This window comes from Paramormyrops kingsleyae, chromosome 12, assembly GCF_048594095.1.
Source record: "Paramormyrops kingsleyae isolate MSU_618 chromosome 12, PKINGS_0.4, whole genome shotgun sequence".
NCBI lineage: Eukaryota > Metazoa > Chordata > Actinopteri > Osteoglossiformes > Mormyridae > Paramormyrops > Paramormyrops kingsleyae.
In genome coordinates, this window is record NC_132808.1 from 17371119 (window position 1) to 17515297 (window position 144179).

Sequence of the window (144179 nt, forward strand, 5' to 3'; positions counted from 1 at the left end):
CCATAGGTTGGGTGATACGTTTGGGTAAAGAGACGACAGCAGTATTTGTTAGTGGGGTTTTTGTGATGCTTTGCTGGAGTGTGATTACATTATTGTTTGTAATTGTTGTCTCTGTGCTTGTCTTGGGTGGTGTGATTGCAGTTGACCTCGTAACTATGGTTTTTGTGCTAAAGTTGGGTTGGGTGACTACAGTAGTGTTTTTAACGATATTGTTAGTGGTAGTATTGGGCAGAGTGAATTCAGTAACATTTTTAACCACATGTTGGGTGGTACTTTTGGGTAAGACAGCAGTATTTGTGACTGCTCTTTCTGTGTTACTGTGGGCTAGTGTGATTACAGTAGTGTTTGTAATAGTTATGTCTGTGCTTGTCTTGGGTGTTGTAATTGCAGTTGAGCTCATGACTGTAGTTTTTGTCGTAGCATTGGGTCGTATGATTGAAGTGAAATTTGTAAATGTCGGTCTTGTGACATTTTGTGGTAGGGTGCTTCCAGTAATGTTTTTGGCCATAATATCTGTGGTATTCTTGGACAGGGTGGATGTGGTAATGTTTTTAACCGTTGGTCGGAGGGTGCTTTTAGGTAAAGAAACTACTGCAGCATTTGTGATTGGTCTTTCTGTCATACTGTGTGGTAGTGTGACTACAGTAGTGTTTGGACTTGTTGTCTTTGTGCTGGTCTTGGGGGGTGTCATTGCACTTGAGCTCATGACTGTAGTTTTTTTGGTAGGGTTGGGTAGAATGACTCCAGTAATATTTTTAACAGTGTCTTCTGTGGTATTATTGGACAGGGTGAATGTGGTAATGTTTTTAACCATTGGTTGGGTGATACGTTTGGGTAAAGAGACGACAGGAGTATTTGTTAGTGGGGTTTTTGTGATGCTTTGCGGGAGTGTGATTACATTATTGTTTGTAATTGTTGTCTCTGTGCTTGTCTTGGGTGATGTGATTGCAGTTGACCTCGTAACTATGGTTTTTGTGCTAAAGTTGGGTAGGGTGACTCCAGTAGTGTTTTTAACGATATTGTAAGTGGTAGTATTGGACAGGGTGAATTCAGTAATATTTTTAACCACATGTTGGGTGGTACTTTTGGGTAAGACAGCAGTATTTGTGACTGCTCTTTCTGTGTTACTGTGGGCTAGTGTGATTACAGTAGTGTTTGTAATAGTTATGTCTGTGCTGGTCTTGGGTGGTGTAATTGCAGTTGAGCTCATGACTGTAATTTTTGTGGTAGCGTTGGGTCGTATGATTGAAGTGAAATTTGTAACTGTCGGTCTTGTGACATTTTGTGGTAGGGTGCTTCCAGTAATGTTTTTGGCCATAATATCTGTGGTATTCTTGGACAGGGTGGATGTGGTAATGTTTTTAACCATTGGTCGGAGGGTGCTTTTAGGTAAAGAAACTACTGCAGCATTTGTGATTGGTCTTTCTGTCATACTGTGTGGTAGTGTGACTACAGTAGTGTTTGGACTTGTTGTCTTTGTGCTGGTCTTGGGGGGTGTCATTGCACTTGAGCTCATGACTGTAGTTTTTTTGGTAGGGTTGGGTAGAATGACTCCAGTAATATTTTTAACAGTGTCTTCTGTGGTATTATTGGACAGGGTGAATGTGGTAATGTTTTTAACCATTGGTTGGGTGATACGTTTGGGTAAAGAGACGACAGGAGTATTTGTTAGTGGGGTTTTTGTGATGCTTTGCGGGAGTGTGATTACATTATTGTTTGTAATTGTTGTCTCTGTGCTTGTCTTGGGTGGTGTGATTGCAGTTGACCTCGTAACTATGGTTTTTGTGCTAAAGTTGGGTAGGGTGACTCCAGTAGTGTTTTTAACGATATTGTAAGTGGTAGTATTGGACAGGGTGAATTCAGTAATATTTTTAGCCACATGTTGGGTGGTACTTTTGGGTAAGACAGCAGTATTTGTGACTGCTCTTTCTGTGTTACTGTGGGCTAGAGTGACTACAGTAGTGTTTGTAATAGTTATGTCTGTGCTGGTCTTGGGTGGTGTAATTGCAGTTGAGCTCATGACTGTAATTTTTGTGGTAGCGTTGGGTCGTATGATTGAAGTGAAATTTGTAACTGTCGGTCTTGTGACATTTTGTGGTAGGGTGCTTCCAGTAATGTTTTTGGCCATAATATCTGTGGTATTCTTGGACAGGGTGGATGTGGTAATGTTTTTAACCATTGGTCGGAGGGTGCTTTTAGGTAAAGAAATTACTGCAGCATTTGTGATTAGTCTTTCTGTCATACTGTGTGGTAGTGTGACTACAGTAGTGTTTGGACTTGTTGTCTTTGTGCTGGTCTTGGGTGGTGTAATTGCAGTTGAGCTCATGACTGTAGTCTTTTTGGTAGGGTTGGGTAGAATGACTCCAGTAATATTTCTAACAGTGTCTTCTGTGGTATTATTGGACATGGTGAATGTGGTAATGTTTTTAACCATAGGTTGGGTGATACGTTTGGCTAAAGAGATGACAGCAGTATTTGTGAATGGGGTTTTTGTGATGCTTTGCGGGAGTGTGATTACATTATTGTTTGTAATTGTTGTCTCTGTGCTTGTCTTGGGTGGTGTCATTGCAGTTGACCTCGTAAGTATGGTTTTAGTGCTAAGGTTGGGTAGGGTGACTCCAGTAGTGTTTTTAACGATATTGTAAGTGGTAGTATTGGACAGGGTGAATTCAGCAATATTTTTAGCCACATGTTGGGAGGTACTTTTGGGAAAGACAGCAGTATTTGTGACTGCTCTTTCTGTGTTACTGTGGGCTAGTGTGACTACAGTAGTGTTTGTAATAGTTATGTCTGTGCTGGTCTTGGGTGGTGTAATTGCAGTTGAGCTCATGACTGTAGTTTTTTTGGTAGGGTTGGGTAGAATGACTCCAGTAATATTTTTAATAGTGTCTTCTGTGGTATTATTGGACAGGGTGAATGTGGTAATGTTTTTAACCATAGGTTGGGTGATACGTTTGGGTAAAGAGACGACAGCAGTATTTGTTAGTGGGGTTTTTGTGATGCTTTGCTGGAGTGTGATTACATTATTGTTTGTAATTGTTGTCTCTGTGCTTGTCTTGGGTGGTGTGATTGCAGTTGACCTCGTAACTATGGTTTTTGTGCTAAAGTTGGGTTGGGTGACTACAGTAGTGTTTTTAACGATATTGTTAGTGGTAGTATTGGGCAGAGTGAATTCAGTAACATTTTTAACCACATGTTGGGTGGTACTTTTGGGTAAGACAGCAGTATTTGTGACTGCTCTTTCTGTGTTACTGTGGGCTAGTGTGATTACAGTAGTGTTTGTAATAGTTATGTCTGTGCTTGTCTTGGGTGTTGTAATTGCAGTTGAGCTCATGACTGTAGTTTTTGTCGTAGCATTGGGTCGTATGATTGAAGTGAAATTTGTAAATGTCGGTCTTGTGACATTTTGTGGTAGGGTGCTTCCAGTAATGTTTTTGGCCATAATATCTGTGGTATTCTTGGACAGGGTGGATGTGGTAATGTTTTTAACCGTTGGTCGGAGGGTGCTTTTAGGTAAAGAAACTACTGCAGCATTTGTGATTGGTCTTTCTGTCATACTGTGTGGTAGTGTGACTACAGTAGTGTTTGGACTTGTTGTCTTTGTGCTGGTCTTGGGGGGTGTCATTGCACTTGAGCTCATGACTGTAGTTTTTTTGGTAGGGTTGGGTAGAATGACTCCAGTAATATTTTTAACAGTGTCTTCTGTGGTATTATTGGACAGGGTGAATGTGGTAATGTTTTTAACCATTGGTTGGGTGATACGTTTGGGTAAAGAGACGACAGGAGTATTTGTTAGTGGGGTTTTTGTGATGCTTTGCGGGAGTGTGATTACATTATTGTTTGTAATTGTTGTCTCTGTGCTTGTCTTGGGTGATGTGATTGCAGTTGACCTCGTAACTATGGTTTTTGTGCTAAGGTTGGGTAGGGTGACTCCAGTAGTGTTTTTAACGATATTGTAAGTGGTAGTATTGGACAGGGTGAATTCAGTAATATTTTTAACCACATGTTGGGTGGTACTTTTGGGTAAGACAGCAGTATTTGTGACTGCTCTTTCTGTGTTACTGTGGGCTAGTGTGATTACAGTAGTGTTTGTAATAGTTATTTCTGTGCTGGTCTTGGGTGGTGTAATTGCAGTTGAGCTCATGACTGTAGTTTTTGTCGTAGCATTGGGTCGTATGATTGAAGTGAAATTTGTAAATGTCGGTCTTGTGACATTTTGTGGTATGGTGCTTCCAGTAATGTTTTTGGCCATAATATCTGTGGTATTCTTGGACAGGGTGGATGTGGTAATGTTTTTAACCGTTGGTCGGAGGGTGCTTTTAGGTAAAGAAACTACTGCAGCATTTGTGATTGGTCTTTCTGTCATACTGTGTGGTAGTGTGACTACAGTAGTGTTTGGACTTGTTGTCTTTGTGCTGGTCTTGGGGGGTGTCATTGCACTTGAGCTCATGACTGTAGTTTTTTTGGTAGGGTTGGGTAGAATGACTCCAGTAATATTTTTAACAGTGTCTTCTGTGGTATTATTGGACAGGGTGAATGTGGTAATGTTTTTAACCATAGGTTGGGTGATACGTTTGGCTAAAGAGACGACAGCAGTTTTTGTTAGTGGGGATTTTGTGATGCTTTGCGGGAGTGTGATTACATTATTGTTTGTAATTGTTGTCTCTGTGCTTGTCTTGGGTGGTGTGATTGCAGTTGACCTCGTAACTATGGTTTTTGTGCTAAAGTTGGGTTGGGTGACTACAGCAGTGTTTTTTACGATATTGTTAGTGGTAGTATTGGGCAGGGTGAATTCAGTAATATTTTTAACCACATGTTGGGTGGTACTTTTGGGTAAGACAGCAGTATTTGTGACTGCTCTTTCTGTGTTACTGTGGGCTAGTGTGATTACAGTAGTGTTTGTAATATTTATGTCTGTGGTGGTCTTGGGTGGTGTAATTGCAGTTGAGCTCATAACTGTAGTTTTTGTGGTAGCATTGGGTCGTATGATTGAAGTGAAATTTGTAACTGTCGGTCTTGTGACATTTTGTGGTAGGGTGCTTCCAGTAATGTTTTTGGCCATAATATCTGTGGTATTCTTGGACAGGGTGGATGTGGTAATGTTTTTAACCATTGGTCGGAGGGTGCTTTTAGGTAAAGAAATTACTGCAGCATTTGTGATTAGTCTTTCTGTCATACTGTGTGGTAGTGTGACTACAGTAGTGTTTGGACTTGTTGTCTTTGTGCTGGTCTTGGGTGGTGTAATTGCAGTTGAGCTCATGACTGTAGTCTTTTTGGTAGGGTTGGGTAGAATGACTCCAGTAATATTTCTAACAGTGTCTTCTGTGGTATTATTGGACAGGGTGAATGTGGTAATGTTTTTAACCATAGGTTGGGTGATACGTTTGGGTAAAGAGACGACAGCAGTATTTGTTAGTGGGGTTTTTGTGATGCTTTGCGGGAGTGTGATTACATTATTGTTCGTAATTGTTGTCTCTGTGCTTGTCTTGGGTGGTGTGATTGCAGTTGACCTCGTAACTATGGTTTTTGTGCTAAAGTTGGGTTGGGTGACTACAGTAATGTTTTTAACGATATTGTTAGTGGTAGTATTGGGCAGAGTGAATTCAGTAACATTTTTAACCACATGTTGGGTGGTACTTTTGGGTAAGACAGCAGTATTTGTGACTGCTCTTTCTGTGTTACTGTGGGCTAGTGTGATTACAGTACTGTTTGTAATAGTTATGTCTGTGCTTGTCTTGGGTGGTGTAATTGCAGTTGAGCTCATGACTGTAGTTTTTGTCGTAGCATTGGGTCGTATGATTGAAGTGAAATTTGTAAATGTCGGTCTTGTGACATTTTGTGGTAGGGTGCTTCCAGTAATGTTTTTGGCCATAATATCTGTGGTATTCTTGGACAGGGTGGATGTGGTAATGTTTTTAACTGTTGGTCGGAGGGTGCTTTTAGGTAAAGAAACTACTGCAGCATTTGTGATTGGTCTTTCTGTCATACTGTGTGGTAGTGTGACTACAGTAGTGTTTGGACTTGTTGTCTTTGTGCTGGTCTTGGGGGGTGTCATTGCACTTGAGCTCATGACTGTAGTTTTTTTGGTAGGGTTGGGTAGAATGACTCCAGTAATATTTTTAACAGTGTCTTCTGTGGTATTATTGGACAGGGTGAATGTGGTAATGTTTTTAACCATTGGTTGGGTGATACGTTTGGGTAACGAGACGACAGGAGTATTTGTTAGTGGGGTTTTTGTGATGCTTTGCGGGAGTGTGATTACATTATTGTTTGTAATTGTTGTCTCTGTGCTTGTCTTGGGTGGTGTGATTGCAGTTGACCTCGTAACTATGGTTTTTGTGCTAAAGTTGGGTAGGGTGACTCCAGTAGTGTTTTTAACGATATTGTAAGTGGTAGTATTGGACAGGGTGAATTCAGTAATATTTTTAGCCACATGTTGGGTGGTACTTTTGGGTAAGACAGCAGTATTTGTGACTGCTCTTTCTGTGTTACTGTGGGCTAGTGTGATTACAGTAGTGTTTGTAATATTTATGTCTGTGGTGGTCTTGGGTGGTGTAATTGCAGTTGAGCTCATAACTGTAGTTTTTGTGGTAGCATTGGGTCGTATGATTGAAGTGAAATTTGTAACTGTCGGTCTTGTGACATTTTGTGGTAGGGTGCTTCCAGTAATGTTTTTGGCCATAATATCTGTGGTATTCTTGGACAGGGTGGATGTGGTAATGTTTTTAACCATTGGTCGGAGGGTGCTTTTAGGTAAAGAAATTACTGCAGCATTTGTGATTAGTCTTTCTGTCATACTGTGTGGTAGTGTGACTACAGTAGTGTTTGGACTTGTTGTCTTTGTGCTGGTCTTGGGTGGTGTAATTGCAGTTGAGCTCATGACTGTAGTCTTTTTGGTAGGGTTGGGTAGAATGACTCCAGTAATATTTCTAACAGTGTCTTCTGTGGTATTATTGGACATGGTGAATGTGGTAATGTTTTTAACCATAGGTTGGGTGATACGTTTGGCTAAAGAGATGACAGCAGTATTTGTGAATGGGGTTTTTGTGATGCTTTGCGGGAGTGTGATTACATTATTGTTTGTAATTGTTGTCTCTGTGCTTGTCTTGGGTGGTGTCATTGCAGTTGACCTCGTAAGTATGGTTTTAGTGCTAAGGTTGGGTAGGGTGACTCCAGTAGTGTTTTTAACGATATTGTAAGTGGTAGTATTGGACAGGGTGAATTCAGCAATATTTTTAGCCACATGTTGGGAGGTACTTTTGGGAAAGACAGCAGTATTTGTGACTGCTCTTTCTGTGTTACTGTGGGCTAGTGTGACTACAGTAGTGTTTGTAATAGTTATGTCTGTGCTGGTCTTGGGTGGTGTAATTGCAGTTGAGCTCATGACTGTAGTTTTTTTGGTAGGGTTGGGTAGAATGACTCCAGTAATATTTTTAATAGTGTCTTCTGTGGTATTATTGGACAGGGTGAATGTGGTAATGTTTTTAACCATAGGTTGGGTGATACGTTTGGGTAAAGAGACGACAGCAGTATTTGTTAGTGGGGTTTTTGTGATGCTTTGCTGGAGTGTGATTACATTATTGTTTGTAATTGTTGTCTCTGTGCTTGTCTTGGGTGGTGTGATTGCAGTTGACCTCGTAACTATGGTTTTTGTGCTAAAGTTGGGTTGGGTGACTACAGTAGTGTTTTTAACGATATTGTTAGTGGTAGTATTGGGCAGAGTGAATTCAGTAACATTTTTAACCACATGTTGGGTGGTACTTTTGGGTAAGACAGCAGTATTTGTGACTGCTCTTTCTGTGTTACTGTGGGCTAGTGTGATTACAGTAGTGTTTGTAATAGTTATGTCTGTGCTTGTCTTGGGTGTTGTAATTGCAGTTGAGCTCATGACTGTAGTTTTTGTCGTAGCATTGGGTCGTATGATTGAAGTGAAATTTGTAAATGTCGGTCTTGTGACATTTTGTGGTAGGGTGCTTCCAGTAATGTTTTTGGCCATAATATCTGTGGTATTCTTGGACAGGGTGGATGTGGTAATGTTTTTAACCGTTGGTCGGAGGGTGCTTTTAGGTAAAGAAACTACTGCAGCATTTGTGATTGGTCTTTCTGTCATACTGTGTGGTAGTGTGACTACAGTAGTGTTTGGACTTGTTGTCTTTGTGCTGGTCTTGGGGGGTGTCATTGCACTTGAGCTCATGACTGTAGTTTTTTTGGTAGGGTTGGGTAGAATGACTCCAGTAATATTTTTAACAGTGTCTTCTGTGGTATTATTGGACAGGGTGAATGTGGTAATGTTTTTAACCATTGGTTGGGTGATACGTTTGGGTAAAGAGACGACAGGAGTATTTGTTAGTGGGGTTTTTGTGATGCTTTGCGGGAGTGTGATTACATTATTGTTTGTAATTGTTGTCTCTGTGCTTGTCTTGGGTGATGTGATTGCAGTTGACCTCGTAACTATGGTTTTTGTGCTAAGGTTGGGTAGGGTGACTCCAGTAGTGTTTTTAACGATATTGTAAGTGGTAGTATTGGACAGGGTGAATTCAGTAATATTTTTAACCACATGTTGGGTGGTACTTTTGGGTAAGACAGCAGTATTTGTGACTGCTCTTTCTGTGTTACTGTGGGCTAGTGTGATTACAGTAGTGTTTGTAATAGTTATTTCTGTGCTGGTCTTGGGTGGTGTAATTGCAGTTGAGCTCATGACTGTAGTTTTTGTCGTAGCATTGGGTCGTATGATTGAAGTGAAATTTGTAAATGTCGGTCTTGTGACATTTTGTGGTATGGTGCTTCCAGTAATGTTTTTGGCCATAATATCTGTGGTATTCTTGGACAGGGTGGATGTGGTAATGTTTTTAACCGTTGGTCGGAGGGTGCTTTTAGGTAAAGAAACTACTGCAGCATTTGTGATTGGTCTTTCTGTCATACTGTGTGGTAGTGTGACTACAGTAGTGTTTGGACTTGTTGTCTTTGTGCTGGTCTTGGGGGGTGTCATTGCACTTGAGCTCATGACTGTAGTTTTTTTGGTAGGGTTGGGTAGAATGACTCCAGTAATATTTTTAACAGTGTCTTCTGTGGTATTATTGGACAGGGTGAATGTGGTAATGTTTTTAACCATAGGTTGGGTGATATGTTTGGGTAAAGAGACGACAGCAGTATTTGTTAGTGGGGTTTTTGTGATGCTTTGCGGGAGTGTGATTACATTATTGTTTGTAATTGTTGTCTCTGTGCTTGTCTTGGGTGATGTGATTGCAGTTGACCTCGTAACTATGGTTTTTGTGCTAAAGTTGGGTAGGGTGACTCCAGTAGTGTTTTTAACGATATTGTAAGTGGTAGTATTGGACAGGGTGAATTCAGTAATATTTTTAACCACATGTTGGGTGGTACTTTTGGGTAAGACAGCAGTATTTGTGACTGCTCTTTCTGTGTTACTGTGGGCTAGTGTGATTACAGTAGTGTTTGTAATAGTTATGTCTGTGCTGGTCTTGGGTGGTGTAATTGCAGTTGAGCTCATGACTGTAATTTTTGTGGTAGCGTTGGGTCGTATGATTGAAGTGAAATTTGTAACTGTCGGTCTTGTGACATTTTGTGGTAGGGTGCTTCCAGTAATGTTTTTGGCCATAATATCTGTGGTATTCTTGGACAGGGTGGATGTGGTAATGTTTTTAACCATTGGTCGGAGGGTGCTTTTAGGTAAAGAAACTACTGCAGCATTTGTGATTGGTCTTTCTGTCATACTGTGTGGTAGTGTGACTACAGTAGTGTTTGGACTTGTTGTCTTTGTGCTGGTCTTGGGGGGTGTCATTGCACTTGAGCTCATGACTGTAGTTTTTTTGGTAGGGTTGGGTAGAATGACTCCAGTAATATTTTTAACAGTGTCTTCTGTGGTATTATTGGACAGGGTGAATGTGGTAATGTTTTTAACCATTGGTTGGGTGATACGTTTGGGTAAAGAGACGACAGGAGTATTTGTTAGTGGGGTTTTTGTGATGCTTTGCGGGAGTGTGATTACATTATTGTTTGTAATTGTTGTCTCTGTGCTTGTCTTGGGTGGTGTGATTGCAGTTGACCTCGTAACTATGGTTTTTGTGCTAAAGTTGGGTAGGGTGACTCCAGTAGTGTTTTTAACGATATTGTAAGTGGTAGTATTGGACAGGGTGAATTCAGTAATATTTTTAGCCACATGTTGGGTGGTACTTTTGGGTAAGACAGCAGTATTTGTGACTGCTCTTTCTGTGTTACTGTGGGCTAGAGTGACTACAGTAGTGTTTGTAATAGTTATGTCTGTGCTGGTCTTGGGTGGTGTAATTGCAGTTGAGCTCATGACTGTAATTTTTGTGGTAGCGTTGGGTCGTATGATTGAAGTGAAATTTGTAACTGTCGGTCTTGTGACATTTTGTGGTAGGGTGCTTCCAGTAATGTTTTTGGCCATAATATCTGTGGTATTCTTGGACAGGGTGGATGTGGTAATGTTTTTAACCATTGGTCGGAGGGTGCTTTTAGGTAAAGAAATTACTGCAGCATTTGTGATTAGTCTTTCTGTCATACTGTGTGGTAGTGTGACTACAGTAGTGTTTGGACTTGTTGTCTTTGTGCTGGTCTTGGGTGGTGTAATTGCAGTTGAGCTCATGACTGTAGTCTTTTTGGTAGGGTTGGGTAGAATGACTCCAGTAATATTTCTAACAGTGTCTTCTGTGGTATTATTGGACATGGTGAATGTGGTAATGTTTTTAACCATAGGTTGGGTGATACGTTTGGCTAAAGAGATGACAGCAGTATTTGTGAATGGGGTTTTTGTGATGCTTTGCGGGAGTGTGATTACATTATTGTTTGTAATTGTTGTCTCTGTGCTTGTCTTGGGTGGTGTCATTGCAGTTGACCTCGTAAGTATGGTTTTAGTGCTAAGGTTGGGTAGGGTGACTCCAGTAGTGTTTTTAACGATATTGTAAGTGGTAGTATTGGACAGGGTGAATTCAGCAATATTTTTAGCCACATGTTGGGAGGTACTTTTGGGAAAGACAGCAGTATTTGTGACTGCTCTTTCTGTGTTACTGTGGGCTAGTGTGACTACAGTAGTGTTTGTAATAGTTATGTCTGTGCTGGTCTTGGGTGGTGTAATTGCAGTTGAGCTCATGACTGTAGTTTTTTTGGTAGGGTTGGGTAGAATGACTCCAGTAATATTTTTAATAGTGTCTTCTGTGGTATTATTGGACAGGGTGAATGTGGTAATGTTTTTAACCATAGGTTGGGTGATACGTTTGGGTAAAGAGACGACAGCAGTATTTGTTAGTGGGGTTTTTGTGATGCTTTGCAGGAGTGTGATTACATTATTGTTTGTAATTGTTGTCTCTGTGCTTGTCTTGGGTGGTGTGATTGCAGTTGACCTCGTAACTATGGTTTTTGTGCTAAAGTTGGGTTGGGTGACTACAGTAGTGTTTTTAACGATATTGTTAGTGGTAGTATTGGGCAGAGTGAATTCAGTAACATTTTTAACCACATGTTGGGTGGTACTTTTGGGTAAGACAGCAGTATTTGTGACTGCTCTTTCTGTGTTACTGTGGGCTAGTGTGATTACAGTAGTGTTTGTAATAGTTATGTCTGTGCTTGTCTTGGGTGTTGTAATTGCAGTTGAGCTCATGACTGTAGTTTTTGTCGTAGCATTGGGTCGTATGATTGAAGTGAAATTTGTAAATGTCGGTCTTGTGACATTTTGTGGTAGGGTGCTTCCAGTAATGTTTTTGGCCATAATATCTGTGGTATTCTTGGACAGGGTGGATGTGGTAATGTTTTTAACCGTTGGTCGGAGGGTGCTTTTAGGTAAAGAAACTACTGCAGCATTTGTGATTGGTCTTTCTGTCATACTGTGTGGTAGTGTGACTACAGTAGTGTTTGGACTTGTTGTCTTTGTGCTGGTCTTGGGGGGTGTCATTGCACTTGAGCTCATGACTGTAGTTTTTTTGGTAGGGTTGGGTAGAATGACTCCAGTAATATTTTTAACAGTGTCTTCTGTGGTATTATTGGACAGGGTGAATGTGGTAATGTTTTTAACCATTGGTTGGGTGATACGTTTGGGTAAAGAGACGACAGGAGTATTTGTTAGTGGGGTTTTTGTGATGCTTTGCGGGAGTGTGATTACATTATTGTTTGTAATTGTTGTCTCTGTGCTTGTCTTGGGTGATGTGATTGCAGTTGACCTCGTAACTATGGTTTTTGTGCTAAGGTTGGGTAGGGTGACTCCAGTAGTGTTTTTAACGATATTGTAAGTGGTAGTATTGGACAGGGTGAATTCAGTAATATTTTTAACCACATGTTGGGTGGTACTTTTGGGTAAGACAGCAGTATTTGTGACTGCTCTTTCTGTGTTACTGTGGGCTAGTGTGATTACAGTAGTGTTTGTAATAGTTATTTCTGTGCTGGTCTTGGGTGGTGTAATTGCAGTTGAGCTCATGACTGTAGTTTTTGTCGTAGCATTGGGTCGTATGATTGAAGTGAAATTTGTAAATGTCGGTCTTGTGACATTTTGTGGTATGGTGCTTCCAGTAATGTTTTTGGCCATAATATCTGTGGTATTCTTGGACAGGGTGGATGTGGTAATGTTTTTAACCGTTGGTCGGAGGGTGCTTTTAGGTAAAGAAACTACTGCAGCATTTGTGATTGGTCTTTCTGTCATACTGTGTGGTAGTGTGACTACAGTAGTGTTTGGACTTGTTGTCTTTGTGCTGGTCTTGGGGGGTGTCATTGCACTTGAGCTCATGACTGTAGTTTTTTTGGTAGGGTTGGGTAGAATGACTCCAGTAATATTTTTAACAGTGTCTTCTGTGGTATTATTGGACAGGGTGAATGTGGTAATGTTTTTAACCATAGGTTGGGTGATACGTTTGGGTAAAGAGACGACAGCAGTATTTGTTAGTGGGGTTTTTGTGATGCTTTGCGGGAGTGTGATTACATTATTGTTTGTAATTGTTGTCTCTGTGCTTGTCTTGGGTGATGTGATTGCAGTTGACCTCGTAACTATGGTTTTTGTGCTAAAGTTGGGTAGGGTGACTCCAGTAGTGTTTTTAACGATATTGTAAGTGGTAGTATTGGACAGGGTGAATTCAGTAATATTTTTAACCACATGTTGGGTGGTACTTTTGGGTAAGACAGCAGTATTTGTGACTGCTCTTTCTGTGTTACTGTGGGCTAGTGTGATTACAGTAGTGTTTGTAATAGTTATGTCTGTGCTGGTCTTGGGTGGTGTAATTGCAGTTGAGCTCATGACTGTAATTTTTGTGGTAGCGTTGGGTCGTATGATTGAAGTGAAATTTGTAACTGTCGGTCTTGTGACATTTTGTGGTAGGGTGCTTCCAGTAATGTTTTTGGCCATAATATCTGTGGTATTCTTGGACAGGGTGGATGTGGTAATGTTTTTAACCATTGGTCGGAGGGTGCTTTTAGGTAAGGAAACTACCGCAGCATTTGTGATTGGTCTTTCTGTCATACTGTGTGGTAGTGTGACTACAGTAGTGTTTGGACTTGTTGTCTTTGTGCTGGTCTTGGGGGGTGTCATTGCACTTGAGCTCATGACTGTAGTTTTTTTGGTAGGGTTGGGTAGAATGACTCCAGTAATATTTTTAACAGTGTCTTCTGTGGTATTATTGGACAGGGTGAATGTGGTAATGTTTTTAACCATTGGTTGGGTGATACGTTTGGGTAAAGAGACGACAGGAGTATTTGTTAGTGGGGTTTTTGTGATGCTTTGCGGGAGTGTGATTACATTATTGTTTGTAATTGTTGTCTCTGTGCTTGTCTTGGGTGGTGTGATTGCAGTTGACCTCGTAACTATGGTTTTTGTGCTAAAGTTGGGTAGGGTGACTCCAGTAGTGTTTTTAACGATATTGTAAGTGGTAGTATTGGACAGGGTGAATTCAGTAATATTTTTAGCCACATATTGAGAGGTACTTTTGGGTAAGACAGCAGTATTTGTGACTGCTCTTTCTGTGTTACTGTGGGCTAGTGTGACTACAGTAGTGTTTGTAATAGTTATGTCTGTGCTGGTCTTGGGTGGTGTAATTGCAGTTGAGCTCATGACTGTATTTTTTTTGGTAGGGTTGGGTAGAATGACTCCAGTAATATTTTTATCAGTATCTTCTGTGGTATTATTGGACAGGGTGAATGTGGTAATGTTTTTAACCATAGGTTGGGTGATACGTTTGGGTAATGAGACGACAGCGGTATTTGTGAGTGTGGTTTTTGTGATGCTTTGCGGGAGTGTGATTACATTATTGTTTGTAATTGTTGTCTCTGTGCTTGTCTTGGGTGGTGTGATTGCAGTTGACCTCGTAACTATGGTTTTTGTGCTAAGGTTGGGTAGGGTGACTGCAGTAGTGTTTTTAACAATATTGTTAGTGGTAGTATTGGGCAGAGTGAATTCAGTAACATTTTTAACCACATGTTGGGTGGTACTTTTGGGTAAGACAGCAGTATTTGTGACTGCTCTTTCTGTGTTACTCTGGGCTAGTGTGACTACAGTAGTGTTTGTAATAGTTATGCCTGTGGTGGTCTTGGGTGGTGTAATTGCAGTTGAGCTCATAACTGTAGTTTTTGTGGTAGCATTGGGTCGTATGATTGAAGTGAAATTTGTAACTGTCGGTCTTGTGACATTTTGTGGTAGGGTGCTTCCAGTAATGTTTTTGGCCATAATATCTGTGGTATTCTTGGACAGGGTGGATGTGGTAATGTTTTTAACCATTGGTCGGAGGGTGCTTTTAGGTAAAGAAACTACTGCAGCATTTGTGATTGGTCTTTCTGTCATACTGTGTGGTAGTGTGACTACAGTAGTGTTTGGACTTGTTGTCTTTGTGCTGGTCTTGGGGGGTGTCATTGCACTTGAGCTCATGACTGTAGTTTTTTTGGTAGGGTTGGGTAGAATGACTCCAGTAATATTTTTAACAGTGTCTTCTGTGGTATTATTGGACAGGGTGAATGTGGTAATGTTTTTAACCATTGGTTGGGTGATACGTTTGGGTAAAGAGACGACAGGAGTATTTGTTAGTGGGGTTTTTGTGATGCTTTGCGGGAGTGTGATTACATTATTGTTTGTAATTGTTGTCTCTGTGCTTGTCTTGGGTGGTGTGATTGCAGTTGACCTCGTAACTATGGTTTTTGTGCTAAAGTTGGGTAGGGTGACTCCAGTAGTGTTTTTAACGATATTGTAAGTGGTAGTATTGGACAGGGTGAATTCAGTAATATTTTTAGCCACATGTTGGGTGGTACTTTTGGGTAAGACAGCAGTATTTGTGACTGCTCTTTCTGTGTTACTGTGGGCTAGAGTGACTACAGTAGTGTTTGTAATAGTTATGTCTGTGCTGGTCTTGGGTGGTGTAATTGCAGTTGAGCTCATGACTGTAATTTTTGTGGTAGCGTTGGGTCGTATGATTGAAGTGAAATTTGTAACTGTCGGTCTTGTGACATTTTGTGGTAGGGTGCTTCCAGTAATGTTTTTGGCCATAATATCTGTGGTATTCTTGGACAGGGTGGATGTGGTAATGTTTTTAACCATTGGTCGGAGGGTGCTTTTAGGTAAGGAAACTACCGCAGCATTTGTGATTGGTCTTTCTGTCATACTGTGTGGTAGTGTGACTACAGTAGTGTTTGGACTTGTTGTCTTTGTGCTGGTCTTGGGGGGTGTCATTGCACTTGAGCTCATGACTGTAGTTTTTTTGGTAGGGTTGGGTAGAATGACTCCAGTAATATTTTTAACAGTGTCTTCTGTGGTATTATTGGACAGGGTGAATGTGGTAATGTTTTTAACCATTGGTTGGGTGATACGTTTGGGTAAAGAGACGACAGGAGTATTTGTTAGTGGGGTTTTTGTGATGCTTTGCGGGAGTGTGATTACATTATTGTTTGTAATTGTTGTCTCTGTGCTTGTCTTGGGTGGTGTGATTGCAGTTGACCTCGTAACTATGGTTTTTGTGCTAAAGTTGGGTAGGGTGACTCCAGTAGTGTTTTTAACGATATTGTAAGTGGTAGTATTGGACAGGGTGAATTCAGTAATATTTTTAGCCACATATTGAGAGGTACTTTTGGGTAAGACAGCAGTATTTGTGACTGCTCTTTCTGTGTTACTGTGGGCTAGTGTGACTACAGTAGTGTTTGTAATAGTTATGTCTGTGCTGGTCTTGGGTGGTGTAATTGCAGTTGAGCTCATGACTGTATTTTTTTTGGTAGGGTTGGGTAGAATGACTCCAGTAATATTTTTATCAGTATCTTCTGTGGTATTATTGGACAGGGTGAATGTGGTAATGTTTTTAACCATAGGTTGGGTGATACGTTTGGGTAATGAGACGACAGCGGTATTTGTGAGTGTGGTTTTTGTGATGCTTTGCGGGAGTGTGATTACATTATTGTTTGTAATTGTTGTCTCTGTGCTTGTCTTGGGTGGTGTGATTGCAGTTGACCTCGTAACTATGGTTTTTGTGCTAAGGTTGGGTAGGGTGACTGCAGTAGTGTTTTTAACAATATTGTTAGTGGTAGTATTGGGCAGAGTGAATTCAGTAACATTTTTAACCACATGTTGGGTGGTACTTTTGGGTAAGACAGCAGTATTTGTGACTGCTCTTTCTGTGTTACTCTGGGCTAGTGTGACTACAGTAGTGTTTGTAATAGTTATGCCTGTGGTGGTCTTGGGTGGTGTAATTGCAGTTGAGCTCATAACTGTAGTTTTTGTGGTAGCATTGGGTCGTATGATTGAAGTGAAATTTGTAACTGTCGGTCTTGTGACATTTTGTGGTAGGGTGCTTCCAGTAATGTTTTTGGCCATAATATCTGTGGTATTCTTGGACAGGGTGGATGTGGTAATGTTTTTAACCATTGGTCGGAGGGTGCTTTTAGGTAAAGAAACTACTGCAGCATTTGTGATTGGTCTTTCTGTCATACTGTGTGGTAGTGTGACTACAGTAGTGTTTGGACTTGTTGTCTTTGTGCTGGTCTTGGGGGGTGTCATTGCACTTGAGCTCATGACTGTAGTTTTTTTGGTAGGGTTGGGTAGAATGACTCCAGTAATATTTTTAACAGTGTCTTCTGTGGTATTATTGGACAGGGTGAATGTGGTAATGTTTTTAACCATTGGTTGGGTGATACGTTTGGGTAAAGAGACGACAGGAGTATTTGTTAGTGGGGTTTTTGTGATGCTTTGCGGGAGTGTGATTACATTATTGTTTGTAATTGTTGTCTCTGTGCTTGTCTTGGGTGGTGTGATTGCAGTTGACCTCGTAACTATGGTTTTTGTGCTAAAGTTGGGTAGGGTGACTCCAGTAGTGTTTTTAACGATATTGTAAGTGGTAGTATTGGACAGGGTGAATTCAGTAATATTTTTAGCCACATGTTGGGTGGTACTTTTGGGTAAGACAGCAGTATTTGTGACTGCTCTTTCTGTGTTACTGTGGGCTAGAGTGACTACAGTAGTGTTTGTAATAGTTATGTCTGTGCTGGTCTTGGGTGGTGTAATTGCAGTTGAGCTCATGACTGTAATTTTTGTGGTAGCGTTGGGTCGTATGATTGAAGTGAAATTTGTAACTGTCGGTCTTGTGACATTTTGTGGTAGGGTGCTTCCAGTAATGTTTTTGGCCATAATATCTGTGGTATTCTTGGACAGGGTGGATGTGGTAATGTTTTTAACCATTGGTTGGAGGGTGCTTTTAGGTAAAGAATTTACCGCAGCATTTGTGATTGGTCTTTCTGTCATACTGTGTGGTAGTGTGACTACAGTAGTGTTTGGACTTGTTGTCTTTGTGCTGGTCTTGGGGGGTGTCATTGTACTTGAGCTCATGACTGTAGTTTTTTTGGTAGGGTTGGGTAGAATGACTCCAGTAATATTTTTAACAGTGTCTTCTGTGGTATTATTGGACAGGGTGAATGTGGTAATGTTTTTAACCATTGGTTGGGTGATACGTTTGGGTAAAGAGACGACAGGAGTATTTGTTAGTGGGGTTTTTGTGATGCTTTGCGGGAGTGTGATTACATTATTGTTTGTAATTGTTGTCTCTGTGCTTGTCTTGGGTGGTGTGATTGCAGTTGACCTCGTAACTATGGTTTTTGTGCTAAAGTTGGGTAGGGTGACTCCAGTAGTGTTTTTAACGATATTGTAAGTGGTAGTATTGGACAGGGTGAATTCAGTAATATTTTTAGCCACATGTTGAGAGGTACTTTTGGGTAAGACAGCAGTATTTGTGACTGCTCTTTCTGTGTTACTGTGGGCTAGTGTGACTACAGTAGTGTTTGTAATAGTTATGTCTGTGCTGGTCTTGGGTGGTGTAATTGCAGTTGAGCTCATGACTGTAATTTTTGTGGTAGCGTTGGGTCGTATGATTGAAGTGAAATTTGTAACTGTCGGTCTTGTGACATTTTGTGGTAGGGTGCTTCCAGTAATGTTTTTGGCCATAATATCTGTGGTATTCTTGGACAGGGTGGATGTGGTAATGTTTTTAACCATTGGTTGGAGGGTGCTTTTAGGTAAAGAAATTACCGCAGCATTTGTGATTGGTCTTTCTGTCATACTGTGTGGTAGTGTGACTACAGTAGTGTTTGGACTTGTTGTCTTTGTGCTGGTCTTGGGTGGTGTAATTGCAGTTGAGCTCATGACTGTAGTTTTTTTGGTAGGGTTGGGTAGAATGACTCCAGTAATATTTTTAACAGTGTCTTCTGTGGTATTATTGGACATGGTGAATGTGGTAATGTTTTTAACCATTGGTTGGGTGATACGTTTGGCTAAAGAGACGACAGCAGTATTTGTGAGTGGGGTTTTTGTGATGCTTTGCGGGAGTGTGATTACATTATTGTTTGTAATTGTTGTCCCTGTGCTTGTCTTGGGTGGTGTCATTGCGGTTGACCTCGTAACTATGGTTTTAGTGCTAAGGTTGGGTAGGGTGACTCCAGTAGTGTTTTTAACGATATTGTAAGTGGTAGTATTGGACAGGGTGAATTCAGTAATATTTTTAGCCACATGTTGAGAGGTACTTTTGGGTAAGACAGCAGTATTTGTGACTGCTCTTTCTGTGTTACTGTGGGCTAGTGTGACTACAGTAGTGTTTGTAATAGTTATGTCTGTTCTGGTCTTGGGTGGTGTAATTGCAGTTGAGCTCATGACTGTATTTTTTTTGGTAGGGTTGGGTAGAATGACTCCAGTAATATTTTTAACAGTATCTTCTGTGGTATTATTGGACAGGGTGAATGTGGTAATGTTTTTGACCATAGGTTGGGTGATACGTTTGGGTAATGAGACGACAGCGGTATTTGTGAGTGTGGTTTTTGTTATGCTTTGCGGGAGTGTGATTACATTATTGTTTGTAATTGTTGTCTCTGTGCTTGTCTTGGGTGGTGTGATTGCAGTTGACCTCGTAACTATGGTTTTTGTGCTAAGGTTGGGTAGGGTGACTGCAGTAGTGTTTTTAACAATATTGTTAGTGGTAGTATTGGGCAGAGTGAATTCAGTAACATTTTTAACCACATGTTGGGTGGTACTTTTGGGTAAGACAGCAGTATTTGTGACTGCTCTTTCTGTGTTACTGTGGGCTAGTGTGATTACAGTAGTGTTTGTAATAGTTATGTCTGTGCTGGTCTTGGGTGGTGTAATTGCAGTTGAGCTCATGACTGTAATTTTTGTGGTAGCGTTGGGTCGTATGATTGAAGTAAAATTTGTAACTGTCGGTCTTGTGACATATTGTGGTAGGGTGCTTCCAGTAATGTTTTTGGCCATAATATCTGTGGTATTCTTGGACAGGGTGGATGTGGTAATGTTTTTAACCATTGGTTGGAGGGTGCTTTTAGGTAAAGAAATTACCGCAGCATTTGTGATTGGTCTTTCTGTCATACTGTGTGGTAGTGTGACTACAGTAGTGTTTGGACTTGTTGTCTTTGTGCTGGTCTTGGGTGGTGTAATTGCAGTTGAGCTCATGACTGTAGTTTTTTTGGTAGGGTTGGGTAGAATGACTCCAGTAATATTTTTAACAGTGTCTTCTGTGGTATTATTGGACATGGTGAATGTGGTAATGTTTTTAACCATTGGTTGGGTGATACGTTTGGCTAAAGAGACGACAGCAGTATTTGTGAGTGGGGTTTTTGTGATGCTTTGCGGGAGTGTGATTACATTATTGTTTGTAATTGTTGTCCCTGTGCTTGTCTTGGGTGGTGTCATTGCGGTTGACCTCGTAACTATGGTTTTAGTGCTAAGGTTGGGTAGGGTGACTCCAGTAGTGTTTTTAACGATATTGTAAGTGGTAGTATTGGACAGGGTGAATTCAGTAATATTTTTAGCCACATGTTGAGAGGTACTTTTGGGTAAGACAGCAGTATTTGTGACTGCTCTTTCTGTGTTACTGTGGGCTAGTGTGACTACAGTAGTGTTTGTAATAGTTATGTCTGTTCTGGTCTTGGGTGGTGTAATTGCAGTTGAGCTCATGACTGTATTTTTTTTGGTAGGGTTGGGTAGAATGACTCCAGTAATATTTTTAACAGTATCTTCTGTGGTATTATTGGACAGGGTGAATGTGGTAATGTTTTTGACCATAGGTTGGGTGATACGTTTGGGTAATGAGACGACAGCGGTATTTGTGAATGTGGTTTTTGTTATGCTTTGCGGGAGTGTGATTACATTATTGTTTGTAATTGTTGTCTCTGTGCTTGTCTTGGGTGGTGTGATTGCAGTTGACCTCGTAACTATGGTTTTTGTGCTAAGGTTGGGTAGGGTGACTGCAGTAGTGTTTTTAACGATATTGTCAGTGGTATTATTGAACAGGTTGAATGTGGTAATATTTTTAACCACATGTTGGGTAGTACTTTTGGGTAAGACAGCAGTATTTGTGACTGCTCTTTCTGTGTTACTGTGGGCTAGTGTGACTACAGTAGTGTTTGTAATAGTTATGTCTGTGCTGGTCTTGGGTGATGTAATTGCAGTTGAGCTCATGACTGTAGTTTTTGTGGTTGGGTTGGGTCGTATGATTGCAGTGAAATTTGTAACTGTCATTCTTGTGACCACAGTGTCTGTGACAGTATTAGGTAGAGTGATTGCAGTAACATTGGCAGCCATAATTTCTGTGAAATTGTCAGGTAGAGTGACTGCAGTAATATCTGTAAAAGTAGTTTCTGTTATATCATCAGGTACAGTAACTATTGTAGTATCTATTTCCATAGTTTTTGTGGTCATGTTGGGTACAGAGACAGTAATATTTATGTAAGTGGTTTCTGTGATAGTCTTGGTTAGGGAGACTGCAGTAATATTTGTAAAAGTCGTTTCTGTGATGTCATCAGGTAAAGTGACTTGGGTAATATCTGTACCCGCAGTTTTTGTGATATCATCAGGTGGAGTGACTGGGGTAATATCTCTAAAAGTAGTTTCTGTGACACTGTTGGGTAGGGTGACTGCTGTAAAATCTGTGTCCATAGTTTCTCTGATCGTGTTGGGTAAAGAAACAATAGTATCATTATTAGTAGTTTCTGTGATGTCAACAGGTAGAGGGACTGGGGTAATATCTGTAAGCTCAGTTTCTGTGATATCATCAGGTACAGTGTCTGCGGTAATATCCATAATGATAGTTTCTGTGATATTATCGGGGAGAGTAACTGCAGTAATTTCTGTAAAAGTAGTTTCCGTGATAGTGCTGGGTACGGTGACTGCAGTAAAAATGGTTCCTGTGATATCATCAGATAAAGTGAATGGGGTAATATCAGTAACCAAAGTGTCTGTCATATCATCAGGTAGAGTCTGTGGGGTAACATCTGTTACTGCAGTAACTGCAGCAATATCTGTAAAAGTAGTTCTTGTGATATCATCTGGTACAATCACTGTAGTAATATCTGTATCCATAGTTTCTGTTGTTGTGTTGGATAAGGAGACATTAATATTTTTATAAGTAGTTTCTTTGATAGTGTTGGTTAGGGTGACTTTAATATCTGTAAAAGTAGTTTCTGTGATATCATCAGGTAGAGCGACTGGGGTAATATCTGTAACTGCAGTTTCTGTGATATCATCAGGTAGAATGACTGGGGTAATATCTGTAGCCACAGTTTCTGTGATATCGTCAGGCAGAGTGACTGGGGTAATATCTGTAGCCGCAGTATCTGTGATATCATCAGGCAGCGTGACTGGGGTAATATCTGTAGCCGCAGTATCTGTGATATTGTCGTGGAAAGTGACTGCAGTAATATCTGTAACTGCAGTTTCTGTGATATCATCAGGTAGAATGACTGGGGTAATATCTGTAGCCACAGTTTTTGTGATACTGTCGGGTAGAGTGATTGCAGTAATATCTGTAAAAGGAGTTCCTGTGATATCATCAGGTAGAGTGATTGGGATAATATCTGTAGCTGCAGTTCCTGGAATATCATGAGGTTGAGTGATTGGGGTAATAACTGTAGCCGCGGTTTTTGTGATATCATCCGGTAGAGTGACTTGGGTAATATCTATACCCTCTGTTTCTGTTATATCAGGTAGCTTGTCTGCAGTAATATCTGTAAAAGTAGTTCCTGTGATATCATAATGTACAGTGATTGGAGTAATATCTTTATCTGCTGTTTCTGTGATATCACCTGGTACAGTGTCCATCGTAATATCTGTAATTATAGTTTCTGAGATATTGTTGGGTAGAGAGACCGCAGTAATGTCTGTAAAAGTAGTTTCTGTGATATCAGGTAGCGTGTCTGCAGTAATATCTGTAAAAGTAGTTCCTGTGATATCATAATGTACAGTGATTGGAGTAATATCTGTATCTGCTGTTTCTGTGATATCACCTGGTACAGTGTCCATCGTAATATCTGTAATTATAGTTTCTGAGATATTGTTGGGTAGAGAGACCGCAGTAATGTCTGTAAAAGTAGTTTCTGTGATATCAGGTAGAGTGACTGCAGTAATATCTGTTTCCATAGTTTCTGTGATCGTGTTGTGTACGGAGACAGTAATATCTATATAAGTATTTTCCGTGATAGTGTTGGTTTGGGAGACTGCAGTAATATCAGTGAAAGTTTTTTCTGTGATATCGTCATTTAGAGTGACTGGGGTAATATCTGTAAGTTCAGTTTCTGTGATATCAGGTAGAGTGTCTGGGGTCATATCAGTAAAAGTATTTTCTGTGATAGTGTTGGTTAGGGTGACTGCAGTAATATCTGTAAAAATGGTTTCTGTGATATCATCAGATAAAGTGAATGGGGTAATATCTGTAACCACAATGTCTATCATATCATCTGTAATATCTGAAAAAGTAGTTTCAGTAATATCATCAGGTAGAGCGACTGGGGTAATATCTGTAACTGCAGTTTCTGTGATATCATCAGGTAGAATGACTGGGGTAATATCTGTAGCCACAGTTTCTGTGATATCGTCAGGCAGAGTGACTGGGGTAATATCTGTAGCCGCAGTTTCTGTGATATCATCAGGTAGAGTGTCTGCGGTAATATCTGTAATCATAGTTTCTGTGATATTGTCGTGGATAGTGACTGCAGTAATATCTGTAACTGCAGTTTCTGTGATATCATCAGGTAGAATGACTGGGGTAATATCTGTAGCCACAGTTTCTGTGATATCGTCAGGCAGAGTGACTGGGGTAATATCTGTAGCCGCAGTTTCTGTGATATCATCAGATAGAGTGTCTGCAGTAATATCTGTAATCATAGTTTCTGTGATATTGTCGTGGAGAGTGACTGCAGTAATATCTATAAAAGTAGTTTCTGTGATATTAGGTTGAGTGACTGGGGTAATATCTGTAACCGTAATTTCTGTGATATCATCAGATGGAGTGTCTGCGGTAATATCTGTAATCATAGTTAGTGAGATATTGTCGTGGACAGTGATTGCAGTAATATCTGTAAAAGTAGTTTCTGTGATATCATTAGGTAGAGTGACTGGGGTAATATCTGTAACCACAGTTTCTTTGATATCATCAGATAGAGTTTCTGTGGTAATATCTGTGACTGCAATAATATCTGTATAAGTAGTTTCTGTGATGTCATCAGGTAGAGTGACTTGGGTAATATCTGTACCCGCAGTTTTTGTGATATCATCAGGTGGAGTGACTGGGGTAATATCTCTAAAAGTAGTTTCCGTGACACTGTTGGGTAGGGAGACTGCTGTAATATCTGTAACCATATTTTCTGTGACAGTTTTGTGTAGGTTGGCTTCAGTAATATCTGTAATCTTAGTTCCTGTGATATCACCAGGTAGTGTTACTGCGGGATTTTTTTCCCCCATGTTTTCTTTGACATTTTCAGATGGGCTGGCTGTACTGATATTTGTATCCCTAGTTTTTGTAGTTGATGGATTTCTGTATGTATTATGGTCAGCAGCAACTTTATAAGCCCTTTCTGAGTCGGTGTTTTCAGAATCTTGTGTTTCTTTGGCAAATTGAGTTATTGATATTGTGACAGTTTCTCTTGTGCCAGATTGGTGTAAATTATTATCATTCATGTCCATATGTCCTTTTGAGGCTGTATTATAACTTGTTTCTTTGGGTCTGGTTTCAGTTTGGTTAAAATCAGTTGTATATATGTTTATGTCTGTTGTGATATTATAAGCTGAGAGTTCGTAGGTATTAATAGTAGCTTTTGTCGATAAATCATATGTTGTTGAGTTGTTTAGTTGTTGGGCTACAGTAAAGTGTTTTGAGATAGCATCCAAAAGAGACCCTGAAATGAACAACACAGCAAACTAATTCTGTAATTATGCATACCCTATCTACCAATCCATACATATAATATATAGTATGTACACCGATCAGCCATTACATTAAAACCAATGACAGGTGAAGTGAATAACATTTATTATTTCGTTATATATTAGGCAAGTGAACAGCCAGTTCATGAACTTGATGTGTTGGAAGCAGGAAAAATGGGCAACTATAAGGACCTGGGCCTGGTTTCTTGAAACCTTCTTAAGACTTCATCGTTCGTAAATTCTACGTTAAGTTGCCTCTTAACTATCCAAAGATTTTCATGAAACGTTCTTAGTTTACTATATCTTCCGTAAAATATTCTTTCATAAAGTTAGTCTGAGCCTTTCTTAGCTGTCTCATCACCGTTGGCAGGTCATACTGCTCATTTAAAATAACATTGTTAAGGGTACAGTTTGAAAACAAAACATCACTTAACTAAAAAAATAACTGATCCATATCATAAAATGATTTTGTCTGATACATGACTACAATCATAATTAGGATTCATTCTTGTGCTCTGAATGCGTAGTGACTTGGCTTACTGCTGTGTCAAATTTACCTGTTGCAGCCTCTGGCCAAGTAGATTTGCCACAAAAGTAAGAGTCACCTATTACTAATCAAATCATTTGAGTGTTTGGTCTCTACCCCACTGCATTCCCTCAAGTCTAACTGGTGAGTTAATGGCATGAGACACTTCCAGTGTATACGTGTGATTTCCTCAGTAAGACACACAGACACAAAGTACGCATGTGACTCACCCAAAAGAATTCCTAGAACTGGCAGTGTTAGAAACCTCATTTTTTTCCTCACAAGCTGGTCATCTTTAAAAATAAAATGAATTTGGTATTCCCCTTTAATAGAATTGTTTCAGTATTCATTTTTCCTTTGAGTAACTGAATATGTGTATACACTGTATTTTACATATCAGGTTTATGGCATTAATACCCAGACTGTCCCTGACTTTCGACTGGATCCCATTCCAACAGATAGGTCACTTGCTGAAATGAACATTTGCAGGATAAGTGAGAATGGGAGTGAGAATGAGACTAGAAGATGTGTGTGAGGCTGGGGTGATCACACTGCCAACAGCACAGCAATAAAAAAAAACTTTTTATATATGTGTGAGTTGTAAGTTGTATAGGTTGTCAGGGACAGTGTAGTACATTGGAAAACAGCTTCTCAGCAAACACACAAATGAACAAAACCATTAACTATGTCATGGCTTTAGAATAAAATTTAATATGTGCCAAAATAAAATAAATAGAAATTCAGGGAATAAGCATTTATATGAAGTACAAATTATGGCAAAGTGTGTATTTTAATATATTGCAAGCATTATTCCAAGTCCATTTTACTAACATGACCAGTCATTACTAATATGAAAACATATTTTAATTTGCTCAAATAAAAACATTATTCAAATCATCCATCAAAGCTCACATTAGTCCCCTGAATATGTCTATATATCGTGATGTAGTAAGAATCAAAAATATTATTAACTTACCTATAGCCACAGAAGATGAACTCTAAAAATATACAGACTTTCATGAGCTCTCTTTGTATGTGTTTCTATTGTAATCAGTCCTGTGTATAGTTGAGATGTCTGCGCGTCACCAGCCTCTCAGGCCGCATTCATTCTGTTTTGTTTCCTGTGGGTCCATCCTGTTGGATTCTGTGTATACTTTGTGTTGTTTCACACCCACTCTCACTGAACTCCTGTCTCCCCCCAGCTTTCCCTTTATTAGTCTCCTGTGTTCCTCGCTGGATTATTCCCGAGGTTGACTGGGGCAACTTTCATGGTACCTGCGGTCACTATCACGTGCTTCACCAGTCCTCCAGTTTGGTTTTGAAGTCTATCCATTGACAATCCTTATATGTCTATGTCTCTCCTTCCTCCTGCAGCTTATTGAGGCCACTATCTGACTGGCAGAGGTGCTTGTGTGTGTATTTGGCTTGTAGATGCAGGTACACATGCGTCACTCTATCACAACTCTGCATATAGAGGTCACTATCTGAGTGTCATAATAACACTCTACTGATTATGCTCTTCTAGTACTACTGTTATTAGAAGGGGAACCAGATATTCATGTCCATACAATATCTTGAATGGTCACATAAAATTTTCCCCTCATTTATTTTCTAAATCACTGATTTCCATGATTATTATTTAAAATATACTCAGTGACTAAAAAAAGTGAAGCACCCACACGGAGTGGTGGAAATTAAATGAATCTGCATGTGGTGAAAGGTCATGTGACTGTATCACAATGATTATAATATCAGATCAAACAGGCAACAGAGTTGGCAGTATGGGCACACTGCTGGTCCCATGTCAGTAGGGTGTGGCACCCCCCTCCCCCCCCAGGCCTGGATACATGCAGTGATATGGTGCGGGAGGGAGTTGTACAGCCATTGTATCTTCTCCTGCGGCAAGTCGGCCCATAGCTGTTGTAACTGGCCCTCGAGATCCCGCAGATTGGCACTGGGTCTGAGCTGATCCCACACATGTTTGATTGGGGAAAGATCGGGGGACCTGGCTGGCCATGGGAGGACCTCAACATGATGCAGGCAGTCCATAGACACCAGTGCCATGTGTGGACGGGCGTTGTCTTGTTAAAAGACTGTACCAGGGTGCCGTCTCAGAAGGGGTAAGATATGCGGATGCAGGATGTCACTGACGTAACGCTGTGCTGTCAGGCTCCCCCGAATCACTACCAGAGATGACCTGAAGTCATACCCTATGGCTCCCCACACCATCATGTCATACCCTATGACTCCCCACACCATGATGTCATACCCTATGGCTCCCCACAACATCATGTCATACCCTATGGCTCCCCACACCATGATGTCATACCCTATGGCTCCCCACAACATGATGTCATACCCTATGGCTCCCCACACCATGATGCCAGGAGTAATGCTGGTGTGTCTCTCCACAACATTGGCAGGATTGGTCCCCATCCCTCACGCTGCCACATGCGCACACAATGGTCATCTGTGTTAATGCAGAACTGAGATTCATCACTGAACATGGTATGATGCCATTCGTCATCAGTCCATGCCTCCTGGTTACGGCGCCACTCCAAATGCAACTGTCTCTGCGCTGGTGTTAATGGCAGCCTACATATGGGATGGTGAACCCATAGTCCGGCTATGAGACGAGGTGTTGTAGAGAGTCCAGTACCTGTGTCCAGATGGCAGGCGCAGATGTCATGGGGTTCTGTAACGCTTGGCACACAATACGATGATCCTCCCTTGGTGTGGCATAGTAATGCTGTCTAATACGTCTACAAGGCATCCTCTGTGTCTGGTGACTAGACGTGCCAACTCCTTGCAAATCAAATCATTTACATACCCATCGCTGGTCTGCACGTGTACCAAATTACAGCCCAATTGGACCATTACCTCTGGGTGCTTAACTTTTTAAGTGTATTTAGTTGCTTATCAGTCTAAAGTGAGAATCTTAGGTTTATCCATTTATCATGCTGAAATGTACAAGTGCAGTTTTCTATTTGTTTCCATACATTTTGGCCATACAAGGCATAAACCTAAGATTCGCCAAACTACTCACTCAAACTAACAAGCCCCGATTTTTTCCGGGTTTTTTTTTTAAATAGTTTTTTTCTCTTGCCGTGAACAATGATACGGCGGTCACGTGACTGATGTTTCGAAACATTTCATAAACTCCGTATCGAGACTAGAAGTTGCGGACATTTTCGGAGTAACCCATTTAATACTATCTATTTTTACAGTGTTAGAAGTACATGTATACACAAAGTTAAAGAGTAGTCTGGTCAAACGTCTTTATTGTCAATTCTGCCATATGTACAGAACACACAAGGGATTGAAATTATGTTACTCTCAGACCCCACAGTGAGTGCAGTAAGTCTGACAAGCAAGACAGATACAAGTATTCATGTAGAGCGAGAGAGTATCTGGCTGAAACACAATCACATACACCGTGGAATTCTGATGTGCCTTTCTGCACGTCAACATGTCCGGAGGACTCTGCTATTTCAGCTAAACTGTATTTGACTCTCCCTGCCGGCCCCTGGAGGATGGGCTCCCCCTTTGAGTCTGGTCCCTCCCAAGGTTTCTTCCTTCTAGGGAGTTTTTCCTTGCCACTGTCGCCTATGGCTTACTCACTGGGGGCTTTGGGTAGGGATGCTGTAAAGCGCTTTGGGACAATGTAATGTTGTGATAATGCGCTATACAAAAATAAATTTGTTGTTGTTGTTGTTGTATGCCTCCCTGCTATTTTCTCCAATGGGAGAACGCAGGGAGAATCAGTCGAAGCCTATGTGATGCAAGGTTCACTGCCCTGTTGGCAATGGTAAAAGCTGTTGACAGGTGTGGTTTTAATGAGTCATTCACTAGCAAACAGGAACCCAGAAAACTGTATTAATTACTCAAGATCCCTTCTTAGCAAAGGCCCTTGGGTAAGTGTCAAATAATAGCTGTGTGACATACAAGGAAATTAATCAAAATTAACATATGGCTGCCATCCGTCAGTCAGCCATACTCATATCCAGTGACAGGTGGCCTGGAGACTAATTTATATATTTATTTTCAACGGAAACTAAATTTGTATTGAAAATAAAATTAGACTTTCCGTTTTTTGTCACAACTTTTTTCATCAGCTTATCTTACGTTTTTATCGGCATATTTTAAATGCAAGATTGTAATTAACCAAGATATTTATAGCATCATGTTCTCATAATGAGAACAAATGTTGAAACTGCTTCAATGTTGAGTCATTGCGACCATAATAAACACCAATTGGTGTTAGCTAAATACGATTAAAATTAAAAACTAATTGCATTTTCCCACAGCTTTACCCAGGGTTGCAGCACATTAGTTACAACAGAATCATCACTATAAAAGTAAACTTGTGGTAAATGAGTAGGCATGACAAACTGTCACTCCTGTGTTTGTCTTATTTAGCATGTTTTCCTCAATCTTTAGGCATAATGAAAGATGAATCACTTTATTTAAAAGACAGAATAATCTGCTTCACCGAATGTTTCACCTCAGTATAAGATTTAACAACAGTGAGAAAAAATACATAGAAATCTTCAGATCAGTCAGTGAATTATAACAGGAACAAAAATGTGTAAATACGCAGTATCGCTGTATGTATGTACACATACAATCCCATTTTCAAAACATTTGGAATGCTGTGTAAAATGTAAATAAAAAACAATACATCTATCCATCCATCCATTTTCTGAAACCTATTCAGGGTCATGAGAAAAAGAATGCAGTGATTTGCAAATCATATAATCCCACATTTTACTGAAAATAGAACAAAGACAACATATCGAATACTGAAACTGAGAAATTTTATTGTTTTGTGACAAAATTTTTGATCTATGAATTTCATGCCAGCAACATGTTTCAAAAAGTTCCGTAATGTTAAAGCAAATCACCTGGTTGAATATCTCACAACTAATTAGGTTAATTGGCAACAGGTTAGTAAGATGATTGGGCATAAAAAGAGACTCCCAGAGAGACACTCTCTCTGTGCAGTGAAGATGGTGAAAGGTTCACCACTCTGTGAAAGACTGCGTGGATAAATAGTCCAACAATTTAAGAGTACTGTTCTTTAATATAATATTGCAGAGAATTTGGTAGAGATGGAAATTTCGAATCATCAAAACAATTTCGAAACATTCGAGACAAACAATGTTTCGAAAAGTTTCGAAACACTAGCTGTGCACAGCCTGCCGACAAAAACCGGAACTGCAGCTATAGCAAATACAGCAATAGGCCTACCTATTGCGGCAAGTTTCGAATGTCACAAAGCTCGAACTGTCAAAAGTGTGTATAAGAATCACAGGGAAAGGGAAGGTACGATACAGAGGAAATTTGTGCCGTGTCAGTCAAACAGTTTCGCCGGGTGAAGTAAACGGAGCGTGAGATGTGAATTTTGTCCGTTTTATGGGAGTTATTACTGTACATCCAACTGGCTCGCTTTTATGTTTCCTGTAGGAAACGTCACCGCGGTTAAGTTAGCCTCATATTCGATATTCAAATTTTCTGGCTTTAATAACTTTTAACGGAAGTAAGGTGGGGCGTTTGTAATGACAGAATTGTAATGTCCAGTACACAGACAACGATGCACACCAATTTTTTTTGCACTTCAAACCATTTCGTGATTTGTGCAAAATCGTGTTGATAGTTAATATAATAGGTCCTTTCAGCTGTAATGACATGGTGGTTTATCATTTTGGGGTCAAAGCGATTGTTGCACACTCGGCCTTTCCCTTATGAAGATTCACTATGGTTTCCTATGGTTTTTATGCAGTAACCATAGTTTTACTATGGTACTTTGGTACTACCCATAGTACTACCATGGTTTGGAAAGACCATGGTAAAACAAAAACCATGGTTTGTGACCAATTGCAAGATTATACTAGGGTTTAACTGTAGCGAAACCATGATAAAACCATAGTCATGGTTTCCATAGTTACCAAAAAAACCATGAAAAACGGCAAACCATTGTAAACCATGGTTATTTAATCATAGTAAAACCATGGTTAATTTTCGTAAGGGTTGTTTCCCAGATTGCTTTACGTACGAATTGTACTTAATTTTTGAATTGTTTAATGCAATGCTAATTTGATTTGCCATTCTCGGGCCACCGTATAATATACAATAACTTCTTTTTGATTATTTTTATATTCTGTCATAAGTATCCTATATCTGCAATTAGCGTGTGATAACTTTTTGCCAACCATAATTCAACTATTACGAATCATAAAAACGTTAGATTATTAATCTCTCTTGTGTATGGTCTGGCCGCGAAAACCTCTCGCACTAATATCAGAACCAGAGAAGAGGATGTTAGCAATATTATGTACAAGTCTGCACGTCCACTTCCGTGGCCTCTATAATGGAACATATTTAGCCACCGGCTCATTCCACCATACTGTGCTAAAAATGCTACTGGGGATTATCGATGCCCGAAGCCGTCAGACAACTGGTGACCGACATCACACTTTCTCCAGACGTTACACTCTCCATCCATAGCCATAATACGTCAGGAAGCATCCTCTCTTGTTATAATACAATCCGGTGCCTTGGGCGCTGCTACGGGTGGCAGCCCTTCGCAGACAGCTTACTCTACAAAGAGCAAGTTGAGGGAGGCGTAAAGACAGTTTCCCCACGGGGATCAATAAAGTAGCTATTGATTATTTGTATACACCAGAATTTCCCCCAGTCAATCAAAACCTAAATTTGTTCTTATATCATTTATAGAGATTATTTGTTCCCATGGTTGTGTATTGTTAAAATATAATTTCTGTGTACCATCCGAGTATTGAGTGTGCATAGTAATTAATTAGCTACTGAGGTTAGAATACTCATCCTATCTAGGTTTGTGTATGTTGAGCAGGTTATAGGAATGGATTAGTTTTAATTAATTTGTATAGAATAGAACAGTGCAAAACGCAGTTTCAAACAAGTCTTTGTCTATGTCAGCAATGTTAATATATGTATATGTAATCTATGTGTCTATGCGTACTCTAGCTTTTTGATTTATGTTTCTAACTGAATCTAAGCAAAACCTTGATATTACACCTACTATATGTCCCTCACTATATTTATGCCTAAATCAAACTAATTGCTAACCTGTTTCACTAATACAGTTGGATTTCAAATAATAATGATCGCCAAACTACTCACTCAAACTAACAAGCCCCGATTTTTTCCGGGTTTTTTTTTTTTAATAGTTTTTTTCTCTTGCCGTGAACAATGATACGGCGGTCACGTGACTGATGTTTCGAAACATTTCGTAAACTCCGTATCGAGACTAGAAGTTTCGGACATCTTCGGAACGGATCGATCCTGGGTACCGAAATTGCCATCTCTAGAATTTGGGAATTTCATTACCTACAGTACACATCATTAAGATTCAGAAAATCTGGAGATTTCACTGAGCCATGTGAATTCTGGAGCAACTTCTTAATCAGCTGTTTTTTTTCTTAGAAGTGTCACCAGGCACGTGATATACTTCCACAAGAAACCATCAGATAATTCCATCTTTGTTACACTTGTATTTTCGAAATACAGTTGCTTGCTGATTAAATGTCTTCTTGAGATCAGTTTCCCCTCGTATTTTTGTTGCCCAAAAAATATCTAAATGACAAAATAATCCCTTTTTCTTTTCTTGTTTGAGTTGGTAGACAGCATACATTCCAATGCATCATGCAGCTTATAATAATCTTTAGTTGCAGTTTTCTGGCTGCTATTAAAACGCTCAGCTAGTTTGGCACAAGTCTAGCTAGCCCTTTAGCTATGAAAATACTAACATAGCAGCACAAGCCTGGTCGGTTAGTAGACACAGGCATGATACTCCTAATGTCCCAAAATGTTCAAAAAGTGTCTTTATAAAATGTCTTCTAAATGTTTGTGAACACAAAAACAAACACAAAACAGAGCGCATCTAATTTATGACACAGATCAAAGGTGCACTGACGATCAAAGCCAGAAGAAATTAAGCTGGTCAAAACACTGACTAAGAGATGTCTATATATAACTGTGGAAGATAAAAAATTCACTACTACTGTTACTAATAAACCGACCCTTGTCCCATACTGAAATACTTGTTGAAGTTCTTGAAAAGCATTCTATAGTTGAGACTTCATAAGGTAATGTTTCTTTAATATGCTTAAAAGAAGGTGGTGACACACACATCAAAAAAACACACGTTTCTACACTGAAGAGACTCAAGAATCAAGCACTTTATTGTCATTGTGTAACACGTCAAAGTTACTTTTATGACAACCCCAAGGTGTATTAATAAATGCAAAATAAAGCTAAAAAAATATGTCAAAGTATTTTTCAAGCTTCATTAAAAAGATTCAAGATTCAAGATTCTTTATTTGTCACATGTAGTTATAGCTGGTACAACATACAGTGAAATGTGTTTCCCTGGCTGAACTCCGACTGTGCTAGACGTAGGATGAGTATATAAGTACTAACAGAGGGTAAGTATAAAAAGAGGAAAAATGAATTTATATACATCTATATACAGAAGTGAATATGCATTTACCATGTAATAAATAAAGTGCCATAGGTGCAGACAAGGTAAGGTGCAGATGTGCCATGAGGTACAGATGTTTTTATAATTTACAGATGGAAGAAATTAAGTTGTGTGTGTAGTTGTCCATTGTGTTGCCCAGTTATGTGCTGTGGTTTAGGAGTCTCACTGCTTGTGGGTAAAAACTCCTCCTAAACCGTTCCGTTCTTGTTTTCAGGCTACAGAGGCATTTCCCAGACCTTTAATTTAAAAAAAGATTATTGATATTATGATTGGCTGCTTCTGTGAAAAGCCAAATGCCTAAGACATTGACAGCAATCCCATAATGTCTGTCTCCCGTCCTAACCCATCAGCTCGCCTTCCATATAACATTAAATCAAGCCAGCACAAATCATAAAGCTTTGAGGCTCCCCTATTTTATAGACAGTAGATTGAAAAATACTATTAAGGATAATTGCCACAGATGCAGTTAAACCTTAACAACACCAGAAATTTGCCCAGATTCTTTCTTAAAAGAAGACAAAAGTTAATATGGACACAAGAAATTGTCAGTTCATTGGTGGTGTAAGAGGGAAATAAAATGTATATCATTTCAAAGTGGCTTAAAACTGATGCTTTTTTAATTGTACTTCGAATTGCAATACAAAGACTGCCCCTTGTCGAATGATATAAAGTGTCACTGCAATCAGAAACATGACTTATGAGGGTTATAATGCCAAGCAGCAATGAATCAAACAATTGTTTCAAACTAGTGGTGTGACTCAGGGGAACTTTGATCATATTACTGACATCAAGGTCAAGGAATTTTTTTTTCTCATAAAATTACCTGTATTTTGATGCCAGAATCTGAATGGTATATGCATGACAGCAGTGATATGTGCATATGGAGTACAGTCATCTGATAAGAGATGGTGATAAACAGAACATTTCACGTAATACCTTTCTTAATATTTAAGCCTGGTCCTTGTGAAAAATGCCAGTATCACAAGCGGGGATCCCACATGATGCATGTGGCTCTATTTCTGGATCTCTGTGGTCAAACCCACTGATGTGAATGTAACCATAAATACTAACACCTGTGGCTTGGTATCCTGTGAAGAATTTAAAGAATTTTTTGGCTACGCATCTTTGTAAATGACTTGCACGTCATAGATAAATATCATGTGCAGACTGAGATAAAATGGGTTGTGCGCATAAATTACGACAGTAGGCTACTACTACATTTTGTGGAACAAATGCAAGGATTATTTAAAATATGTATTGCAATTTGGTCAATCCTGCTCTGCGTCTAAGGAGTTGCATGTTATTCTTATGTTCATGTGCTTTTTCTCGCGGTATTCCAGTCTCCGACAGTCGCAAAACATGCACAATTATGGAAATTGGTGTCTCTAATTCACCCACAATGTGTATCTTGTAATGGGGGGGTGCCAGGCAAATGAATCTAGGCTCACCGTGATGCCTGTATTACAACTGGTAGGTTACTGCAGTGTTTCCCAACCTGGTCATCATGGACCAACAGACAATCCATGATTTGGGAGGGAGGGAAAATGTGGACTGTCTGGCAGGGAGCTCAGAGGTAGCAAAAACATGGGCTGGCTGTGGGTCCATGAGGATTAGATTGGGAAACACTGGGTTACTGTTATCTGAATACATCAATTACAGTAAATATACATGCAGCAATGGGCTTTCATTTTTTATTTTGCCAAACAACATCCTGTTATGCAGGAGAAACAGAAAAATGTAGTGAGTAGTGATGATTGGAGTACAGTCTGGTGAATATGCAGTTTAAGGGGGGTTATGCAAGGTATCCAATCTGGATTCGAGGCGAACGTCAGCTAAAAATGTTACATTCACCCAAAATCTTGCTTTACCGTCTTTTTAACCTGTAATTTCCTGCAAATGTTAATACATCTCTTTGTAGAAACCAGCTGGAGTTGTTTTGCAACAGGTGATAGGAATGCTAGAAGAATGAGGAAAAAATAAAACCGTGTCACACATCATATTGAGTGGCGGTAAACCACAGTATTTATAGGCCAAAAAATAACAAACAGCAGTTGTGAGAAATTTCCAGTGTGCCATGCCCCCCTCGTTACCTCGTGTTAATTCCCGATTGTGATCACCTGTTGCCTGTTATTTTCGGCTTGTCCTGTGTATTTAGTCCGCGTCTGAGGTCGTTTTCCACAGGTCTGTCATTGATGTTCGTTGCCGTGAGCTCCTAGTTTGTGCTGTCCGCCTTAAATAAACCCCGTTTACCCGCATTTACGGCTCTCTCGCCTGCTTCCCAGCTCGCCCGCACGCCGCTCGCAACATTTATTAGTTTTCTGTTAAAGGACAGCAAAAGATAAACGGTTTTTACAGTTCATGATTGTTGCATTGTTGCAAAAGCACATTTCACCTATGGTTTATGAACACTTCTCGGGTATCATTAGAACATTAAAAAAATAATTTGTCTTTTCAGATATGTAGACGTTAATAGCACAAGTACTCCGTTTTAGAAGTAAAAATATCTCAGATGCTTTTATTATTATTATTGTTGGTACAAAATAACATTTGCAATTAATGTCCATAGCTAAAGAATACAATTGTAATAAAAAATCCAAAGTTTACTACCCAGGATTGCCGCAAACAACTAAGCACCCCCCCGCCCCACCCCACCCCACCCCACCCCCAGACACTCCTCACTTAACATCCTGGATTTAGGACTAGCTCTCTAACCAGTCGGTATTGTACGCTGTACGAGAACTTTGGTCATGGAAACGGCAGCGCTGCGTATCAAAATCATCTCGAATCGCTCAGTCTCAGTCTCGCCCCTGCAGTCTGTGTCGGTATTCACTACACTCCCGTTTGCAATCCACTAGACCACGCAAACAGCCGTGGATGGTTTCTTCGGTGATTCAGCCGGCACTGGGTTGCCAGCTTTGGTGAGCTGGCTGGAGTGAAATTTTCAGTTCGAGACAAGTCTGCACACGCATTTACATGTATGGAAAAGTTTTATTAGGCCTACTTTGTAAATTGTCTGTAGGATTTGCAAATTATCCCAGCGCCTTTTATGTAGCTAATTTTAGGTTGATAATGGAATAATATAGATTTACCGTAAGATTTCTTGCGTGAATCAGAAATCGTCTCGTCAGATGCGTGACAGTTGGCAACCCTGCATGCCTGCATAATTGGAGTATCAGCAGTGGGACGGCAATCACGGACGTAGAAGCAGCCGGAAAGTTTATTGACTAATTTGATGAAATCATCGAGATACGCAAATTAAAACAAACCTAAGTAATGTATAGGCCTATATTTAGGCCTATCCTCTATTCCGTTTATTACAATATACAGTACACTACTCTATAAACATTTATGAATATACTGATAATGTTATAAATTGGGCAAAGGTGACATTAAAACCAACATCTAAAGATGGTTGACCCAAACCCACTACCAGCAGCTACAGTATGCCTGAAATATCGGTAAGGGGTGGCTCCTCGAACAGAACTCGGTCACTGAGTGAGGAATGTCTGCATTTTTTATGTACACAGTATTTGGATAATCCTTCGCAGTAGGTTATTTCTAATACTCAAGCGAGTGTCAGTTGTTTGGTTTAAACGCATCGCAATAAATCTTCCGGTTCCTGCTGTGAGTTTAAAGGCACTTAATTCTCACGCACCAATTGCATTCTGGGCAGGGGCGGATTAACGCACAGGCTAGATATGGCTTAAGCCTAGGGGCCCCACGTGTGCCAGCCTGCAAGGGGGCCCCCATTGGCGCGGAGGGGGGCGGGGTTGGGGGGCCCACAGACTACTGTAGCCTAGGGGCCTCTGTGCACCTTAATCCGCCCCTGATTCTGGGTGTTCTTAATGACAGCAGCGCTTTTCCACAATTTCTGAGCGTAGTATGATTACTATAGAATTAAAAAATCATTTCACCACCAGTCGAACCAGTAACCTGCAGATCACAGAGACAGGTGCTAACTTGCACAGTAGGTTTATATTTTTCACTGCAGGCTACAGCCTAACCCACTTTGCAGGTTAGCACCTATCTCTGTGATCTGAAGGTTACTGGTTCTAATCCTGTTCTCCTCTAAGTGACATCACTAGACCTTGAACAAAACCCTGAAAACTAACCCAGGGGCACCAGATTTATGCGGTCTGGTCTGACCCCAACCTTTAACTCCATAGGTGTGACTCATAGAGTATAGGGGGTGCGATCTGACCTAAAATTATCCATCCATCCATTGTCCAACCCGCTTACCCTACTGGACCTAAAATAATTATCATGGTATTTTCAGTTTTTGAAAAGTGACGCTATTATATCACGGTATTACTTTTTTCCAAGTTTTGGGAGGAGTCACAGGTCCTGTCCCTTTATGTACATAAAAATCTTATGTTAATATATTAATACATGGAATGTATCGTTTTCATTTAGGGAGACAAGGGCAAGTATCAACAGCATTTATTTTGCAAAAAGCATCAAGATGAATGATCTGTTCTGCTGTACCAAAAGACATGGTAGCTGTGAGCCACACTGTATCAGGGAACATAAAACCACACAAACAAAAGCATTAAGGACCACAGCTACGAAAGTACAACGTAGATGTCACACGTCTCCCGGAAGTTAGGAAAGTCTCCCGCATGTTGACAGCCGCTCGATCGATCCCTGACGCAGGTGAGATTATACGCAATTGTACATTTTTATTTTTTTAGAGCGAGAGCTTAACTAGTATCTTTGGAGAAGGAGAACCAGGGAGCCGCTATCAACCACAGATGGCCGTCAACATCAGGGTGTATTTAACTGTATTTGACTCTCCCTCCCTCTTTGAGTCTGGTCCCTCCCAAGGTTTCTTCCTTCTGGGGAGTTTTTCCTTGCCAATGTCGCCTATGGCTTACTCACTGGGGGCTTTGGGTGGGGATGCTGTAAAGTGCTTTGGGACAATGTAATGTTGTGATAATGCGCTATACAAAAATAAATTTGTTGTTGTTGTTGTTGACTCCCGGAACTTCCGGGACAAGTGGGACGTCTGTAAAGTGAAACGTTTACTGGCATCGGTGTACCGCCCACCCCAAATCATGCAGTAAGATGTGAAATGTGAAAATTAAAGAATTCTGACGTCCCTGTATTTATACTAATATAAATGGAAAAAAAAAACAGTAAAATTAAGAAAAATAAATAGTTGCAAGGGCATAACTTTGAATTCAACATTGGGGGTTGGAGGTCCCTACCCATTCAAATATGATTATATGATTATTCAGGGGAGGTTGTAGTGGCCGGTTCTGATTATTGGGGGGTCACAAGCCCCCATAATTTACGCCTATAACATGTTAGTCTCATGACATTTCTGGCCAGACATCAATAGCAATAATAAAAGTCACAGGACATCGAAAGTTCAAATTCCTCTGTCTCATTCCGTACTACTTCCTTCAGCGTCCCGTGAAGCCGTCGTCAGTCTGTCTCCGGGCGGGGCGGCGATGTGCAGACAGATAATAATGCAGATAAGCCTGCCTGCGCGGCACGATCGGCAGGTGCGTGTTTTACAGTAAGCTTTCATTGGTGCAGTTCCTGCTCATGACATCCTTATTTTTCGAAACTTTGAAATTGCAGGCTTAGACACATTAAGCGCTCTGTCAACCTTTAAAATATCCCTCTTTTTTTTGTCTCTCGATATTATCAAAAACACGTAAAACAAACCACCACCGAGAAACGTGATGACATTTGATTTCCGTAATATAATATATCTTATATAGCGTACCACTTAAAACTCAGTTTTAAAATTCTCATCTGCCACAAGAGTAGTTGAGTAAACGGTAAAAGAACAAGAAAGTCTACAGAAGTTACCTAACACCAGCTCAGTGTTCTGTTTTACTTTCTATTTATCTAAATAATAGTATGTTAATTATTTTTGTCATACTGACAACAGATCAAATGTCCGCATCAGTGCGGTAAAAGCTTTTTAAAAACTACATATCCCATCATTCAGTGGGAACGGCTTATCCGAAGGAAAACGTAAAAGGGAATAATAATTCACATAATTCCGAGTGTCATCCGTATTCCGATAAATTGCATATTGCAGTTAGGAAAGTACTTATTAAGATGTAGTAATATTTTAAAAATACGATGTTGTGGAGGAAGGGGATCTTATAAGCGAATCTCTGTAAAGATTGTTACAAGCAGCATTTCTGTCGATCATGCGCAGTGTTCGATATTTATTTCGTGCATGATTTTATATATTTGTTTTTGCCACGGTCACCGGCGGCGGCCACTGCACTGACAAGAGCACCGGGGCGGGCGAAGCGGAGCAGGAAAAGCCGACCGGAGTCGTCGGAAGGTGCGAACCGGTAACGCGGACGGTAAACAGGGTAAACGCGGCTGCAGAAGATGAACAGTAATTATTATAATAGGTCCAGTTTCTCCTCATTGATCGATCATTTAAACGCTGTTGTATAATAAGGATGCTCACTGATAATCCTTATAATAATGTAAATGTATAAAAATATTTCATATCTATACTATCAACGTTTTGCAAAAACGTAGGTATTACAGATACGCAGCCTACACCGCATAGTGGCCACATTTAATAAAGCGATATTAATTTCGAAAGGGCGTTTCTATTTGTTTGTTTTGTTTTGTTTTTTTTGTTAATGACGGATATTGTAAAATCATGCAATATTAACCAATTTTGTATCAAATATTTCATTTAACCCTAGCTGGTTGAGTCTGATGCCGGGCAGATCGGAGACGCAGCTTCCTGCGGATTTACGCAGACACTCCGGTCTTATCATGTAGTGCCACCTCCGCACCCCCCATTACTATCAGCGTGCGCAGCCTTCATCGCCAGCAATGGTGGACAACCGCTACGCCACGGCCCTAGTGATCGGCTCTGTCCTCAGCATCCTGGCCACCGTGTATCTGTCAGTGGCAGTAGGCACACAGCACTGGTACCAGTATCGGAGTCCGCCAGCCATGGGGGAGGCCAACGCTTCGGAGCTGCGGGCCATGCAGGAAGAGTTTATGAGCAGCGATTTCGACGAGAAAACCTACAGCGACACGCTCTTCCGCCTCAACGGCACAATGGGACTTTGGTGGCGTTGCGTGTTGGTGCCAACCCATTCCCATTGGTACAAGGAGCCCGGTAAGGGCCAAGCGGTCACACGTGAGCTCCCATACTCACACTGGTGTAACATGCAGGAGGCTAGCCACAATGTATTCACGCACACACTTTGCTGCACTCGTACTTTACACCTAAAATATGATGATTTACTTTACAGTAAAATACTAAACTAGTTTCAATTTGTTTCTCTAGGGAATCATTAACCTGAGTGGATTCCAGCCTTTATCCATCTTTTGATCTTGACAACAACTTTTTCCCCATTCTGTAGCTCATAGACGACTTGATTTTCTTCCACTGCACATCCTTCCCCCTTTCACAGATCCAAAGATGGTGACAGAGTGTGTAAGTTTCACACTGCCCCAACAGTTCATGCCCAAGTACAGAGAACCAGGAAACCACAACAGCGGAGAGGACCTGGTCCGCACATGTGAGTAGGGTCAACAGCGCTGGTTTTGCCCTTTCCTTTCTGGTGAGCCCTAACACTGGATAACGTTACTGCACATTCTTCTCTATACAGATCTATGGCGGTGTCAGTTTTTATTGCCACTGGTGTCACTGGGCCTGGTGGTCCTAGGAGGCATGATCGGAATTTGTGCCTGTCTGTGTCGGAGCCTAACGCCGCTCCTGGGCATTGGAGTGCTCCACCTGCTGGCCGGTAAAAAGTACTGCATGGATTTTTTTTTTTTCTGTAAATGTTTGCCCCTGACCACGAGATTAGTGACGTCTCACATGTCTTCCACTCTCTGCTTCCTGCCCCTCGCAGGCATTTGCACTCTGGCCACCGTGTGCTGCTACCTGGCGGGGATGGATCTCCTGCACCGGGTGTCAGTCCTGCCGGATGGAGTCGATGGGAATCTGGGTTGGTCTCTGTACCTGGCGCTCATCTCCTGCCCCCTGCACATGATGGCCGCTGCCTTGCTGGTGTGGGCGGCTCGCAGTCACGGACAGAGCTACTATCGCATGACCGCCTACAGAGTGGCATAGCAGCATGTGGTCGTAACCTCTACAAGATGACCGCTTACAGGATGGCATGGTAAAACATGGTCACGATCAATCAAACATGACAACTCATGTAGCTGTATGGGGCTGTACACATTTATTTCCATATGGCTGGGAGTGTAATGAGCCATGATAAGTTCCTAGATCATAATGTCATAATACCACACGATCACTGGTGAAAAGGCACAAAGCCACCATCGTAACCCGTGGCACAACACAATCACTGGTGAAAAGGCACAAAGCCACCATCATAACCCGTGTCACAAGACTGCATTTCCAGGTAGAGTGAAAGCATCTTAAACAGCCCCAACTACATTATTTTAGAGAGAGATAAATCTTCCTGCAACTGTAGCCAGAGACCGTTAAAAATCTTCCTGAACGAACGACCAAAATATTTGCACTTGAAAAGCCCATGTAGTGATTTTCTCGCCAGACCTGTAGTTGCTCGAGTTAGTTATTTGTCATTATGAATTTGTTTAGTGTCTGAGCCTTTTGTGTGTTTCAGGTAGGCAGGTGCAAGCAAGTTTTAGCCAGGGGGTAGCTTAGGTATGCTAAAATCTAGCCCAACGAAACCTGCTTTTGTGTGCTTTTAATTGCACCCAGCTAATCCTTGTTGAAATGTCCTTCTGTTTGTGGTATGATGATTTGCTGTGTGGCTCGTTTTGCCGCTCTGAGTAACATTGGCTTTAACTTGTTGTGGTAACTTATTAGCTGTGGTTCACGGTTTTGCTTGTGCTTATTTTATGAAAATATATTATGGCTTCTGCTTCACATTTTTTTTTCATGTATTTTCTTAGGTTAAAAGTTTTGACTTGATCAAGCTTTTTTTTTTCTTCTCTGCAGCATTATTTTATGATTTATGAAGTCGTCGCAGAACTGACCGGAATGTAATTAGCTTGATGAGCCTGATGTAACTGTAGCTTAACACACAGTACAACGTCTCCAGAAATGCAAGTTGTTTTTGGAAGCTTATTGTTACGGCGTATTCAGATGTGATGCAGAATGCTGAACAGAAGATGAGAGCTTTAAATATAGTTTTTAATTGAATTTCAGAACAATAGTAATATAAAATAAAGCACAAAAAGAAAAGCAGAATGTGACTTCACAGTTGTATTATGTGGAAGCACAGTATTAAACAGAACTATTTATTAGTAGTGATATGTCTTGTACTTTATTTAGTCCCTCTGTCACCCAAAAAATATGAAGTTGATTGAGGTATGTGTGAAAGTGGGCTAAATGATAAAGAAGTCTATGTCTGTGTATATCACCGAAATAAAACGTTGTTCTTGTTCTGGGTGTGTCTGCCACCTGCTGGCAGTGGATTTGCTTGCAGGTGGTGTAGGATTACTAAGCTGTTTTAATAAGAAACAGACCGGTATACTCCTAGCTGGCCTAGGAGATTAATGTAGGGTAGACAGGAAAAAAATCAGATTAAGAGTGCAAAATAGTTCAGGATTGAGGCTGTAATTATAACAGGCACAGATATACTGGGCATATAACTAGCTCTTAGCACATTCTCCGTCATATAAAGGAAGAAAAGTTAAATGAAGGCTTATTCAGGTTTGTCCAGAACACTGACATTCCTGAGATTGTTTATGAGATGCGATGTGATGGTTTTACCCGTGCAGTGCTCATTTTTATTGCCAGCTGCTAACTCGTGTGTAGTCATTCCGTAGTTTCGGTCCTTCATTCACACGCTTTCCCTTGTCATCACCCGAACAGATGGAATGTTCACTTTTTTCTTCCGGGCTAGTAAGAAAGCAATTCCTTTCTCATAGTATGCAGACTCGTTTACGAAGAAAGGATATAGAGGTTCCTCGCCTCTGTAATACTCTGTGTTTCCCGAGAATGTCAGGAACAAGGGATCGCCTTGGTGAAGCAGGCAAAAGTCGTGGTCCTGTGGCATGATAGAGAAAAATACTGAGAGCAATTTGTTCACATATCAGTACATATAAATGTCCACTAGGGCAGGCTGGAGAGGTCCAGCATGCACAGCCTGTACCTGGAGTTGGGGGTGGATCGTTGCTGTGATCATCTGGGTCTCTGGATCTCTGGGGTAATCAATGGTCTTCACCAAGGTGTAGATTTCCATCACTTTGTCATCAAACTGGACACCTGCAGAGGTAATGCAGCTGGAGCAATGCAGACATTCATTTATGTCTTCAAAGTTCTAAGAATCAGATTAAGAGAGCAATATAGTTCAGTATTGAGGCTTTAATTAATACAGGCCCATGTACTGGGTATATAATAAGACCTTAAAGGAACATAGAGGAAGGGAAGCTAAATTGAAGGCCTTTCCAGGTCAGTGTAAAGAACCTCATTCTAGTGTAGGGCTCTTCAAATCTGGCCCTCAAATCCAAATCCAGGCCTTGTTTTCAGTTCTCCCAGATAGTTTAACATCGCACCAGCAGTTTAATGATTACTGATTCTGATTGGTCAGAAGTTTCACGGGTAAAGGAAGGCTGGAAAATCAGCAGTGCTCGGACCTTGAGGGCCGTGATTTTAACACCCCTACTCCAGTGTGACGATGGGGAGCAGGAAATGGTGACCCTCTTACAACAATGATGATCAGAACTTAGGGTAAAAAAAACCCAGAGCAAAATCAAGAATACCCGATTACAATAGGTCCTAAAAAAGATTACACACAAAAAACCTAGAAAATTACTATTGTAAATATAATGGCAGGTTCCTTGAACTCTACATGATAAGGAAATCCATACATATTACCGTTATATTTTCATGGCAACAACCTACATACCCCAAAGGGCAAAAGGTACATGGGTATATAGAATTTATATATATATATATAAAGCTAATATCCTGTTAGCTGCCACCTATTCAGTTACAGAAGTAAACGGTGCTGCCTGCTGCCCCAACCATGCCGTCCCAGTAAGCAACATGATAAAGGCCCCAATACATAGAAAAAGAATGGCTGGAAACATAGAGCTTACAACTTAATGAATGCATCTCTATACCTGAGTTAAAGCGCTTGATCCAGTCCAGTACAAGGCGGACCCCCTCCGTCATGGTGCCCCAGACGTCTGCCCTGACGACCCCATGGGGCTGTGGACCAACCTCCATAGCTGGAGGAAAGGAAAACTCTTTAACCTCCTTCCTCTTGATTTCTATTCCGCACCATATTTCCCACCATCCAGTGACATGGGTACTATAGAGGTGGATCAAAGTCTTATCCATATATATATATATAAAAATATAAAGACAGGACGGGACACAGCAAAATGCCAATGGCAGATAATGACTTTTAGGCAATTCTGGGATGAATCACTGAAGATATTGATGATCTATAGAGTCCATGCAAGCGGAGCCTGGGTTCTCATTCTAAATGGTGCTTTCATGTAAAGTGCACGTCATCAATGGTCACCAAATCTCACCAAAGCCATGCTTGCCCACTGACTCCAGAGAATAGGCTTCAGAGAGAGGAACATCATAGTGGATATACCTCACAGGGACGGACGGCATTTCCTTCTGAGAAAACACAAAATGGCTCAGTCCAGCCACAATCCCAGTTAACCCCTGTAGTACATTTCACATAGTTTATTTCAGCAAGAATTTGTGACATAATATTTGTCGCTATAACTTTCACAGGCCAGATAAGCAAATAGTGGTAAATGAAAAATCGATTATTTTTTATTCTGCAGCTAAACGGGAAAAGCCCATGTAGATTATTGTCTAGCTGGACCTTCTGAATTCCCAGAATCAAAAAACAACCCCCCCCCCCCACCTGCAGGTGTCTACAGATGTGCAGAGAGATCCAGTCGCATTCGGAGTACGAGATGAGACACAGGCCCATGTTGGCAGTGGTGTTGTGCAGGTCGCACACCAGGTCCACAGACTTAACGCTGCCCTTAGGGCCCAGGAAAACGTTCAGCTCCTGCGCTCGCTGAATCTCATACGGGGTCCCGTCTGACACTGGAACACTGCAAGTATGAGTCATGTTAAATGTTAAATATTAGAGCCAAATATTATCTCTCTGTGCCTGTGTCATGTCTTCTCATAATCATACTTATTAATAATATTACTGGTTAACACTGCCATTGTCATCTTATTAAGAGGCTTTGTCATCATCGTCTTCATCTCCATCACCACATCACCTCCATTGTACACCTCTGACCTGAGGGTGGCAGTAGTGAAGCAGCGGTTGAGGTCTGTCTCTATATATCGCTGACACCGCTGGACAGCTCGCGGGTTGGATATCACCGGGAGGATGTCGGGAGCCTCTGCCCCTTCCTCCTTCCTCTTCCTCTTCTGCAGTTCCTTCACCAGGAACACGCCCGTCATCTCGTTGCCGTGGGTGCCGCCGCAGATCGCCACGCGGGACACAGCCGGCAGACTGACCACCTCCATCTGTAGCTCCGGGAGAGTTTGAGGCACAGCGCTGCATTGCAATGTAAATAGATGCATCGACAGATATTTTTCCATATCGCTATCTGTCTTTTGAATAGTAACAGCTGCTATACTTATCAGTGTGCTTACCTTATATAACTAAATACAAGAATAATACTACAGATTTTAAAAAGTCAGATATTTAAAAAAAATTTTGTAATTTTGTAAAGATAGATAGATACCACCTGCCTAATGTTGTGTAGGTCCCTCTCGTGCCTCCAAAATAACTCTGACCCACTGAGGCACGGACTCCACAAAACCCATGAAGGTGTCCTGACTTATCTGGCACTAAGACGTTAGCAGCAGATCCTTTAAGCCCTGGAAATTGTCAGGTGGGGCCTCCACGTATCAGAGTTGTTTGTCTGGCACATTCCACTGATGCTCGATCAGACTGAGATCTGATCTGAGATCTGGGGGATTTGGAGGCCAAGTCAACACCTTGAGCTCCTTTGTCCATGCTCCTCAAACCATTCCTGAACAGTTTTTGCAGTGTGGCTGGGCGCATCCTGCTAAAAGAGGCCACTGCCATCGAGGAATAGTGTTGCCATGACAGGATGTGCTTGGTCTACAACAGTGCTTAGGCAGGTGGTAAGTCTGAAAGCAACATCCACATGAAGGCCAAGGCTTCCCAGCAGAACATTACCCAGAGCATCACACTGCCTCCAGCTTGCCTTCATCCCATAGTGCATCCTGGTGCCATCTGCTCCCCAGGTAAATGACGCCCGAGCACCCAGCCATCCACATGATGTCACAGTGCAACTTCTTCCCATTGCTCTGTGGTCCAGTTCTGATGCCTATCTGCCCAATATAGGTGCTTTTGGCGATGGGCTGTGCGCGTTGTATCACCTTTCTATCATGAACTTTTCCAGCAATTTGTGCTACAGTAGCTCTTCTATGAGATCGGATCAGACAGACTAGCCCACGTGCATCAGTGAGCCTTAGCCGTGCATGAGCCCATCGCCGGTTCACCGGTTGACCTTCCTTGGGCCACTTTTGGTAGATACTAACCAATGCATACTGGGAACATCCCACAAGACCTGCCGTTTTGTAGATACCCAGTTTTCTATCCATCCCAGTTTGGCCCTTATCAAAGTCACTCTTACAATTGCCCATTTTTCCTGCTTTCAACACATCAGCTTCAAGAAATGACTATTTACTTCTCTAATGTATAACGTCACCCTTCACATATGCCATTGTAATGACATAATTACTGTTATTCACTTCACCCGCCAGTGGTTTTAACATTATGGCCGATTCATACGTCAGTATGAATATATAAACAATATGTCCAGTAATATACATAAACAGCAACAGCAGCTATAGATATTGTACAGTTCAACTGATTTGCAAGCTGAGGTCACATACATTATTATTATATATAAGCTGTTCTTTAGAATAGTGTTTATTCTGTGAAAACCTAGAGTTACTTGCTCTTGATCCCTGCTATGTGACAAACACATATTTTAACAAAATGCCCCCTTAAGTAATGTTTTAAATAATAAATACTTTAATCATTACTTATTACTATTACTTTGAATGTTTTAAATTATTACTGTCATTAATTTCATAACCGTGCATTATGTACACATATACTACCATATATACATACTGACACATGCATAAACTCACACACACCATTCCATGTATAATTCCTCCCGTCATGTACACACAAGCACTGTCCCGCATATACAGTGACACAGTCAATCCCACAGCTGTTCATGTTTTCTCTAGAGTTCCAAGATCGCACTGCTGGCAGAAAACCAATGCCTAGTACCAAGCAGAAATAGCAAAAGGAAATGCTGCAGTTTGATGGCATGAGAGGCTGCCTGAGGAAGTCCCTACCTTGTAAATGAGGTGACTGGATCTCCTTTCCTCTTCCTGATCTGCTACGGTGACCATAGATAACTCCTGAAGACTCACCGATGCACTTTTAGATTGGAGTGGAAATGAGCACGCCTGAAAATCTTTCACGAAATATAATAAACACTCACAGGGCTTAATGATTGTGCATGCAAGAACGCGAGGGAAAAATAATGCTGCTGACACAGCTACAAAATCAACGCTTAGTCTTTGTCTTCTTTAATCATTGCTTGCTCTCCTCGGTCGAAGTTGCTCACTATGCTAAAGCAAACCTTCTCAGGTTTACGTGCAGCGAGGTGACCTTTCACTGTCTCTCACTATCTCTTTTGCTGCTTGCGTTTCTGTCCCTGCAGAGTCAAGCGGGATGTGTGTTGCAATGTATACTCTACCCCCCTCCCCCTCAGACTGTCATCCAATGCAGCTAATGTCCCCTGCCCCCATCCCTCTCTCTACCTCTTTTTTTCTCTCTCTCTATTCTATTCTACACTTGTGGTCCCTCAAAAACTCTGTAATGTACGGAACAATGGCATCCAGTCAAACCACTCTAAAAGCATTGTATCTAATGGCCACAAGAGAGGATCAATCCAGAAAGGATTAGTCACATCACATGGACTTAAGTGTGCAATACAGAAACTCAACATAATGCTAGTATCACAGATGAAAGTTATTCCCTATTTTGTGCCTGTTGTTTCCTGGATAGGCTCTGGACCAATGAATGGCTGACTCAATAAAACATCACCAAACATTTTGCTACTAACACTTTTTAATGCAAAACCAGCTGTGAACTGACAAAGGCTCCACTAATAATCCAAAAAAAGATGAAAATCAAATACTCACTCATAGTGCTGTACTGTAAATATGATGAGCATATGAAAAAGCTGACTGGATCTTATTTTGTGATTTCAGGAAATCCACCTAATATTACTGGCAGATTTAGGTAGGGGTGACATGGGTGGTCGTCCAGGACATTCTGTAATACTCTGTATATATATACACGCACACACATATGCCATATATATATGTGTGTACATATAAATAAAAATATAAATAATATAATATAGATAAATATAATATAAATTATATATCAAATTACTTATAGTGTCACATCACGTGACCTGGCCACCTGACCTACAGAGGTCACGTAGAAAACTTTTTACCGGAAAGTGAAGGAAAAGCGAATGATGCACAGTCTAAGTTCACTTTCCAAAATTGATGTATTTGCGAATGAGAGTTCCGAATGAACCAGCTTTTTACTTCATAATTCCACTTTTCATAATAAAGGTGCACTCTGTCAATTACTGTGATTAGGGCGGGACCGCACTTGAGATTTGCTATTCCTTGGCGATCCATTATTTGGCCAAGCACATGCAGGAAGTGTCACGAGAAGCTATGGGGGACGTAGCCTATTAGTAGTTAGATGGGCAAATTAGCTGAGCAAACACAAGGATGTAGTTTATGATAAGAGGACCTCGTAATGGAGACTGAGAATGTAAATGAAGTGTTTAGCAGAATAAGTGCACTTACAGAGACGGAAATCGATGAATAACTTTCAACCATGTTGCGGGATTTTTAGACCACATGCTTCGTGTGGATGCAACGGTCACATCAAGTCGGGCACGTCGCCAGCTCTGCACCATACAACTAAACGATCTCTATGCCTTCCTGATGTCCAGGTTGAAACATTCAGGAAACACTTGATCCAATTACAAGTTCCGTCCCGCCCCCTTCATAATGATTTACAGAGCATCCCTTCATTACGAAAAGAGGCAATTTGAAATAAAATCCTGGTTAGGAAATACAAGTGTGAAACGTTGTTATATATAAATTAGAATTATTTAGGTGATCGCCTTTTTTCTGTTAAATAATATTTAAAAACGACAGTCTAATTAAAATCACAACATTATTACGAAGTACAATCTATATCATACGCAGAAGACACTTTATTGCAATCATTTATTCGTTATATGTACATATATACATACATATATACATGTAATTTCATTTTGAGTATTATGGCGTTCCATAAGCACTGACGCCCCCCCCCCAAAAAAAAAAAAATCGTGATGTGAAATTTGCGCTGTAGGCTAGTATAACTTTTTTATCTTTATATATTACAATTTTTTTCTATTTACATTAGTTACTCCTTTTTGATATTTATTAATCTTATTGTGTGTGTGTGTGTGTGTGTGTATATATATATATACAGTGCCGAATGAATTGGCTGTTTTGCTGGTGGGGGGCAGGTGGTTGGATATTGATGCATATTTTTTGTTGGGGGGGATGGGGAAAGCGCTGAAGGACGGGGTTCGCCCAGGGCGCCATACTAGCTAGAACCCCAACTGACTCCAATGATGAACATTAATTCCCGATCACTGTATTTCTGCCCTCTGCTGTTAGTTTTGCCATATTGCATCCTGATTATTGAGAAGAAATCTGGTCTCTCTACAGATGGCGCCAAATTAAACTAAACTCTCGCACATACACACAAATGAACAAAGTTGTTTTTTTTTTGTTTTTTTAAAAGCAGCTTTTCCCCATTATCCTGACGCACACAGCGTTATACCCCTGCATAAAGGACTGAATAGCCATATAGTGAGAATCCGGTATCTATCTATCCGGAAGATTAACATTTTTATTCTTTTACATTGATCTATGTCTTTTGACTTAACTAGCTTGAAGTTTTCAATATTTGAATTACCGCTGTTAGGATTACATGGATTTTATTACATATTTAACAAAATGTAATTTTAAATAATAAAATGTCCGAGAGCATTGGCGGAGCGGGGGGGGGTGGTTTACTGGGCTTAAGCCCGGGTTGTTGTTTCAGAAGCCCAGGGTCTTTTGGAGTGTAATTTATTTCATAGTTAGATGCCTGACTGACAACTGTATAAAACAAAAACTACACACAATATTCGAAGCACATAGCGCACAGTCGTAAATTCCCCCTAATTTTGGTATGATCCGAGCTCAGGCACTAGGCGACTGAGCACAGCACTTACGCTTTGAGCGAGGGGGGAGAAGCTGCTGCCTGCGAATTTGCTGTAGGAGAAGTGCAGACAGGCAGACAGAGGAGAGCTTAAGTTTGACCAGGTACCAAAGCAAATCATTCGTACTGTACAAATAATGTAAATATGACGCTGACAAAAGATATCAAACTGATCACTTGACCCATATTACGTTACTTGCTATTCGAGTGAATCAAGAAATGGCGTAATGAAAAGCCGAACAACAATGCTGTTTTTTTAGAGAGTCTTAGCTTACATGTGTGTTTATTTCATATTTTCAGTTGTTACCCTCCACGGCTAAATAAAGCACTCTAAATCGGTTTCAGTTATGTACTGATGTACACAACAATGGACATAAGGGGCTTAATTCTTTCAAAGAAAAAACTCAGGTAAATGTTATTTTATATATTATGCTTTGTATGTTGTTCAATATATTTCTATGCAAAACAAGAGGAATTTCAATACACAGCAGTATATTCACAGTTGAAACCAAATATTTACATACACTTTAGGGAAAAAACATAAAAACATTTTTTTTACTGTTAAACATCAATTTAGAGTAAACTTTTTTGTTTTATATAAATAAATATTGAAATATCTTTTGAATTAGTTAAATGTCAGAATAAAGAGAGAGAGAGAGATGTCTATTTTTATCACTTTCATCAAATTTAGGAGTATATATATACACTAAGTTTATTGTGTCTTTAATTAATAAAAAAACTCCAGACGATTCCATTCTGAGTTTAAGAAGCTTCTGATAGGTTAGTAGAGTCACAGCCTAATAAATCTTCAACTTCACAGCATGTTTTTCAGTCATTTCTAACCCCCCCCCCGCATCCCACATCCCACATGAATACTACCCCGCATGCTAAGCCCCGGGTGTATAAAATGTCTGACTCCGCCTCTGTCCGACAGTTCAGAGTAATAGATCTTTGTTTTTTTCCAGTGGGTTACATAGGTTTCGTTTAAACATAACACTAGATTACTTAAATAAATCTGATTTGGTTTTCAAAGCAACCAAAATGCGACTCCGGTGGGACTCGAACCCACAACCTTTGAATCACCCCTCAAGTGCTTGACTAGAAGTCCAATGCGCTATCCATTGCGCCACGGAGCCACCTGTTGCTCAACGCTTGAAAATTTTTATATGGACATATCGCAGTGTTTCGTGCCAACACAAAATACTATTTCTGGGTAATTCTGTTCGTGGATTCTTCTTTTGCTGATCAAGATTATACAACTTTTTCAAAGTAATAATTCTTGGTTACTCACAGCTTTCCAGCCTATGCCTCCTGGTGTCCCGAGAACTGCCCATCTAAAAAAAATCGTGTTAATGTGCAACAAATATGGCTCAACCGACACACGCATCAAGGTACTAATCACACGGAAGAAAAGAAGAACCCTCTATTGTTTCGTGCTGTCAACCACAATTGAATATTTATACTTCCAAACGGTGTAGACGCAGTCTTAAGGCGTTTCCATTTGCCAAGAAAAAAATACGAAGAAGACTGGCATCCACGCTGTCAATCTCAGAAATTAACCACACCGGAGAAGCATGCGTTTTTGTCAAGGGCTGCAGCCAGCGTTCCCTTTTCTCAAATAAATACCTGAATAGTGAATGCTAATGCACTATTACATACTGAACGAACGTTTCAACGGTCTCGGATCTCCATTGGCCGGTGCCGTTTTCAGAACGGTCTCGACCGATTGGCCGAGCCGCGATACCACCCACCCACCGGCGCGTTTATATGAATGAAGTCAACAGCAGCACGGACGTTCTCATCGCATCTGTCAAGCTCTTTTGCTTCGCATCCTACACAGCACTCACAGAAGAGCCCGAGAAACTGCTAATTCGATTGTCTTAAAATGTGGAATCTGCGAAAAGCGGGCTGTGAAAAGGCGCACCACAGTGTATTCACCTCACTGTCGATTTATTTTTTTTTTGCCTAAAAAGTTATGTAGTCAGCATCATTAGCCATAAGTCATGTCAGTGACTGCTCAGAATGTAATAAAAAATATTTCGTACAGAGAAGTTATGTAGTCAGTGTCATTAATAATACTTCTCTCCAGTAATTGCTCAGAATGCAATTTTTAATGTAAACACAGCCCTGTTTACTTAAAAATGGATGAGATGTACATGTATGTGGATCCAAAATTCTTCAGGAAGCATTATATCAATATTTCAATGTCTTTTTTTTCATTATGTCTTGCATTAGGTCAACAAATGTTTGCATTTATTGATCTGTTCCTATTCCTATCAGAATGGACTCTGCACCGGTTTTCCGCTTTGAGCCCAGTGGGGAGCTCACTCTGCGCCCCTCCCCCAGGGCACTGGCCGCCCAAAGAGCCACGATCCTGACACTCCAGAAGGCATCCCCAATGTCCTGGAGAGCTAAGAGGATGAGGGCTTTGAAAAGGCAGGGCCAGAAGAGGAACATGACACCACCATTTCCTCTTTGCCCTTCACTGACAGCCCTCTCACTCTGCACTCCTCACCCACCGTGGCAGTGGTCCCCTCGGCTCATGCAGAGCTGCCCGTGGACCCGAGCCCCAGCATTGTGACTCCAGGCGCTGATGATGATGATGTAAGCCCAAAACTGGAAAATTAGAACCTAGATTCACTGATTTTTTATTTATTCACTTAAAGGAAATTTGCAACTTCTCTTTCACTCCACTCACACTTTACTCCCTTTGTCATCCTGTCAGGTATTCAGAGGCCCAGATGGAGCCCCGGGGTACGACCACGTGGTCAGGCTGGCGAGGTACCTGGTGGGGCTGGGCCACCAGCCCTGTGTCTCGGAGCGTCACGTTGCCAGGATCGTCTCTCTCTGGAACAACCTGCCGGAGAGAGACAGGCAGCGTGTCTCCTACCCACCGAGGCACAGGGAGCGGCTCCTTCAGGGAGCCACTCGAAAACGTCAGTGTGCGCAGGGAAGGAAAGCCTGAAGTGGTGAGTGAATCGTTTGTGTAGACAATGATATTACAGATTTCCAGGCATGCACTCTCTGCTGCTGTGTTACACTTAGCCTAACTTCTGCATTTTTTTGAACAGCTGCCTACTGGGCCAAGGCACCGGACCTGAGCAGACTCGTGGAGGCCATCTGCTTGGAGCTCTGCTCTCTGTGAGGCTGAACCGCTGGGCTGCCATCCTGCAGGACCACAGCAGGATCAGACGGCTGGTCCTGAGCAACCCGGGGCTCATGCAGGCCACATCACTGCAGCTTTTTGAGATACCAAACAGACAATGTACGCTGGTTTAAGTGTGTTCATGCGTTAAGTCTGAATGATGTAATACTCAATCTGTTTGGTAACTGGAAAGACGTCTACGTCTTTACAGGTTCTCACCTGCAGCCGATGCTAATCTGACATAATGATGACCTGGACCTGTATGACGGAGCAGCATTTATTGTCGAATGTGAGGTACCCTGGGCTAAATGTATGTGAACAAAGATTAAGTCCATGTAAACTGGGGTTCTTTAAATCCTACAAGTTAACCAACAAATTTCGCTTCACGATACAGGCCGTAATGTCCTGTTTGTTCCACTGATGTAATTCATGCAATGTAGTTAAATTTGTAGTCATAATTATTCACTTACATGAAGTGTACACTTTGAAATTGGATTTAAAAATGTGTCTGGGTGTTGTACATTTCAGACAAATAACATACTAATTCTACTGAGCATCAGAAGAAGCCAAAGGAATATGGTACCCAGTTCCATACAGGAGGCAAAGGAATACATAAAATCCAAAAAAGATAAAGATATTCTATTCTCAAAATTTATTAAAGACACCAAAAGTAAGTATAGAGAGCTTTTTAAAAAAATCCATTTGTTATTTTTAGTTTATGGCTTAATAACTATTACAAAATTGAGTTTGTAATTATTACAGAAGCATTCTTTTGTAATGGGATATGTCTATACGGCCACGATGTGTTTTTGCGAGATACCACATTTCCAAAGGAACATTCATTACAAAATACAGACGCATTCTGTGTAAAACAACAGATTTCCAAAAACATGATGCTGCGTCCAAATGCCTACATTTACTATTTTACGAACTGAGGAATAAAATACTGGTGAGTTAATTTTGGTTTAAATTATGTTTGCATTTAAAATGAAGAAGAAATTCAAACATTTTACAGCAAAACAAGTGTTAAAGAATTGAATTGTTTTTGCTGCCAAAATTACACTCACCTAAAGGATTATTAGGAACACCTGTTCAATTTCTCATTAATGCAATTATCTAATCAACCAATCACATGGCAGTTGCTTCAATGCATTTAGGGGTGTGGTCCTGGTCAAGACAATCTCCTGAACTCCAAACTGAATGTCAGAATGGGAAAGAAAGGTGATTTAAGCAATTCTGAGCGTGGCATGGTTGTTGGTGCCAGACGGGCCGGTCTGAGTATTTCACAATCTGCTCAGTTACTGGGATTTTCACGCACAACCATTTCTAGGGTTTACAAAGAATGGTGTGCAAAGGGAAAAACATCCAGTATGTGGCAGTCCTGTGGGTGAAAATGCCTTGTTGATGCTAGAGGTCAGAGGAGAACGGGCCGACTGATTCAAGCTGATAGAAGAGCAACTTTGACTGAAATAACCACTCGTTATAACCGAGGTATGCAGCAAAGCATTTGTGAAGCCACAACACGCACAACCTTGAGGCAGATGGGCTACAACAGCAGAAGACCCCACCGGGTACCACTCATCTCCACTACAAATAGGAAAAAGAGGCTACAATTTGCACGAGCTCACCAAAATTGGACAGTTGAAGACTGGAAAAATGTTGCCTGGTCTGATGAGTCTCGATTTCTGTTGAGACATTCAAATGGTAGAGTCAGAATTTGGCATAAACAGAATGAGAACATGGATTCATCAAGCCTTGTTACCACTGTGCAGGCTGGTGGTGGTGGTGTAATGGTGTGGGGGATGTTTTCTTGGCACACTTTAGGCCCCTTAGTGCCAATTGGGCATCGTTTAAATGCCACGGCCTACCTGAGCATTGTTTCTGACCATGTCCATCCCTTTATGACCACCATGTACCCATCCTCTGATGGCTACTTCCAGCAGGATAATGCACCATGTCACAAAGCTCGAATCATTTCAAATTGGTTTCTTGAACATGACAATGAGTTCACTGTACTAAAATGGCCCCCACAGTCACCAGATCTCAACCCAATAGAGCATCTTTGGGATGTGGTGGAACGGGAGGTTCGTGCCCTGGATGTGCATCCCACAAATCTCCATTAACTGCAAGATGCTATCCTATCAATATGGGCCAACATTTCTAAAGAATGCTTTCAGCACCTTGTTGAATCAATGCCACGTAGAATTAAGGCAGTTCTGAAGGCAAAAGGGGGTCAAACACCGTATTAGTATGGTGTTCCTAATAATCCTTTAGGTGAGTGTATATATATATATATATATATATATATATATATATATATATATATACTGTATGTCGTAATGGGAACCTTACAATCACCATCAGAGAGCCGAAACACAAAGCACTCCAGTTTTTCAGGTCTGACTGCAAGTCTATCTGTACAATCAAGGATGCTTATGCAAAAAACTATAACGCTCTAGGCTCCTATAGTGGAGCACAGCGTCCAGGCTGGCCCTGAACACACGTGACAGTTAATATTAGAAATCCTCAGGTAAGTGAAGGGAGGTCGATTTACACAGAAAAAAAATCTAATCCGACTATTCCAGAATCTTGAGTTACGTAATGTATGCTAACGTGAAGGAAAATCTGATAATCGAATTAGGTTGTCGCTCCACATACCAAACTGACATTAAGATATATGAAGTACATGTAAAGGCAGTTTAAAAATACAGATGACTTAATATTTTAATACGAGAACTTGACAGCGCGGGGTTTGTTTGGAGCTTTCGAAGGCGTGATCCCGTGTCGGTGAGATCAGCGAGTGTCGCAATACTATGTCTCAACAGGTCAGGTCGCGACAGTCACGGCTGGGGGGCGGTTATGACAAAGGGGCGTGGTTACTGAGTTTTGGTCGGACTTCAGGTATAAGCCTTGCGTTGGTATCGCTCAGCTCTTCCCTCTCAACAGCAAGTGAAAGTGAATGCAGTTCAGAAAGAAGATACTCTGTATAAAGATTGAGTTGCTTTAATCAAAACGTATAGATGTAAATTTGTTTTAATATGGGGTGAAATTTGCCTGTCTCGTAAAAATTGTTCCATAGGTAAGATAAAAAGGAATATGCAAGCAAAAGATGAAGATGATCAAAAGTCTCACTATTATATTAATCTTGTCAAAGTTCATCATTCACTCTGATGGTATGTATTGTTTAAAAACAAAGACGTACATTTTGTGTCTGGTGATTTGTTTAATAATGTTTAAGAAATTGAAATGGGTTTGTTTTGGATGTACAAACTGATCTAGAAATATTTGCTTACCAAATACTCAGGTATTGATTTGTAATTGATTATTTGTGTTTATTATGTAATGCTTTGAGGCATACAGTAATTTCATATCTGCTATTCCTGTGGTAGGTTTCCTGCTACACGGCTCTGCTGGTCCTCTAACAGCCCAGCTGGGAGGAGCTGTACTGCTGCCCTGCTTTGTGGACAGACCCCTGCCTTTGGAGGAGCTGCAGGTGGACTGGAGAAGGACTGATTCAGACACCATCGTGCACCTATTCCAGGGGGGGCAGAGCAGACCTGATTCACAGGGGGACGCCTACAGGGACAGAGCCCACTTCTTCTCTCAGGAAATCCCCAAAGGCAACTTCTCTCTGCTGCTTGAGGGTGTGAGGACTGCAGATGCAGGAGTGTATGAGTGTGTGGTTTATACAGAGCAGGAGCAACGTGAAACACGGGTGGAAATACAGGAAGTAGGCAAGTCAGCCTTTCTGTTTTATGGCTTAAGTATTGTCATTATTTATTTTTGGAGTCAATTCATTCTATTGGTATGGAATACAGTATATAGCATAATTACTTTTGCAGTTGTTTCTTACCTGTAATTTTCAAACAGAACTCACAAAAATCTTCCAGGTTCCTAAGGGCAAAATGTAAAAAGTCATAAATTAAAGGTTAAAATGGAAACAGCCCAAACTATCTTTGTATCGTCCCTAAACAGGGGGGGAAACACACAAATGTTGGGTTGCCAGGTTGTGTGACTCTTCCTGTTCTTGTTCCAGAGCGGCTGGTGGTGACGGGTGCAGATGAGCCTGTCTCTGCACATGCTGGAGAGGATGTGACTCTCAGCTGCTCTGTGGACACCCATGTTAATGTGACAGAGCTTCAGGTGGAATGGAGAAAGACAGACGGTGACATCATGGTGCTTCTGTTCACTGATGGAGAGAACAAACCAGATTCTCAGCATGACAGATACTCTGGAAGAGCTGAATTCCTCACTGAGGAAATTCCCAAAGGAAACTTCTCGATGAAGCTGAGGAAAGTCAGGTTGGAAGACAAAGGAGAGTTCATGTGTGAAGTCCACTCAGATACTGATTCTAATAGTACAACAGCCAGGATAGCAGCACTGGGTGAGTCACCAGGTCACCTACACAAGGTGTCACCTACACAAGGTGTCACATACACAAGGTGTCACCTACACAAGGTGTCACATAGGGCAAACCAGGCCGACTCTCATGTTTTTACTTACAGCTGAAGATCCACCTGTATGTCCTACATGTTAAACTCCTTTAGCTGTTAAACACCTTTATTGTTTTGTCCTTTTTTAACTCCCTCAGGCTTGGTTACCACTTTACTGACTCTTTAAAAGAGGTTTTTAGTAAAGTCAAGCCAGAGGCTTTTTTAGATTTTTTTTGTTGAAAGCTAATTGTTTTAACTGTTTGTAACACTTTATAACTATTTATGAAGTTTTTCCTTTTTTCATAGTTCAGTCTGTTTTAATACCCATATACTTTTCCCATGAGCCCTAGTTGCTGGCATGTTAAAAGTCAGCTTAACATAACACTTACTGTAGAATGACTGGTTTTAACCTGCATCTCAACATAGTTTTGTGTGATTAAATCTCTTGTTTGTTCACATGAGGGTCATTAATTCTGCTGTAGACTGATCTTTACCATAGTCGAACTGGGTTTAGTTAGCTTTACTGGCAAATTAAATTAATGTATATTTACTTCCGGCTTCCATTATTGTGCAATGTTCAGCTCTAAGTAAGATGTATTGTATTAGAGTAAAGCAGTATAATCTACGGTTTTATTTTCACTTAAAAATAATGTCAGTTAACAGTTAGGAATCATGAACATAAAATAAATTTGTATTCCAGTTTCATAGAGTTATTATGGGGTGAGACATCATGATTGTAGTCTAGTATCTGTTTGGAAAAATAAATTCTGGAATGTATTTCTTTATTTTTTTTAGGCTATTCAACCCTGCATTGGCTGATTCTGGTGCTGTGCATCACTGTCACACCTGTAGTCCTACTTACTGCTTTATATGTCAGACATTATAAAAGGAAAAGTAAGTAATTCTGAAACATTCCAGTTTTAATCTAATCATTGTAAAGTCAGGTTGGAAGACACATTAGGTCAAACCTAATGTGAATTACTGTGAAGTATCTGCTATGATGACATCTGATGCATGTTTGCAGCCACTTATCCTGCAGAGCAGGGGTTGGCAACCTTTTTGACAAAGAGTGCCAATTATATATTTTCTTGTTAGTCCGCGTGCCATGTTAACGACGGGGGGCGGGGGCTACCATCGAGTAGTCAAACCAAAGCAGCAGGCGCGCCAAGCAACAGCCAATGACATTTCAACATCATAGAAGACGTCTGAATTTTTTTTTAATGTGTTTAATAATTAGGGTTGTGATCTAGAGACCTGCGCGGGACGAATTTTTCAGTCCCGCTCCCGCAAAAAAATATATATTATTTTCTCCCGCTCCCGCCCGCAGTATTCAAGTTTTGTCCCGCTCCCGCCCTTAAAATCCCGCAGGTGAACACATAAGTAGTTTTATTTTTACCACTTCTTCCCGCTACTCTGTTATTTGTTTCACTTGCTTCCCTTTTGAGTGTATATAAAAAAGAAACGGAAAATAAACAAATATGTTTCGTTTTATTTGAGTTTAATTAAATGGAATGATGAACATGGACACGAACGAGGAGCTTTTCAGAACATAGAAATACACTCAGAACAGTTAGAAATAGGCTAATAATATTGCAATGAAACAAAATAATAATAAACGTTGATTTCTCAAGTGGTCAAACAGAAAAGCATTTGGCCTAATACTGCTTCAGAGCGTTAGCCTTTAATTTAGTCGTTCTTGTTGCTTTTGTGCAGTAGATAAATAATAGAGTACTTGTTTTTAATAAATTAATTTTAAGATAATTCCATTTTGCGGGAGTCCCGCGATTAATTCTATTCTCCCGCAACCCGCACATACATGAGGACCTTACCGCCCGCACCCGCATTCACCCATCAAATCTTGTCCCGCGCCGCACTCGGTGCGTTGGGTCCCGCGGGAGTGCAGGTCTCTATTGTGATCATCGTCAGCGTGCCACCCGAAATTCCTCCGCGTGCCAGTTGTAGCACGCGTGCCTAGAGTTGCCGACCCCTGCTGTAGAGGGCATCTCAGCAGACATGGGGCATCAGGCAGGACTGTACAGTATCTACATAGGTGCCTGTCCATTGCAGAGCTTAACTGTGATGTAATTAACATGGTTTGATCCTCTGCCTCTGGTAACAAACACATACGTGTGAATCTGAAGCATTTCAGGAAGTTTCACTGTAAACCCCAGCAAACGATAAAAATGAACCAAAGCTGATGTCCTCATTAAAATAACACTAAAAATAATGCAGGAGCTGAGTCTGTTGAGCCTGACAGACTGTACTGGTCGTCTGTAGGTGAGGATGCAGCAGAATGACCATCTGAGGATGGCTGTAAGTCATTAAACATGAACCATCATTTAATGTTAAAGAGCATGTGGTTACATTCAAGATTCAAGATTCTTTATTCGTCACATACATAGTTATAACAAGTACAACTTGTAGTGAAATGAACCCTGACCGAAGACTGTGCTAACAAGAGTAAACTAAGAATTTCAAGTTACAATTTACAATAGGTAACAATATAAAAAGTGCGGACAATATATAAGAATGAATTTAACAATATATACATAGAATAGAATAAAATAGAAAAAAGAAGAAAAAGAGTACTCTTAGATTGCACTATGAACAACTGTGTCCTGACGCATGAGCGGTTAAGCAGATTGACAATACAATGAATGGACTGGGGAAACAAACGGAAATGCGTTCTAAATACAATGGACTAATGACAACAATCAGGAACAGCTGGTAAACACGGGGAATCCACACAGGGTTAACGAGGGGGCGTGGCACACGGAACGAGCGGACGATCGGGGCATGACAAACTCTGTACATTGACTGTAAATGTGCGTTTCACAGTTAACAGCAGGAGACAGCAGCATATCTAAGGTGCAGTGTGCATGGGTTGCATTAAAAAGGGCATCTTCAGCAAACAAGTGGTGACAGATGAAATGATTGTTGTGCAATATACAGTAAACAGAAATAAGTAATGTATTTAAAGTGCAGTGTGCATTGATCTAGGAGAGTAGAGACACACAGTTGTGTATACAGATCCAGCCACTTAAAATTTCCCCTCCAGTCTGGCTGGCAGCCAAATCCCAGCCAAGTTCCTTCCAATTACCATCCGAAAGGTAGAGCCCCCCTTCTTCTAGGGGTGGGCCTATATTTGACTATAAACCCGCCCATTCATTCACTTGCAGGGTGATACCATTAGATGGCGCTGTCTTTACAAAAACTTTACTTTTCTTTTTACAGGGTTAAATGATTGAATGGTCTTTGCTATGACTTAAAAAAGCTCATTTTTGTTTTAATTTATTTTATTTACTTATTTTATTTTAATATGCTTTATTGGTTTGTTTATTGTCTATTCTTATTTATCCTTTGTACAGCACTTTGGTCCTACAGTATATTGATTTGTTTTAAAGTGCTTTATTTTAAGCATAGTCCACAAATTTTCAATAGGGTTCAGTTTGTTGGCTTTGGGAAGGCTGTTCTGATGTGTGTTGTGATCATTGTCCCTGTATCAACTGTCCAGCCATTGATTGTTGATACTGTAACTGTTGATTGATTAAAGAATTTGTAGGTCATTGGGAGTTCATGATCCTCACCTGCTGCAGCAATCAGAATCAGAATCAGCTTTTATTCGCCAAGTGTGCTGGGGCACACAAGGAATTAGTTTCCCACAGTTTGATACTCTCTCATACACAAACAATAAGTTAGAGCTGGGCGATAAATCAATTTAATTGATTAATTCGAATTTACAGTTCAGGACGATATGTTTTCATGAAATCGATTTTATTACTTTTTTTACACACAAGCGCCAAATGCGGAACTAATGCGATGCACCATTCCTCACGGGTAAATTAACACTGTAGCAGATTCACTAACAACATGGCAATGACAGGGGAAAAGATGGCACGTGCCCAAAGAAAGGTGTTGCTACTTCTGTAATTTGTAATTGTAATTGTAATATAATATGTCAAACCCAATGGCATAAAGTATTTACTTAATACTAAGCTGACATGATAAAATTATGTGTTTTTTTTCTATTGTTATTACAATATTACTTATTACTTTTATTTATAAGTTTGAGGGTGTATTGTGTTGTTGCCAGTTTTAAAATAAGCTATAGAGAAACCTTTCTAAAAGTGTTCACAATAATAACTGACACTTTATTGATCCCCGTGGGGAAATTGTGTTTATGCCTCCCTCAACTTGATCTTTGAAGAATAAGTTGTCTGTGAAGGCCACCTGTTGGGGCCTTGCTCAAGGAGCTGCAGACATACTGAGGCTGGGCTTGAACCAGTGACTTTCTGATTACAAGCACACAGCTTAGCCCACTGAGCCACACACTGCTCCTAAAGGTCAGGTTTAAAGTAAAAAAAGCTAAATAAAGTAGTTTGATTTTGAGTAGGGGAGGGGAGAATCGATTAAAATCGGAAATCAGATTTTTTGTGAAAAAATCTGAGATTTTATTTTTAGGCCATATCACCCAGCTCTACAATAAGTGACACTATAAAAACAAAATACCGTATACAAGAAATACTGTACAAATACAGTACAATACAATACAAATACAATACAAATGTGAAAAATTATAAATATTATAAATATACACAGGTGAGTAACACTGTGCAATTTTAAGGTGCGAGGTAGAGTGTAAACAGTTTTTGTAAACAGATCTGTAGCGCCTGCCAGAGGGGGGTAGCTGGAGAAGATTGTGTCCAGGATGTGACGGATCTGAAATGATTTTAACTGCTCGTTAAAATCTATGCTCGTTTAGCCGAACTAAAGTCCACAAATCGGATCCTGGCATAAGTTCCTGGACGGACCAGATGTTGCAGGATATAATGCAGCCCCATATTCACTGCATCATCCACCGACCTGTTTGCCCGATAGGCAAACTGCAGGGGGTACAGCTGGTGTCCTGTAATGTCCTTTAGATGGGCTAAAACCAGGCGTTCAAAGGATTTCATGACCACAGACGTCAAGGCGACAGGTCTGTAGTCATTCAGTCCTGTAATGGTGGGTTTTCTGGGGACCGTGATAATGGTGGAGCGTTTGAAGCACGAGGGAACTACACACAGCTCCAGGAATCTATTGAAGATGCGGGTGAAGATGGGAGCCAGCTGATCAGCACAGGTTTTGAGGCAGGAGGGGGATACACCGTCTGGTCCCGGGGCCTTCTTGGTTTTCTGTTTCTGGAACAGCCGGCTCACTTCCGCTTTGTGTATTCTGAGTTCCAGGGGGGAGGATAGGGGGGTACGAGGTGTGATGGGGGTTATTGTCTCTGGAGTGGGGTGGATGGGGGGTGTGAATCTGTTTATCTCAAACCTGCAGTAGAAGTTGTTCAGCTCATCTGCCAGGTCTTTGTTTGCTTCAGCGGGGGGTAGGGGTCGTCTGTTGCTGGTGATATCTCGCAGGCCTCTCCACACTGATGCAGGGTCATTGGCTGAGAACCGTTCTTTCAGCTTCTCAGAGTAGCTTCTTTTTGCCACTTTGATCTCACTGGTCAGCGTGTTCCTGGCCTGCCTGTACAGGGCCCTGTCACCACTTCTGTAGGCATCCTCCTTGGCCTGGTGAAGATGTTGCAGTTTGGGAGTGAACCATGGTTTATTGTTGTTGTATGTGCAGAAGGTCTTGGTCGGGACACACACATCTTCACAAAAACTGATGTATGATGTCACAGTGTCTGTCAACTCATCCAGATTATCAGATGCAGCTTCAAAGACAGTCCAATTAGTGCAGTCAAAACAGTCCTGCAGTTTCTGCTTTGCTGCATTGGTCCACTTCTTCACAGTTTTGACTACAGGCTTGGCACGTTTAAGCTGTTGCCTGTAAATTGGAATAAGATGGACCATACAGTGATCAGAATGTCCTAAAGCTGCCCGGGGGACAGAGCGATAGGCATCTTTTAAAATGGTGTAACAGTGGTCCAGTGTGATGTTGTCCCTGGTGGGGCAGTCGATATGCTGTCTGTATTTAGGAAGTTCCTGGTGTAGATTCACTCTGTTAAAATCACCAAGGACAATAAAAGGGAATAGGGATATTTTCTTTCCAGGGGGGGTGATCTGGTCAGCCAGCATGCATTTACATCTCAAGCTCATTTACATCTGAATGTTGGTGGTGCTGTTAGACTGTGAGAATTGTATGCTTTGAACTCTCCAGTGCTTTTTTAATACCATTCAGTGACTGATGTTGGGAAGACAATGGATATTTACTGTACACCTCCATGTTTCCTGGATTACTGACCCCAAGTCATTTCTGCTACATGGCTTTACACTGTACAATATTTATATTTACATTTAAAGCATTTAACAGACTTATCCAAAGCAACGTACAAGGTATCAAGGTACAATAAGCTGGGTTTAGAGGAGCTTACAGTTTTGATGGCGAGTCTGGCTCTGTGATGGAGGGATGTTAAAATGTTTTCTGTCTTGTGATTTCTTCTATTTCAGGGGCTTCTGGTGTGTTTAGCCGTTTAGATGGTGGACCAGACTTCACGAAATAGCGTTTCTAATGTGACTAGCCTTTTTCTGCGTATTGAAACTTTTCAGAAATGCAAGACTTTGCCAGTGCTTTTGTTCACCACCCGAGCGTATAGTCGTGAACAGATGTGAAATTTTGGCCAACTTTTTCATTGAAATTCGATTTGTATGTGTTCAGAAAAATTTGTGATCAGAGGCTTTAAAAGTGTTTATCCAAATAGGGACCTCAAAAAATGTCCCCAAAAGTAGGAAAATTTCAGGTTTTACTACACTTTGGGGGCAATTTGGTCCTCAAATGTGATCTATGCAAACCCACACACAAACACACACATACTACCAGTCAAAAGAGATGTTAATGACTTTCACACATTCAGTTGACCCCCCAGCCCCCAGCCCCCAGCCCCCAGCCCCCAGCCCCCAGCCCCACCACTTTTCTTGTGCTTGTGGGCAGTTCCTTGCTCAGGGTATTTGCTATGGTGAACTTTCATGCAAAAAACATTTGCACTTTCAGGGTCCCTGTGTGGCTCAGTGGGCTAAGCCTGTGTGCTTGTGTTCCCTGGGTCACTGGTTCAAACCCAGCCTCAGCATGTCAGTCATGACTATACAGTGTATAAATGTTTTTGGTAGACAATCATACTTTTTTTCCACTATAGTCTTCTGGTTTCTAATTTACATGCCAACAACAGTTTTGACTGGTAGTGTGTAATGACTGTTTAGTAGTGTTTATTTAACCGACTGGCTTGATAGTCAGAATATGGAATAGTCTTCCTGATAACATAGTGCAAGCTGAATCCTTGAGTTCCTTTAAATCAGAGCTAGATAAGATTTTAACAACTCTGAGCTATTAGTTAAGTTCTCCCTAAGCGAGCTTGATGGGCCGAATGGCCTCCTCTCGTTTGTATAGTTCTTATGTTCTTATGATCTGAAAGCAGTGTTTCTTATGTTAAAAAAATAACCTCACCTTGACCGCTTCAAACATCTGTCTCATCTGTCTCATTGTTTCATTGTGGCCAAGCAGAGAAGTTAATGACACATTCACACATCACCCCCCCCCCCCCCCCCCCCCGTGGATGTGCAGCCACCAGCAGCCTATCCGGCTGTTAGCCAGACAGAAAGAAAGAACACACCTTTATTCTCCACAGTCAACCTTATTACTTTGTTTAGACCTGTAATTAGTCTGTCACACACATCTTGGGTCACTCTCTTCTCCCAAAATAACTCTTGGACATGCTGCTGCTTTGTACCTGGCTTGGCCTCCTTGCGCATGAAATCTTTCATCTTGTGCCAAACAAGCTTAATGGGCTTCAAATCTGATTAATTTTCATATACCTCTCATTGCTTGACAATATCAGTCTTAATACTTTGTTTAGGCCTGTAATTATTGTATTGGACATATCTTGGGACCGCCTCATCTCCAAAGAGGGAAGTAAAATAAAATTGTAATTTCATCAATAAACTGACTAAAAACACATTTTGACAGTTTTAGGCCATCTTTGCCTCACAACAGAAACTATTTCTAAATTTCACAGGCCATTTATTGCAGTGTAGTAAGTTTATTAATGAAATTGGAATTTTGTTTAAATATAGGGAAATTGTACTTGCTTAGATTTTCATTTTTTGCAGTGGAGTTACAATACCTGATTCAGGTATCTTACCTGATTTCAGGTAAGTCACTTCAGATTACTGCTCTCCCTGGTGGATGGATAGATCATTGCAAGTACTTTACACACAGAGAGTTGAGGGGTGGATCATGCCGGCCCCCTTTTTCATTACATCATCGTGGGGGATCTCATTACAGTCAAGGACCAGCCAAGAGCCAGTCAAGGTCCTGTCAAGGACCTGTCATGGAAAGTGGGGAAATTTTAAGCGGCTGGATCTGTATATATACAGTTGTGAATGCAGTTGTTTGCCTTAATAAGTAGATAGCAGGATGTAAATAATGGCAGTTCATGCAATCGCAGTATAATATTTAAGAGGTAGTGGTGTCATGTCCTGGTTGAGAAGTCTTACGGCATGATGATAGAAGCTCCTCTGAGTCTCTCTGTTTTTGCCATAATATTCCTAAAGCGTTTGCTGGATTTTAGCAGCTCGAAAAGACAGTTACTGTGGTGAGACGAGTCTTTGATGATCCTAATTGCTGTGCTCCAGCATCTCCTATAGTGTACATGTCCTGCAGAGACGGTAAAGCAGATCTGGTGCAGCACTCTGCTGCCCGAATCACCATCTGCAGTCCCTTTAAGTCCTGGACACGGCTATTTCCATACCAGGACGTGATGTTCTAGGTCAGGACATTTTCCACTGCACCGGAGTAGAACGACTTCAGGATCCCAGGAGAGATGCGTTCAGCTGTCTCAGGTGGTAGAGACGCTGCCTCGCCTTGCTGCACTGGCTCTGGGTGTATTCTGTCCATGTCAGGTCCTCAGTGATGCGAACGCCCAGGTATCTGAAACTGGTCACTCGCTCCACTGCAGCCCCGTTGATGTAGAGGGGGGAGTAGGAGTGCTCCTTCCTCCTGCTGAAGTCCACCACCAGCTACTTGGTCTTGCTGACGTTGAGTTGGAGGCAGTTAATTTGGTCCTACTTTCTGTCTACACTGTAGGTGAAGGCAGACAGGCTCTGTTGAGGCACTGGTCACTTGTCACAGTTCCATCAGTCATGGTTTCCTCAGCATTCATCCTGTGGGGTGTAACTGAAGGTGAGTCCATTAGATATGGTTTATACTTGTATTTTGATTCATTTAAAGAATGATTTAAAAGCAGATTGGTTTTAATTATTTCTGTTATGTGAGTTTTACAATTTAAAAATATTTTATGGGCAACAGAGCAGCAGTAGTAAATTAAATGGATTGATGAAGTTTAGTTGGCTAAAGATCCAGGAATGATCAGGAATTTCACTAGTAAACGTTTGTATGAGTGAATAACAATGAATTATCTAAACTAGTTAGGGTAACAAAATGAGACCAGATTTACCTTGGGTAGACCGATGGAGTAGATATAACTGTGAAGAGTTACTTTCATTGGTTATTTGTTTTGATTTGTCTTTAAGATTTGTACTGTACACATCTTTAAATCCTTCAATATTTACTGTAACCACATTTATTTTGGTATGTATCCACCAAAGATTATTTATATTGGGAATGAAAATATTTTGTGTGGTTTTGTGTTGTTACTGCTATTGAGTATCTGAGTTTCTTGATTACCTGAAAGCATAAAGAGAGCGATAATACACTTCAAATAATAATAAACATAATATTTACAAAAGCAGAGGAAGCACCACCTGCTGACTAATTATAGAATTTTAAATCTAAGCAGTCAGTCATGTTACTATTCATGCAAGATCCATTGGATATTGTATTTTATCCTGTTATGACTGGTGTTTCTCAGGATCAACAGAAGAGGCTGTTACTTGTACTGCCATCAGTCTGCTGAGTGTCCTGCTGTTGTTTAATATGGATCAATATCAGTTATATCCAGGTATGCTTTGTTATTTTGACTGCTTCATTCTGTTTCCAATATACACTGCGAAAAGGTGACAATTTGAAATTTTCTAAAATTATAAAAATATTAACCATCCATCCCTGTAACTGCTTAATCCCAACCGGGGTCGCGGGGGGACTGGAGCCTATCCCGGGAACAAGAGGTGCAGGCGGGAACCAACCCTGGCCAGTCGCCAACACACCGCAGGGCACAATTACAAGGCCAATTTAGACTCGCCAATCAACCTGTCCTGCACGTTTTTGGACCATGGGAGGAAACCGGAGCTCCCGGCGAAAACCCACGCGAACACGGGGAGAGCATGTGAACTCCACACAGAAAGGACCTACGCCTGACCCGAACCTGGAACCTTCTTGCTGTGAGGCAACAGCACTAACCACTGTGCCACCCAAAATGTTAACTTGTGGCGAGAGGAAAAAGACAGGAGGCAGATGCTTAGTCCATGAAAGGGATGAAGCACTTTTTATTAACAACAAAGAGAAGAAAACCGAGAGAGCAAGATCCGGTTGCCGCCAAGATAACCAAAAAACACTATAACTGGAAGTCGAACAAGCCTTCAGAACAAGAGCACATCTGCCCTGATGTGTAATAAATTAATATATAATAAATTTTACATACATTTTTCATTATTATATATAGGGTGGACAATAAACTGGCCTGGCCATACAACACCTAGCACTTGTACAAAAAGGGCTAAAGCAGGCTGTACTTCCTGAGGAGGCTGCGGTCCTATAACATCTTCAGGAAGCTCCTGTGTATGTTTTACCAGTCTCTGGTGAGCAGCGTCCATTTCTTCAGTGTGGTGTATTGGGGTAGCGGCACAGTAAAAAAGGGACTCATCCAGGCTGGAAAAACTGATTAGGAAGGCTGGGTCTGTTGTCGGCATAAAGCTGGACACTCTGGCCACAGTGTCAGAGGAAAGGACTCTGAACAAACTGCTGGCCATTATGGATAATGTCAGGCAGCCTCTGCACACTGTCATTAACAACCAGAGGAGTATGCTCAGTGACAGGATGCTACTCCTCACATCCAGAACTGACACTGTCATTAACAACCAGAGGAGTATGCTCAGTGACAGGATGCTACTCCTCACATCCAGAACTGACACTGTCATTAACAACCAGAGGAGTATGCTCAGTGACAGGATGCTACTCCTCACATCCAGAACTGACACTGTCATTAACAACCAGAGGAGTATGCTCAGTGACAGGATGCTACTCCTCACATCCAGAACTGACACTGTCATTAACAACCAGAGGAGTATGCTCAGTGACAGGATGCTACTCCTCACATCCAGAACTGACACTGTCATTAACAACCAGAGGAGTATGCTCAGTGACAGGATGCTACTCCTCACATCCAGAACTGACACTGTCATTAACAACCAGAGGAGTATGCTCAGTGACAGGATGCTACTCCTCACATCCAGAACTGACACTGTCATTAACAACCAGAGGAGTATGCTCAGTGACAGGATGCTACTCCTCAAAGCCAGAACTGACACTGTCATTAACAACCAGAGGAGTATTTTCAATGTCAGGATGCTACTCCTCAAATCCAGAACTGACACTGTCATTAACAACCAGAGGAGTATGCTCAGTGACAGGATGCTACTCCTCAAATCCAGAACTGACACTGTCATTAACAACCAGAGGAGTATGCTCAGTGACAGGATGCCTCTCCTCAAATCCAGAACTGACACTATCATTAACAACCAGAGGAGTATGCTCAGTGACAGGATGCTACTCCTCACATCCAGAACTGACAGACTTAGGAATTCCTTTGTCCCTCATGCCATCGAACTGTTAAACTCCTCATTGGGGGGCAGGTGGGGGAACAGCAGGGGGGACAGAAGGACATTTTATTGACTTTACAATAGACCACATGATTCTGCAATTAACCCGTGCAATAATCATTTATTCTTACTATCATCCCCCCGCTATTTATTACTCTTTCCTATATTATAATCTTAGATTTTTTGAAACGTACTGCCGTACTGCTATGTGTGACTGTACTATTAGGCTGATGTATTGTTGCTGCTAGAAAGTGAATTTCCTGGAGGAACCTTCCCGAGGGAATAATAAACTTGATCTATCTATCTATTGCTGGTTCCCCTGCAGCCCAGTCGCTGTTGGTACTAACGGTGGACTGTTCCGCTTTTATATGTGTTTCTTTTGATTGTATGAGCGGAATATTAAGGGTCCATTCTGTGATGTGTCAGACCACTGAAACACTAAATTTGAATTAAAGTTTATGCAAGATACAGATAAAGAAATATGAAACGGGTGTTTGTGTCTAAAGGAATTTGTCTGTGGGAGAATTAGGAGAAACCAAACTGAGAGAGAAGCACAGGGTGAGCAAATCCTCAATGTGCAGAGAGTTGTGCCAGGTGGGGGAAGCTAACACATCTAAATGTTTCTCAGTAATTAGTGGTCACCGAGGCAACCTGTGATGTAGATGATATTTATATATCCTGTTTTTTATGATTAAAATGACTACTTTTACAGGTGTTGGATTCAGAATTGGATATCTGGCTCGGACAATAGGAAGCACCACCATCATCATAGCTGTATGCACAGGTAAGTTTAATTATCATTAATGTATATCCTCCTGAGACCCAAGGAAAAAAGTGTCCTTCAATTTTAGGTTATTGAGGAAATGGCATGTTACAATTTAGATTTTTTAAATTTTATTTTTAATTTCACTGCATGTCCTCTTTAGTGTACAACAGGAATAACTACGTTTCCTTCCATCAGTGAAAAGATAGATGCAAAAACAAAATGCCCACTACAATGGACATAAATGAATGGGTGGGGTCTCAGGAGGTTACGAAACATCAGCAGTAAATCAGGAGAAAGTAGCAGTTTCTGGTAAAATATTCAACACACTGTCAGGGCTGCCAGCTTTGAGGAATTTGTTGGAGTGAGATTTGGAGTGATGTAGAGTTCGGGGGGGGCATTAGGTAAAAACATAAAATGGTAAGGAGCTACATCTTTGTTTGTATTTACCAACATTACACATCTCTTTGTCTTTGATCGCTGCTCCTTTGTACATTAAGTGCTGTGTGATTAAGCACATTTCAGTGTATAAGTGTCAGTTAGCGCCCCCCCTTGTTGTGTTTGGTCGCTGCACTTTTAGCTGCTCTAATGACCCCCATTGGTGGCTCCCCCTTGTGACCATCAGGATTAATGTCACCCACTTTGACTGTTATAATGGATGACGAGGTGCCATCTAGGTTCAGACTGTTTCCTGTTTCAGTTTTATTGACACCAGTGAGTGAAAAGATGCGCTCAGCACCTGCATCGGCGTGCGGTCGGGTGAGAGCAGGTTTGGCGCTTGCTGATGATCTGGGGAAGCTGCTTGTTCCAGTGACATATAAAAACCGGGCGAGGCATAAGTACAGCTTACCACACCATGGTAAACAGCTTACTGTACCTCACCATGGTAAACAGCTTACCACTTCTAACACTGACAGGGGACTAAACACAATGCTGTATTCTACCATAATGAGAGAAACACTGCAGCACATCAGAAATAGGCACTTGGTGTCCGTCAGATTACTGCACAGATCCGCTCACTGCCAGTGAGGATGGCTTCCTTAATTATATAGGGAATGTGCTGAATTTGTTCTTGTATATTAACATCTCACCGGGGGTTGAGGATTCACCAGGGAAAGAAAAAAGTAGGAAGAGAGACAGGGACCTCGCATTGATTCCTTTCTGCGAAAGGGGTCAAATCAGTCGAGTGAAGCGCAGCAGCTGGATGCAAACCATAGCTTGCAGTGCATCAATACCACTGTAATGGGGGATGTAAACTCAAGCACAGAGGCAATATCAGCACTCAGACATGCTGACATTGTGGGGAATGTTCAGCACGGAAGAGGATGCCTTGGATTAACAACTAGTCGCCCAGCCTGGAGTAAGGCCACTGCTCCAGTACGGAGGAGGATGGTGGTGGAGGAAGTGTGCCTTCAGGAGGAGGCTGCAAGGTGGGCCAAGGCAGTCTCCCTCAGTAAACAGGGGCAGTGGACGCGGTAGGACAGTGTCGAAAGGAGGAAGCTCAGCTGGAATGATGTGTGGGTTAAGGAGGCAATGAGTTTGAGCTTTACCATGGATAGTATACAATGGATAGTGCTTCGGAATAGTGCTATCCTGTGTTTCGGAATCTTGACACTTACCTGCATGCACCTAGTGAGGAAACGGATATTATTTTTTCGACTCACTCTTTCTACAGACTAGTCATAGATGAAAACAGTCGAAGCTCATAATGTTAATTAAAAGTAGGCTCTTCAGCTGAGCAGAGTTCAAAAAACATAGACAATTAACAGTATCCATTGTGTTCTCCCATCTACGACACATCTATGAAAGAAAACCCCATTCATAGCATTAGCTAGCTAGCTCTGCCATAACCAGCAGGACTGGAACTATTCCTTTGTTAAACTTAGTTAGCTGCTGTATCTTATTAGCTGACGTTACTTTGTTAGAGCTTTGCTTGTTGCACCACTTTCCCCTTCGTCTCCAAATTGTATCCTGTGTCTTTGGAGTAACTAAGGATGCTTTGTGCTGCATTATAAAGATATCGTAGACGAGAGCTTCATAAGTCAGTCATAATGCATAATGCGTATATGTGTTTAGCATTTTAATTAATATTTATGGCTGGGTTTATAATACTTTATGAATGCATTGCAATTCATTATGAAAGTATGTGTAATGCAGTATAATGAATGCTTTAAGTAAAGTTTTGCCAAGATACCCAGCAACACCAACGTGTGGGCAGCCCTTGTCACATACTAACACACACAGCGCTCTAAACCAGCATAACCGGCATTTCAGGGAGGTTAATGTTACAGATGGACAGAAATGTGAAATTAGGGGAGAAATTACAAACTTAGCATGAGTGCGTGAGATTGAACCGGATGACAGGTGTAGGAATTATTAGCTCAAATTAATTTTAATATTCTCCACCAATATGTTTGAAATTAATTAAAGTTTAATTAATTATTATTTAATGCTGATTATTAACCAATTGTTATGCCGAATGGTCGGCTCCTCCAAACTCAATTGTGGTATCCCCGTAAGTCTGTTAATGTGAGACTTAAATGGGATTCACTAATTACCAATATCGTTTACAACCTGGGTTAGAAGGCTCGTCCAGCGAGCTGCATCACCAGGTAATGTGAACGATTGGTAGCGAAGCTCCCCTCACGGCCAATGAGAGAGAGTCTCGCGATATTTCAGGTGAGTTTGAAGTTTCAGAGCGTGTAGCAAGATCGCACAGAGGCAGGGACTATTGTGAGCACTCAATGAACGGAGGCTGAAGTCGTATAAAAGAAATGCATTTATTCCTAACACTACAACTAATATAAGACAGACATTACACTTAACTCAAACAAACAAACACGAAATAACGGAATAGAAACAAACAATGTAATTATGTAAATGCAATGACCGGATTTAAATGAATAACCTTAAAAAGGGAAAATACTGTTCTGCAAAGCAAGAATTAGGTTGGTAGAATGAAAGGAAGTTGGTTTACTTGGTTGCAGAGTGGGGGGGTCTTGGCAGTTGGTTGCAGAGCTGATGAGCTGATGGGATGATGGCACTCAGGAAGGCATGGTGTTTGGAGCAGTGGAGTGGAACCCTTTTGATTCTCTCTCCTGGTGAAGCTTTGTCTTGGTTGCTGTTCAGCTGGGCCTTCACCGGAGGGCTTCTTGTGGGCTTCTCTTCTCCTGGACTGATGTTCTCTGCCTCTCTTCGGGCTGATGTTCTTTTCTTTGCTCTTGGGCTGATGGTCTTTCTGCTCCCTGATGATCTTTCTTTTTTTGATTTGTTCTGAGGTGCCAGGTTTTATAATCTAAAGTTCATGAATAGGGATGACCAGGAATTCGACTCCTGGCCCAATGGCTGGCCATCCATTTGGCAGGCTTTCGGAAGGGGGTCCGTATCAGTCCTTTTGAGATTTATGACCCGACTGATTCTCCCTTTACTGATGATTTTCGTTAAGCTGGTATAACTTTTGATACATCCACTTTCATGGTAACCACTGACCAGATTTGGAATCAGGAGTGATTGTCCATCAGTTTGACACCAAACATGCTATACCAGCTTCATAGGTTCACACCTCATACCATCTGTGTTAATTGATTAACAATTATTTATATTGTGTATGTGACTGACTCACATCAGTATGTGATACAGGTGTTTTTGGTTGCACCTCAACAAATGTTACACTTTCTTCAAACATTACATTACATATTCACATTAAAAACAGCACATCTTATCCTTAGATAGGCGTGGCCGTTAGTTTGTGGTAATATCAATATAAGTTGCACATCTTGACACAACATATTTTGGTTGGTGTGGCTTATCCCAATTGATCTTCTGCAAAATGGATAATGTACACCTTAATTCAGTTCTTTTAATATAGCATGGTAGAACACCAGAAAGCTTGCTAACAGACCAAGATCAGATAAGGACCACAAAGGAATGTTGGAAGAAAAGGGGGGGGGGGGGGGTTGTGTGCCAAGTCGAGGGACCCCTGTCCATTAGGTCCACTCTGCTGTCTGTAGGTCCCTAAATCTTTAGGCAATAAAAGTTGGAGTGCTGGCCTCCCTTGTTATCTGTGTGTGTGTGTTTAAGTTTATGTGTGTGGGGTCACTAACCCCCCTCTTGTGCCTAGGCTAATTTTTTACCTCTCGTACCAGGCTACGCCTTGTCTCAGGCCACCTGGAATTTAAGCTTTGTGATATGTGCATGTGTGATCCTACACAGGAGTCTCACGGTCATTTGTCACTGCAGCCCTGCACTGTAGTGCATCTCTGAAGATGCCAAACACACATCAGTGTTTTAGCAGGTACTGCTCATTTATCATCTCATTTCTGTACAGATGATTTTATGACTTCAGGTTTTAAAGATCCTTTAAATCAGAACTTAAGTCATACCTGAATCACCAGGTTACTGTATAAAAGGTACAACTATAAATAGTGAAAAAACAACAGCTATTAAAACACACACATCAGCGGTAGAGCAGAAACTAGCATGATCCACAGCGCTGCAGGACTGGAGTTTCCGACTACTGGGCCAGAACTAAATAAAAGTGGGAAGGAGGCTGAAGTGAGGGAGGAAACTACCTTTATTTTGTCTGAGTGGCATTTGTTCCTGCTTATGGTCGCTCTGTAGCCATGTGGAAGTATGATTTGGGGCCTGCATTAGGATAGTGTCTCTCCAGCAGCCTTACTGCCTTTATTTTGGCTGCGTGGCATTTGTTCCTGCTCATGGTCTCTCTGTAGCTGTGTGGAAGTATGATTTGGGGGCTGCATTAGGATAGTGTCTCTCCAGCAGCCTTGCTGCCTTTATTTTGTCTGAGTGGCATTTGTTCCTGCTTATGGTCGCTCTGTAGCTGTGTGGAAGTATGATTTGGGGGCTGCATTAGGATAGTGTCCCTCCAGCAGCCTGACTGCCTTTATTTTGTCTGAGTGGCATTTGTTCCTGCTTATGGTGGCTCTGTAGCCGTGTGGAAGTATGATTTGGGGGCTGCATTAGGATAGTGTCCCTCCAGCAGCCTTACTGCCTTTATTTTGTCTGAGTGGCATTTGTTCCTGCTTATGGTCACTCTGTAGCTGTGAGGAAGTATGATTTGGGGCCTGCATTAGGATAGTGTCCCTCCAGCAGCCTTGCTGCCTTTATTTTGGCTGAGTGGCATTTGAACCTGCTTATGGTCACTCTGTAGCTGTGAGGAAGTTTGATTTGGGGCCTGCATTAGGATAGTGTCCCTCCAGCAGCCTTGCTGCCTTTATTTTGGCTGAGTGGCATTTGTTCCTGCTTATGGTCGCTCTGTAGCCATGTGGAAGTATGATTTGGGGCCTGCATTAGGATAGTGTCCCTCCAGCAGCCTTGCTGCCTTTATTTTGGCTGAGTGGCATTTGTTCCTGCTTATGGTCGCTCTGTAGCTGTGTGGAAGTATGATTTGGGGCCTGCATTAGGATAGTGTCCCTCCAGCAGCCTTGCTGCCTTTATTTTGGCTGAGTGGCATTTGTTCCTGCTTATGGTGGCTATGTAGCTGTGTGGAAGTATGATTTGGGGCCTGAATTAGGATAGTGTCCCTCAATCAGCCTTATTAACAATTATTTTTTTGTTTCTTAACTCTTGGTTACCTTGTTAGGCTTCCTTATCCATGAAAAGATTGGTTTAAATATTAAAATCCATTTTAAACTGGAGCACTGAGCCCATCTGTTTATGTTCTGTGTGTCAAACATGAATCCCATGGTGACTGACTCTGCTCTTACCTCATTTCAGTTCCTGCCATTGAGTCTTCAACAAAATATTCTGCAACCACAGCTGGGAAAGCAGCACTAGGAGTCTTTGTAGGTGGATTTGTAGTTATGATGGTCTTTATGGCTTTTATACAATGTAAGTACATTCACAAGTCTAATATAGTCTAGTATATTTTTTTGGTAATTAGAATTTCAGGGATATCGGACAACCCAGGATAATTAGCTATAGAAGTATTCCCTTTTTGCATTATTGATATCAATTTCATGCATTCTTTATTGTGTTAATATAGGATGTTTAATACATTATAGGATGTTTGACCCTTGCTACCTGTGATGTTCCTCACATGAATGTCATGCCAACTGACCCTCTTCTTACCTCATTTCAGTTTTCTTTTGGTTTTGGTACAACTTTACGCTCGAGACACTGAAGAAAATACTATGGGTCATATCTGTATTTCTGATAACTATGGTTTTAGTTGCAAGTAAGTTTCAGGTTTATTAATGTATTAATTAAAAATTTTGTTTTGGGATTTCTGGACCAGGATTATGTGTAGAGCAGAGCATGTGAGTGGAGCGGTGAGAATTTCTGCTCCTCGCTCATGAGGCTGTTGGTTCCGCCCGCTCCTCCACTCATATTCGCACTAAGCCGCTCCGCTCAACACTGCTTCTCGCTCCACTCTTGCTCCAATTTAAAAGAGGGACAAATAATCTGCATGCCTAACAAATGTCACCTTAAACCAAAGCCTTATATCATAAAGAAATATGAGCAACGGCAACATTGCCACTCAGAAAATATTTATTTTTAAACAACATTTAAAGGCCTACGCAACAACGGACACGTTTGGCAATGGCATTCCACATAAAAATAGGAATCAATGGGCTTAATAGCCTAAAGAATATACAGGCTAAGCATCCACGTTTTAAATTCCTCATTTCTTTTCTGTTGATGCTGCTGCTGCATCTCTCTATAAAATAAAATTTCACTGACAGCGTTACGTGACATTTAAAAAATCCTATTAGACCTACTTTGAATGACAAAACGAATTTATTTGATTGCTAATATTTACCGATATAGGCTTTTATACTTTAATTTACTTTATAGACTTGATATGCTACAACCATATAAAACTTGCTCACGTTTTGTTCTGGCTTAATTCCGCCTTTTCGCGTAAAACACTCTCATGTTTCTGAGAAAAATTATTCCAAAGTGATTCTTTACTCAATGAAACAGTTTCACCACATTGTTGTTCTTGCTGTACATTCTTGTCATCTATACGTTTGATAAGAATATTACACTTGTATAATTTATCAGTTTTCTTTGTGAAATACTTTGCGAATTCCATCTCGGCCAATTTGTGTAACAGTCTTGATAATTGTACAGATGAATTCTGGGTAGATTTGGGCACGACTCAGAATTGTAGTGTGAGCGGTACCGGAGCGAAATTGGAGTGAGACAAAGCGACCGCTCCAGCCTTAATTTAAAAACCGCTCCGCGCTCTGACTAAATTCCGCCCGCTCCGCTTGCTCACGCTCCGTTCCACTCCACTCACATGCTCTGATGTAGAGGTATTAATTTTCTGCATAAACACAAAACTTGAACCTTAACATTTTGCTTTAAATAAATTTAAACACAATCGATAATTATGTACATTATGTGGACAAAAGTACTGGGACACCTGGCCATTACACCTACAGGAACTTTTATGACATCCCATTCTAAATCCATAGGCATCAGTATGGAGTTGGTCCCCCCTTTGCAGCTACAACAGCTGCCACTTTTGTCCATTCATCCAGAACAGCATTTATGAGGTCAGACACTGATGTCAGAAGGCCTGGCTCGCAGTCTCTGTTCTAGCTCATCCCAAAGATATTCAATGGGGTTTAAGTCAGGGATCTGTGAGGGCCAGTCACATTCTTCCAGGGGGGTGGGTGGGTGCGAGTGCTCAGTGATGGAATAAATGTGTTTATTCTGAGCTCCATGTTGTTCCCTACTTTATAATCAAATTACTGCACCTGATCATTATTTTGTTCACTACAGTGCCATCTGAACTGTAGAGTGACCCATTAGATTTGGTCTTAAATAACTATGCCCAGGAAAGACGACAGCAAAGCCTGAAAACAGCGTTTCAGGAGAGTTCGACTGCTATTAGCAATGAGGCTATTCTAGTGGCCATCATAAAGCAAGGGACTGAGTTAACCCGGTTTCTAAAACTGTAGACGAATTGAAGTCTACTGAGGGGCATCTCGACTCAACTGAAGCATGTTTGTCCACCCTTCAAAAAAAAAAGCACCACGAAACGGAGCACCGCATGGGCGCTGATGAGCGTTCACCATGCTGGAAACTTCATTCAGTGAGTTACCAGTAACTAATGGTCTCCTCAAAGCCAAAGTGAATGATCTGGAGGTGTGTTCTCATTGGGATTGTTGGCATTGAAGAGGGGGAAGAGCAAGGTTGCCCTAAGGATTTTTTTTCCACGTTTGATCCTGGAGCTACTTGGAGATAATTTTAACAAGCCTGTCAAAATAGACAGAGCCCACCGTAGCCTGAGGCCCAAGCGAGTGCCCACCGAGTTATCATTGCCAAAGTCCACAACGACTGGTGCATGAGTGACATCCTTTGGTTCAGCCGTCAACAAGCACCACTGAGCTACAATGGCAGTAAAGTGTCCTTGTTCCCCAGCTACACTGCTCTTCCTGGCTAAACTCTGTGTTCTCTACAGTGACACGGTTCACATCTTCCAGTCACTGAAGTTGAACGGCTTGCGAGGCAAATCAAACTAATCCTTGTCACTATTGGCGGCATTCGCCAGCATTTTAAACAGCTATAAGTACATGTTTTAAATTAGCACGTCATGTTCATTGTTATTTCTGTATGGGCTGAGCACTTACCATTTCAAGCTTGTGGGCTTAAAGGTCGTTCCCAAATGCTTCCACTTTGCAATTATACCACTTACAGTTGACCGTGAAATGTCTAGCAGGGAAGAAAAAAAAACTGACTTATTGCGAAGGTAACATCTTGTGACAGAATCACGCTTGAATTCACTGAGCTATTCAGAATGACCCATTTTCTCAGAAATGTTTGTAAACTTGACTGCATGGCTGGGTGTTTGATTTTATACACCTGTGGCAATGGGTCTGAATGAAACACCTGAATTCAGTGATTAAGAGGTGTGTCCCAGTACTTTTGTCCATATAGTGTATATATTATGGCATATGCATGTCCCACTGAAACATTGTTATCTTTGCATAAACAATGTTAGTCTGCTTCTTAACCTGGGATGTAGTTTTAGTGCCTCAGTGTCCAACATGGGATTCAAACCCAGAACCCCCAGGTGACAGGGCTGTGCTCTTTTAATCACAGGATTGCTGAGTGTGTCAGTCATGAATTTTATAATGACTCAGTATTCTTACCTCATTTCAGCTGGTGTTGTTGTGTTTCTTGCCAAAAATTTCTCTGAAGGAGCAGAAGCTGGAGCGTTTTTAACCCCCTTTATAATTCCAATGATCATATTTTTAATCCCATGTAAGTATATTAACATATATTTAAATTGTACTTTAATTTATTTTAATTTATTGCATTTAATTTGGCCATTGGTTTATCATAAGTAGTGTGTGAGGACTGAGTATAGAGCTGTTTATTATAAGTAATTAAATACCAAATGGTGTGAAGCTTGACCATTATCTCTTGAAATCTATTTTTCATTACTAATGTATAAATATTATGGGATGTTTCATATCATGTCCCACCCAAACACCTTTAATACAACACATTTTAATCTGCCTCTTAACCTGGGATGTTCTTTCAGTACCACAGTGGGACTCAAACCCAGAACCACCAGGTGACAGTGCTGTGCAGGGTTTTAAACACAGGGTCGCTCAGCACATCTTTGTTCTTATGTGTTTGATACAAATTTCATGGCTAATGATGTTTGTACTTCATTTCAGTTATTGGGCTTGGGATTCTTATGATTCATAACCAAAGGATACAAGTCGGATTTTATAGATTCTTTCGTTTATTCCGCAGTAAGTATATTCTCTAGGTAATACATCTGATTACTGTTTACATCCCTGATATATCAGGAATCCTGCACCAGAGTTAGTTATAGAGTTTCTTCTTCTTTACAATGTACTAAATTAAACAAACATATGTGATCCCTGATCATTTTCCTGACATCCCATAATCTTCTGTCATCTTATTCAATGGGGAGGCTTGGAGCCCCTCCCAGAAGCACAGGCAGGGGTGTCCCAGTCCATCGAAGGGATTTTCATAACATTTTATTGGTTTGCTTCGGAAGGAAATTTTATCTTAGTGTTTCCTGTGGATGATACCATACCCTTTTAAAACAGCCCTTACATATATAGAGAGACAAAAAAATAATTTAAATATGTATATTTTGTTTAATGACATTATAATCATTTTGAATACTTTGCAGCCCCCCCTCAAATCTGGACATCGATTCCTGGAACTAGTAACCTGTAGGACTAGGAATCAATTCCAAAAAAATTAACTCCTTGATTCCAGGCAGCACGGAATCAAGAGTCTATTCCAAAGCTTTGGAGTACATTTTTTTTCAGTTTTTGAATATTTGAATATCCCTGGCAGATATTATTTTTAAATCAAGAGCAAATTAAAATTTACCCATTGAGACAGCATGATATTTTTCTTTTGATCTCAGCCATTAAATTCTGCTTTACAAGCTCAGGAACACTATGCTGTGTCTAACTTGGTCTGTTTTACACTTACAGGTCTAAACATGATATTTAATATCCAGATCCTTACTCTTTATGTCCAGCTTATTGCCTGGATGCAACGCACATTTTTTCTGGGTGAGTTTTCTTGGAATTAAATCCAGGTGTGTCATAGTTTCAGTAAATATATGTAATTAGTTCTCTAATTTTTTCAATATTCTATATAATATATAGAATAGAATATAGAATATATATTTATTGTCATTGTAGATACAACGAAATTTGAATGCCCAACTTCCAAGTGGTAAAAAAGATCATATTATGTGGGATATATGTATTTTTTTATTTCTAAACCACCAGCATACACAATTTACCTGATGTAAAAACATCTGACAGTATCTGACAGTGTTTCCTTTATTGTTACTAGTCTATGTAGTTATGAGGGTCATGTGATTGGGATTATGTACATTGTGCAGATAATGTGACAGATAATATGTGGGGTTTAAAATGTGTAAAACTTGTGCTTCAAATGTGAAACTCGGATATTAACCATGTTTAAGTTCATATCGTTAGCTATCAGTGTTAATTTTAACGAAAAAAATTCGTTATCGTTATCGTCAACGACCTTTATTTTCAGACTAAAACGAGACAATAACTAAATAAAAATGATTTCGCAAGGCCTAATTGACTATGACGAAGTGTATTGACACTTTCGTCAACGAATAAAAACAAGACAAAAATGTTTGCCAGTGACGGGATACAATCAAAACTAATTAATGTAGTTTGCGTAAGGCAGGGGTACCAAACTAAAATTTAAAGAGGATCAGATAGAGAAAATTTCTTGAAGCAAAGGTCCGGAAGATCGTAATGTCTAACTATTTAGTGTGATATATATTTAAGTAGCCTATTAGTTGTATCAACATTGCATGTAATCAGTACCTGACTGTCAAATAAAATTAATTTAGCACAATTCAAAAACTTTTTGACAATATTTATTGTCACGTCACATAGGCTATATAGAGCTGAACATATATGTATGACTGCCGATATGCGTTCATGGATTTAAGTATTGGTTTTGATAATCCCACACACCGGTAATATAATTAAAGTCTCGTTTTAATATAAATTCATGCGAATTTATCGCTTCAATCGCTATTAGAGTAGGATATGGGCGGTCATATTATTTCGAAAAGAAATAAAACGTGACATGTTTTTCTCATATTAGCTTTATACTTGTCTAGGGTTGCCAACCCTCCCGAATTGTCCGGGACATCCCGAAATATGAGTGATTTTGATTTGTCCCTTCAGGGGCAGCTCCAGTCCCGTATTCCAATTACAGCCTCGTCATGCAAGCGTAGCTATGAGACATGGTTGTTGGTGTGCGTGTGTGCACTGGCCACTTGTGATGAGCGGTGACAAAACCTTGCGATTTCCATTATTGTTGGTAAATATCATAAGATTACATTCAACTAAAACTACAGTTGATTTAGTCGACTAAAATTAAAAGTGCAAAGTATAAGTTTAAAATTTCCCTTTGAGAGCTGCTCTGCGCGTGCACCTGCAAGAAAGTTTCTTTTTTTTTTGTAACTTTATTTCAATTCTAAAATATTACAAGGCACGTTTCACAATGGAACAATTAACAATGGAACAATATAAACTGAGCACAGATAATACAATAAAATGAATCTTATAGTAACATAGTCAAAATAAAACAAATAGAAAAAAAGAAAAACAGAAGGTAAGCATAGCATAGTGAAATAAAGAAAGAGCATATATCGTTATCACTTATAAGAGGACTTCCATTTTTTAGTCGTGGTCCTTTGTAGCTTCAGTTTTTTTGTTCTTTGTATCTTCTCTGGTAGATTGGGTCTTTTCTTGTTTTCTTTTCATCTTATTCATAACTGGCATAGGAAAAAATAACTTTGGAAGGGTGAAAAAATAGTCAAATAACATAAACTAGAGGTAGGTGACACCAGCGCACTAAAAAGGACTTGTGCTCAGTCCGCCATCTTGCCCTCTGCTCACCTGCAAGAAAGTGTCCCTCATTTAATTGGGGTTGAGAAAGTTGGCAACCCTATACTTGTCGGAGTAACAACGTAAATGGAATGATGAGCTGTTTCAGGCAAAAACAGTGCATTTTACTTTTCATTTAAAATAAAACACGGGGTTGCCAACTTCAGCTGGCTGGAGTCAGATTTTCAGTTCGAGATGTCGAGATGTAACGTTACAATTCTTACCTTGTAAATAGTCTTCTTTTGTATTTAACAGTATAAATACACTTTTGACGTACCTAATTTTAGGTTTATAATGGAATAATATAGATTTACCGTAAGATTTCCTGCGTGAGTCTGAAAGCATGAGTTCATGCCAGATGCTTGAGATTTGGCAACCCTGAAAACGTACATTTTTTGTTTCACCCGAGTTGATTTATATAAAAAATAACATTATACAGTTGTTAAAAAGGGGAAACTTAAACGAACATGAAAAAGAGAAGAAAGTTGATTTTTGGCTCTATACGCTAATAGAATTGTAGCCTTGGGGTAATTATTTTGATGTTCAAAATGCTAAAATAGAATGGTTGCACTTTCTGCTACTGATAGCTGTTGAGAATTATGTTTTCAATGTTTGGAATTTTTTTCTTGATCATGGTTATAGATCCCTGATACCATTATTGGTCTTTTCCTTTGAACATATTTGAGAATTTCAGGTGAAACATTTAACCGTGAACAATAGCAAATAAAAATATTACAAATACAGTGGTACCTCGGTTCTCGAACTCACTAGAATTCGAATTTCTTGAACGTCGAACAAACCAGTTTGACCTAGAACTCGATCTGAATATCAGAAGTCGAACCGTGAACACTGACCTAATATAAATTGTACGCCCCAGGAAATGAGTCATACTACAATGCAATTCTTCCTTGAATGCCTTCTTCACAGGTTGGACGATTAACCAAATAAAGCAGCGCAACATTACAGTAACTAACAATAAATAAACCACTAACTTATGTGTAATATTAGAGCATTTATGTCATTTATTTAAACTTTATTTTACCAGGTAAATTAACTGAAAACCAGTTCTCACTGCTTTACGTGATATTCGGGAGAAATAGCAGATTACGCATGGGAACTGCCTGGGATACAAACGTCATGCGTGTGACTAAACTCTTCAGCCAATAAGGGCAAAGGTGTGTCGTCACGGAGGCGGTTCCAGTTTGTGCAGCCGGGTGAGAGGTCGCAAAGCATCTAACCGTAATGCATTGTGTCAGGATCAGAATGCGTTACTTTAAGCCAGCGCTGTAAGGAAGTCGAACGCACCCAATGACCGGACTGGGGAAACAAACTGAAATGTGGACTTAATACAGAGGACTAATGACAACAACCAGAAACAGCTGATCACATGGGGATCCCACACGAGGTTAACGAGGGGGCGTGGCACACGGAAGGAGCGGACGATCGGGACAGGACAGGGGTAATGTTGGGATAAAATCTTTATCGTTTTGGAAGCCATTAAGAACAAAAATGCTCTTCTTGTTTTATCCTGTTCATTTTGTGTTTAAATGCCAAAAAAAAAAACATAAAAACATATTTAGGTGTAATTTTGGGGTGCCAGGAACCAATTAATTGGTTTTCCATTATTTCTTATGGGAAAAATTCGATTAGAACTCGAACTTTTTAGGATTCGATCCGGAGTCCGTATTTATTTTTATTTTAATATTCAGAGAGAGCAGGCCTGGTGGCATTATTGCCTATACACTTTTTCTTTGAAGTGATTTTATTTTTGTTCTAATGGCACTACTGATTTTACAGTACTCAGTTTCCGGGCAAATAAACAGTTGTTTGTGTTTCAAATAAGAGTGAAATCTTTGTCATTGGGTACTGCACAGTCAGACCTTAATACCATTCCTTAACATTGGTTTCATTTCATCTTGGTGAACATAATGACTTTCAGAAATCAAAGGGAAATTTTAAACATTATACTTTGCACTTTTAATTTTAGTCGACTAAATCAACTGTAGTTTTAGTTGAATGTAATCTTATGATATTTAGTTGACTAAAACAATACAAAAACTAAAATAATTTAGATTACTAAATTATGACTGAAACTAAATTACATTTTAGTCAAAAGACATTGACTAAAACTAAATAAAAATTTGCTGTCAAAATTAACACTGGTAGCTATAATTGAATGTGTAAATGTGGAATTGGGTGGGGATTAATGTACAGTAATGTTTGCTTTCTGATTTCAGGATATTTCATCCCAGTTACAGTTGCTTCCTTGGGAATATGTGCGTGCTTTATTGCCAAAATATTTCTACACTCATTCAGGCATTTCTGTAAGTATTTGGTATTGACCTGCAATAATGCAATAATTCTGCACAAACAGTAAAAATGATCAGAATTCAGTGTAACTCATTATATTCCCCTCAGTCTGGTGCTTATCTGCTTGTCTATATATTACTGGCTTTCAGTGGAGATTTATAATATCGTATTAGTCATATGATTTTATCATTTTAGCTTCTCAAGTGTTTCCTTGAACATTTAGTTCTTCTTTTAGGATGCTATCTAAGTAAATGTAGCATAATCGGATAATTTCTCTCGTAATCACTGTGCTAATTTCTATTGTACACAGCGACACAAACAGCCGGCTTTTCATCCGGTTTTTATACTGAGTATCTGCTTGACATTTTGACTGGTCCACATTTAAAAGACTGACTGTTTGAGGTACACTGGTGACACAATGTGCGTTTGTGTGTGTGTGTGCGCACCTCCTAATGGTTAAACACCTTCCCATCACTTTTGGGCTTCATATGATAGACTCTCACTGTTAATATTGAACATTGATGTATGTAAAATTTACTGAGAGAAACTCCTGTACATCAGTAATAAACTGATGTAAAAATAGATGAACATTTAAATGTATGAACTGAGTGCTTCTGCTTTATGTGTGAGAAACGGTTAGGGTACAGGAGCACTGCTCTGTGTGTGAGGAAGCGTTGGGGTACAGGAGCACTGCTCTGTGTGTGAGGAAGGGTTAGGGTACATGAGCTCTGCTCTGTGTGTGAGGAAGCGTTAGGGTACATGAGCTTCACCCTCTTGGTTTAAAAGGAGTGAAAATCCCCACACCTACAGGTAAGGTACAATTGGCAGATATATGAGGGTTCAGCCCCAAGTAATAGTACAATTTGGTACCCTTTGTTCTGAGAGTGCATCTTGACCTAATTGAAATCATAAATTGTCTTTTAAAAGATGTGATATCACTATTTTTGGTCTCTGCTGGTGACGATATGAAGAATTTCTGATTTGCTTAGTGATATCTGACCGAAATATCATGTCATATGTCACAATGAATAATAAAATATCACAATTCATTACTGATGAACGAGCATCGAATTAGTATGTAACTAAGACTTAGTTGGCCCTGCTGCTTATTAGGGCCTTAGTATTAATATACTGATATTTCCATTGTTTTCCCACCTCCTCTGAGATCCTGACTCAAGGATGTTTTAACAAAAAATGAAGAGAGGGAAAATATTTAATAAAGGCCTGTTTTATGTTATTTATGTGTATTTAATCTGTTGTCTTTACATTATGATGTTTTTTAGATCTGGCTCAGAAAATACTTTTGGGGATTTTATTCTCACTGCACCTAATTTTAAGTTTCCTGTATATAAGTCTGATTTTAGAAAATGACACAGGTAAGGAAAACCAGTAACACATTGTTTAAGGTCTACAGTTAATAAACTGTTACTATTCATTTGATGATGTGTTAGTAAATAAAAAGATTCACTTATAATCAAATTTATAAATGTATTACATCTCCCATAGCGACACGCTACGAGCTGCTCACCCCCTACTGTGTGTTTTTGTTGATTTTTAGCATCTTTATACGTGTAGCTTGATGTTTTATTGTCTATGACCTCCACACTCTGCTGAACATTAAGCATAATGTCCCCACAAACCTTTCATTCCTGATTTTCCTGACAAAATTGTTCAAAACACTACGACCAGACCAAACAGCACCGACCATGGTCAGACCCAGTGGGGGAGGGGGCTGTGGGGCGGCGTGCTAACCAGGCTGTGACAGCGTTCATCCCGGCCTCCCTCCCCCACTGTCCTCCTGGCGAACCCCCAGCCTCTGGGAAACAAGCCGGACGACTTACACTGCAGTATCGGCTCTCAAAGGGACCTTCGGGACTGCAGTGACCTTCAGTGTTCTGCTTTACCGAGACCTGGCAGTAACCAAACACTGCACAGTGCTGTACAGCCCCGGGCTTCACTGTATACCACTCAGACAGCACCACAGACAGCACCGGCAAGACAAAGGGAGGCGCTTTGTGCTTCTTTATTAACAGCAACTGGTGCAACAATGCGGAAGTGTTTCCAAGCCCTGCTCATCAGTGTTGGAGATCTTGATGGTCAAGTGCCGCCATTCTACCTGCCCAGAGAGTTTTCCTCAGTGCTGCTCAGAGTCCTGCACAGGTCCACTTTTGGAGACCCGCACCTGCACAGTACAGCACCACACCAGCCCGTGCACCCGTGATTATTTCAAAGTTAAATCCGCACCCGCCCGGGCCCGTTAACATTCCACCCGTTACCCGCCCGTACCTGTGATAAATTACATTTGGAAATGAGAGCCAGCATCCCAAAGCGATCTCTGTCATTGCTGGGGACTTCAGCTGCTGCAATTTAAAGAAAATCCTCCCGAAATGACACCAATATGTCACCTGCCCCATCAGGGCCAACTGGACCCTCAATCTCTGCTTCATCCCATTCAAGGGGACCTACAAGCCCATCATACATCTGCACTTTGGCAAGTCTGAGCACTCATCAGTGTTTCTGTAAGCAGGAACTGAAACCTGTCCAATCGGCATCGAGGGCAGTAGAGTGCTGGAAGTGGACACCCCCACATGAATCTGGACATCAGTACAGCACAATTACATTACAATACATATAACTATGGAGAGCTAAGGCTGGTATCAGTCCAACCTGCTGTGTTGGTCACTGGTACCTCAGCACTACAATATATTATCAAAAGGGGAACACAAAAGTAACAGGACTGTTATCATCTCATGGAAACAGAGATCAAGCTCCAATAGTCCCAACCCCTCAGCACTCAGATTAGACGAGACTGAGGCCCAATCCCAGTGTCCACGGTCTCGGACTCTGAGGTGCGTTCCCTTTAAGTCCTTAAGGTCTTAGGGCTGTCCCACTGACAAATCCTCAAGTGCATGAGGGCTCTCGCACAGACATTTTGAGCCCTTTATGCACACTTTCAGAAAGTTTGCATCTCTGCAGACTTTGTCTAAGGGAATTACCCACAGTTCATAGCATTTTGACGCGAAATACGGGAAAACCAGGGGAAGCCTGGAAATGTAAAGGGTAAACAAACTATCCCTTTTAGTTTTTACTTTTCTGTTTTTACAAAAAAGAGTAAATTGATTATTTGACAATTTCCTCTGGTCATCCCCCTAAGGCAAGAGCCTGGAACACGTTCACAGTAGGCTGTTGGTCCCTTAAATATCTTGGCTGTGAAGAAAGTGCAAATCTTATAATACAAAGTCCCAAACCCACAAGGAGGTGAGGTGGAGTGATGAGTCATTGTTGACACATCAAAGTACAAAACAATGAAACATATCCTCTGCATTTAACCCATACGTGACATAGCAGGGGGCAGCCAATTCAGCACCAAAGGAGCAGTATCTTATTTAGGGATGTTTGGGGATTCAAACCAGCAATCTTTCAATTGAAAGTGCACTTCCCTCACCATTGGGCTACCATTGGGTAGGGTAAGGAACATGTTTTGGCAGCGTAAAGGTAATGTGATATGTCACAACATACTGTCGCATTCCTATTTATACCATTTCGAGACCTTGCAGCCTCTCACACTTAGTCACTTACCAGATGACCTCAGTTAAGTCTGCGAGGGTTCAGGGCTGAGGCCTAAGGGAGGACATTTAGATTGGGCCTGTGTTTCCACTCGCGTCACTTTTTAAGATGAACCAGAGAAACTCCAACACAAAACAAGTGAAACAAATGGATGAGCTTTTATAAACACAATGCAAACTAAGTCACACTTAAGTCAGCAATAAACATTTAACTAAAAGTCATCAATATGAAGCCATGTTATGGTGAATTATTGTAAATTAAACATTAAATGGCTGAGTGAATCGATAGTGAGCGGTGAGTTCAGGAGAGGACAGCTTTACCCCAGGCCTACTTGTGCATCATGACCTGGCAGCCATCACATCACAGACATCTTCAGCCTGTCCCCGTCTCTGTGCACTGTGCCCCTGTGCTTTAAGGAGAACACAGTCGTGTCTGTGCCGAAGAAAACTACTGTTTCCTGCTTAAACAGCTACCATCCCATCGCCTTAACCTCCACAGTCCCTGGAAAGTCTGGTCACGTCCTACATCAACCTCAACATGCCCTCAGTACTGGACCCACTGCAGTTTACATTCCACTATTAGCTACTAATAAAGTTTTATGAATCATTTCATAAATCAGTAAACAAAAAGATTGTCACGTAAAGTGCTGCAGGTGAGCAAAGAAGCAGGCAAGCTGAGCCAGGAAATCCAATAACCGGGGTTTATTGGTCTCAGACGGGCAAACAAAGACACGAACAGGCATTACTTCGAACAACATCAATGATAGAACTGGGGAAACTAACCGAGACGTGGACTAAATACACAAGACAAGCTGAGGGTAACGAGCAACAGGTGAGAACAATCAAGCAGAAACAGGAGGTAATGAGGTGGGCGTGGCACACACGAGGATCAGACGGAGCTGGACGTGACAAAGATGCACTTAAAATTAAATTTAGAAATATATTACAAAGATATATCTTATTCCTTTCTTACAAAATATTTACTGAAGAGCTTGTACAAGCTCAATTATAACTCAGTTCAGAGTTACTGCTTACTAACCCATTGTTTTATATTTGCAAGTGATTTACAAGCTGTTTTATAAATACCAGGAGCAGGGTATGATTGTAATGCATTTATAAATTTGTTTCTGAATGAATCTTTCTATCTGTTAATATACGTACTAACTAATGATTAGTAACAGTTTATTAATGGTTAAGGAACAGAAAATAAAAAATGTTCTTTAATGTCATACTTTTATTCAAGTTGTATAAAGCACATCTGATTCAAATGATGTCATGGTTTTGTTATGAATTTTGTTCTCTTTATGCTTGTCCATGTATTTGAGGACAGGGGTAATGCTATCTCTTTATGCTAGAGGAACAGCAGCTTGTTCACATCATTAATAACCTCTATTAATAACCCCACAGAACGACCTGTAAAGATCTGCAAGTTTATGTTCATCTACATTCTGATTGTCACAAACACTGATGACTGGTATCGGAAGATGTATCTTGGTACAAACCAATTTTTTAATGTTTTTTGTGAAGCTTAAACCTTCAGATCTGTTGCTGTCAGAAATGCTCTTGTCAAATTGAGGATTTTTAATTTCTTATTTTGTATTTGATAAATCAGTTGCACTTAGAAAATAAAATGATGAAATTGAATAAACTGAGCATTTAAATATTTAAGTAATGAATAACCAATTTATATACACATGTCTGTTTGAATGTATACGTGTAGCTGTGTGTCTAATGCTTTTCTCTCTACCTTTCAGCCAAACCCCGTAAATATGTATATTTCTCAGGGGCTCTTGGTCTCCCTCTCCTGAATTCTGCTGCCCTGGCTGTAGCATTAAAGCTCAAAGCAGGTAAATACACTAAAACTTTGAGATGATTCTCCTGCATATTTAGTGTTACTATGTAAACTTAAGAGTGCAGCTGAATTATGTATATATGCATTCCTGTAGTTTATTATCTGTCACTAGGGTGACATTCATTCGGATTTCATCCAGACTGTGCGGTTTTCCAGCCCCTCGTCTACACTGCTGTTGGGTGTCCTCCTTTGCCCCCCCATCCTCCTTTTAGCTGCTTATTCTCCTTTTAGCTCCCTTGTCCCCCTTTTAGCCCCCTTATCCTCCTTTGCACCCCCTTGTCCTCCTTTTAGCCGCTTATTCTCCTTTTAGCCCCCTTGTCCTCCTTTTAGTTCCATTGTCCACCACCTCCACCCCCCACCCACCTCCCTGTCACCAACTAGCGCCACTCTCCCCCACCCCAGTTGCACATAAAGCGTGAAACACCCCAACACACATACTACAGAAGCAGAGAGCGACTGTACCCCCCCCCTCCCACCCCACCCCGCTTAACAGCTTTTCATGGGTGTCCTCGTCTTTGAGTCTCAGTCCCCCTTTTTGGACACAGCTGTCCTCCTCTCAGAGTCACGCCGCTGGTCACCCTGTGTGTCACTTACTGCTCATTTACTGACCTCAGCTCTCAGTGATTGTTGTGATGATGTCATTTCAGACACAGGGAAACAGCCATTGGATCTACGGCTGATTGTCCTGATTTCTGGGTCTGTCTTCCTGTTTGGCTGGTTTGTTATACAGATGTCTGCATACTGTAAGTATAACAGAGATATGATGCATAACTTTCCATAAAGGCTGAATATGTGTACTGGGACTTTTGCAGTATGTTGACAACTTTTCAGTCATTGTTTACATCTCCCCATGAAAACTAAGTAATCAATCAGTATTTTCTGAGTAACTGTCCTTAAAAATATGGCACTACAAAACAATACAAAATGCTTAAAGTGACATTTTATCTGAACTATATATCCAACATTTAACCTAGATGAATATTTCATTTATATCCACATAGTGTTATTTGTTCACCACATTGTGTGGCTCAGTACGTGACATTTTATTACACTGCTGCTCTAATTCTTTTGAGCTTTTGTGGTCTGCCTTTATGATGCTGTTTCAGTGGCGCAGGACTGTAAAGGCCTCCTGGCCAGTAGGGGGCACTCAGGCAGTAATGGGGAGTCTGACTGTTAAAAAAGAAGGGAGATGATATAAACATCCTCAGTGATGCAGCACATATGTCTGTGTAATGCAGAAACCTTTCATTGTCAGTAATCATTTAATAAGTATAAATATGCAAGTGATCATTTTTAGATATTGTTACATTCTCAACCACATCGATGTCTTACTATGTTGAGCTCCAAAACAGTTAATTGTATCACTGTCTGTCTTTTATTTTTTACAGATTTGGCAAGAAAAGAAATGTGAGTAGACTTTCTAATGAAGAATATAACACATTCTGCTTATTTTTAAGAATTAAATCCATCCATCACAGTGAGCCTGGCACCTGCCACCGGAAGCACAGGGCACAAGGCAGGGGACACCCTGAGCAGGATGCCAGTCCATCACAGAGCAAACACACATTCACATACGATGGGACATTTAGAGATGCCAGTTGGTCCAACCTCATGATTTGGGACTGAGAGGAAACTGGAGTATCTGGGAAACATGGGGAGAGAAAGTAAACTACACAGAGTCCAAGCCGGGAGGTGTGAGGTGCCAGTGTTACCCACTGAGTCACCACGTAAACTACACCTACCTCGGGGAAAATAGACCTGGAAGACTCAGAGGAGGACTTGCCCATCTCTGGGGCTGAGGTCACTGAAGTGGTCAAACAACTACTCAGTGGTAGGGCTCCAGGGGTGGATGAGATTCACCTTGAGTTCTTGAAAGCTCTTGATGCTGTTAGGCTGTCTTGGCTGACATGCTTCTTCAACATTGCATGGACGTCGGGGACAGTGCCTTTGCATTAGCGTACTGGGGTTGTGGTCCCAGTCTTTAACAAAGGGGACTGGAGGATGTGTTCCAACTTTAGGGGATCATACTTCTCAGCCTCCCTGGGACGGTCTGTGCCGAGGTACTGGAGAGGAAGGTCCGTCCGTTGGTCGAATCTCGGATCCAGGAGGAACAATGCAGATTCTGTCCTGGTTGTGGAACACTGGACCATCTCTTGACCCTCACAAGGATACTCTAGAGTTTGCCCGGCCAGTCTACGTGTGTTTCTTGGACTTGGAAAAGGCATATGACCATGTTCCTCATGGTGTCCAGAAGTATGGGATACGGGGTCCATTGTTATGGGCCATCAGATTCCTGTACAAACAGAATGAGAGTTTGGTTCACATTGCCAGCAGTAAGTCAAATTCATTCCTGGTGGGTGTTGGACTCTGCCAGGGCTGCCCGTTGTCACCGATTCTCTTCATAACTTTCATGCACAGAATTTCTAGGCATAGCCAAGGGGAGGAGGGGGTCTGGTGTGGGGCCCTCCAGAACGCGTATTTAGTTTTTGCAAATGATGTGTTCCTGTTGGCATCTTTGGGCTGTGACCAGAAGCATGCACTGGGGCGTTTGGCAGCTGAGTGTGAGACACCTGGGATGAGGGTCAGCACCTCCAAGTCTGAGGCTATGGTTCTTGACCGGAAAAGGGTGGATTGCCCTCTCCTGGTGGGGGATGAGTTACTGCCTCAAGCGGAGGACTTTGAGTATCTCAGAGTGTTGTTCACAAGTGAGGGAAAAAGGGAGCAGGAGATCAACAGATGGATCGGTGCAGTGACAGCAGTAATGCAGACACTGTACCATTCTGTTTTGATGAAGAGGGAGCTGAGCGAGAAGGCAAAGCTCTACGTACCTACCCTCACCTTTGGTCATGAGCTCTGGGTAGTCACTGAAAGAATGTGATCACAGATACAAGTGGCCCAAATGAGTGTCTCTGTAGGGTGGCTGGGATCAGCCTTAAAGATAGGGTGAGGAGCTCAGACGTTTGGGAGCGGATCAAAGTAGAGCCGCTGCTCCTCCTCATCAAAAGGAGCCAATTGAGGTGGTTCAGGCATCTGTCAAGGATGCCTCCTCCGTGGCTTTCTATGGAGGTGTTTTGGGAATGTCCAACATGGCGGAGGCCCTGGGTCGGACTCACGACATGCTGGGCAAATTATATCTCTTGGCTGGCTTGGGAACGCCTTGATATTCCCCCAGTGGGAGGTCTGGGCATCCCCTGCGACCCAATCCCGGATAAGCTCTGGAAAATGGATGGATGGATATTGTCCCGTCAAGTAAAGTATTACCATTTTATTATAATGTTGCGAGAAATACCACTATTTCTGGATCAACAGATTTATATTTGTTTAATATAATGGAATCTGCTAAATACTTATGTGTCAGGAATCGCGGGGCGGGCGAGCCAGAAAGCAGGCGAGCGGAGCCGTTAAGTCGGGCAAACAGGGTTTATTTGCACGAGAGACAGACAGGTACCTACATCCACTGACACTACAATGACGGATCTGGGTAGACTGACTGAGACAAGGACTAAATACAAAAGACAAGCTACGGGTAACGAGCCACAGGTGAGAACAATCAGGGAATCACACGAGGTAACGAGGTGGGCGTGGCACTCATCGGGATCGAACGGAGCGGATCGTGACATTATGGCTTAAACCTGTTTTGTGGTTTTTCATAGGCTCTATACTGTCCTCTCCTGAACTGACCATTCCATATCAATTCACCCAGCCATTTTTTTGTTAATTTATAATAATTCATTATGATATGGTTTCAGTATTGATGGCTTGACAGCTTTTAGTTAAACCTTTGTCACTGAGTTAAGTGTGCCCAATTAGTTGGCATTAAGTTTGGAAAAGCTGAGTAGAATGAAACTGGAGGATCTCCCAACAAACCACACACACAGGTTGAACATGCAAACTCCTCATGTGCAAAGCTGCGGTGTGCAGTGACAGCACTACCCGCTGTGCCCTCCCAGGCATGCACAACGTGTTAATATCGACATGGTGTTTCATGCACATGCAGTTGTCACATAACAAGGACCATGATAGTCTGTGGAACTCAAATCATGTTGCACTAAAACAATTTTACTCAGTCATAGGAAACAAAACTTAGAAAGCTTTGCGATAATAAATCGCAAATAAATAAATATGTTCTTTTCAACAGTATCTACTATACTGTATGTTAAAAAGAAAATCATTTCAAAGTTTACCACCGTTGCTTTTGCATGACCTCTCCATGTGCTCTCTGAGACAATCAATCATTCTGGTCCTGGCTGTTGGACTCATTTATACCAAAGGAACCATAGACTGTGTGGGGGCGTTTGTGAGGAATTAAACACAAAAGACTGAGGAGGTGAAAAACAAAGAAGAACTGGTCACAAAAACACATTCATCTTTCCTGGCATGGAAATATTTTGTATTCCATAGAGATGTTGAGAAAAAGGAAGTGATTTATTGATACTGCTCTGGCAGCACAACCAACTTATTTGACCGACTCTGTTGGTAGATAAGTTCTGTTTGGTTATATAGTTAATATTCAACTCTTAAATACGGTATTGCAAAAATGTCAATACAGTTTGCTTCTGGTGACATGTTCATACAATATTGCAGTGTGGAGCTGAGTGTCTTCTTTTAAGATGTATTCTCATTGCAGTGCTGTGGTGATATTTAAGTTCTGCTTTACAATACTGACAGACAGCTGCTCCTTTCATTCCCCTTTAATGTGAAGAGCTTCCACACACCTGATGCTTTCACCTCCTTATTTGTTCCCCCATCTGCTGTGTGCCGCCTTCCTTCCGCCATATTCCTGAGTAACAGGGAAGGAACATTTTGAATCAGAGCTTTTTAATAATCGAGTAATCGAGTTTAATCTAGTAAAGGTGACAGCTCTATACTGTGTTGTCTTTTCTTTAGATTCAAAAAAGTGTTCGCCCAACTTCAGAGACTCAAAGATCCTGATCCAGACCAGGTAGGTGCCCAAGATGCAACAGCCTCTCTGCTTGCTGTCCTGGGGCCTGTTTCTCTACATCAGTCTGACCATATTCCCTCAGATTATTATACATAATTGTGTCTGTAGCAGATCTGTGTCCCTTGTGCTCTTCCTCCTTCCCTGTAAGTCTGGAGTCTGTTGAGGTAGAGGAAGAGCCCTTATTATGACTCCAGCACACAGGAACATGTCAGTACATTCTCCATGGTCACGGGCCCCTGCTGTTAAACATGGTAGGGAAGGCGCTCATATGACACTGTAACAAAGACAGAGGCTGATTTAACAAAAGAAATGTTTATTGGTGAAGACCAGCTTGTATAATCTGCACATACTCTCTGGTACGCTCATCATCCACAGCCCTGAACCAAAAGCCGAAACTGAACAGCCCTTCTTCACGTCCGAGTCAGTCACTTCTCCCCCACTTCACCCCCTCCAAGTCACGGCAATGCACAGCCTAATACACATGCCTTCCCCTGCATTCCTTGCAGGACAATGTTACATTACCCTCCACCCATAGTTCCTTATTTCCAAGGAATGGACAACAACTGCGAAGCCAAAAGAACTGTACCTTAATGATGTTGTTCACAACACACCGTAAAGTGCTTTGGGACAACTCTGTTATGATTGGTGTTATACTTACTGCTTAATACATCTCATAATGCTCCACCTTCAATCACCTATCAGTGATTGGAGCTTTTGGCCAGGAGATGTCGTCAGGTGGTACCCAGATTTTACTGGGTGTTTCGACCCTTGACCACACCTCTCTCCAGTCAGCGGGTCGGCAGTTGTGGCCAGTCACTTCCCATCTTCTCTTGGCTTGCAGCTCAACTCCGCCCTCCTACTCCAGAGCCAGCAAGAGGCTCGTTCTGCTGCTCCCCCAGCCTGTATCTTCCTCTCTCCTCCTGTGATTCCCAGGGCTGTGAGCATCTTCCATACTGCCTGCGTGGGGAAGCCCCTGCAGCCCACCTCCACAGGGAACAACCAGGCCTTCCACCCTTTATCTCTGCATTGATGGATCAGATCCTGGTACTTTACAGATTTCGTAACACTTTACATTAATTGCACCTTCATTATGCATTAATAAAACATTCAGCGCACCTTCATAATGCATTCATAGAACATTCATAAGCAGCATGCAAGAATACCTTAACATCCTAACATCTCTCAACAGCTTTAATATACATTAATAACAAACATTACATGATTATACAATTATAATGTTTATTATTATTAATATATAATGTTTGTTATTAATGTATATTACAGCTATTAAGGGATGTTAGGATGTAAAGGTATACATACATGATGTTTATGAATGATTTATGAATACTTAATGAATACATTATGACGGTGCACTGAACGTTTTATGAATGTAATATAAAAGCATTAATGTACTTAATGTAAAGCATTACCACAGCTTTCCTCTTTGAGGCCTCTTTGCATCCCTTTTCCCATGGGATCGTCAGTTCGATCAGGAAGATCTTCTTTGCTTCCTCTGACCAAATGACAATGTCAAGCCTCAGGGATGTTTGGGTGACCTGGGGGAACACAAGTTTCCTCCTTTGGTCTGCCCTCATGTCCCATGATTGCTCCTCCTGCAGGAGGCCTTTCACTTTCTTCTCTGAGAAAGATGGTTTTTCCCCTTCCCTGATGAACTGGATGGATGTCGCTGGTGTCCTGTAGGTCTGTCGTTTTTTCCGTCTCTCCTGGTCCAGGATGTCGGCCAGTGCTGTGAGGACCTTGTCATGACGCCACCTGTATCTTCCCTGGCTAAGCGCAGTCTTGCATCCTGCCAGGATGTGCGCCATCGTTCCTCTCTCTCCGCACACCCTGCACAGTGGTGCAATTAGCCCCCACCTGTGCAGGTTTGATGGAGTTGGGAGAATGTCATACACTGACTAGAGCAGGAAAGTGATGCAAAAAGGCTCCAGTCTCCATAGCTCTGTCCACTTACCTTCCACTTTGGCAGGTCCTGAATGAAGTGGCACTTCGCCAGCCACACCACGGTGGCCCCTGTGTCCACTAAACAAAGTAGGGGACTCCCTCCACTGTGACTCAGACATGGCAAAAGTTCCAAGAACACATATGATCCACCACCACCCAGGGGCGTTGTTATTGGCTTCTGGGGGGAGCAGGATCAGACTTCCCTTATCTGTGCTGCAGAACCCCTCCTGCAGCACATGGAGACAGAGCTACTGTGTGTGCAGCCCCCTCTTTGCAGACCCTACACTGTTTCCCCAATCTTGGTCCTGCATGGGGCGTTCCCTGATGAGTAGGCCAGGCTGGCTACACCTGCAGCATTCTGTGTGGCCCAGCTCAGCTGAATTTTCCTACATGGGACTCTTTCCTCCAATCCCATCCAGCAAAGAAATATAGCCAAGTTGTAAATAAAACTGAAAAAGACCTAATATGAACTTCTTTAAGGGGTGGCTTAAATATGTCTGCTAATCCAGCTTCATAATAGCTTTACATTCACTGGTGTAACAGACTTGAATTTAATCTAAATTTAATTGAAATTAAATTGAGATTACCAACAGTTTAGAATTAGCCAGGATTAATTGTAAACTAAACTTAAACTAGGTTTAAAGTTTGGTACAACAGGAATTGTAAATAAATCTTAATCTAATGCAATTTAAAAGTTATGCCATGTTGATGCAGCCCAGCCTTAGTGTCTCCCTAAAGAAAGGCATTGCCACCCCATCAGATGGGCCTCGGAGGGAACAGTGCCCCCTTCTGGCAGCCCTATGGACAGGGCACAGGACAGCAGCTGGGGGTACAGGGTCACTGGTGTGGGAGGGGTTGGCACCCAGCTCCAGACCAAGTCCCCCCTCCCTAACAGCCTGTCCCCCTCCAGCTGACCTCCAGGGTGGCAAACCTGGTGAGAGCTGCCCCCCAAACCAGCAGGGGCCCCAGACCACGTTCAGATGGGGACTCGAGGGAAAGGGCTTTGAGTGGCGCTTCAGATATCGAGCTTTTCCAGCCGCACAGAAACCGGTCTGATTATGATGGAGAAACACAGCTGAGGTTTACAGGCCCAAGCCCAGAATGCACAGCATAGAGAGCATGAAGGCTGTTTACGTGACTGTAACAAACATACAGTGACCCCTGCTGATGAGATTGCTGTTCTGCCCCCCCCCCCCATCGGGCCCCTCGACTGACCCGGAGAAGCCCGAGCTGATCCAGGAGCGGCTGGATCTCTTGCAACATGCCAAATGGTGCCACCATTACAAGCAGCACTACAGGGAGGAGTGGTCGTGCTCCAGGTCCCACTGCGACACCATGAGGAAGGTCCTGAAGCACATCACCCACTGCAAGGCCGACACGTCCTGCCAGGGTGAGTACAGGACCGCACTTCCTTCCGTTTCCACTCTTCTGGATGGATTCAGGATGGAGGAGGATTAATTTACCTTTGGTCACGCGTTCGCCTTCACTCCAGTGCCAGGTCTGTTTCTGTCACCTAACAGTCTGAACCCCTCTTTGTGCCCCTGCAGTGAAGCACTGCGCTTCCTCCCGCCGGATCATCTCAGAGTGGGAGAAGGAGTACAACAGCTACAAGGTAAGTCCCCTCCCCTCCCCCACCTTGTCAGGCCCCCCTGTGGTCAGTTGGGTCCAGACTGGCCTGCTCTCTTCCTTGGTTCATGTACCTCTGATAGTTTAATTTTATAGTTTGTTTTATAGAATTAATAGTGAGATGAGAGGGATCAATAGAGGAAGCATATGAGGGAAAAAATCCAGATCTGCAGCCTTGGCAGGTGAGGTCACTCAGAGAGGATGGACACGTCCTGTCAGGGCGATGGGGGGGGGGGGGGCTTCCTGTCACAGTCAGTGACGTCACTGCGGAGAGAGTTTGGCTTCTGCGCTAATCAGGTGAAACAGGTGGTTAAAATGCTGGTTAATGGTGCCAAGGATATTTTAACAGGTTACTGGTATACAGCAAGGGTTGGAAAAGTTTTTCACCCGGAGATTTGTCATCTGCCTGGAACCCAAACCCCAAGTATATAGTGAAATACCATTAAATGTTAATAACAATACAATTTAAACATTTAAAAACAATAAAATTTGACTGAATTTAAAGAAAAAACACAAATAACCAAAAGTTGAAGTAGTGTAATAACTGCTGTCCGACGAGCAGGTAGGAAGCGGAGAAATACAAGGCAGGCAAACAAGAATTCAAAAGCAAAAGGGTTTTATTCTCACGAACAGGACAGACAGCAACTTACATCACTGACGGAAACCGGAGGAAATTAACTCATGCCTTGTCCACACGTACACGGGTATATTTTAAAACGGTGTTTTTCCTCCTCCGTTTAAAAAAAATCCCCGTCCACACGAACATTGACTTCTAAAAAATTTATGTCCAAATGAAACCGTTAAAATGCGCTGTCAAAAGCATGCCAAAACAACAGGCGGCATTATAACTCTAACCGTACTGCCATGTTAGCCAATCAGAAGCCTAATTGCCAGTCCTGTTAAGTTGAAAACCATGGCGCACATTTCGATGCCTGTGTTGATCAATATAATGCGAGAGTGACTCAACATTTATCTGTACACATGTAAGAAGTCCTGTTAGCAAGGTTAGCACAAGCACTATTTCGGCTAAGTCCGCCATTGCTCAAACTCGCCTAATGTATACAGCAAACAGCACACGCTCTGACGTTAAACAAAGTGGACAACGGCGCACAATCTGACGTTTCGAGCCAAAAACTCAGTTTTCCCTGTCTACATGTCAACGCTGAAAACGGAGTTTCTTAAAATCTTCACCCTGGATGGAGTTTTGCAAAAGCTCCGTTTTCAGTGACCTAAGACGCCGTTTACGTGTGGACAAAAGCCCAAGACGTATAGAAAAAGGTATGTTTTAAAAAATACCCGTGTACGTGTGGACAAGGCATCAGACGCAGACTAAAATACACAAGCAGAAAATAACAGGTAACAGGTGATCACAATCGGGAATTAACACGTGGTGATGAGGGGGGCATGGCACACTGGAGGATCGAACAGGCAGGTCATGATAAGTAGCCTAAATAAATAATATTCTTCAATTAAATATTTTCTTTTAATAATCTTGTTTTAATTTTATAATTTGTATTGTTGTTCATGACAATTAATGCACCCCTCTATAAACTATCTTTCATCTTTCAAAAACCAAAACAGACACAATGGAACACCTGACATAATGAAAATGCAGATTCATTTTTGATTCAAGACAAAACATTGACAGTATTGAACAATTATAACATCATGTATGTTTCCTCACCTCCCACCCCCCCCCCCCCCCATATTAAAAGCTGAACTCTAACTGTATTTACAGTATCACTGCTATTGACATTAGTGTTAAAGGCCTTTTCACACAGAACATTATTTGGAAACAAATAAAATGTATTTATATGAAGGCTTTCATACAAAGTCTGACAAATTCACATCGTCATGACCCGTCATCTTTTTATTTGGAGAGAGCTTTCTGCAGTTTTTGGATGCATTAAAAAATCAACGGATGTCAGTTTTTACATATGTATTCAGTTTTTGTTTTTTTTTTATTTATTTGAATAGGAAAAAAAACATTCACTTGGGTTTACAACACAAGCCTGCAATGATAGGTGACAAGAATGATTTTTCTTTCCGATCTGACTTTGATTTGATTCAAGGTTAGTAATGCAATGACCGGTATTCAGTGCAGGTTCAACCCTGATGATAAATAATTAATGAACCAGGGTTGGGGGACTTGCCTGTAGATCGATTGCTCCGTGTCTGGGCAACTTCCTCTTTCTCCCGATTTATGGGTGGCCCTGTCCAGTAGTAGTTCATATCCTGCTTCTAATCAAACAATCAATCAATCAATCAGTGGGGTGCCAGACACTCAAACCCAGGCCCCAGAGGTGTTTGACAACAGTGCTAACCACTGCATCATCATGCCACCCCCAAGTTTAACAATGTTTAAAAATATATTTTAACATTAGGATTGATTCTCACATTGAAAACATTGAGATCAAAGGAATCTGGGTCTTATTTGATGACAAGTGGCAGGTCAAGCTGTTTGCAGCTGTTCTGGTTGCTTACGTTTATGTTCGTCATTAATTTTTTAAGGTTTTGTAATGTATCTCCCAGATATTAGATTGTGATTACTTGCTAATTTAATGTTGCTTCATTTATAGCCTTATCTGTATACAATTAATATCTAATGAAAATACAATTTAAAAAATTAGTATGTGCTATTTTTACTGTTGCCTTAGTTAACAAACTGAAAATAGATGATGTCGCTGTGACGCTCTTAATATTAACTTTGCTTAACCTGAAATACCGCTAATCCGCTTTCTGCAGGAATACCTCCTGTAATTATTTAACTGATATCAGATGGATATATCCAAAACTCTTTTTCGTCACTGTTCATTGTAAGTATAAGCTTTTATAGAATTGCATGTATCCAATATTTTTCATTTGTTTCCTCAAAAAAAACAAAAAAAGTCATTGTCACTGCTGCTACTGCTTGTTGGTAGTTGACAGTTTCTTTCACATTTGGTGTGGAAAGGTTTTGATCCATTATATTTGAGATATGCTGAAGAAGACTTAACGCTTCAACTCACCTATCATCAATACAAGATCTTGGCGAAAAATTAATGTAAATCTGGATGGAAAAAAATGCTGAGATATTGCATAAGCTTGTGGAAACAATGCTATGATAAATGTGCACCAAAATCAAAGCTAAATGTGGTCCAATGAAATATAAAATTTTGCAACTTCTTTTTGGCCAGGCATTGTATTTTAACAATATAATTTATTTTAGTGATCATATTACTATTATTATTACTACTAGTTTTAGTGTCACGATCGGGCTCCGGTGATCCGGGAAGCAGGGAAACGGAACCAGGAAGTCGGGTACAAACGGGGATTTATTGAAGATAGACGGGACCGGGGAAGCACAACAGCGAACATCAATGATGAGTCTGGGGAAGACTGACTCAAACGAGGACTAAATACACAAGACTAGGCAAACGGAACAGGCAACAGGTGAGAACAATCAGGGTTGAACATCAGGTAACGAGGTGGGCGTGGCACACATTAGGATCGGACGGAGCGGGGCGTGACATAACCCCACCCCGAAAGGCGCGCACACCGGGCGCGCCAGAGAGGAGGCGACGGACGAGACAAAACCAGGGAACAGGACCTGGAAGACAAAAGCCAAAACAGTAACGAGGGACTGGGAACAGGACAGAGACACAAAACAGGAACAAGGACGAAAAGAAAGACAGGACCCGACAAAGAACAGGAAAGGCGGACAGACAGACAGAGAAGGGAGACACAGAGGGCACAGAAGGGACACCCACAGGCGACACGAAGGGGCCAGGGGTGAACAGAGGAGGAACAGAGGGACGAGGAGCAAACACAGGCGGGACGAAAGGAGGAGGAGCAGACAGGGGAGACCAGACAGGAACGAAAGGGGGACAAAGGGGAGCCCGAGGAAGCCCAGGCGGGCGACAGGCAGCGGCCGGAGGGGCCGCAGGCAAGAGAGAGGAGGGAGCAGGAGGGGACACCGGTGCAGGCAGGCAGGAGGGGGAAGCCACAGCAGGCAGAGGCGCAGCCGGAGCCGGGGAAGGCGCCGTCCGACGCCAAGCCAGAGCAGGGGGGGCCCGGAGGCGGCCGACACGGACCCGGAGGCGGGACCGAGGACCGGCACCGACGAACCAGGGCACCGACCCCGAGCCGGAGGACCCGCAGGCAGCCACCGAGCCACTGCCAGGGGCCGAACGGGCGAGCAAGGGGGCAGGGCGGGCGGGACCCGGGCCCAACGCCTGTGTCCCCGTCCCTTATGGGACACTGAAAGGCGGGGTCCTGGGGGGTGTCGGCCTCGCTGGGGTAAGGGCGAGGAAGTCGTTAGGGAGGCCCCCGAGGGTGGAGGCTTGGGCAAGACAGGGGGCGTGGCCGCAGGCAGTGCAGCCGGAGCCGCGGGCGTGGCCGCAGGCAGTGCAGCCGGAGCCGTGGCCAGGACAGGCGAGTCGGGCTGGACGGGCAGGACAGGCAAGCCGGGCTGGACGGGCAGGACAGGCGAGCCGGGCTGGATGGGAAGGACGGGCTGGATGGGAGAGCCGGGCTGGACGGGCGGGACAGAAGAGCCGGGCGAGCTGGGCAGGATAGGAGAGGCGGCCTCAGGCAGGGCCGCGGGCAGGACAGGAGAGGCGGCCTCAGGCAGGGCCGCGGGTGTGTGGCCAGCAGGGGGCGCCTTGGCGGGCACCGCAGTCACGTGGCCAGCAGGGGGCGCCTTGGCAGGCACCTTGGGCGTGCAACTAGTAGGGGGCGTCTTGGCAGGCACCTTGGGCGTGCGACCAGCAGGGGGCGCCATGGCGGGCGCCACCATCACGCGGCCAGCAGGGGGCGCCGCCATCACGCGACCAGCAGGGGGCGCATCCGCGGCCACCTCGGGCAGTGCCGCAGGCAGAGCGGTGGCAGCTGCAGGGACTGCAGGCAGGACAGGCGGGTCAGGCAGGACAGGCGGTGCTGCGGGCAGCTCGGCAACAGCAGCAGGCGGTGCCGCGGGCAGAGAGGCGGCAGCTGCAGCAGGCGGTGCCGCGGGCAGAGGGGCGGCAGCTGCAGCAGGCGCTGCTGGCAGGTCCAGAGCAGGCAGGTCCGGAACCGGCAAGCCAGGGACTGCCCCTTTAAGGGCTTTGGGCACCCGGGGAATGCCGTCTCTTACAACGCGTACCCCGCCTAGACCCAGGCGCGCCGGCCGGTAGTTGTACTTTTCCATCGGAGGTGGCTTCTCCGGGTGGGGGCTGGTCAGGCGGGTAGCGGTGCGGTCATCCCAGGCGGGGAGCAGAGAGCAGGCCCCCAGGAAGAGAGTCGGGGCGACCGCTCTTGCTGGCTAGCTGCCATAGCCCAGGGTCCTCACGGACCTCGGGCTGTGACAGCCAATACAGCACCTCATCCAGCAGCTTGATGTGGCTTTCCTCAAGCTGCGGAGGTACGCTCGAGAGACTCGTCATTCTGTCACAATCGGGCTCCGGTGATCCGGGAAGCAGGGAAACGGAACCAGGAAGTCGGGTACAAATGGGGATTTATTGAAGATAGACGGGACCGGGGAAGCACAACACGAACATCAATGATGAGTCTGGGGAAGTCTGACTCAGACGAGGACTAAATACACTAGACTAGGCAAACGGAACAAGCAACAGGTGAGAACAATCAGGGCTGAACACGAGGTAACGAGGTGGGCGTGGCACACAGGATCGGACGGAGCGGGGCGTGACAATTAGTATTATTATTACATTTTAATTTAGTAGGTAGTTTATGGGTGATGTAGTTAGTTACGTGTCAGAAGACTTTGCTTTGGGTTTTGGCCCCTTTTTCTTGAGTTAGAATTCTGGGTAAATGAAAGCAGCTGGTTAATATGCTGGTTAATGCTGAGCGGGAAGCCAGTCTTTGGCTGTGGCGGGTTTATGGGGGTCAGTGTGGCTTAAGCGGCAGGATCGGCTGTGGGGAGAGGACGGGTAGGTGAGCATTTCCCGCCGTTTCTCTCCTTACTGCTGGCCGCGTGTTTTATGGAGGGAAGGATCTGAAAGTGTGAGGCTCAGGCTGGTGTCTGTCAGTGTGGTTTAGTCGAGTTTGGGTCGGCAGGTGTCGGTCCGCTTTGTTTCATTTCAGAGAGTCATTATTACAGTGATTTTACTGTTTAAGAGGGATGAGTCTCTGCCGGCAGGAAAGGAGGGGGGTGTGTCTATGACATCAGATACACTGTGGAAACCTTCTTGGTGTAGTGACCCTTAAACTCAAGGAAACACCAGGGTGGGGGGACAGAGGGGGGCACCTGATGACCTTGGTGATTTTCTGCCTACAGACACTTAACCAGAGCGGCAGCTTTGCTGTAGTACATCTCAGCAGCTTGTCAAAGCCGGACTTTATAGGTAGTGAATACTCGGTATTTAGGGTATGTTGTGTAGTTAGAGGCTCAGTCTGTCTAACCTGGTGCTGTGTGGCTGTATGACAGCAGAGCCTGAAGGTTTCTGTATGGTTTTTAAACTGGATACACTCTTCCTTTAAGCTTTCAATTAACTACTTATTATACACTACAGTATGTGTCTAAAAAATCCGTACTCATCCTCATGATAATATGCCGATAATTATGACCGGTACCATGTGACGATGTATCATTAACAAGTAAAATAAATAGGACCACAAAATGCTTGAGGAGTGGAAGGGCTTCAAAATTAATGAGAAATACCCAAAAATAGCAGACTTCAAACTTTGCCCTCCATGGTACCGATTGCCCCCCCAGGGTCTTGCAGCATCAAGTGGCACTTCTCCAGCTTGAAGCTACTGACTGCCTGAGCGCAGGGTGTGTTGGGGGGGGGGTTTGGATGACCACAGGGGTCAGGGTGATGACAGACTGCATCTGAGTCCAGGGGGCCCCATGTCAGGCTTCTCCAGCTTCATGGTGGGCCCTTTCTGTCCACCACGGCGGAGCAGAGGACTCCCTCCACTGTGACGGGGACATGCCAAAAGTTCACAGCACAGGTGTGGCCCACCACTACCACTAGGGGGCGTTGTCATCGGCTTCTCGGGGAACGGGGTTGGACTTCCCCATGTGTGTATAGCCCCTCCTCCCAGGTCCTCTGTGTCGTTAGCTGATGCCCCAAAGAGGCTCCCCCGGCCATCTGCAGCGACCCCCAAGTCCCCAAGGCTGAGCAGCAGGAGGCAGGACAGCGTCGTCTGTGAGGCACACGGCCAGCTGCAGGGCCTGAACATGAATATGAACAGCCAAAAATAATCTGCATCATTACATTTCTGGGGAGGCGTGTACAGTACAGGCTGCATTGCAGCTTGGGTCCGCCCCTTCTTGGCAGTGTCTTCCATGGGGGACCCATAGGGGGCCCAGAATTAAAAAAAAAAACATGTACATCACCATGGCATCTGATGTGTCCATTTTGCAGAGATCACCGCCGCACTGCCTGCTGTGGTATGTTGTATCTGGACCATTCCTGCTGACTGTGTGCATATGAGCTCACGTCACCTTCGCTTCTGATGCCATCCAGTGTGTCCTGGCTTGGTCCTGCCTTCACACCCTCATTTGTTGCCTGTGGTGCTGATAGGTCACTTTGGGACATTATCCGCTCAACTCAGCCCTACAGTTGCTTCCAGTTCGGCAGATTGTCAGGTTTTTCATTTCACCATTTTTATTACACTGGAAAGTATCTTAGGGCGCTTTTCCACCAGACCAGGTACCGTACTTTCGGTACTTCCATAAAGTACCAAAAGTATGGTACTTCTTTTGTATCGGTTTTCCACTGGCATAAAAACTAGTACCGGTGCCAAAAGACATCATCAGTGATCGCCCCTGACTGACATCATCACAAAGCGCGACACGATATTTCTTTTTGATTTTCAAGCGGCATTGTTCGGTGTTTCGCATGTGCCCCATTTCTTCCAAGCGGCTTGCTATTATGGCAAATACTTTTTTATTCCAAGTCGTGTCATCCAAATCCCGCTGGATCTGTTCATCCGACCATATGACGATTAAAGCCTGTGTTTCCTCGTTTGTCCATCCTTCCGTTTTACTTTTTTAATATTTTTGTTTCTACTGCTTTTTATTTAGTTTCTCGCTGTTCGCTGTGTGTATTTTCTGTTTCAGCGGCAGGCTAATTGCATAACCAATCGACAGCAAATACGTTTGTAAGTCCCACCCCAAAGTATCGAAGTACCAAAGAAGTACCCCAGCTGGTTTGGCGCTTTCGGTACTGGAACTTTTGGTACTGGTACTCGACCGGAAGTCAATGGAAAAGCGAAAGTACCAAACCGAAAGTATCATACTTTGTGTGGTGGAAAACGCCCTTAAAGAAAGGCAAACCTGGTTAGAGCTGCCTCCCAAAACAGCAGGGGCCCCAGACCACGTTCAGATGGGGACTCGAGGGAAAGGGCTTTGAGTGGCGCTTCAGATATCGAGCTTTTCCAGCCGCACAGAAACCGGTCTGATTATGATGGAGAAACACAGCTGAGGTTTACAGGCCCAAGACCAGAATGCAGAGCATAGAGAGCATGAAGGCTGTTTTGGTGACTGTAACAAACATACAGTGACCCCTGCTGAGGAGATTGTTGTTCTGCTCCCCCCCCCCCCCATCGGGCCCCTCGACTGACCCTGAGAAGCCCGAGCTGATCCAGGAGCGGGTGTTGCTCCTGCAACACACCGACCGGTGCCTGCGGTACAAGGAGGTACTCGGGGAATCATGGTCGTGTTCCATGCCCCACTGTGCCCCCATGAGGAAGGTCCTGAAGCACATGACCCACTGCAAGGCCGGCACGTCCTGCCAGGGTGAGTACAGGACTGCATTTCCGTTTCCACTCCTCTGGATGGATTCAGGATGGAGGAGGATTAATTTACCTTTGGTCACGCGTTCGCCTTCACTCCAGTGCCAGGTCTGTTTCTGTCACCTAACAGTCTGAACCCCTCTTTGTGCCCCTGCAGTGAAGCACTGCGCTTCCTCCCGCCAGATCATCTCAGAGTGGGAGATGGAGGGCAACAAATGGAGGTACAAGGTAAGTCCCCCCCCACCCCCCCAGCCCCCCCTGTGGTCAGCTGGGCCCAGACTGGCCTGCTCTCTTCCTTGGTTCATGTATCCCTGATAGTTTGTCAGACATGCACATCTACACTCAACTAAAGGATTATTAGGAACACCTGTTCAATTTCTCATTAATGCAATTATCTAATCAACCAATCACATGGCAGTTGCTTCAATGCATTTAGGGGTGTGGTCCTGGTCAAGACAATCTCCTGAACTCCAAACTGAATGTCAGAATGGGAAAGAAAGGTGATTTAAGCAATTTTGAGTGTGGCATGGTTGTTGGTGCCAGACGGGCCGGTCTGAGTATTTCACAATCTGCTCAGTTACTGGGATTTTCACGCACAACCATTTCTAGGGTTTACAAAGAATGGTGTGCAAAGGGAAAAACATCCTGTATGCGGCAGTCCTGTGGGCGAAAATGCCTTGTTGATGCTAGAGGTCAGAGGAGAATGGGCCGACTGATTCAAGCTGATAGAAGAGCAACTTTGACTGAAATAACCACTCGTTACAACCGAGGTATGCAGCAAAGCATTTGTGAAGCCACAACACGCACAACCTTGAGGCGGATGGGCTACAACAGCAGAAGACCCCACCGGGTACCACTCATCTCCACTACAAATAGGAAAAAGAGGCTACAATTTGCACGAGCTCACCAAAATTGGACAGTTGAAGACTGGAAAAATGTTGCCTGGTCTGATGAGTCTCGATTTCTGTTGAGACATTCAAATGGTAGAGTCAGAATTTGGTGTAAACAGAATGAGAACATGGTTCCATCATGCCTTGTTACCACTGTGCAGGCTGGTGGTGGTGGTGTAATGGTGTGGGGGATGTTTTCTTGGCACACTTTAGGCCCCTTAGTGCCAATTGTTCATCGTTTAAATGCCACGGCCTGCCTGAGCATTGTTTCTGACCATGTCCATCTCTTTATGACCACCATGTACCCATCCTCTGATGGTTACTTCCAGCAGGATAATGTCACAAAGCTCGAATCATTTCAAATTGGTTTCTTGAACATGACAATGAGTTCACTGTACTAAAATGGCCCCCACAGTCACCAGATCTCAACCCAATAGAGCATCTTTGGGATGTGGTGGAACGGGAGCTTCGTGCCCTGGATGTGCATCCCACAAATCTCCATCAACTGCAAGATGCTATCCTATTAATATGGGCCAACATTTCTAAAGAATGCTTTCAGCACCTTGTTGAATCAATGCCACGTAGAATTAAGGCAGTTCTGAAGGCGAAAGGGGGTCAAACACCGTATTAGTATGGTGTTCCTAATAATACTTTAGGTGAGTGTATATCTAGGGTTTGTGTTTATCATCATTTACCACGGGGTCAAACATACCCCATGTGCTTGTATGGCTGTGGCAGATCCTGTCAGGATGTACAAGGCAGATACACATGGAGGCACAATAAGGGTTTGGCATGTTTTGCCCCTGGGTTAGAGGCTGTTAAGGAAAGGCTGTTAATTTTATAGGACAGGCAGTGGGGGAAAGACGGCAAGGTGAGAGTTTGCTGGGCTTTTTTCTTCTTTTTGTTTTATATGCTTCATGGAGATCAGTCGTCAGCTTGAGTCAGTGTGTTTTCGTATGATTTGGTAGGTTATTGATGTATAATTAGCAGTCTGTTTTAACAATGTAATTTATTTTAGCAATCATGTCATCATTATTATTATTATTGTTGTTATTATTATTATTATTATTTTAATTCAATAGGGAGTTTATGGGTAGTGTAGTTAGTTAGATGTCTTTTGGGCTTCAGTTGCAATTATGGGTAAATTAAAGCAGGCATGCAGCGTGTTTCTTAATCATTACTAAATCTTTCAGGTGTTCAGGAGATAATCCACATATCATTAAAAACACTACTAACCAATGGCCTCCAGGTTGCCTGAGTCTGAGAGCCCAGTTTTAGCAGGTTACCGGCCTACAGAAGGCTCACATTTTGCTCTGCGGCATAACGTCATGGATGGTGTTCTCTCAGATGGTGTACAAAGTTTGATGTGTTGGCTGTTTTAGCCATTACACTTTTTCATCCTCTACAGATCGGCAAGTCATTCTCAAGAATAACTTTTTTCCTGAATCCAACATGTGTCCACAGAACCAAATGGGTTCTTTGGAGGATGCATTTCACTGTTAATGTTACTTACAGCCTCCAGTTCCTCAGAACAAACCAATATACTTTGGACTGTCTTACCTACTTACCCAGCTAAACGAAGGGTGTTGTCCACCGTGGGGGGAGGTGTCACACCTGCGTTATGAAAATTACTGCAAATTGTCACAGTTTTAGGAATAAAATCTGAATTAATGTGAATTGGGAACACTGAATGTAACAGATATTTAATGTTATTATAATAGCGCATTTATATGTGACAGATATGAACATAGTGATGTCGTCATTAAAACCGCAATAGAGAATACGATATAGCTCCTTTTTTTTTTTTTATTACGGTATACCTGAATACCATTGCACCCCTAGTGGATCCTCACTTTGGATCCATGGACACTGTTACCTGTCAGTTTTTAACAGCGTATTTCAATTGAATAAGGAGAGCAGCTTCTTAAAAATGTCTCCATGCATGGAGTTTAAGTATTTCATTTGATATTTGTTGGGATGCAAACCGTACTTTATTGTTTAGTTACTTCTAAACTAGTCATGCAAACGTAAAGGCAAATACCACTTTATGTTACCTGTCAGGTTATTGTTGTAGCCAATAAACCGCCTTTTGAACGAGACCGAGGTATTCCACCTCGGTCAGCGGAGGCGTCTTTTCACTGAGTCGTGTCATTCTGTCACGCTGGGAGCAGAAAAGCAGGCAAAGGGAGCCGTAGATACAAATAAACGGGGTTTATTCAGACTCAATCCTTACACAGGAACACAAGAACTCATAATGTCATTGACATAACTGGTGAAACAGACTTGAACGAAGACTGAAATACACAAGACTAATAGCAGGAAGCTTAGAAAGTAGGGATTCCACGCGAAATTAACGAGGGGGGCGTGGCACATGGAGGGATCGAACGATTGGGTGTGACAGTACCTACATTACTTGTTTGACAAAACCTGTTAATATGAAATCAATCAGGTGACAGTCGCCCTTTTTTAGGGATCACATGACAATCAGGAGATGGAGCCATTATCACCTGCTGATCACAATGAGCCAAACACAGAGGTAAATATGCACTAGGGGCAGTCATGCATGTTTAATTAAAGAACATGTGTTGATTTAATACAATACTGTTAATTAACCAGTTTTAGACTGAGCTGAGGTAGGGATATTGTAGTGTTTTTGTATAAGGAAGGTAATTTATATGTGAGGTGTTGTACTTGGGTTTTAGATAAAGTACCCAGACTCTCCCATGGTGATTCCAGTCCACACTGGCTTTTACTGACTCAATTCTGTGGCGTCACAAACATTCCCTTGTTGTAATACAGCTTCAACTTCTGCTGTTCACAGGTTACAGAGGAGAGCAGCACTGAAATCTGAAGGATCCTAACCACACTTTGTTGTTGTCAGATTGCCTACAGACTTAAGTTTCCAAGTCCTGTTGTATAACCAAGCTGGTCAGATGAACAGTCACCAGATTATCAATGATCTGTTACAGTTCATTTTATTAGACTTGAAAGACTTTTCTGGGTAGCAGATGGATATTTGCTTGTACAGACTGGCATGGAAAGGTGTATCTGCAAAGACTCATGAGCTCCGTTATGCTCATTCTGACTCTTGATGATTCCTGTAATTACTCTGTTCTCTTTGATTATTGATGGTGTCTTTGCTCAGAACATGGAGCAAACAAGCCGTGGGCATGACATTGTGGGTCCTGCATCATGTTTTTGGGTCTTATGTACTTTATATGATTTCATGTAAAGCTTGAAAGTGATAAATTCAAAGAAATTCAGTGTTTGCTGTTAGATTAAGTTTAAAAGCATCTTAAGCTATTTGTTGCTGCCACACTGAGTATATTTGTAAGGCTGTCGGATGTTGACCTGAATGTCTTCCCTGTAATGGGTGTGTTGCTACCCCATGCTGGCCAGGGGTGTGTTTCCCATAAAATGACGGAGGACAGCATTAAACTAACATGGTACGATGCATCGTTAGACTAACATCTGAAGTACGACTGTTTCCCAAGGCCATCGTACTTTGTTAGTACCACAGTAGTTTGCACCAAGTCTGCTGTGGAAACCTTCAGGTTTTTGGGATTCACAATCTCCCAGCACCTAAAGTGGGCGGCCAACATAGACACAATTGTCAAAAAGACCCAGCAGAGGATGTACTTCCTGCTCTAACTCAGGAAGTTCAACCTGCCTCAGGAGCTGCTGATCCAGCTCTACTCTGCAATAATCCAGGCTCTTCTCTGCACATCCATCACGGTCTGGTTTTGTTCAGCCACCAAATGGGACAGGAAGACACTAAAACTGACAGTCAGGACTGCAGAAAAAATCACTGGTGCTGACCTACCCTCCATTCAGGACTTATACTATACATGCCCAGAGTCAGGAAACGGGCAGGCAGAATCACTGCAGACCCATCAAGCCCTGGTCATAACCGATTGGAACCCCTCCCCTCTGGCAAGCGCTACAGAGCACTGTACGCCAAAACAACCAGACACATCAACAGTTTCTTTCCACAGGCCATCACTCTGATGAACACTTAAGTGTCAAGGACAATACTTCTGCAGTATCTACTATATACTATCCACTGTACCTCATCTCATGAATATATAGCAACCAGCATGTTGCACTATGCACCTTTGCACTATGACCTTCTGGCTGAAGTCTCTTCTGTACAAACTCTTTAATTGATCATTGTTTGTAGTCCCCTTTTTTATGTCCTCTTTAAGTAAAGTAAAAATGCCAAATGTATCTTATTTTGTTTGGTTACTTATGGTTAAGGTTAGTACTGGGTAGGGGTTAAGGTTGTCATGTTGGGATTAGAGTTTTCACCATAGAAATGAATGGAGAGTCTCCTCAAAGATATAATTACAAACCCGCATGTTTCTAAAACGCACCTCTTAAATATCATTTAATTATACGCCACTGACTATAGACATGGTTTTTGTAGGTGAAATGTGCAATGCGCAGAAATTGCACCCAGCCACGCCTCATTTAAAAAACCCCACTCCTACAAGTGGGTTACCAATCAGTTTGGCTCTTGAAGGAAACACCCCCACAGAGTAATACCAAAGAGAAGGGAAACTACCAACTATTATGTCAGAAACCACGCTGGAAAGGTTTAAGGACTTATTAAGCAGGGATTTATTATATTTGAAGCAGCCAAAATCCAATATTCAAATCTTAGACTTTGTCAGGGGTGAAGAGCGAAGGGGTTGAGAAGCTGGGGAAGGTCAGTCCTATGGAGAGCTCACAAGACAGGGAGGAACACAAAGCAGGAGCAGGGACTTCATGATCTGGAACAAGAACATTGAGGACAGGTTGGGTCAGGGCTGCATGAAAGACAGGAAGAAAACGCTCAGTAAGTCTCATAGAGAATCATAGAGTTTTCAGATAACACAACATTTTCCCCACTCTTAAAAGAATATTACTCGGAGGAAGTTATTTAACATGGCCTAATTGCATTCGAAACAAGATCATGGCCAAAGAACAACTACCTAACTATACCTAATTCACCAATGTTGACGTAGAACATTAAATTCTCTCGTTCTATAACACAAGACATATTTCTTCCTGTTCAGCAACAAGTACAAACTTCAGCATATCTCAACACAACACATACTGTCACGAAAGCACCAAAACAATATATAACTACTATTCAGCATCAACATGTAACTGTATATGAAAATGAACAACTTTACATTACTGTTGTAGCTCTACTATCATGATGAATGAGCATGTGTGGGTACAGTTCAAGTGACGAAGTCTTTGTGCCAGACAGGTGGGCGTCTGGTTCTGGGCTGTCTATGGGTTTCAGGAGTGGCAACCAACTCTGGAACCCCTGTAGGTTCATTATCTGAATGGCTTTGTCCAGTACATGGTGACAGGTGTGCTGCGTTCCACACTTTCTCATCTTCCAGGATATACGTGTCCTGGCTTTTCTGTCCTACCACTGTAGACGGCGGACTAAATTTAGACCTGCTTTTTTTCACATGAGCGGGTATCCTCACACACACTCTGTCACCTGGTCGTAACGCAGATGGTTTCGCAGCACATTTGATGTCAGTGTAGGTTTTGACTTGAGACTGACAAGCATGAACACGAGCTTGCACTGTAGCATCAGTACAAGCAGAGGGCCTGGTAGGGAGAATGTTTAAGTTCGTTCTAAGTTGGCGTCCCAGCAAGAGTTCACTGGGAGCAGCACCTGTGGTGGCATGCGGTGTTGCACGGTAGTGCAACAAGAAGTCCCTCACCGAAGTCTTCCAGGGCTTTCCTTCCAAACTTGCTGTCTGAACACAATCCTTCAGCACACGGTTCATGAGCTCCACAGTGCCATTAGCTTGTGGAAAGTACAAGGAGGTGCGCACGTGCTTGATATTCCTGCTTGTGAGGAATTCAGCAAAGGTAAGAGATGTAAACTGCACACCATTATCAGTCACAATTTCCATCAGGTTGCCAAACCGGCTAAACGTTGTGGCAAGAAAGTCTGTAACGGTATCAGCAGTGACATTACTGGTGAAGGCTATTTCTGGCCACTTATTGTAATAGTCAACTAACGTAAGTGCATACCTGCAATCCCAGGTCCCTAAATCGAATGGTCCCGCAATGTCAAGTCCAACCTTTAGCCAGGGTGCAGCCGGAAGTGGTACTGGCTGAAGGGGAGGCGTATGTGTCTTGGCGCTTTTGTCGTGGGCTTGGCAAAGCAGACACGAAGTGATAGCGGACTGGGTAGAGTGATCCATGCCAGGCCACCAATACAAGTCACGAAGACGCTGTTTGGTACTGATGATACCCTGGTGACCCTAATGAGCTAAGTTGATTAGAGCTCCACGCAACGATACGGGCGCCACCAAGCGGTATGAACCTCTAAAGACCAAGCCATCTTGTGCTGCCAGTTCATGCCTGATATGAAAGTATGGTGCCAGCTCAGGTGATAAGGTTTTCTTATTTGTAGGCCAGCCTGTAAGTAGTTGCTGTCGCAATGCTGACAGTTCAGGGCAAGCAGCGCATTCTTTGGAGAACTCCTCCAATGAAAAATCATGGGGTTCAGCTGCGAGGAATGCCACCATGTCGGGTTCAATAGCAGTGTCAGCGTCCACACAAGTGGGTAATGGTAGGCGTGAGAGGCAGTCTGCTGTTACATTTTCAGATCCTAGCTTGTAGGATACTTCATAGTTAAAGCAGAGTAAGCGAGCGGACCATCTTGCAATGCGCATCCCAGCACGGCCCATACCCTTAGTTGCCAGCAAGGTAGCAAGCCTGATGATCTGTTCGAAGTGTGAACCGTCGGCCCCACAAAAATGTTTGCCACCATTCCACAACCCAGAAGCAGGCTAGGGCCTCTTTCTCCACAATAGAATACTTTCGTTTTGCAGTTGAGAGTGAGCGAGAGGCGAATGCAACAGTACGCTCCGAGCTGTCGGCATGAATCTGAGTTAAGACAGCACCTAATCCATAATCAGAGGCATCACAGGTTACCAGAGTATGCAGTGCTGGGTCAAAGATTGCTAGAGCTGAGCTGTTTACAATGAGCTCCTTCAATTTCTCAAAGCTTTTCTGTGCGCTGTCAGTCCACCTGAAAAGACTCACATTCCTTAAGCATGCCCTCATAGTTTCCACCTCCGAAGCATAGTTCGGCACAAACCGTGAGTACCAGGACGTAAGACCTAAGAATGAACGCAACTCTCTTACTTTCACCCGATGTACAAAGCCTTTAGCGCAACCGATGCCCTCTGTTGTTGCAGCTGTCACTTGTTGCACAACGGTTGGAGGTGGGGGTGCGATCAATTCACTTCCAGCAATGTGAATGTTCAGGCCAGCTACTAAATCCATACCCAGTATAGGAGTGCCTTTCTCCACAACATAGATGCTAGTATTGGCCACTGCATCCCCATACATGAGCAGATAGGCATCCGAGTACAGGCAGTGCTGCTTTTGAGTAGGTCACCAGTTTCACTTGTGGGGACCGTAAAGGCGATGAACTGAAATGCTGCTTATAAAGATGAGAAAGAAGAATCGAAACAGCGAAACCTGTATCCACAGTGAGCTTAATTGGCACAGGGCTCACTTCTTCAGTTTTAATGGTTACTGTGCATTTTATTTTATCACGCAACGATTTCCCTTCCACTTCAAGTACATGCACGATTTCAGGGACCTCACTCTCAGGAGCATCAAGTAATTGCACCTTTTTCTCAGAGCGGCAAACCCTTGTGAAATGTCCCACTTTTTGACATTTATTGCATTTAACTTTAGTAGCAGGGCAGTTTCGGGTGTTAGCCAAGTGAGAGCTAGACCCACACCGAAAGCAAGTATGACTGGACTGTGAAGTAGACTGTGATCGCGTTTTACCGACAGATTTTTGATGGAATTTCCGACGACGCTGTGGCATGCCACGCTGAGCAGGTTTAATCTCGTGTACGGAGACCGCGTCAAGCGCTTGTGCGTGCTCCACGGCGGTCTCTGTTTGGCCCGCCAACAGCATCGTGTCCGTCAGTGTTAACTGCGGCTGCAGCAAGAGACGTTCCCGAATACGTGCAGAGGACGCTTTCTCCACTAACTGATCCCAGATCATCTCGTCCGTGCGATCGCCAAAGTTACAGTGTACACTGAGCTCACGTAAAGCAACAACATAGTCCTTTACCGATTCATCTGGCCGTTGAGCGCGTTGTCTGAATTTGTGTCGTTCGACGACGACATTCGTAGCCGGCTGGAAATGTTCTTCTAAAGCTTTAAAGGCATCGGTAACGGTCTGACCTGTATTAGGCAGCGTGTAGAAAACTTTCAACCCCTCGGCTCCCAAGCACTGTAGTAGAACAGCACGCTTCCTCTCATCTGGCCACCGATCTCCCGTAGCATCGATGGCGACAAGATAGTTTTCAAACGTATTCTTCCAGGTGTGAATCGGTACCGAGGGCTGACCCGGGCATGGCAAGAACATAGGAGGCGTAGGTAAACTGAGTGCTGCCATCCTCGTCGCCAAAATGTCGTATTTTGCATTAGTGTTACTCAAGAAAATGCAGCAGAAACAAACGTGCAGCAACTCAACACTACTTTTATCTTTTTAATCCCTTTTTCACCTCCAGGTCATCAGTGACACCTAGTGTCCGTATGTCAACATAACATTACATTTTCAGATAACACAACAGCGTATGACACAGACGTTTGATTTTGTCAGCAATTCTAAAACTTACAGTATTGGATCTTAAGAACATAAGAACATAAGAAATTTACAAATGAGAGGAGGCCATTCGGCCCATCAAGCTCGTTTGGGGAGAACTTAACTAATAGCTCAGAGTTGTTAAAATCTTATCTAGCTCTGATTTAAAGGAACCCAGGGTTTTAGCTTCCACTACACTAGCAGGAAGACTATTCCATACTCTAACTACACGCTGTGTAAAGAAGTGCTTCCTCAAATTTGTTTTAAAATGTTCTCCCGCTAATTTCCACTTATGGCCACGAGTTCTAGTATTTAGACTAATATTGAAATAGTCATTTGGCTGAACAGCATCCAGACCCATTAGAATCTTATAGACCTGAATCATATCCCCCCTTAGTCTCCTTTGCTCAAGGCTAAACAGATTCAGTTCCGCTAACCTCTCCTCATAAGACATTCCTCTAAGACCAGGAATCATTCTCGTAGCTCTTCGTTGCACCTTTTCCAAGGCAGCAATGTCCTTCTTGAGGTATGGTGACCAAACCTGCACACAGTATTCTAGGTGGGGTCTTACCAAGGAATTATATAAGTGTAGCATCACCTCCCTTGACTTAAACTCCACACATCTAGAGATATAACCCAACATTCTGTTCGCCTTTTTTATTGCTTCCCCACACTGGCGAGAGGGGGACATGGAAGCATCAACATACATACCGAGATCTTTCTCGTAATCAGCTACCTTTATTTCAGTGGAACCCATAAAATATCTGTACTTTATATTTCTGCTCCCTGCATGGATTACCTTGCATTTATCTGTGTTAAATTTCATCTGCCATGTATCAGCCCATTCGCTAATTAAATCCAGATCCCGTTGGAGCCTCTCTGCTGCTAGATTAGTATCTGCTACCCCGCCCACCTTGGTGTCGTCTGCAAATTTAACCAGTTTACTGTATGTATTTGTGTCAATATCATTAATGTAAATTAGGAACAATAGAGGTCCTAAAATTGAACCCTGCGGTACCCCACTATGAACGGAGGCCCACTGTGACATTGTGCCTCTAATAACTACTCGCTGCTTCCTGTCAGTTAGCCAGTTTTTGATCCAAGTTGCCACAGTTCCTAAAATCCCTGCAGCTTTAAGCTTTAGCAAGAGACGTTTGTGGGGGACAACATCAAAGGCCTTCTGGAAATCTAAGTAAATCACATCATAGGCCTTTTTGTGATTAATTTCACTTGTAGCTTCCTCAAAGAACTCAAGTAGATTCGTTAAGCAGGCTCTACCTCTCCTAAATCCATGTTGGCTATCCTTTATGATGTTATTTGCATCTAGGTAATCTACCATTTTCACTTGAATTATAGCTTCCATTATTTTTCCAGTAATGCTAGTTAAACTGATTGGCCTATAGTTTGCTGGATTACTTCTATCCCCTTTTTTGAATATGGGTGTTATATTAGCATGCTTCCAATCTGATGGTACCACACCCGCAGATAACGATTTCTGGAATATTAAAGTTTTCCCTTATTGAGATGTCTGTGGCTTATTTAATTTTCTTTTCTACTCAGTGTAGCACCAAAGAGTAGTGGTAATATTTTCAAATATCTCTTTGAAAATAAACAAAATACTGAGAAAATGTGAAAGTTCTTTCTTTTTAGGTATGTGCATCTCCATCTCCTTTGCAATGCAATACCCATCTTGATGCATTGCCAATGATCCGATACATTAAAGATCAGTGGTGTAAAGTACTTGAGTAAATGGACTTCGTTACTGTACTTAAGTATTTTTTTGGCTACTTTGTACTTGTACTGAGTATCAAAAATATAAGCAACTTTTACTCTCTACTCCACTACATTTGTGACTGAATATATGTACTCTTTACTCCACTACATTTGAACGGACGCTTACCGTTACTCGCTACATTGTGATTGCGTGCGACAAGTCAGGATCTTTATCTACCACGGCTAATTTCTTCAAGTATGTCTGGCTGCAGCCTGCAGGAGGGCGGGGTTGGACATCCAACCCCGCCCACATCCAACCCGGCCCATTCGTACCGCGAAAGCCACGCCCTTGTCCAACACATCTTAAAGCGGAAGCCAAAGCGAACTCACAGAACGGAATCGTTGTAGTACCTGTTATGTCATTAAGTTAAAAATCTTTAGTGTCCCAGGGTAATAACAGTGCTATCTATTATTTATTATTTTGTTTGTTAATGTTTCTGCTAGACACACTATTGACTGTCAATTACTGCACAAAGATTTTACTGTGGGACCCGCATGGTTGTTTGTGGTTGTTTTGCTGCTGGTTAAACGTTTCCATCAGTTAGCTGACTATCTAGCCGACTCACTACCAAAACTATGGTAACTAGGTAAAGACCTTCTTGCTGATAATATAGCTTCCATGTAGTTAACAAGACTTGACACTTAAAGACTTTGTGCGTCATCAGATATTACTGTCTGCTCAAACGACTGTTCAGCTTGCTTCCTATGGGTTACTAGTTATTAGCTAGTTAGCAAAGCCACTGTGGTAGCATCCATTAAGGCTGTGCGATATTGCAAAAATATTTTTATCATGATCATATCAAACGATATTGATAATTATCATGGTGTAATTCAAGTCATTATTTTATTACTATGAGTGCTCCATTTTTGCTTGAAATGCCCTTAAGAATTGCCCTTAAAACACCATTAAAGTCAGCTCTGAATTTGTTTTTTTATTAGTTTTTTTTATTGTTTTACCTTTTTTTTTGAACATTTGAGTTTGACTGAGACTGACTTTTTGTTCTATTTTCTTCTTCTGCCATTTTGAAACATTGAGGTGTTCAATTTAATGTCTATATTAGGAAATAAAGCCTCATAAATAAATAGTTCCTTGTTTTCCACATTTCTTGGTGTTCTTTGAGCCTACATTCAGTACGAGTAAAATACTTAAGTTCTTTTAAAATTGGATACTTGACGACTTTTACTCAAGTCTTATTGGAATTGGTGACTTGTAACTTGTAATGGAGTAATTTATACAGTAAGGTATCTGTACTCTTACTCAAGTATGGTTTTCAGGTACTCTTTACACCTCTGTTAAAGATACATATGAAGCAACTACTATTGCGCTACGATACGATTCACCACTATTGCGTTGCAGTATGATTCAACATGATACGATGCGATGCATTGCCGGACACGCCTGCAACTCATGCAAGACAAGAGGCTTGCAGAGAATTGGCAAATGACAATAGCGGAGAACTGGAGATGAGAGAGTACGCATTGAGAAAGAGTTTATTGGGGGGGGGGGAATCAATATAAATATGAAATTATCGGTCACATTTCTAAATAATAAAGGCTACTAATAATTAAATATTTATGTAACCCTGGCTATATGCTGCTTCCCCCTCTGGCTGCTACCTACGGGAAGGTGGGGTTGGACATCCAACCTGGCCCAGATCCAACCCGGCCATTTCCTTAGGTAAGGTAGACGTCCTTCCTTCATCCTAAGGTAGATGAATTGAATCTTAATATCGCATTCAACAAATACATCAAGGATTGTTCTATTTTGATGATTTCGGAGACGTGGCTACATCCACGAATCCTGGATATGGCCATGGCATTGAACAAACAGAACATACGTCTTTTTGCTGGAACAGAAACAAAGACTCCGGTAAGCAGAAAGCAAGAGGACTATGTAGGATCACGCAGGCCCCACAGCCAGTATTTTATGGCCGCTGAGGGAGTGAGTCGGCCATGCCAAGATCTCCCTCCGTACCTCTTTGACCCAGGGCCCCTCTCCAGGAAGCCGAAGCCCGCATTCCAATGTTTATGGCCCTCAAACGGAGGACCCAGATAGTGGAAAGGGGGGGAGATCCTGCATCTCTCTGGAGTGGGACAAAGCTAAAATCATATGCCATCTATTGTGTATTTGATTGTGTGTTATCCTCACTATTATTTGGCATCATTACTGTAAACTTGGTGGATGTGTATGTGTCAGTCACAATTGTCTTTTATTTTTCTTATGAATGTCCCATTGTATCTTTGCCACTTGGACAATTATATACATATATATATATATATTAATATGCACAGATAGGTAAACACTGGGGTTATCCAACCACGTGCTCACACCTCTCTCAGAGAATAGGGGAAATGAGTTTAAGTGGTGTAACCAAGTAGGTAGAAATGTTTGAGCACATAGTTATTTAGTTAATAGAACTAAGGAAGGCCCCCACCCCTCACCAAAAGGGGGGGGGAAGGGGTAGAAATGCGGTTGCTTATCTATGCCTTACAGTCGTAAATCAGAGATTCGCGCTCTTTTCCTGCCTCCCTTTGTCTGAAAGAGACTATGCAATGTATGTTAAAACTTGTGTACTGAACCCCTTTTAATAGCCCAATTTGCTACATTTTATAATTTGGCAATGTATAATCAACACTGTTCTTTTACTGAAGTAAAGAAAGTTACCCCAGGCCATCCTTAATTAGGACACACTGTATGCAATGGGGTACAGCTTCAGTAAAATATACCTGAACTTGTCACAGCTGTGAGGTATGCCACCTAGCCATGTATTCTGTACATTGATGGCAATAATAAGCATGCACCTCATAAGAGGAATTATAAATTAATCAATGAAAATTAGCAAAGGTTTGGATCAAAGGTGGAATATCATGTTTGGTATCAATGTCATCCTAAATTATGTCCGAATATGAATCCGGGGACGGATTATTACACCATTGAACCTATCCAAAGCTAAATTACTTAATTAAAATCAGCACAAAAGTTGGCCAAAGACCACCATAAATCTATGGGGACATTCGGGGAGCCTGCAACCGGCCCCTCGGATCCAGGTACCAATTCTCATTGGGTATGAGTTGGACCCTGGGTCATGAATATTCATGGGACCCATGGGGCATAAAAACCTCACACCCAGAGAATCGAAAGGAGGAGGAGGAGGAGGAGAAAAAAAGTCATCGAAAAAGGAGAAGAAAACGTAAAGCCTCCAATCCAAGACTGCGGGAGAAACTACGCGCGGAGAAGATTAAATCTACCATCGAAACTACGAAGCCTCTCCGCCGCGAGTTTCAACAAAAGATAAAGCTGATCCCCGCTGCAATCACGTAAACTCACCGTCAACTCTCTCATAGGCAGCTAGTACCGGCTGATTTACACTGAAATCTGGGTTGCCTGTTTAGATCCTAGGCTTGCCGTTGCAGAACAGTATTTAATCAAAGCTGATCACTGTTTCCTACTGTAAATCCATTTTCCGTAATTTCGTTATTGTGTTTGTATGTATTATGTTATGTTTAATGTTTGTCCTGTTTTAGTGTAGTATTAGAATAAACGCATGCTGTTCACATTTTAAATCTCCCTCTCTGTGCTTACAATAAGTCACTTTATTGGTCTGAATCCCGTTACTGAGCTTTGAAGTCCCACTCGCGTCCTCAAGTATCGCGAGACTCTCTCTTTGGCCAAGAGCTGAGTCGCTAGGTTACAGAGAGAAGCTAACCCGGTGGACGGGCAGCTATCTTAGACTGAGTAGTGATACCAACGAATGAATTCCATTCACATTCTGGACTTAAATCATCCAGATCTTTACCAAGTGGGACTAATATAAAGACTGTGATATCGGAACAACAACTCAAACCTAATATTCCCTATTTAATTGTGTATGAATTAATCATTAATTAATTCATAATCAATTCCCCTGAACATTGGTGGGAAACCATCCCCATTTGAGCTGTTCAATTCCTACAACTATGTATTGGGGAAAGACTATGTATTGGGGAAAGTCCCTTTAAGTATTTATATTGTTTGTTTCAGACCACACAGATCCAACAGTATACACACAGGTACAGAGTCATGCCTCAAGTTGTGCCCTGTCCTAAGTGTTCTTATCAACACCCCATGGCGACAACAAACTCCACCTGAACTAGTGCAGAGCCTCACGTACAATGGGTGCTACCAGGGGAAAAAATTATCTTAACAAAGTTTATTCTAACATTAAAGGAGGTTTTAAGGCAACACCACTCCCACACCTAGGCCAGTCAGACCACCTATAAATTCTCCTCACCACGGTATACATTCCTGTTAGATGAAGAACTAAGACTGTTAAGACATGGCCAGAAGGAGCCTCCGTGCAGCTGCAGGATTGCTTTGAAAGGACCAACTGGGACATCATTGAGGATGAGGATTTGGAAGTATACACTACCACATCTTATGTAGGGTTAGCTGGGATCCTTTCCTGTTTGCCAATTTGTGAAAATGTGATGTGTATTTGGTTACTATACTAGTAAGCTCGATTGTTCACGGTAAAGTTTATTTTATTGTGTGGCACTGTTTGTTGCACACAGAATGGAGCTTACTAAGGCTGTTGAGTGGAGTCGAGAAGAGAATATTAAGGAGAAGCATGGCCTTGAACTGTACATGTTGTTAAACATCTTATTCCAGAACCTGATTCAGATTTCCACTAAAAACTGTTGACACTACTGCAGCAAGAGGGCAAAACCCTGAAGGATGTCAGGGCCATTGTTTCTAATGACCCATGTCTGAAACCAGACCAGAACGTGGATTTAGTAAATGCTATTGGTAGGCTAGTTGACAAGTGTTGTCAAGGGCCCGGTGATGAGCCTAGTTACAGGAAGTTGTGGTTGTTCTCAGGAGTGAAAGCTATTCCATTAGGTGAAGAAGAATATGATGTCTGGATGGAGCAGGCTACTCAAATGATCAGTGAGTGGCAGTGTAATGATGCAGTTAAGAGGCAGCGCATTGTTGAAAGTTTGAAAGGGCCTGCTGCTGACATTATCAGATTTTTAAAGGTCAGCAATTCTTGGCTACAGCCACAGATTATTTAGCTGCTTTGGAAACAGCCTAAGGCACAACAGAGAGTGGGCCAGATCTCATGGCCAAGTTCAGGCATACTTATCAAGAGGATGGAGAAAAACTGTCTGTGTTCTCGTATCGATTGGATAAGTTGCTTCATCGAGCCCTATTAAAAGGCAAGATTGATGCTGAGGGCATGAACAAAGTGCGAATGGAGCAGTTGATCAAAGGTGCCCTGACCAACAATATAGTTGCCCTGTGTGTTCGGATGAGTCACTCCCTGCAAGATCCCCCTTCTTTTTCAGAACTGATGAAAGAGGTGAGAGAAGAAGAGAACTGGGTCAGTGCCAGAGAGGAGGTGAGAACAGCAGCAAGAGTAGCCACCTCTTCTTTTCCTGGAGCACCTGTGAATTCTGGATTGGACAGTTTGAGGGACAAAGTCCGAGCATTGTCTTCTCAAGTGTCCAGACTGTTGAGTGTAAAGTGACTTCCAGCTCTGACACACTAACAACAAACAGAGGCTCTGATGTTAACGTGTTGGAGACTACTGCTGAGGGGTTAATTCTAAAATAAGGCAGCTTCTAAAATAATGCAGCTAACAGAAACAGGAACGGACAGTGGTCCGGCAGGACAGGGTTATCTCACCCCAGACAGTTGGAAGAAATCAGGAACTGACAGTGTGCAAGCAGGGCAGGGTGACCTCGTCCCAGACAGTTGGAAAACAGGAACAGATGCTTATTTTAACTTTTGCGTAAAAAATGGGGGGTGGGTGCAAAAGTGCTGACACAATAAGATGCTGGGAGGGGGGACATGTACTAACTGACTGACTGGAGAAAATGCAAAAACATGTTGATGTCACGTAGCTGGGAAAATACCAAAAGAGGGGGGGACACCCCAGAGGGGCTATAAAAAGACAGAACCGATAACTATTGTTCGAGCTTCTTGCTGTACATGCTGAATGTATGTCAGATAGTCGCTCCCAGATTGCAATCTGCCAGAGAATAAACCGGTGACTTGCAACTTCTCCTCGTCTCAGCTGTGAATCTCTTCTCATCAACGGACCTGGAGGAGCGTGGCTCCTACATGCTCAGAGTGGCCCATCTAGAGACAGAGCCGCAAGACCCTTTCCACCAGGCATTTTTTGCTACAAGTGTGGTGAGGATGGGCATACTAGGAGAGAATGCCAGGGCTCTGAGGACTTGAGAAGTTAATCGGAAGCTGTTAAAAATGCATAAAAAGCAGGGAAACTGAATTGGAGGTCTATGAGGGAACGGCATGGGGCTCCAAAAGAATCACGTTCTTCAAACTGTTCTTCTGCTACTAAGGTTGGTTTTCCTGCAGGCTTAGTGGGACCTACCTGTGTTTTGCCTGTGCCGATAGAGGGAATTTATGCAAAAGCTCTGTTAGATAGTGGTTCTCAAGTTACTATCCTGTATAGGAACTTTTACAACATGTACTTGAAACATTTAGCTGTTCAGCCTGTTGAGAACCTTAAGATATGGGGGTTAAGTTCCCACAAATAGCCTTATGATGGCTATCTTCCTATCAGACTTGAATTCACTGAAACTGTGCTCCAGACAGTGGACACATTATCTTTAGTGTGCCCCAACCCTGTTAAAGATGAGGGCATAGCCATTCTTGCAGGGACAAACTCCAGTTTAGTGAAGAAGTCATTTGACTCCTGTAAAGAGAAAGCTGGTGAAGGACTTTTAAACACAATGACCATTCATCCCATGAATAGAAAAGTTTACCAGTCCATCGGCCAGGTGGATATCTCACCAGAAGAGCTCCAAAAGCATGGAACAGTGTGGTTCACTCAGCATCAGTCTTTAATACTTCACCCAGGCAAACTGTTACATGTTACAGGTGTAGCCATGAGTTAGTTAGCACTCATAGACCAGCCTGAGGACCTGTCATGCCTTGGTGTGCTCCAGGTTCGTCCTGAAGTGCACCCAGCATCAGTTGTGACCAACAGGCACATCACAGTGACTGTCAAGAACATCTCCACTAAAGAGATAGTTTTGAAAAGTGGAACTCCCCTTGCTCGTCTTTTTCCTGTTGCACTGGTGCTCCAGCTAAATGCTAAGGCTCACAAAGAACCACTTAATTCACTCTTTTTGGCCTCTTTTGATTTCGGGAACTCTCCTATGCCTGAAGATGCAAAATGTCGATGTGGAGTCATATTGCAAGACCTGTGAGCGATGCATAAAACAAAAGACCCTGGCACAGAAAGCTGCGCCACTATCCCATATGCACAGTACAGGCCCACTTGATCTAGTATGTATTGACTTTTTATCTATTGAACCGGACAGCCGTAATGTGTGCAATATGTTAGTTGTAACAGACCACTTTACTTGTTATGCGCAGGCTTTTCCTACCTGTGATCAGAAAGCTATAACTGTAGCAAGAACACTGTGGGAAAAGTATTTCATCCATTTTGGTCTTCCAGCACACATACATTCAGATCAAGGGAGAGATTTTTAAAGCCAAGTAGTGAAAGCGATGTTGACGATGTTGGGCGTCAAAAAATCTCGAACCTCTCCCTATCACCCGCAAGGCGACCCACAACCGGAAAGGTTCAACTGGACACTTTTGGATATGTTAGGAATGCTCGAACCTAGTCAAAAGCAGAAATGGAGTCAACAACTTGTGCATGCCTAAAATTGTACTCTAAATAAGGCTACCGGATTTTCACCATAGTTCCTTATGTGTGGAAGGGAAGCGAGACTGCCGGTGGATGTTTGCAGATGGCACGTCGTCAGTCTCGTATACCAAGTATGTGTCAAAAATGAGACAGGAACTCCAGGTAGCGTACCAGTTGGCTCAGAGCACTGCTGTTAGGTTGAATCAAGGAAACAAAGAAAGATACGATCAGAATGTGCGCTACCATTGCCTGAGTCCTGAAGATAGGGTCCTCATTCGTAACTTAGGCCTAAAGGGAAAGCAGAAGTTAGCTGATCGCTGGGGCTCAAGTCCTTATGTGGTTGAGAGCCAGATGTCCAGCCTCCCTGTGTATCGACTGAGACCAGTAGATGGCAGTGGACCCATGAAAGTGATGCACCGAAATCACATTCTGCCTTTAGGACAAGAAGTTAGACTGAGTGCTGAGAGTGAGCCAACGCCCACATGTTCCCCTAAAGCCGTTAAGCGTAGGAAGGGTAAAAAAAGAGATGATTTTCCTTCACAAAATTCTGACGTCATGGTGAGCCTCAGAGAGAACACTGTTCCTCAGACTCAGAGTCTGAATTGGGATATTAATATTATTTTGGAGATTTGGATGTGATTGAGACTGTAAGACTGGGCGCTCTGGAAATGCTCCAGTTACAGCAGAACCACACTCCATAGAGACTACCATAGATTTCTCAGGGGAAGAGGTTGAACACACTTCTGATGTGTCAGTCATAGAGTCTGACCCTATTACTGACCCTGACTCAGCTGAGTCTGAGGCCGGAGGGTATGAATCTGCCGCAGCACTACCAGATGAGGATAATGGGGTAGCTCTCAAAGATACGATAATGAAACAGGATTGTAGGTTGGAGGATGTCTCTTTAGGCCAATTAAGTGAAGGAAGTACTGATCACTTACCTGTAGTTAGGAGATCTGGAGGAGAATGAAAAGCCGCCGAAAGGCTTACTTATGGTACTTTAGGAGAGCTCACTAGGGAAACTGTTTTGACCCAAAAGTCATGTAATGTCTACTTAGTTCACACTGACAATACTCAGTTTCCAGACCAATTTAATAGATCACATGCATGGTGGTGTACTCCTCACACTTTATGTGGAACTTGCCTTAAGTTGCCTAACCCTGCGTATGCACTCAGTGTATAGTGTATCATATGTCCTAAACCTAACTTACGACACCTAATAGGCCAGCATGGGGGCATGCTGCGATTTGGTGGGGGGAGTGTGTAGGGTTCTTTAGAATTATGCGTTATTGCACCGGTTCTTTTCATTACGCTACATTTAGCAGTAGGACTCAATTTCCCATACTGCCCTGTTTTTATTTGGCCCAGGAGTTTTTTTCTTTTTTTTTTCCTGCAAAGAACCTCTGTCGATATTCACATTTGTGCTCGATGGGAACCCTCAGTGCCAGGATACGGTCGATGGTAGACATCTTAGGCGTAAAACCAGACTGCTCCAGTCGTTGACAGGCAAGGAAGTGATCACGGATCCTGTTAAGGATGACCCTAGCAAGGACCATACCCGGTACTGGCAGCAGTGTTGTCCGCCAGTAGTTGCCGCAATCCATCCAATCACCCTTCCCTTTCCAGATAGGGACTACGAATCCCGTCTTCCAGTCAGTTGGAATGACTCCTGACTCTGAAATGGAAGTCACTGTTGCGCCACAACCTTGTCATGAACCCCTGTTTTATCCTGCAGTATCATTTTTCAAAATATTAAAAATTGCTCTAAGAATCCCAAACATCAGCTAACAGAATTTAAACTTGTCCATAGACTGTACCCCATTCCCAGGAAATGCCATCTCATGGGATTAGAGCCTGACCCTCTATGTAATCTCTGTCCCCTTCAAATCCCTGGTACTTTTCTTCATATGTTCTGTCCTCTTGCTGCTGCTCTTTGTGATTATGTAGCCAGCTCTCTCTCTCATCAGTTCTTTCTTATTCCATTTCTCTGTCCACTGCAGTCCTTCTTTTTCTGAACTTCTGCTCTATCTCCCTTTCTTGCTCCCAGCAGAGGCTTCTGATATCTGCCTCCTTGGCAGCTAAGTTGTTATTAGCCACTCGCGTGAAATCTCCTGACCGCCATTCCCTCTGTCTGGAAGTCCACCCTCCTCAACTTGCTGCTGCTTGAACTGTCTGCAGCTGGGATTAACAATTCATCAAGCTCCAAATATGGCTTCAGGACGTGCAGCTTATCAAGGGATGGCTGGGGGTCATATCCTGAAGCTGTATTTCTTGAATTAAACTATTTCACTATTTTTATTTTTCCAATTATTATTATTATTATTTAGTTATTTATTTTTTCTTCAGCTTTCAGCCGCACTCTCTCCAGGGCTGAGTGTGCCAGTGACCTCTGCTGTTGTAAGTTTTTTGCTTTTGCTTTTTTCTTTTAGGGTGCTGTCTCAGGGTATATGGGGGGAGGGTTGTATTTGTGTTTTGTTATGTTCTATGTAAATGTAAGGGAAAGTAGTAAAGATGCCCCAATGTTCTTGGTTGATCATTTGAATACAGACAATGTTAGCAAGTTATGACCATGGGGGAGGTCAGGGAGAGAATGGGGGTTCAAGTCAGCACCACTAGGGTGATAAGGAAGTAACTGAATTCACAGTGGCCAGAGAAGTGGCTGAGCTACCATTTGCTCTCACGGGAAATCTCTGCCCTGTCCTTTCCCGTCCCTCAGGATCCTCACACTCACTCTTTATATGTAAATTCACTCACAACACAGCACCTTGTGGGGAGGGTCTTTTGGGGTATAAAGGGGGGTGAAGAACTGCCCTTAATTGGTATTTGAGATGCTTTTCAATACCCGGTGTATGTCTACACTGTATTACATTATATTATTTTTCACTGTTCAATAAACCACCATTTTGCTGAAACTGCGGAGACTATGCAAGTGGATTCCTTACATAAATAATTGTTCATTAAATATTTGATCAAAATAAAAAATCAGGATGATGTTTTCTGTGTTAAGGGTTTTATTGAGCTTCAAATTGTCAATAAAACAAAAATAAAACCCTATAAACGCAGTAAAACCCTTAAAACCGAAAATACCAGTCTGGCTTTTTGTGTCATAAAGGGAACCTTCCAATCACTGGCAGAGAGCCATAACTTGCTAAGCCACGCCAGCACTCCGGTTATTCCTGTCTGACTGCAAGTCTATCTGTCCAGTCAGCGTTCCCCAAGCAAAAGCTGTGTATGAAGTCCGTGAAAACACATAACAGTTAAAGGAGCAAATTCATTGTACATGAATCATCTATAGAGTTACAGTGAAGCACGACATAAATGGGCTGTATTTATCTTGGCTTTAAACCTTGCTTTCCATGTTGTCTTGTAGCATTCATTAGTAGCAGTCGCTTATGATATATTGTAGTAGTAATGCTTGCCATATTGGTCGCATCCAGAGCAGAAGAAAAAACTGAGTGGTCCAGCGTAACAAATGACAGAGAAGTTTCCATCCAACTTTTGGGTATTGGGGACAATGACATGTTCCAAACGTTGACTTTCACAGTATAGAATCACATTCAGTTCAATTGCTTACTAAGCAATTTATGTGGTATGTTGATAAAATAACAGATTTTTAAACACTTAAAGCATTACCTGTCATTAATATAGTAAATACTGTAATTATGTTTTTATGTGTTCAGCATTAACTGTTAATGTTTTTCTTAATAGTTATAACTAGGGTTTTCATATTCACTGACCAATCAGGTAGCACATTCTTCATAAATACTAAGGAGTTTTCCCTAACCACCCAGTCAAAAAAAAAATTGCATCTGGGGAAACCTGGACATATGGTAATCTTACAGTTAATTCTCATGTTACAATTTACACACAGCTGACACAATATACATGTATATGTCATTTTCAGCAAAAGTTACAAAATGCTAAGCATTAATGTTTGTTAAATTTCAATATTTTTGCATATTGTTTAATTTGTGTGCATGAGCCTTGCAAATGCTGGGTAATGATACTGAGTAGCTGCCATACAGTACATTTGTTCACTTGGTACAGCACTGTAACTTGCAAATTTGGGTCATATAGGTTGCAGTGCTAAACCCGGAGAAACCACAGATTTTTGAGATGCCTGGACAGGGGCCCAAAAAGAGGTCTTATCTGGGGAAACCTGAACATATGGTAACCCTAGTTATGACTGAAGGTAGCTTAGTGAGCTATCGAGGTTAACCTTCCCATTTCACTGAAGAGTTTTTCAGTTACTATTGATGCAGGGTAACCTTACATATGAAGTTGTTCTGGTTATCAACAGGCTCATGATTACAGTTAGCTGCACTGCTAACATACACCTGATTAAAATGTCAGTTCAGGGCTCTCCTGGGGTCACATAGTTCAGTGTGAATTTACTGCCAAATTTACAGCGAAACATCTTAAAATTAATTTGTGGTAATATATTTGCCAAATAACAATAACGGGTCGCGGTAAAGAGTCTGTATTTTTTCGTGTACTTTTTAAGGGTTACATTTGTAAACAGCACTTCAACAAAAAAGTTTTTCACATTATATCATCTCCCTCAGTTTGAATTACTTACAATATCACTGAAATACACTAAAAACTTCTGTTCGTTCATATTTACCTATATGTTTTTACCCTTATTACCCCCATTCCCCCTCTTTGTCCCTAAATTGTGAGGTGTGAATGGGACATTATGTAGTGGTACTTTTTTGCAATGTTTGCGCCACATTGTTGCAAGGTACAGCGGTGCAGGACAGGGAAACAGGTGCAGGAGTCCAGAAGGTAACACACTCAGGAACAAGGAACAGCACGCACAACATTAAGACGTTAATGACCAGACTGGGGAAAGACTAACTAGAAGACACTTAAATACACAGACTCAATTAGACAAGACTGGATACAGATGGTGACCAGGAGGATTCCACATGAGGTTAACGAGGGGGCGTGGCACACAGGAGAAGCAGCATGATCGGGACGTGACAGGTCCCGAAGGTTCCGACCTTTAGAGAACGTTCTAAAAAGGTTCCACGAAATCTGACCTTTTACGAACATTCTGCAGAGGTCACATTTTGTGGAACCTTAGGAGAACCTCTAGGGATCGTTTCCTAAAGGTTCTATTAAGGTTATGTTTTTGTAACCTTTTACGAACATTCTAAGAACGTTCTCTAAAGAGCACATTTTGTGGAACCTTGGGAGAACCTTTAGGGAACGTTTCCTGAATGTTCTACTATGGTTATGTTTTTGTATCCTTTTATGAACGTTTTGTGAATGTTCCCTTGAGGTTATTTTTTTATAGAACCATAAAATAACCTTTAAGACATATGGGTTAAATGCAGAAGACACATTTTGTTGTGCACTGTGTGCTGCAGTGTGTCTATCAACACTGATCTCTAAATTTGAATGCCCATTAAAATTGTCTCTAGTGTGTACTCTATTAAATCCAATACACAAGAGCACATCCAGGTATTCCATCAGTATTTAACACATGAACTTAATCGATTGGTCTCCGATACAGAACGCACGCGCCTAGCCCCTATAGGTCTTAGAGAAGGGTGATGTAAATGTTGTATAAAATGTCTAAGTATGTTTGTCATATTATACGAAATGATTTCTGAGAAGATTTCATGTAACATTTTTTAACATTACACACACTAATTTGAAAGGATTACTAAGATTTTTTTTTTTACTATTTGATTCACATATTTAACTTTCAACATAAGTTAGCTAAAGTAACCTGACAGTATTTCTGAGAGAATTATATGTAATACCCCAAAACTCTGATTAACTAAGAGCAATGAGCTTCAACATGATGTTTTCTGCACTTACATTTAGTCATATATGACCATTGAAAATGTATTATCATGTTAATGTTATAATACTGGAAAAAAATATTACGACACGCAGGGCTCTCAAGTTTCATTGAATGTTTACAGTGAGATTACATCTGTTAGGGCCAGTGTACTTGAAATGTTCATTTTGGCTGCAGTGACCCCTCTGCCTCAACAATATTATTTTATTAACTTATTTTAAATGAATTTTGGTATCTATCATTATAAATATACAAATGTATAATATGTTATACATATGTTGTATAATAAAAAAATACATTTGAACATGCTAAGTGAAATGTTTAATTTCTGTTTCTGATATTTCGTTGTGTAGTTCTGATAATTATAGCGATAATGATACAGTAGTTGTTTTACATTTATATATTTTTGCGATTATTTGGGACTTTGGGAATTTTGGTAGGCTGATTCAGTGTTGTGGCTGTCCTGTGGCTGCGCCGTCACCTGCTGCGGTTTCCCCTCCCTCCTTCCCTTCACATTCCTCCCCGCCTTCCCTGGTGCTCCCTCTGACTTCCTTCTCTCCTCCTCCGCCTTTCCCTCTGCCTGCCTCCTCGCCCCCTCCGAGGTCCCCTCCTGCTCCGGCCTCATGGTCTGCCGCCTTCCGCCCACTGGGGTTCCTTCGGGCTTCCCGTTGTCCCCTGTCCTTTCCCTTCCTGTGTCTGCTCCTCGTCCCTCTGTCTGCTGTGTTCCCTCCTGGTCCTTTTGTTCCTCCCATTGGTGTTTCCCGTGTCTCCTGACCTGGCACCCCTGTGCCTTTTTGCCTTCCCTTTTTGCCAGACGTTTCACTGTCTGTTTTTGTTTTTACCTTTTCACCATGATCCCAGCGTTTCATAACTCGCTGCTATCTGCCCATAGGAGAACATGACAGCGCAGGGTTTGTTTGGAACTATCGAAGGTGTAAAGAACCACGTGATCGCATGTCGGCGAATACTGTGTGTCAACAGCTCAGGTCGTGACAATCCCAGCTGGGGTGCGGTTATGACAAAGCGGTTGGAATTCATGCATAAGCCTAGAGTTGGTATTTCTCAGCTCTGGTGTCTCAGCACTAGGTGTAAAGTGAAAGTGAATGTAGTCAATGTTAAGAAAGATATAGACTGTATAAAGACTGGGCTGCGTTAATCGAAGTGTATGTATGTGTATCCGTTTTAATATGGGATGAATTTTGCCTGTCGTAACAAATATGGTTCTTTATGTAAGATAAAACGGAATAGCCAAGCAAAGGATGAAAATGAAGATCAAAAGTCTCACTATTATATTAATCTTGATCAAGTTAGTCATTAACTCTGATGGTATGTATTGTTTAAAAATGTGACCTACATTTTGTGTCTGGTGACTCTTATAATAATGTTTAAGAAATTATGATTGAAATGGGTTTGTTTTGGGTGTACAAACTGAAATATTGTATGTAGAAATATTTCCTTACCAAATACTAAAGTATTGATTTGTAATTGGTGATTTCTGCTTATTATGTAATGCTTTGAGGCATACAGTAATTTCATATCTGCTATTCCTGTGGTAGGTTTCCTGCTACACGGCTCTGCTGGTCCTCTAACAGCCCGGCTGGGAGGAGCTGTACTGCTGCCCTGCTTTGTGGACAGACCCCTGCCTTTGGAGGAGCTGCAGGTGGACTGGAGAAGGACTGATTCAGACACCATCGTGCACCTATTCCAGGAGGGTCAGAGCAGACTGGAATCACAGGGGGATGCTTACAGGGACAGAGCCCACTTCTTCCCTCAGGAAATCCCCAAAGGCAACTTCTCTCTGGTGCTTGAGGGTGTGAGGACTGCAGATGCAGGAGTTTACGAGTGTGTGGTTTATACAGAGCAGGAGCAACGTGAAACACGGGTGGAAATACAGGAAGCAGGCAAGTGAGCCTTTCTGTTTTATAGCGCAAGTATTATCATTATTTATTTTTGGAGTCAATTCATATTATAATTATTTTTGGAGTTGTTTCTTACCTGTAATTTTCAAACAAAACTCACAAAAATCTTTCAGGTTTGTAATGGCAAATTTTAAAAAGTTAAAAATTAAATGTTAAAATGGAAACAGCCAAAACCATCTGAGTGTCGTCCCTAAACAGGAGGGAAAAACACACAAATGTTGGGTTGCCAGGTTGTGTGACTCTTCCTGTTCTTCTTCCAGAGCGGCTGGTGGTGACGGGTGCAGATGAGCCTGTCTCTGCACATGCTGGAGAGGATGTGACTCTCAGCTGCTCTGTGGACACCCATGTTAATGTGACAGAGCTTCAGGTGGAATGGAGAAAGACAGACGGTGACATCATGGTGCTTCTGTACGCTGATGGAGAGAACAAACCAGATTCTCAGCATGACAGATACTCTGGAAGAGCTGAATTCTTCACTGAGGAAATTCCCAAAGGAAACTTCTCAATGAAACTGAGGAAAGTCAGGTTGGAAGACAAAGGAGAGTTCATGTGTGAAGTCCACTCAGATACTGATTCTAATAGTACAACAGCCAGGATAGCAGCAGTGGGTGAGTCACCAGGTCACCTACACAAGGTGTCACATAGGGCAAACCAGGCCGACTCTCATGTTTTTACTTACAGCTGAAGATCCACCTGTATGTCCTACATGTTAAACTCCTTTAGCTGTTAAACACCTTTATTGTTTTGTCCTTATTTTAACTCCCTCAGGCTTGGTTACCACTTTACTGACTCTTTAAAAGAGGTTTTTAGTAAAGTCAAGCCAGAGGCTTTTTTTAAAGCTAATTGTAAGCATCATATTTACATTGTTTTGACTGTTTGTAACATTTTATAATTACTTATGAAGTTTTTATCGTTTTGGTTGTTCAATCTGTTTTAATTATCCATATACTCTCACCATGAATACAGCCCTAGTTACTGGGATGATGTTAAACGTCAGCTTAACGTAACACTGGGTGAGTCACTAGAATGACTGGTTTTAACCTGCATCTCCACATAGTTTTGTGTGATTTAATCAAATGTTTGTTCCCCTGAGGGTCAGTGGTTCTGTTGTAGACTGATCTTCATACACATCCCATAGTCATACTGGGTTTAGTCAGTTTTATATACAAAATGAATGAATGTGTATTTGCTCCAGCCTTCTACTTTAGAGCAATTTTCATATCTATATAAGATGTATTTTATTAGAGCATTGCAGTTTAATCAATGGTTTTATTTCACGTAATAATAATGTAAGTCAGTTAACAGTTAGGAATCATGGACATAAAATAACTTTGTGCCCCAGTTTGCGTAGAGTAATTATTGGGTCAGACATGCTGATTATAGTCTAGTGTATCAAGTCTGTTTGGAAAAATAAATTCTGGAATGTATTTCTTATTTTTTTAGGTTATTCATCCCTGCATTGGTTGATTCTGATGCTGTGCATCACTGTCACACCTGTAGTCCTACTTACTGGTGGTTTCTCTGTCTGGCATTATATAAAGGAAGGTAAGTAATTTTGAAACATTCAGTTCTAATATAGCTATTGTAAAGCACAGCTCTAACCTAATGTGAATTACTGTGAAGTATCTGCTCTTTCATTTCCCGTAATTCTGATGACATCAGTCATTGCATGTTTGAAGCCACTTATCTTGTAGAGGGCATCTCAGCAGACATGGGGCATCAGGCAGGACTGTATCTACATGGGTGCCTGTCCATTGCAGAGCTTAACTGTGATGTAATTAACAGGCTTTGATCCTCTGCCTCTGGTAACAAACACATATGTGTGAATATGAAGTAGTTTTATCACTGTAAACCCCAGCAAACCAAGGGTGAGTTTCCCGAAGCCTTCTTAACAATACGTCGTTCGTTAGTTCTATCTTTTAACACAGAACTTAAGAACGACGTAGCGTTAAGAACGCTTCGGGAAACTCACCCCAAAACAATGAGCCAAAGTTGATGTCTTCATTAAAACAACACTAAAAGTAATTCAGGAGCTGAGTCTATTGAGACTGACAGTCTGTACTGATCGTCTGTAGGTGACCATGCAGCAAAATGACCATCTGAGGATGGCTGTAGGTCATTAAACTTTGCATGAACCATCATTTAATGTTAAAGAGCAGGTGGTTACATTTGGTCCTACTTTCTGTCTATAGGTGAAGGCAGACAGGCTCTGTTGAGTCACTGGTCACTTGTCACAGTTCCATCAGTCATGGTTTCCTCAGCATTCATCCTGTGGGGTGTAACTGAAGGTGAGCCCATCAAATATGGTTTATACAGACTTATATTTTGATTTATTTAAAGAATGTTTCAAAAGCAGATTGATTTGAATCATTTCTGTCATATCTGTCAGTTTTATGGACAACAGAGCAGCAATAATAAATTAAACAGATTGATGAAGTTTAGTCTGTTGAAGATCCAGGAGAGATCAAGGGGGTATTTTCCGTACGTTGCTTAATCACGATTAAATATTTTAATCTATTGACAGCCCTATTATATACACTCACCTAAAGGATTATTAGGAACACCTGTTCAATTTCTCATTAATGCAATTATCTAATCAACCAATCACATGGCAGTTGCTTCAATGCATTTAGGGGTGTGGTCCTGGTCAAGACAATCTCCTGAACTCCAAACTGAATGTCAGAATGGGAAAGAAAGGTGATTTAAGCAATTTTGAGCGTGGCATGGTTGTTGGTGCCAGACGGGCCGGTATGAGTATTTCACAATCTGCTCAGTTACTGGGATTTTCACGCACAACCATTTCTAGGGTTTACAAAGAATGGTGTGCAAAGGGAAAAACATCCAGTATGCGGCAGTCCTGTGGGCGAAAATGCCTTGTTGATGCTAGAGGTCAGAGGAGAATGGGCCGACTGATTCAAGCTGATAGAAGAGCAACTTTGACTGAAATAACCACTTGTTACAACCGAGGTATACAACAAAGCATTTGTGAAGCCACAACACGCACAGCCTTGAGGCGGATGGGCTACAACAGCAGAAGACCCCACCGGGTACCACTCATCTCCACTACAAATAGGAAAAAGAGGCTACAATTTGCACGAGCTCACCAAAATTGGACAGTTGAAGACTGGAAAAATGTTGCCTGGTCTGATGAGTCTCGATTTCTGTTGAGACATTCAAATGGTAGAGTCTGAATTTGGCGTAAAAAGAATGAGAACATGGATCCATCAAGCCTTGTTACCACTGTGCAGGCTGGTGGTGGTGGTGGTGTAATGGTGTGGGGGATGTTTTCTTGGCACACTTTAGGCCCCTTAGTGCCAATTGGGCATCGTTTAAATGCCACGGCCTACCTGAGCATTGTTTCTGACCATGTCCATCCCTTTATGACCACCATGTACCCATCCTCTGATGGCTACTTCCAGCAGGACAATGCACCATGTCACAAAGCTCGAATCATTTCAAATTGGTTTCTTGAACATGACAATGAGTTCACTGTACTACAATGGCCCCCACAGTCACCAGATCTCAACCCAATAGAGCATCTTTGGGATGTGGTGGAACGGGAGCTTCGTGCCCTGGATGTGCATCCCACAAATCTCCATCAACTGCAAGATGCTATCCTATCAATATGGGCCAACATTTCTAAAGAATGCTTTCAGCACCTTGTTGAATCAATGCCACGTAGAATTAAGGCAGTTCTGAAGGCGAAAGGGGGTCAAACACCGTATTAGTATTAGAGCCCGACCGATTTATCGGCAGGCCGATATTATCGGCCGATATTAGGCATTTTCCAAACTATCGGTATCTGCGTTTATAATGGCCGATAAATGAATATTTCAAAAATAAAATAAAAACAGACAAAACACCCTTCAACCATGTCATGAGTGTTGGCGTTGTATAGTTTGTCCACCAGAGGGCACTCTACACCGTCCCTATTGGCAACACTCATGTATAATGCGTCACACATCCTGCAACCTGCTGATCCAGCCAGAGTCGGGCAGAGAGAACCAGTTATCCGCGAGTGAGATCATCGGTGAAGTGTGTTCATGGTGATTTGGTCACGAGACATACATTGCTTGAATAATAATTAAAAGAACATCCCCATCAGTTCTCTTAATTCAAATAAGCATGACAAAATTTGTGACTATCATGTCCAGTTTTGCTGCTGTTAAATAAGCCGAGAGTGAAGCGGAATTAGCTAGTAATTACGTTACGTTGTTACAGTTTACAGTAGTTGACTGACTGTCCTTTTAACTTTTGACAATGAGACTGAAGTATTTCTTTAATAGTGTGGCAGTTGTAGCAGTGAGACGTATCATCTCTCCTTGGCCTGTTATATTGAAAATGTATGTTTTACAATTTGCAGTATGACTTTATCCATTGCTAAATTATGGCTCATCATAGACTAGCTAACCACAAAGCTAGCTAATGCCACTATCAGTGGAAGACCGCTAACGTTAACATTAATGAGCTTGGAAACCACAACGAACTTATTCTGCCTAAATAAAGTAATGATTACTGTATTTATAACTAGCATATCTCTAGTTACAGTCCCTGCATTGTAAAATGTAAGTTAGACATTTGCGAGGAGTGAACATTTAGACATAGAGAAAAAGTATCAAACGTAGCTTGTGCATAAAAGTTCTATTGCTTGTGCTATTCAAAGTTATATTTATGAAGCTTACCAAGTCTTTTAAAACTGGTAACTTTGATTTGGTTGTTGTTGTTTTTGTTCAAAGGACTTTACGTTTCATATCTTAAGTTTGTATTTTTATACATTTTATTTATCAGAACTTTAATAAATTTTGATGTTCCTCTGTTCTGTTGTGACAATAAAAGAAATAAGTTTCTTTTTAATATGCATTATCATATTGTTAGTTAAAACTCATAAATAACTACAAATAACTAATGTTAGGGAAATCTGTTAATGTTTTGTTGCGTGTTTCTGAAATTATATATATATATTTTTTTATATATATATATTAGTGCTGGGCAACGATTAAAATCTTTAATCGTGATTAATCGCATGATTTGTCTGATTAATCGTGATTAATCGCAATGTTATGCGCAAAATTTAATAATGAATTCAAAAGTAGTGTTTTGTGCATTTTATTTTAACCCTCTGGGGTCGGCGGTCCCGCCTGACAGAAATTTCGCCAAATCATTTAAATAAGACTGCGAGTTTTTGTCATATACACATTTAAAAAACACCCTCAGAAACCTTGGACGGTCTACTTTTCAAATATATATAGGTAGAAATTGTTGCCATTTTCAGCAGCAATTCTTGTACCTGTGTCCATGGCTCAGTGTGCTAAGCCTGTCTGCCTGTAATCATAAGATCGCCAGTTCAAACCCATCCTATTTAGAACGTGAATAGCGATCTTCAGCTGAGAGCGGTCCTACACGCTCCCGATACAAGTAAAACAAAGAAAGGTGACACGATTTGCTTTTTTGCCTATTTAACCTAATTTTAAAAACTTTAATACTTCCGACAATGGAAGTTTTGAAAAGAAGACAGATAACGGATTTAGTCTGTGTTTTTTTCATGATTCTACATAATGATTTCAGCGAGATATAAACTGAAATACACAAGAAAGATACGCGGTTAACGATGCCCTCGTCCCGAGTGTTAATAATAGTCACTGCATCATATTTATCGCTTTCTATATTTATATGGTCACAGTTTCATTTTTCATTCCATCTACCAATAAACTGTGAAAGGGATTTTATTGTTGCTACTTTCTTGCGTTTCAATCAATATTCATTGTGAAAGCCACTGACTTTGAGGAAAAAGAGTGTCACTCCAAAATTCTAACACTTTAGTAACCAAACCACATAAAATTTCAGAATGTCTCATTCACCTATGTGTAGCCAACCCCTGTGTCTAAGCTTCAGAGCTCAAAAGTCTTACCTAGAAATGTCTATAATGTGATTTTTTACAATTTCTCAGCATGTCTGAAAATAGGGTTTTTGAAAAGTATATGTTTAAAGATTTTAACAAAAAATAGAATAATAACATTTTAAGTGGTCTCAGATTATTGGTGCTGAGTTTGTGCTGAATAAAAGCACATGTAACAATGCAGCAGTCTTAGCCCCACCCCAAATGCTCTCATTGATTGAAACGCGTGATGAAGCCCATTCCAAGCCAGTACTGATCAACATCCCTCCCCTCCTGTGACCCATGGTTTGTAGGTGTATTCAGAGCAGAGCATGTGAGCGGAGTGGAGCGGTGAGAATTTCCGCTCCTCGCTCACGAGGCTGTTGGCTCCGCCCGCTCCTCCGCTCTAATTTGCACTAAGCCGCTCCGCTCAACACCACTCCTCGCTCCAATAAAATGTCCTCCCGCTCCAGTCAAATCGCTCCACGCTCGCTCCAATTTAAAAGAGGGACAAATAATCTGCATGCCTAACAAATGTCACCTTAAACCGAAGCCTTATGTCATAAAGAAATATGAGCAACGGCAACATTGCCAGTCAGAACAGAAAATATTTATTTTTAAGCAACATATAGACAACAACAGACACGTTTGGCAATGGCATTCCACGCAAAAATAGGCTTAAAAATAAAGGAATCAGTGGGCTTAATAGCCTAAATATACATGTACGTTTTAAATTTCTCAATTTTTTTCTGTTGATGCTGCTGCTGCGTCTCTCTATAAAATAAAATTTCACTGACAGCGTTACGTGAAATTTAAAAAATCCTATTAGACCTACTTTGAATGACAAAATGAATTAATTTTATTACCGATCTTTACTTTATAGGCTTTTATACTTTAATTTACTATAGACTTGATATGCTACAACCATATAAAACTTGCTCGCGTTTTGCTTTGGCTTCCGCCTGTTCGTGTAGCACCCTCTCATGTTTCTGAGAAAAGTGATTCCAAAGTGAATCTTTACTCACTGAAACAGTTTCACCACATTATTGTTCTTGCTCTACATTATTGTCATCTATACGTTTGATAAGAATAGTACACTTGTATGATTTATCAGTTTCCTTTGTGAAATACTTTGCGAATTCCATCTCGTTCCAATTTGTGTAACAGTCTTGATAATTGTACAGATGAATTCTGGGTAGATTTGGGCGCGCCTCAGAATCGTAGTGTGAGCGGTATCGGAGCGAAATTGGAGAGACAGAGTGACCGCTCCAGCCTTAATTAAAAAACCGCTTCGCGCTCTGACCAAATTCAGCCAGCTCCGCTCCTCGCTCACGCTCCGCTCCACTCCGCTCACATGCTCTGATTCAGAGCCAGCGAGCAACAGACTTTCAAAATAATACTACTACTAATATAATAAACTGCGTTAATTCGCGATAAAATAATTGTCGGCGTTAATAAAGTACTGCGTTAACGCGATAATAACGCGTTAACTTGCCCAGCACTAATATATATATATATATATATATCGGCCGATATATCGGAATATCGGTTTTAAAACCAACAAATATTTGTATCGGTATCGGCCTTCAAAATCCTTTATCGGTCGGGCTCTAATTAGTATGGTGTTCCTAATAATCCTTTAGGTCAGTGTATGTGCGTGTGTGTTTGTTAAATTTATGTATATGAAATGTAGGAAATCTTTAACCCTCTGGGGTCTAGGGGTAGGAAACACACTTTCACTGACTGGGGCATGATCACACATTTCTTCAAATATCATAAACTTAATTCATGGCAAATAAATTATTTCTTATATATTTGTTTTGCCATTACACTCATTTTTATTTTAATATATATTGTAAATATGTCAGATTTTTGTTAAGTTTGAAATTTGACATCAAAGTATAGACATTGCAAAATGCAGTTTGGAACACCTGCAGAAACATTATAAAAGTACATAGTAAGCAATGCTGGCAGTTTGTTTTGATCCCAGTTATCTGATCACCAAAGTCTTGGCTACATGAAGATGACTAAATGGTGTAGATGCAACATTCATTTGGATAAATAAATAAGAAAAACCTAACTCATGTCACTATTTCTGGCTCCTTTCATTGAATATGTAGCAACTTTCATGTGTATGAATGAGCCATTGTCACCTGGCCACGTCCCCAACCCCCTTTTATGGCGCTGAAGGGGATGTATCTGGATCGCGTTTCACCGTTGAGCTGTTAATCAAATTACCTTGCGAATGCGATTTGAATACGTGCTAATGCGGCTATTTAGAATGTGAATAGTGATCTTCGGGTGAGAGCGGCACTACACGCCCCCGATGCAGGTAAAACAAAGTAAGATGACATGGTTTACTTTTTTGCCGATTTAACCCAATTAAAAAAACTTTAATACTTCCGACAATGGACGTTTTGAAAAGAAGACAGATTATGGATATAGCAAACATTTTTTCAATGATTCTACATTAAGATTTCAGCGAGATATAAACTGAAATAGACGCGAAAAGTACGCGATGTCGCCGACTACATACTCGACCCCAGAGAGTTAATATTTATAAAACACTCCTTTGTAAGCTAAGAAGAAGGCAGATAAAACCTGTCAGGTGCGTGCAGGCAGGCAAGTAGAGCCGGTAATACGGACATCCATCCATCCATCCATCCATTTACTTCCGCTTATCCGAGGTCGGATCGCGGGGGCAGCAGTCTCAGCAGGGAAACCCAGACTTCCCTCTCCCCAGCCACTTCCTCCAGCTCCTCTGGGGGGATCCCGAGGCGTTCCCAGGCCAGCCGAGAGACATAGTCCCTTCAGTCCCCCCAGTGGGACATGCCCGGAACACCTCACCAGGGAGGCGTCCAGGAGGCATCCTAAGGAGATGCCCGAGCCACCTCATCTGGCTCCTCTCAATGCGGAGGAGCAGCGGCTCTACTCTGAGTCTCTCCCGAATGACCGAGCTCCTCACCCTATCTCTAAGGGAGAGCCCAGCCACCCTGCGGAGAAAACTCATTTCGGCCGCTTGCACTCGCAATCTACCCACAGCTCGTGACCATAGGTGAG

General features: G+C 41.9%; 3 protein-coding genes, 1 long non-coding RNA gene and 1 other non-coding gene across 16 annotated transcripts; 3 read left to right on the plus strand and 2 right to left on the minus strand.

Annotated features, from left to right (window-relative positions):
* The first annotated feature begins 38307 nt into the window (after positions 1-38307).
* On the plus strand, positions 38308-42969 carry LOC111834702 (claudin domain-containing protein 1-like). 5 transcript variants are annotated; one of them, XM_072697592.1, is made up of 7 exons: positions 38308-38376; positions 39133-40033; positions 40413-40837; positions 41136-41243; positions 41334-41478; positions 41580-41849; positions 42659-42969. In XM_072697592.1, exons 3-7 carry the CDS (start codon positions 40546-40548, stop codon positions 42669-42671), a joined length of 828 nt encoding a protein of 275 aa, XP_072553693.1. In that variant the 5' UTR covers positions 38308-38376; positions 39133-40033; positions 40413-40545; the 3' UTR covers positions 42672-42969. The 5 variants fall into 5 exon arrangements, with proteins under 5 accessions (XP_072553693.1, XP_072553692.1, XP_023650057.1 ...); XM_072697591.1 differs by having other exon boundaries at positions 38363-40033; XM_023794289.2 differs by having other exon boundaries at positions 38365-40033; positions 41580-41675.
* Positions 42833-52791, minus strand: LOC111834701 (N-acyl-aromatic-L-amino acid amidohydrolase (carboxylate-forming) B-like). 8 transcript variants are annotated; one of them, XM_023794279.2, is made up of 9 exons: positions 52692-52791; positions 52357-52399; positions 48062-48183; positions 45948-46180; positions 45558-45753; positions 45208-45301; positions 44791-44898; positions 43818-43930; positions 42833-43712 (listed from the first exon to the last, which is right to left on the minus strand). In XM_023794279.2, the coding sequence occupies exons 2-9, from the start codon at positions 52397-52399 to the stop codon at positions 43506-43508; spliced, it is 1116 nt and encodes a 371-aa protein (XP_023650047.1). In that variant the 5' UTR covers positions 52692-52791; the 3' UTR covers positions 42833-43505. The 8 variants fall into 8 exon arrangements, with proteins under 8 accessions (XP_023650047.1, XP_023650044.1, XP_023650043.1 ...); XM_023794276.2 differs by adding an exon at positions 49604-51118 and having other exon boundaries at positions 48062-48146; positions 52357-52781; XM_023794275.2 differs by having other exon boundaries at positions 48062-48146; positions 49604-52399; positions 52692-52764.
* LOC111834704 (uncharacterized) lies at positions 51094-53915 on the plus strand. Its single transcript, XR_002836062.2, has 3 exons — positions 51094-51169; positions 53346-53669; positions 53791-53915. It is a non-coding gene; the product is annotated as an uncharacterized lncRNA (long non-coding RNA).
* trnar-ucu (transfer RNA arginine (anticodon UCU)) lies at positions 52110-52201 on the minus strand. The gene is given in 2 exon segments: positions 52110-52145; positions 52165-52201. It is a non-coding gene; the product is annotated as a tRNA-Arg (tRNA).
* A 3221-nt stretch (positions 53916-57136) lies between the features above and the next one.
* Positions 57137-107019, plus strand: LOC111834706 (uncharacterized). Its single transcript, XM_072718468.1, has 23 exons — positions 57137-57383; positions 57600-57944; positions 58247-58594; positions 59439-59537; positions 67710-67805; positions 68494-68583; positions 71112-71183; positions 76899-77012; positions 77263-77358; positions 80298-80399; positions 80822-80899; positions 81623-81703; positions 85816-85902; positions 87172-87264; positions 90862-90948; positions 91209-91301; positions 91954-92049; positions 92695-92713; positions 96194-96248; positions 99435-99600; positions 99758-99822; positions 105164-105216; positions 106860-107019. Exons 1-23 carry the CDS (start codon positions 57320-57322, stop codon positions 107017-107019), a joined length of 2559 nt encoding a protein of 852 aa, XP_072574569.1. The 5' UTR covers positions 57137-57319.
* Positions 107020-144179: the final 37160 nt, after the last annotated feature.

What these genes read in the sequence shown, in the direction of transcription:
- LOC111834701 (XM_023794276.2), bottom strand. Translation starts at nt 49,716, where the DNA reads ATGGTGCAGAGCTGGCGACGTGCCCGACTTGATGTGACCGTTGCATCC. An exon ending in ACATCTGTAGACACCTGCAG is followed by an intron (nt 45,302 to 45,557) that starts GTGGGGGGGGGG and finishes GTGTTTTCTCAG; the next exon opens with AAGGAAATGCCGTCCGTCCC. An exon ending in GATCAAGCGCTTTAACTCAG is followed by an intron (nt 43,931 to 44,790) that starts GTATAGAGATGC and finishes TTACCTCTGCAG; the next exon opens with GTGTCCAGTTTGATGACAAA.
- LOC111834702 (XM_072697592.1), top strand. Translation starts at nt 40,546, where the DNA reads ATGGTGGACAACCGCTACGCCACGGCCCTAGTGATCGGCTCTGTCCTC. An exon ending in CCATTGGTACAAGGAGCCCG is followed by an intron (nt 40,838 to 41,135) that starts GTAAGGGCCAAG and finishes CCCCTTTCACAG; the next exon opens with ATCCAAAGATGGTGACAGAG. An exon ending in CACCTGCTGGCCGGTAAAAA is followed by an intron (nt 41,479 to 41,579) that starts GTACTGCATGGA and finishes TGCCCCTCGCAG; the next exon opens with GCATTTGCACTCTGGCCACC.
- LOC111834706 (XM_072718468.1), top strand. Translation starts at nt 57,320, where the DNA reads ATGAAGATGATCAAAAGTCTCACTATTATATTAATCTTGTCAAAGTTC. An exon ending in CAGACATTATAAAAGGAAAA is followed by an intron (nt 59,538 to 67,709) that starts GTAAGTAATTCT and finishes TCTACACTGTAG; the next exon opens with GTGAAGGCAGACAGGCTCTG. An exon ending in AGGAGTACAACAGCTACAAG is followed by an intron (nt 99,823 to 105,163) that starts GTAAGTCCCCTC and finishes GGGCTGTGACAG; the next exon opens with CCAATACAGCACCTCATCCA.